The sequence below is a fragment of the Salmo salar genome, chromosome ssa05 (assembly GCF_905237065.1).
Source record: "Salmo salar chromosome ssa05, Ssal_v3.1, whole genome shotgun sequence".
NCBI classification, from domain to species: domain Eukaryota; kingdom Metazoa; phylum Chordata; class Actinopteri; order Salmoniformes; family Salmonidae; genus Salmo; species Salmo salar.
Genome location: NC_059446.1, coordinates 64,979,816 through 65,123,994, shown reverse-complemented (window position 1 = coordinate 65,123,994; position 144,179 = coordinate 64,979,816). Strand labels below are relative to the sequence as shown.

The 144,179-nt window shown below is 43.9% G+C and overlaps 6 protein-coding genes and 1 non-coding gene across 8 annotated transcripts; 3 read left to right on the top strand and 4 right to left on the bottom strand.

Annotated features, from left to right (window-relative positions):
* Nucleotides 1–1,200: 1,200 nt before the first annotated feature.
* On the bottom strand, nt 1,201–13,841 carry LOC106605518 (phosphatidylinositol-3-phosphatase SAC1-B). Its single transcript, XM_014201259.2, has 18 exons — nt 13,773–13,841; nt 13,100–13,197; nt 12,310–12,384; nt 12,055–12,182; nt 11,251–11,400; nt 10,977–11,036; nt 10,831–10,864; nt 10,057–10,158; nt 7,633–7,805; nt 7,314–7,462; nt 7,027–7,125; nt 6,731–6,869; nt 5,714–5,783; nt 5,450–5,522; nt 4,577–4,670; nt 4,378–4,470; nt 4,189–4,246; nt 1,201–3,943 (listed from the first exon to the last, which is right to left on the bottom strand). The coding sequence occupies exons 1-18, from the start codon at nt 13,799–13,801 to the stop codon at nt 3,807–3,809; spliced, it is 1,761 nt and encodes a 586-aa protein (XP_014056734.1). The 5' UTR covers nt 13,802–13,841; the 3' UTR covers nt 1,201–3,806.
* A 228-nt stretch (nt 13,842–14,069) lies between these two features.
* trnar-acg (transfer RNA arginine (anticodon ACG)) lies at nt 14,070–14,142 on the top strand. Its single transcript has one exon. It is a non-coding gene; the product is annotated as a tRNA-Arg (tRNA).
* A 1,417-nt stretch (nt 14,143–15,559) lies between these two features.
* LOC106605519 (LIM domain-containing protein 1) lies at nt 15,560–47,428 on the bottom strand. Its single transcript, XM_014201260.2, has 8 exons — nt 45,337–47,428; nt 35,895–35,996; nt 24,790–24,857; nt 24,048–24,110; nt 23,044–23,174; nt 21,177–21,228; nt 17,318–17,386; nt 15,560–16,349 (listed from the first exon to the last, which is right to left on the bottom strand). Exons 1-8 carry the CDS (start codon nt 46,700–46,702, stop codon nt 16,206–16,208), a joined length of 1,995 nt encoding a protein of 664 aa, XP_014056735.1. The 5' UTR covers nt 46,703–47,428; the 3' UTR covers nt 15,560–16,205.
* A 7,875-nt stretch (nt 47,429–55,303) lies between these two features.
* Nucleotides 55,304–99,706, bottom strand: lars2 (leucyl-tRNA synthetase 2, mitochondrial). Its single transcript, XM_014201261.1, has 21 exons — nt 99,567–99,706; nt 90,511–90,776; nt 87,354–87,485; nt 83,430–83,521; nt 83,288–83,348; nt 83,090–83,179; nt 82,434–82,577; nt 79,869–79,976; nt 78,773–78,932; nt 75,634–75,738; nt 74,674–74,789; nt 74,166–74,449; nt 69,793–69,891; nt 66,149–66,286; nt 65,782–65,885; nt 62,756–62,938; nt 62,374–62,543; nt 60,521–60,598; nt 60,325–60,436; nt 58,788–58,915; nt 55,304–55,687 (listed from the first exon to the last, which is right to left on the bottom strand). Exons 2-21 carry the CDS (start codon nt 90,763–90,765, stop codon nt 55,508–55,510), a joined length of 2,739 nt encoding a protein of 912 aa, XP_014056736.1. The 5' UTR covers nt 90,766–90,776; nt 99,567–99,706; the 3' UTR covers nt 55,304–55,507.
* A 13,047-nt stretch (nt 99,707–112,753) lies between these two features.
* LOC106605521 (transmembrane protein 158) lies at nt 112,754–115,685 on the top strand. Its single transcript, XM_014201262.2, has one exon. It carries the CDS (start codon nt 113,020–113,022, stop codon nt 113,713–113,715), a length of 696 nt encoding a protein of 231 aa, XP_014056737.1. The 5' UTR covers nt 112,754–113,019; the 3' UTR covers nt 113,716–115,685.
* Nucleotides 115,686–118,317: 2,632 nt separating this feature from the next.
* LOC106605522 (CUB domain-containing protein 1) lies at nt 118,318–141,412 on the top strand. Of its 2 annotated transcripts, XM_045718612.1 has the most exons (11): nt 118,356–118,521; nt 119,672–119,818; nt 121,771–122,010; nt 122,301–122,669; nt 122,848–123,219; nt 126,939–127,136; nt 127,503–127,889; nt 128,855–129,044; nt 129,220–129,386; nt 134,666–134,753; nt 140,670–141,412. In XM_045718612.1, exons 3-11 carry the CDS (start codon nt 121,950–121,952, stop codon nt 141,145–141,147), a joined length of 2,310 nt encoding a protein of 769 aa, XP_045574568.1. In that variant the 5' UTR covers nt 118,356–118,521; nt 119,672–119,818; nt 121,771–121,949; the 3' UTR covers nt 141,148–141,412. The 2 variants fall into 2 exon arrangements, with proteins under 2 accessions (XP_014056738.2, XP_045574568.1); XM_014201263.2 differs by lacking the exon at nt 119,672–119,818 and having other exon boundaries at nt 118,318–118,521; nt 140,670–141,411.
* On the bottom strand, nt 135,185–137,597 carry LOC106605523 (uncharacterized). The gene is made up of 2 exons (XM_014201266.2): nt 137,290–137,597; nt 135,185–136,396 (listed from the first exon to the last, which is right to left on the bottom strand). Exons 1-2 carry the CDS (start codon nt 137,540–137,542, stop codon nt 135,867–135,869), a joined length of 783 nt encoding a protein of 260 aa, XP_014056741.1. The 5' UTR covers nt 137,543–137,597; the 3' UTR covers nt 135,185–135,866.
* Nucleotides 141,413–144,179: the final 2,767 nt, after the last annotated feature.

Here is a 144,179-nt window from a genome sequence, read left to right as displayed (position 1 = left end):
TAATCATTATCCCGCCCTCTAAAATCATTGACTTATGACATCAATGTATGTTTTAAAATAAATACAAACATTTATGAAAGAATAGTATACATATATTTGGATACAGGGAGGGACCATGAAAAATTGTGCAGACTCAGAATGTGCACAAGATCAGGAGACAGGAATAAACCAGGTATAAACAGGGATCAAAACCATTGCACTCGCCTTTCTTCCAAAACATTTTTGCTCTAAAACTAACCTTGGTATACAGTGCATTCAGAAAGGATTCAGACCCCTTCCCTTTTTCCACATTTTGTTATGTTACAGCCTTATTCTAAAATGATTAAATAAATACATTTTTTCCCCTCAATCTGCACACATCACCCCATAATGACAAAGCAAAAACAGGTTTTTAGAAATGTTTGCAAATGTATTAAAAACAAATACCCTATTGTTATTTCTTCCACAATGTTCACTTTAAAACAAACCTTAATATAGATGATGGGAATTACAGCTAAAGCAGGCTGGACATGCACAGACTCAAACTATAGTATGAACATCTACTTCCAAAATCCATCCTTGATCCCTCATTGTATGCAAAAATCCCCCTCACATGTCATGACAATGATCTTGGCATGTCAACTCCTTAATCTCCTCCCTTGAGGATAATTTCATAGTTTAAATTTAAACATGAACACAGATCATGATCTGTGATCTTTATTTCCGTGAGGATCATTGAAAACATCATGTATAGAGAGATGTAGGCTGACTGTATGACACCAGGACAATGGATATAATGAGGAGTTTTGTTATAAAGCTGATAAGACAGCCTGTCTTCAACCCTGTAGAATGACCATTACTCTTCAAAAAGGCAAAACAGCATAGCCAATTGAATCAAGGATGCTGATGAGAAGTGATCCTATTAGATGTTATGAGGAACGTAAAAGCCTTACATAGTGTATAAAAGTTCTGAAAAGAAATCGGACAATGATTAACCATTATCTAATAAAGAATACACTTGCTAAAATGGACTGCTACACAAGTTCATAAACTACCCCCTAAAAGGAAGGAAGGACATTGCTTCTTATTACGGTACCAATAGTATGTTCCATATTGTCACTTAAAACTTAACTAAACCAGAAAACACTATGAACAATAAATAGGCTACATTTCATGTAAAATAACCATTCTTATAGAACAATATTAGGAAATGGAACAGAATGACTGATGATACATTTATTACACATTTCTAGAACACAATGATGTTTAAAGTGACAAAAAAACACAATAACAAATTAATATCCTGGAAAATAACTGACCCAAAATAAAAACATGTGACAATAATCTAGGCCTATAAAACAATTAAAACTGTGGTCCAGCTTGTTTTCTTCATAATGCATTGAGTCAACAGTAGCAACCCATTTTCATTGGTAAAGCAGTCAAACCAAAAAGATGTCTAAAACTGCTCAAAAATTACTCAGCTTAAATAGCACAATCATTTGTATTGATCATTTTGCGCATCATTCTTACAAGCATACAATGCTTTGTCATTACATTAAATTGTATCTAGGCTTACATGGCACCTAAATCATCTGTTTAAAAACACAGATCAGCAAGAGACACTATGCTGGCTGATTCTTGAATTTGATAGGCTTATGGCTGATAATGCACAGTGGAATGTACTGTTGTCCATTGGCATGGCAGCCGATGTGTACCGAGGGTTATGCTTTATCATAGTAACCATACACCAATGTATTATTTGACGACTACATTTAAAGTTATAGGACATAAGTACTCTCATTGTAATTTTGCACCACTACAGTTGAAGTGGAAAGACACATAAGCGGCAATATAATTAATTTAATATTAACAATATTATACTTTTTTCTTAACATTCTCAGATCAGCAAGTGCCACTCCGGCAGCAGGTAAGATAAGTGTGATCCTGTAATGATTATGTACACTATACACCAGGGTTGGGCTCAACTTCATTTCAATTCAGGAGGTAAACTGAAATTCCCATTCCAATTAAACATGTTCTCAATGCTTTTCAATGAGAATAATGTTGTGAATTGGAATTTAATTCCTGAATTGACTGAATTTAAATGGAATTGGCCCCAATCCTGCTACTAAACACCCCGTCTCTTATAATGACCTGTGGTAAGGAAGCAGAATTTGACTTGGGGCTAGTGCTACAGAGCAGCCAATAATCAAAGGATAAATAATATAGAGAAAGATTGTGTAAGAGAGAGCAACAGTTCACATTCCCATCCAGAGACACACTAAAACACTTAGAAATCGTCATGGGGACAAGTGGCATTTAAAGTCCCCAATGCCCCATGAGACATTGGTTCGTTTAAAATGCCCAGTTCAGTCAAAAACTAGATTCTCCTGTGTTTTATATACATCTCCAGGTTGGAAATAATACTGTGAAATTATAATGCTCTTTTGTATTTGAAAAGACCGCCTGAAATTTCAGGCTGTTTTGGTGGGATGGAGTTTTGATCTGTCTGGGGACATCACCAGACGGTAAAAATTTGTTAAAAGATGAATAACAAAGATTTCCAAACATCTCTGCCAATAACAGCTAGCTCAGCTTTCCCCTCCCCCAAAACCATTCCCAGACAATTATTTTATTTTTGACCATTTTAATTGAAAACAATAACAGTAAGGAATTTAATTGTTACCCAGAAATGACTTGATATTGAGATAGAAATGGCTGCATTGGACCTTTAAATCCATGCTTCATTATTAGCCTAGGTCTGGGCCTCCCAGTCTACTGGTCAAAGACAGATCCTATATAGTTTGATGCTCTCTCACACCTTTTGGTTGTTAGAAACTAATGAGGATTTGTCTTTCCAGCCGTTTCATGAAGCTTTCCATACCTGGGAAGACTAGACAACCAGACCACACAGACAAACATCCCTCTCGTCACATCTCAGAGGAATCCTCATGTGAAACCCTTTGAGGGTCTGTCTGTGCACTCAGAAGTGCAGTGAGCGAGAATAGTATGGCCAGTTACAATGGCATTAATGGTGGTGGGACACCCTAACTAAAGTTCCCTATTGAAACAGTTCAGCCCATTCTCTCCCCAACTATTGGCCAGCTAGAACATTCTCAACAACCACTGGCCAGCTAGCATGTTCTCTTCCTGCCTATTGGCCAGCTAGAACATTCCCTCCCCAACCATTGGCCAGCAAGCACATTCCCTCCATGACTATTGGTGACCTAGTTTTGGGATCATGGCTTGGGCTGGGCTGACAGACAGCCACTGGCACCCAATAGGTCAGCTATCACACTACGTTCAGATCGACCACTCAGGGGCAATGACACTGAAACAATATGGCAACCAACAGAGCAAATATGACATGATGTAGCTAGAAGGCGACAAATCAACAAAAAAGGCAAGATTTTTTAAAAAGTAGTTCCCTTGGCAGGTTGCTATGGCAACAACAGCAGTGCCAATTCATATGCATTCCGTGAAGCGGGGTAACTGTGTTACCGTAGTGGGGTATTGTATCATAAAATCAGACTGTTTTCAGCTTATACAGTCAGTCTATGGACAAGGGTAGGGATCTTCCCTAGCCCCAGCCCAAACAATGTGCTTAGTGGTGTGGACAGCAGCAGGCCAGTGCAGAGCGAGTCCCTACATCATACACCTGGCCTTTCTCTCACCCCACCCTCACCCTCCTCTTCCTCATGCCGTTGGCTCAGTAATCAGTACAGGCTCCAGGCCCGCTGATGCTGAGGGTACGATGACGAAGAAGAGTGGGATGAAGTGGAAGAGGAGAAGTCTGTGGGGCGTAGCTGCTTTCCACACGCACACATTCAGTCCATCTTCTCCTTCTGGACCAGCTTGGGCGCGTCTACAAACTCCCGACCATTGAAGAGGATGACGCCGGCCGTCACGAAGCTAGCTGTGCCCCAGAACAGCACATACGCCAGGGTCTCCGTCCACGTGTCACCTGAGGGGGACACAGAGGGTGACTACGGGTAATAGCTAAGTACCGAAAAAGTACCCATCGATAGCACATACTTGCCTAGTCAATACCAGTGGAAACAGTGTTGTAAAACTAAGTACTGCAAAATGTGTTTATGGACCAAATCCTAAGTTGAGATCGGTGCAGGTGTAACTAGAATTTTCAAACAACTTCCATGCCCCTATTAGGATTCAATGCAGAATTGACAAGGGATTCCACTGCTGTCTTACCAGCCATGAGGAGGCAGATGATACACATGGAGAATGCCACAACCATGATAATGGGCAACTAGAGGGGGAGAGGGGAAACAGGAGTTAAATAAGATAACGGAATCTCAATCTACGCCTGTGACTGAAACCAACATATTGTAGCCAATCAGTACACATAGCACTGATCAGGCCTAGCCAATCAGATCTCACCGTGAGGAACTTCCAGTCTTTGGTCTCATGAAGGGGTGTGGTCATGTCTGCCTCGTCAATGGAATAGTTACCCAGGAACAGATCAATAGAGTCCTGATGATCAGGAGAGATGTCTCAATTATCAGTTACCACACACTTAGTCACATTTACAAAAACATGACTAATAACTGCTGCACACGCACAATAGACACACACACACCTGTCTGAAGCCGTCTGAGAAGTTGTTCTTGTAGTATCTGATCATGGAGTTCCAGCCGTCCATCACCAGCCCCCATTGTGTCCTCTTCCCTGTTCTGAGACATGAGCAACGCTTCAGTCATCCCTGTCATAATAATCTCTCACACACACTACAAATAATCATCAACGTCATCCTCCACCCTTTCCTGAGCCCGCTCTTACTCAGTTGTGCTCCTGGTTATCACAAAGGTCACGAGCAAAACATCCTACTCCTCCCTGTTCTAAGGGCACCAGTCCATTCAATACTCATCACCAAAACCAGTACAATGTTTTTATGTAGTTCATAGCCAATAATGCATGGCCAACTTCATGGGTGTGTGGGGTGTGACTGACAGTGGGATGGTACTGTGCCAGCAGAAAGACAACTAGTTAACTTCATGGGTGTGTGGGGTGTGACTGACAGTGGGATGGTACTGTGCCAGCAGAAAGACAACTAGTTAACTTCATGGGTGTGTGGGGTGTGACTGACAGTGGGATGGTACTGTGCCAGCAGAAAGACAACTAGTTAACTTCATGGGTGTGTGGGGTGTGACTGACAGTGGGATGGTACTGTGCCAGCAGAAAGACAACTAGTTAACTTCATGGGTGTGTGGGGTGTGACTGACAGTGGGATGTGACTGACAGTGGGATGGTACTGTGCCAGCAGAAAGGCAACTAGTTCTCTGTCATTGTATAATGGACAAGTTCTATTGGAATGCATAATATCCTCCTACAGCCAGGTGAACTCAGTGACTTCCTGATGGAATGGAGTGCGTTTCTATGAAGAGAGCCATTCCTGTGCCCTAGTTTGCTAATCACTAGATTAGCAAGAAACACATGAGCCCCTCTCTCTCACCTTGTGAAGTCTGTCTTCAAGGCCCCTGTGCCAGCATACTGCTTGGCACACGCATTGGCATTGTCTGCCCATGCTGCAGCGAGCAAGGGTGAGAGAGGGAAAGGGGTGTGGAAGAAAGAGAAAACAACATATTTAGTCATTGGAAAAGGGGGAGGATTTCAATCATGTTAAACCATAGTGTTGGAATAATCTCATAAGGAAGACAATGCTGTGCTTGTGCTGGCAGAGGGGTAGGAAAGTGTGCAGATTTCAGCTGAGGATTACCATTTTTGTAGATCTTCTCGAAGTCGGCCTGATCTTCAATCCTCTGGCCCATGTGGAGAACTCCCAGTCGCTGCAGATAAACAAAGATGTGTGGTGAGATACTGCAGTGGCCTGACCACAGGGGGCAAGGTGGAACCAAGATGGTCGCCATCAGATTCAGCACTGTTGTTTACCAGAAAGACCTTGACGCAACTGCACCTTCATCCCCCTGTGGGTCAACCAGCAGCCTAACTACTATACTATTAATACATGTTTCAATGACAGTTTAACCCACAGTGCTAAAACAGTTGAATAAAGCACAATGGTACCTGAAGTATTTATTGTACCTGGGTGAGATGAGACCTGACCTTTTTACAGTCCACATAGGGTCAGATAACTAAATAGCCCACAGTCCAAGTCCACAGAGACAGCAGCTTTAGTCAGAGGCCTTCAACATAGAGTTTGGGTTTTCCAGACTCTGTTTTGTCTGTTGCTCATTTGCAAATGTAGGTCAAGTGAGTTGAAGTAGTATAAGTTGTGAAACGTATGACTTTGTCAAGTCAAAGGTCTATGTTAGGTCAAATGGAGGAGCTCCTCCTAAAATGTAGTTTGCCATTAAGATTTTTACCATTGCTTTTACAGAATGTAAAAGGGAGGCTAGGTCTACAACTTTAATGAACAGTAAAACTCCTGAGGTGGAACATGACATTACTCATTATGTCAAAGACAGAGTGTGTCTAGATGTGGAAGTGTGTCAAACTCGTTCCATGGAGGGCCTAGTGTCTGCTGGGTTTTGTTTTTTCCTTGCAATTAAGACCTTGACAACCAGGTGTGGAGAGTTCATTACTAATTAGTGACCTTAATTCATCAATCAAGTACAAGGGAGGAGAGAACCCGCTGCCACTTGGCCCTCCGTGGAATGAGTTTGACACCTGTGGTCTAGATGGATGTGGTAGGAGTGTCTAGAACTAGTGGGAGTGTTATATATAAAATGGACATGTCTAGTCCGTGTGGGCGTGTCTGGTTGGTGGTTCCCACCTCCAGCTGTGACTGCAGTGAGCGTCGTGCCAGCAGACTCTGGATGACGTTGGTACGGTCCAGACAGTCCATGCAGTTACTGCGGAACATCCCTTCCTGTTGCACCAGAACGTTCCCATCCACATCAACCAGGAAGTACCTGACCAACCAATTAAACAATTTGATTCCTATTTGATTTTACAATAACATTTGTCACAAAACAAATCAGCAAACCACAGAGAGATGAACACCCCCTCCAAAAAACAAAGCACACAAAGACAGAATAACATGGCCGGCCATGCAGACTAAATACTTACCCATACTCATCCTGCATCTCTGTCACCATATCGACTAAGATCTGCAGGCGATGCCACCTCATCCGACTGCATTCCTTGTGGAAGTCAAACGCTATGTACCTAGAGGTGCACAGTACAGGGAGAAATGTTATGTAAAATCCAATTAAATCATTTTCTTTAAGGGGTTAGTTGGAGTTCCACGGCTTTAGACAGAATGTTCACCCCTAAAAAAAATACATTGATGACGTTAGATGAAGACGGGCATAGTCGGATCAGAATGAATGATGGGGAAAAGCTATAGTCCTTACTTGACCATGCGGTTGCCCAAGCTGGACACCATTTTGTCAAAGGCCTGTTCCAATTGCTTCTCTGAGCCTTTCTGGTCGATCAGATTTAAAATCACTTGCTTTCCATAAATAATGATCTGCGAGTCAAAATGCCTTTGGAAGCCATCCAGCTGTGAAAGCAGGACAGGACAATAAAGGTAAGAAAGACTGACTCAGTATAGTAATACTCAATATCATATACCTCTACTGTAATTAAATGACTACTTCTACTGTACAATAAAATGTTTTTCTGTTTGAACATGAAATAAAAAAAATATGAATATTGTAACAGGTAGCTTACATGGTCGATGGTTTTGCTGATCTGAGGTTTTGGTTTGTACTTGAGGTTGGGTCTTTGGGACCAGTAGAAGGGGATGGAGCCTCGGGTCTGTACGAATGAGGCCTTGCCCCCGCTGTACTGGACAATCTGCTCTGTCTCCACAAAGTTAGCTGCATGACCCTCTGAGTCAATGCCTGATGGACCAAATAGACATTATGTAATGATCCGTTTGAATGAGGAGTGTTTGACAGTAAAACTATAAAGAAGTGGACAGGCCAATATTATCTGCAAAGGGCTGGTGTGTGCAGGGTTTTGATCCAACCCAGCTGTAAAACACCTGATTCCACTAATCAAAATATTGATTGAAGACCCAGCTAGCATTTAACGTTCTGAGAACCATGTTTCTTAGAGCTTGGTGAGAGTGTGGTTGTCCTATGGTTATTTTGCAAAAAACCTTCCCACAACTTTCCGGGAATGGTGCAGGACAGTTCATTGCTTGGAAAATTCTCAGCACATAAAAAAATAAAAAAATTAAAAAGGATTTACTTGGTACTTCATTACCTTAACAGAACATTTCCTAAAAGTTCAAACATGGTTACAATGAATTTCAATGTTCTAGGAACGTTCTCCAAGTGGTTTGAAATTGGGAATAATTCTAATTATAAACTAAGATGAACAACTTTGTATTTGTTAGAAAAATATATGGCATACTAGCTTCATCCTGGTGGCGCAGTGGACTAATTCCATTGATCGAGAACAGAAGAGCATAGGTTTGAATCTCACCTACGCCATGCCACAATAAAAGAAACAAGTTTGAATGATTAATGCCTAAGCATATGAAATTTCCATGTGTCCTATCTGTGCACTAAACAGTTAACCCAAAACTAAGATAGCAGTGTTAAAAGTCCAATTGAGACATTTGCTCAGAATGTTAATAAAACCTAACAGGAAAACTTTCAGGGAACCATAGTAAAACATTCTCAAAACCTCCCTGCAAACAAAAAATGTACGTTGATGACAGCTTTGCCATTCTCTCAACCAGCTTATGAGGTAGTCACCTGGAATGCATTTCAATTAACAGGTGTGCCTTGTTAATTTGTGGAATTTCTTTCCTTCTTAATGCGCTTGAGCTAATCAGTTGTGTTGTAACAAGGTAGGGGTGGTATACAGAAGATAGGCCTATTTGGTAAAATACCAAGTCCATATCATGGCAAGAACAGCTCAAATAAGCAAAGAGAAACGACTGTCCATCAATACTTTAAGACATGAAGATCAGTTAATGCGGAAAATTAAGAACTTTGAAAGTTTCTTCAAGTGCAGTCGCCAAAACCAGCAAGCGCTATGATGAAACTGGCTCTCATGAGGACCACCACAGGAAAGTAAGACCCAAAGTTACCTCTGCTGCAGAGAAAGTTAATTAGAGTTAACAGCAGCTCAGAAATTGCTGCCCAAATAAATGCTTCAGAGTTAAAGTAACAGACACATCTCAACGTAAACTGTTCAGAGGACTGCGTGAATCAGGACTTCAAGGTCAAATTGCTGCAAAGAAACCACTACTAAAAGACATCAATGAGAAGGAGACATGCTTGGGCCAAGAAACACAAGCAATGGACATTAGGCCAGTAGAAATCTGTCTTTTGGTCTGATGAGTCCAAATTTCAGATTTTTGGTTCCAACCGCTGTGTCTATGTGAGACGCAGAGTAGGTGAACGGATGATCTCTGCATGTGTGGGTCCCACCGTGAAGCATGGAGGAGGAGGTGTGATGGTGTGGGAGTGCTTTGCTGGTGACACTGTCGTGATTTATTTAGAATTCAAGGTCACACTTAACCAGCATGGCTACCACAGCATTCTGCAGCGATACACCATCCCATCTATTTTTTTTTAACAGGACAATGACCCAATACACCTCAAGGCTGTGTAAGGGCTATTTGACCAAGAAGAAGTGACGGAGTGCTGCATCAGATGATCTGGCCTCCACAATCACCGAACCTCAACCCAATTGAGATGGTTTGGACCGCAGAGTGAAGGAAAAGCAGCCAACAAGTGCTCAGCATATGTGGGCACTCCTTCAAGACTGTTGGAAAAGCATTCCTCATGAAGCTGGTTGAGAGAATGCCAAGAGTGTGCAAAGCTGTCATCAAGGCAAAGGGTGGCTACTTTTAAGAATCAAAATTGTATTTTGATTTGTTTAACACTTTTTTGGTTATTACATGATTCCATGTGTTATTTCATAGTTTATGTCTTCACTGTTATTCTACAATAAGGAAAAACCCTTGAAAGAGTAGGCGTGTCCAAACTTTTGACTGGTACTGTATATATTACTGTTTAGGTGGAACAAAACCCCCTGCACCCACACCGGTCCACTGTGGAAAAGATTGTCCATCATCCCCACTCTAGTCAGAAAGCTCCAGTTAGACGTGCTGGTGGATGTGGAGTCAGTCACCTCTGACGTAGTAACGTACTCCAGCCCTGAAGCAGCTCCGCCTGGAGATGATGTTCCAGTCAAAGATCTTCCCATTGATGCAGCAGGACTTCATAATGATGACTGGACAACACATGGTCAGGGATAACACGGTCTTAACCTTTAAAGCCTAACTTTACCTCCTGAATTCAACCGTTCTCTGCCTCCTTTTCAGAAAATGTTTTGGAGTGTTGTGATGTATAGAAAAGTGGGCTCCATCATATAATGTCAATGGATCCCATTTCCATTGTCTGTAAATACAATACCCCTAATTTCCCAAATATAATGTGACCTGTATGAATCTCTAGCTCCCCCTTGTGGCTAAAGGAGCAAACCACAAGTTCACTTCTATTGATATACATGGTGTGTATGTTTTTCTCAGGGAAAAGAATGACAAGACTAATCCAGAGTAATGGGGGAATCACTAGCTGGTTTACATCCAGTCACTCAGACTGATAAACCCCATGCAAAATATGAACGTGAAAATGACCATGTGATCTAGTGTGTTGTGCACACATGCAACTGATCACAGAGGGTAGATTTCCAACTATTTACAGATTACAGGGTTTAAACTGCAATGCTGTTTAACAGTTCAGTCACTCTAAACAACCGCCCTGTCAATGACCTCTCTCACATGGGCAATATCTGTTGTCTTACAGGAAGTGGTAATGAGGTCTTCCTGTTTATGAGAATTGAAGAGTGGGAAAAGTCTTAATCTGGAGTTTGTAACAACAACAAAAAAGCATGAAAGGATACAGCCGTGGACAACTGGGTAAGCAAACCTGTGCAGCTGTCAAGAGAAGAACAGAGACAATGCAGTTTAGAAAGATCATAAGATCTGTACTGGAGCGTATTCATTTTATATTTACCACAAGTGGTTAACATGTCAGTTCTGTCCTTACCTCTGGCTGTGGCATGAATTCTCTCAACAGGTGACCATTCCACACAAACCGTTGATCTGCCTAAAAACGAGGGCAAGAAAACGACACATCTTTATCATAGCATTCGACTTGTTTCCACATGCCCTGCATAGGAAATGTCTGCATCTGTACAGGACACAAGTACAAACACATTATTCGTGTTTTCATGAATGTATCTCCAAATGGAAACATGTTTTTACATTATTTTCCTCCCTCATATACATACATACATACATATATCCCCTCATTCTCTCACCCTTTCCAGCAGGCTCATCTCCTGGAACTCAGGGCTGGTGTTGGCAAGTCTCTGCAGAGTGTGGGTCAGGTCGTAGTCTGTAGCAAAGTAGAAGCCGTCTGTGAGCAGAACACTGTTGATCATGGACAGGAAGGCTTTGTTGTCCTGCATCTGATGAGGTCAGAAGATAGGTCAGGTGGCAGGTTGAACAAGGAAAGTAGAGAGGTCAAAGGTGAGAGGTCAGGAGGAAGGTTGAAGAAGAATTTAGGTGGAACGATGGTTAGAAAGTATCAGATGACCACTATCCTTCTAAAATAATATATACAAGGAATCTAAACTTATATACTATAAATAACATCTCCTCCACGAGTACTGCAACTAGAAGCCAACATAGAGATGCTCACTAATAAAGAAACACTTGTCTAGACTTGGGGTCAGAACAGAGTGTTCTTGTAACAGCTACATGATGATGATACCATCTGAATGCAGTACTTGTTCTGTCTGTGAGAAGGGGTCTCTTTCTCTTTGCCCTTCACATACACTTGACTGTCTACAGACACACTGTCTGTCGTTGACCGGCTCCATAGCCAATTCAACACATGGCATCTATGTCAGCTCAGATGCCTAGCATTCTTAGTCCAATATGCTGCTTTCGTATTGGTCAGGCTAGGGTTTTCCACTGGTCAGCATCCACATCAAAACAACCCACTGTCATTAACAAGGAATCATTGTGAAACACTCTCTCCTTGGCCTGAAACATCCACAGTCATGTTGAGCTTGGGTGCTTGTGGGCTGGCACTGGGGCACCAACTCACACCTCCCTACCTGGTTGTCTGTCAGGTGCAGCACAGTCTTCTTGTAAGAGATAACATCAAAGTCCATAGCCTTCCACACGGCATGGCCCAACAGGTCACCCACCTTCTTCTTCTTTGTGATAACGATGAGGTACGTGCCTGGGGAGGGTAGGCAGAGAGGCACAGGTGTCGCTAAAGTAAACACTCACCCTGTTGAGAACATTTGTGTGTACACAGGTAAAGTCTTCTCAATGGATAATTTTACAGAGTGCAAGATTGAACCTACCTGCCACCAGACGGATAGTTCCCATGATCCCACATATTGGCCTGGTGACCGCATGGGGAGGAATGTCCTTCCTCACTAGCGGGACAAAGACAAATTTTTTTAAAACATTTTAGTCATTTTAGCAGACACACTTATCCAGAGTGACTTACAGTAGGGAGTGCATACATTTTCATACTGGTCTCCCATGGGAATCAAACCCACAACTCTGCCATTGCAAGTACAGTGCTCTACCAACTGAGCCACACCATTTTTTCATTGCCTTTATGATCACAAACCACCATTCGCTCATCTTTCAGGTCGTTGCAGCTAGCGACTGGAATGAGCTGCAACAAACACTCAAACTGGACAGTTATCTCAATCTCTTCATTCAAAAACTCAATCATGGACACTCTTACTGACAGTTGTGGGTGCTTTGCGTGATGTATTGTTGTCTCTACCGTCTTGCCCTTTGTGCTGTTGTCTGTGCCCAACAATGTTTGTACCATTTTGTGCTGCTACCATGTTGTGTTGCTACCATGCTATGCTGTCGTCTTGGGTCTCTCTTTATGTAGTGTTGTGTTTATCTCTCCTCGTGATGTGTTTGGTAGGCCGTCATTGTAAATAAGAATGTGTTCTTAACTGACTTGCCTAGTTAAATACAAATGTATACAATGGACTTGGTCAGCCTAAGACAGTATCATGCCATGATGATATATCACACACACACACACACACACACACACACACACACACACACACACACACACACACACACACACACACACACACACACACACACACACCAACATACCAGTGAGGATCATTTCTGTGGACACCCTGTCAATGGACAGTACATCATTGGAGCCGTCATCACAAGCCTCAATGTAAAACTTCTCTGGGGTAGTGTGCCTATGGGGTGGGGTGGGGTGGGGGGGGGGGGCAGAGGAGGGAGATACAAAATCAGTGACCTTGGCATGGTGACGCCTTATACAAAGGGAAAACATTGGCTTGATTTGGCAAACGCTCAACTTAGTTAGTGGCTAACGTCACCACAAGCTAGCTCACACATACTAGCTACTCACTAGCTGGCTCAGTGGGCTAACTAACGTTAACAGCTAAGCTAACTCTATTTTTTAGCTAGCTAGCTGCCTGCTTCATCAACAAGATCGATTGAATTCTACCACTCATTAAATCGAAAGGCAGATGGCTAAATAAGTACTGTTACGGACAACACAACTACACATCCTTGACATGACTGTAAGCTAGCTACAATACTGTAAACTGAAACAATTCCAGCATACGAATGACTGCAGCCTGTAATTGCTGTTGAACGTTAGCTAACTAGTTTATCATCTACTAGCTAGCTCTAGTCTTACACCTACGGCAATTTTCTCTCATCAAAATATGGCAACGTTTTCAGAAAAGTTGTACTAGCTAGCTTCTGAAAATAAAAGACTGGAACGATATATATTTTCAAGACTTACAGGTTGAATTTCTCATAGGCGGTCGCCATCTTTAGAGGTCTGACCTAGTGACGTGTCAATGAATGTGCACATTGTATATTATGGCTGGACCGGAGTTCGCGTCCAGGGCCAGACATTTAGCATCGTAGTAAATTTGCAAACTATGATAAAGTATAGGCATAGGCAATTTATTATGTATCACACACAAATACATTATTTGATCAGAGTTACAGTTTAGTAATCGTACTATTATTCTATAAATCCTTATATCGGATAATGAAAACTTTATAAGCCATAAGTCCCCGTCCCACTTTCAGCGGGCTAGTGGCGCAATGGATAACGCGTCTGACTACGGATCAGAAGATTCTAGGTTCGACTCCTGGCTAGCTCGGTTCTTTTTTTCTCTCCGGATCTTCTCTGATATTTTTTCTCCGAAGATGAACCTATATGTTGTTTGTTGTCACGATGAAGGAAGACATTATTCTTTGTTTCGATGGTATCATGACTTGTTTGATTGAACCGCGAGTTTGTTGAAAAAACATCGCTGTCTGGTCTAACGTTACTGCACATATTAAAGTTGATCAAACTTTTGTATTCTATATGTTTTTGTGTGTCCTATAACCTCAAAGGGACAATCAGCAGTTGATATATCCATACATTAATGCTCTGTACAAATTGATTCTTGAAGAATATAATTTATATTCTTCAAGAATCAATGGGAATCAATAAATTTATATAACTGTCGTACCCCATCAGAACCAAAAATATAAGCTTGTTTTACTCAATGTTTTTAAAAACAAAGTAAATGTTAATAAACACGGTGTAGCCTCAAAACATGGATAAAAACACATTTTGCATCCATAGCTATGTCTATGAATATGAGAGGGATTACATTTCTCCAGCCAAATCCCTCAGTTTTTTAATGAAACAGTGGTGGGGGTTCGCTTAGTTGTCGTTGCAACTGCTGATTGGCCCTTTAAGGCTACATTTATTTGGATTATCCTAAATACCTGTGTAAAGATATACCTACCACAGGTGTGCAAAAGCTTTTGTTGTATACAGGCTACTTGTTCATGAAGAAGAGACAGACAATTTGACAATCTATTACAATGCATTTCTTTTTGTTAAATATTTGATATGGACATCTCTCAAATCATTTTTTAAAATACAGAAAACTACTGGAATACTTCACATATGTCATATACTTTGAACAAATGATTAATGACACCGGGATTTTTAAAAAACAAGGATAAATATAATAAATCATGAAATATGATAGACTAAGCCTACTGAAACTTAATCATTTAGAGTCACTTTTTTATCATTACAAACCAAAATGGGTTGTCAGGGTTTGTTCATAGATATTGAATTCGGGGGTTTATTGGAATAGAATAAACCTAGTTATCTATTTACTTAGGTGGTAATTGTGTGCAGGGATTTTGGAAACATTGTTGACCCGGACATAACATAACTGCCATATTTGGGTTAATAATCTAATAGAAAGTATATTCTAGGAGTGGTGTGTGACAGAGGACAGTAGGAATATTAGCCCAGTATCAGTGTTGAGAACAGAACATCCAGGGTTCATTTAACAATATAAATGTAATACTAATACAACATTATTCCCACTGACATGGAATAATAAAGGACCATGTACAGTTTGTGTATTAAATTGTTCATTTAGACTTTCTAGACACTGCCTGCATATTAGCTAAAATGAGTAATGAAAGTATTTCTAGTAAAAAATGTAATGGAAACACACCTTCATAACCCACACACAGAGACATACAACAAAACTGGGCAATTGCTCTATTAAGCTATGCAAATTATTTTTACTGTATCAGTATCTACAAAAACATTGATTAAAACTGAGCAACTGAAATTGGTGGCACACAAAGGGGAAAATGAAGATCAGGATATTTACACAAGCACATGAAATGCATATTTATTTACACACAATGCACCTAATTGAGACTATAAATTGGATTGTTATAATTCCATGCTTAATTGTTTTGGTATCAGTCATTAAAATACAACTGTGCTTTGGCATTGGTTTTTAAATATATATATATATATATTTAAAATAAAAAGTTTGTTATTTCCAGAGTATTAACATTCGTGTCAGATGAAAGTTTAACACTTTACAACTAATAAACAATGTCTTCAATAGAGAAATAGATTTTTCCATAAAAAATAATAACAGGTCTATCTGATTTACAAGCACACTCCCACACATGCACACACGCAATCAATCAATCAATCAATCAATCAACCAATCAACCAATCACACAATTAACCCTAACAGAGACCTCACTTACATCAGAGATGGACAGTAAAGGCACACATTATCATTCAAACCATTATAGACAGCTTTTTTTGGCAGATTGGTTGTGGTTGGTTATTGGCAGTTAGTTCAGAGGGCCACCTGGTGGCACCATGGACTAGATCCTAAAACTAGAACTGGTGCTGGTAGGAGGCAGCGGTGGGCGAGGCACAGCCCGGCTCGATGTGCTTCAGGTGGCAGGCGTGGCAGAGGAGGTGGCCGTTCAGCGGGTAGCAGCGGTGCACCTCCTCGTCGTTCAGCTCCATCTGACAGTCCTACAAACCAACACAGAGGGATGAGGAAGATAAGAGGGAAAAGCCTATAAAATAAATCTAATAACACTTGAACATTACCCCAAAAGGTGATTGTGATTCCATCTACATCTATCTGATTCTATGGGATCTGAACTGCAAAATATGCATTCAAAATGCTGGTTTAAAATACACATTTGTCTATATTCCAGAGGTATAGCTATCTATGCCAGCAAGGTGAATTGTGGGCCATTCTCTCCTCCAATGTAAACATCTTTGAGAACAAAACCTTGTCAAAGGTGAAAGAACTTGAAGGGATTCTTAAATCCTCTTGAATTGCCCAGCAGGCTTCACAGACTATACACTGTATGAGAAGGGCAGTGGGTGTCCTCTTGTCCTCTTTCCACTCCTATTAATTGTTTAACTGGCTTCCACAGTGGAGCTATTCAGAGAGAGAGATCCTCAAAAGCTCTCGTCTCCACTCGGCTTACTGCTGTTTGTTTTCAAGTGTTCTCCGAACTCCATAAGTCAATCAAATGCTGTTGAGGCGGGAGTCAGGAGAAGAGGCACTGGAGGAGAATCATCAGACAGTGTTGACGAGCGAAGCAAATGTGCTTGAGCTCCTCTTTCTAGCTCGCAATTACTACCAAGACTGTAATTAAGCACTGGGACCACCTTGTCTATGATCTGTGCGCAGTAAATAGCCTTCCAGAATCTCTCTAATGTTTATTTTAAAAGACTAAATGATGACTGAAATATGGAGTTCTTGATATGATGAGAAGGCTGACATATGGTATAGGATCTACCCCCTGGTATTTAAGCACATTCATGTGGAGAAATAATGAGGTATTTTATAGTGGATATACTTACTAAGATGCCAGCTTTAACATTTAGTCTTGTCACCAACAACACAGAACATCCAGTCTCTACAAGGATATAGGGAAAACAACAAGGAAATAGGAAAGGGAATTTGTATCTTAATGTTTACCCACTTCACAGTGATAGCACTCCACGTGGTAGTCTTTATCCATGGATACCACTCGGATGGTTTCATCAGAGCCCTGTGGAGACAAACAGACAGCCTTTTCAGTGTCCACTGAACCAGAGTAGCTATCAGTATAGGCTGGATGGGTTCATTTAAAACAGTTAAACATGGTGTGCATGGCCCGGACAACTCTCCATTTTTCCCTGCGGCCAATGTCAGGTGTGGGAGAAATATGTGACAGCTGGCTCTGTTCAGTGAACTTTTAAAATTAGATATAAAAAATTTAGACATTTTGCAGCCTCTCTTATCCAGAGCGATTTACAGTTAGTGCATCTTAAGATAGTTGAGACCATAGAGATCCTATTCAATGATTCTATGGGTGAGACAACCACTTATCACAGTCATAGTATGTATATTATCCATCATTATTTATCAGCAAAGTTGTTTTGTTTGTTGGTTTATGGACAAAACCATAAGTAGATGTTGGCAGTAACAGAGTGCATTCAATTCAGTGCACTTTTCATCTTCTGCAGGTGCAGGTGACAGTGGGAAATGCATCAGTCAATCAGAGTCCTGTAACCAAAGAGATCCTATTCAAATGGTGTTCTATAGGTCGTTATCAATAAAACGTTACAATAAGGTGCCGAACGTTCGATTTGCCTGCTGGGGGGCAAGGAGACCCCCAGCTCCACTAAAACCATTGACAACTACATGCTGTTTTTAAGGGGTTGTTAAATGTTATAACTATTTGGTTTTAATACATCACCTTGAAGAGTATAGTCAGAACAACAGTTCAGAGTACTTCACATTTAGCTCTATCATCAGAGTTATACAGCAAGTAACTGCATGCTTGTCATGTTCAGTAAACATCAATTGATCATGTATTTTCAGAATCGTGAGGGTAGCCGATCCATTTGGCATGTAGCTAGCTGTTGAAAAGGGTTAATGTTAGCTAACTTCACTAGGTAGGCCTACGTTGGTTGGAGAAAAAAGTACATAAGGTCTACTTACCACTATGTTTAGCCAAGTGTACAAAGTTTGTACCTGTGGCTTGCAAAGTAAGTCATTATCAGCTAACAATAGGCTTACATCGGCAAATGCGCCCTTCTGCTGTTTGACAAGCAGAGCCCACAAAGGATGGGAAATTAACCGAAACCTCTCATTCTTGTAAGGTATAGTTCACTTCTATTTTAGATCACTCAAATATCCAATTAATTGTGTCCAATATTGAGCGATATCGTGGGGCTACCCTCCTTGCCTTATTGTGACATTTTATTGATAACAACCTATATGTAATTCAATGCCTCTAATAGCATGTATTATGATGTCGCAACACCAAAATGATGGAATCCATCAGTGACATAATCATAACAATGACAGAAGTCAACACTCAAATGATAGATTGACCACCACTAACTTGAGATCTCCACCTTCAGAGAGGACTGTTGAGATCCTTAGATAGCCAACAGTACATTTGTTTTTACATGCTGAGCATCAATTGATAAAAATATCCCTTTGCGTTATAGGCTTCTGTCCATTTCTTTTTCATTAGCTTGATTCTTTTTCAGCTATAGTTAGCCGTGATTGCTAACAGGTACAGTAAGCCAATTACTGCTGTAATTATCAACCAGCAGGCAAGCTAATTAGGCTTTGTCCTGACATCCATATGTGTCCTTTTATTTCCAACCTTTACAAACTACAACACTTGAAATAGGCCTACAAATATGTGTCTTTGACACCTGGCTGTTTTCTCAGGTGAAGGTTCACAGTACTGTCCAGAATTCTGGTGTTGGCCAAAGGACACGTTTCTACACAACATATGGCTAACCAACAGTCAGCTTCTGACAGACAGTCTGGGTTCAGCCTGCTACAGCTTCAGAGGGCAGGTACTACAGCTGGAATGTTCCATATATATTAGACTTTCGCCAATTATTACTGTCATCACACAAGCTATTCATCATGGCCATGTGGTTATATACCATTGTCATGTGATAATAAAGTAAGGCTTGTCAGAACTGACATTATGATAGAATTAACTATTCAGCTAACTGACTTCTTATATTCTATATCAGCCAGACACACTCAGCAGGAGGGTACATGGAAGATCTTCAGTTATCCATCAACTCATTTAAAACCAGTTATACACATTAAATACAAGCTATTCTAAACTCTCCCCCTTGTTCTGCACTGTGGTGCCCTTCTACAAATCACCTGCTAGTATGCATGAATTTATCTGGCCTTTTTCATGACAACGTACATGCACGTCCAACACAAACTGCACCCCTGCTCTGAATTCTACCCTTATAGCCTCAGTGAGGGGCAACATTCCTGTCGAGTCAACTCTAATTTAGGATTTTTTTTAAGAGGGAGGGATAACGTTTAGGGTAACAGTCATGCACTGAGTGAGGCATTAGGGTGCAGTGCCTGCATCTGAACCACACACCAAAATAGGCAAACAACACCCCTCCCAAAACCACCCTACGTAGGCCTACACACAGAGGTCTCCAATAGAAACCCAGCCCTGAATCTACACCTCAGTGGATGGTGTCCTAGTAGGGCCTCTGGTTCAAATAGTGCTCTTTCAGATACTTTGATAGTTTGACTGAGCCTGAATGGAGTGCCAGTGTAACAGTGTAGGTTCCGTCCCTCTCTTCGCCCCAACCCGGGCTCGAACCAGGGACCCTTGCACACATCAACAACTGACACCCCACGAAGCATCGTTACCCATCGCGCCACAAAAGCCACGGCCCTTGCAACGCAAGGGGAAACCCTACTTCAAGTCTCAGAGCGAGTGACGTCACTGACTGAAATGCTATTAGCGTGCACCCTACTGCTAACTAACTAGCCATTTCACATCGGTTACACTAGATTGTCTGGGTTTGCTCTTTTGGGCCTTTTCCATTGGTTCCATTGTGCCAGCTCAATCAAGCACTAAATAAATAAATTAAATGTTTGGGGGGGGGATGTCTGCTGACCTGCGTGTAACTATGACAGCCATTACAACAAGAGATGTTCCCAGGTCTGTTATCAGGTTGGTTTATTGTTACAGCCCAGACCTTAGACTGAGTAAATAGCTGTGAAAATTGATGTCTTCCTGAATCCTGACTGCAGCTTGCTTGGCTCAGGAGAGAGTGAGACTTCAGAGACGAGTTCCAAATGTTTAAAGAGGGAAAGCTGATCATCATGCCTGAGATCCCTTTCAAGTCCCTCTACATCCAAACAGTTGCTTAAAGGGATACCTGCTCATATGCAACATATTAAAACACAGCACACCCCTTCCTCCTCCTCCTTCTCTTGCACTAGAGTCTGACCTAGGATAGTCGCATACTTGATCGTTTCCTACTGCCTCAGTAGGATTCTTGATCGTTTCCTACTGCCTCAGTAGGATACTTGATCGTTTGCTTCTGCCTCAGTAGGATTCTTGATCGTTTCCTACTGCCTCAGTAGGATACTTGATCGTTTGATATGCCAGAGGAACTCTCTCCTCACATCTGGCTCCTGTCTCAGGTTCAACACTGGGGTTGGTTATCAATTTTACCCTGAGGGATTCAGGTCAGGGGTTGCAATGTGACTGTCTATATCGACATGGGATGGTAGTGGAAGTGTTTGCATCATAAACCATAATATATGCCTGAACATTTTGATTATCATTCATCATTACTACAGACAGGAGTTCATCCTGTTGAAATCACTTTGCAGACAGGAAACATTCCAGGCCCTGTTCATTATACTATTAGTCAACCGATCAATTTGGTATTTTTATCATACATGACATGCAGATGATGAGAAAAACACATATTTTATGGTTGTATACATGTAAGTCCTTAGGCTATTACTTGAAGATGTTGTGTTCAAAGAGAACGTACCTCTGAAGGCAGAATGGGCTGGTTACATGCTGCACATTTGGGGGCCAAGACCCTGAGAGAACAACGAAGATAAATCAATTGATAGAAATAATAACAGTTTCAGACTGAAAATATATGTCTGGTTTATACTGGTTCCCTACAGAAAGACCACCAGGCTTGATATAGATACAGCACTTATATCTGTTACTCTTTTTTCAGGTTAATACTTCTAACACTTCCTCTCTTTCACCAGTCCCCCCTTTGCCTATTCTCTCCTCCTTTGCCCCTTCTCTCCTCCTTTGCCCCTTCTCTCCTCCTTTGCCCCTTCTCTCCTCCTTTGCCCATTCTCTCCTCCTTTGCCCATTCTCTCCTCCTTTGCCCATTCTCCTCCTTTGTTTCTCTTTGCCCTTCTCTCCTCCTTTGCCCATTCTCTTTGCATTTTTTCTCGCCTTCTCTCCTCCTTTGCCCATTCTCTCTCGGATTTCTCCTCCTGTTTATTCTTTGATTCTTCCTCCTTTATTTTCCTTGCCCATTTTCTCCTTTGCCCATTCTCTCCTCCTTTGCCCATTCTCTCCTTCTTTCCTACTCTCTCCCCTTCAGTGTGTGTGTGCATGAGAGCATTGAGACTACTAAGGAGAGGTGGTGAGTCTCCAGGTCTGCAGATGTGCTGGCTCAGCCTCACACGTGATTCAACCAATCCAGAAAAATACATTCATTCTTTCCCCCCACACACAGACACCGTGCGCAGCTGGCTGGCACCTGAATGTCTGAGTCTGTAAAACAAAGGACCTCTCAGTGTAGTGGGCATGACTAGGTCTGATTGAGAAACCACACACATTTCTTGTCCTAGATATATGCGTAATAGGGAGACAACACAAAACTACATAAAGAGAGACCTAAGACAACAACATAGCAAGGAAGCAACACATGACACCACAGCATGGTAGCAACACAACATAACAACAACATGGTAGCAACACAACATGGTAGCAGCATTAAAACATGGTACAAACATTGTTGGGCACAGACAACAGCACAAAGGGCAAGAAGGTAGAGACAACAATACATCACGCAAAGCAGCCACAACTGTCAGTAAGAGTGTCCATGATTGAGTCTTTGAATGACGAGATTGAGATAAAACTGTCCAGTTTGAGTGTTTGTTGCAGCTCGTTCCAGTCGCTAGCTGCAGCGACCTGAAAAGACGAGCGACCTGGGATGTGTGTGCTTTGGGGACCTTTAACAGAATGTGACTGGCAGAACGGGTGTTGTATGTGGAGGATGAGGGCAGCAGTAGATATCTCAGATGGGGGGAGTGAGGCCTAAGAGGGTTTGAGCATTGATTGATGTCATACCTTGTCCATAGACTGCCTATAGGTTAAGGAAACCAATGTGTCATTTTGTAATTTGGGGGAACTATCCCTTTAATCAAAGCAACAGTATGCTAGTGAATGAATGCTAGTGACGATTAATCATGAATAAGCAGGAAAAGACATCTGGTGGCTTCAGTACAGTGAGCTCTGATTGCTCTAACATAAGGCCCATGGTTTTTACTTTCCCCATGGTTCTGTCAGTATAGTGGGCTGTTGCCCTGGTCTGGCCTGGCCGGCTGCTGTGGATTCCATTGTGGCCAGATTCCTGATTCAGTGTGTTTGTTGTGCTTGGCTGAGGTGACCCCATGCTGCTACTCCCTTTGCTCTTCCACAGGACACTCATCCCTTCCTACCTAACATCTCCTCTCTCCCCCTTCCTCTCCACGTGATCCTGCTATGTCCAAATGGAACTGCCGCTGGCTTCTGTTATAGCAACATGACTTCAGGCCTTATTGTTAGCGCCAGTTAAACTAATATGTTTATGTTTTGCAGTGTTCATAACGGTTGTACCCATGTACCTGTGGTAGTCTTTGACACAGTAAATCTTGTTCTCTGTGTCCACAGTGAAGGGCACTCCGTCCAGACTGTCGTTACAGATGACACAACGGAAACAGCCAGGGTGGTAGGACTTCCCAAGGGCCTGCAGGATCTATAGAGGTGGAGGGGGAGAGATGGAAAGAGAGAGGGGAGAGAGATAGATAGAGAAGGGGAGAGAGGAAGAGAGGGTGGATGGAGAGAGACAGAAAGAGAGAAGGGGAGAGAGAGAGAGAGAGAGGGGGGGTGGAGAGAGAGAGAGGGAGAGAGAGGGAGAGAAGGGGTGAAGGAGAGAGAGAGAGAGAGAGAGAGAAAAGGAGCAACGGAGAGAGAGACAGAGAGAGAGAAGGGGATAGAGAGAGTGAGAGAAGGGGAGTGAAAGAAAGAGAGAGAATTTCAATGCTTTATCATATCTAACAAGTAGTGGATCGCTGATCACTCATCCATGGAGCATAGAGTTGACTGTCTTACAGTGAGTTAGTAGCTGAGGGAAGCAGTGTGTTGGAGAGAGAGACAGTGATAATAGGAAAACAGATCTGTCCCCCCCCCGCTACAGCTCTGTATGGTTAACATGTGTAAAGCTATGTCATGGTAAATCCTTCATGTGTTACTACACCTGCTGATGACTACTGGACTTGGGTTTTACATTCTCTCTTTGTGTCCTGGTTTGACCCTAGTGTGTGTGTGTGTGTGTGTGTGTGTGTGTGTGTGTGTGTGTGTGTGTGTGTGTGTGTGTGTGTGTGTGTGTGTGTGTGTGTGTGTGTGTGTGTGTGTATTGTGTGCACGTGTCCTCAAACCACCACTTCCTCCTAAGCTTTCTCCAGATGTGCCCACAGGAAGTTCTCTGCGGGAGGAATGACTCCATGTTTCTGCTGCTCCACACACTGATGTAGGGCACACACACACACACACACACACACACACACACACACACACACACACACACACACACACACACACACACACACACACTCACACTCACACTCACCATATCCATGATCAGATGTCCACATGCGTTACACTTGTCTGCAGACTGCTGGAATCCAGAATACTGGAACAGGCAGAGGAGAGGGGAGGACAGTGAGGTAACGATTACTACATCCTCTCATAGGAAACTGCTGGCATCTAAGACTGACTCCTAGACTCTTCTCATATGAGCCCAGTCCATCTCATATGATACATGGGGGAATTCTCCCACATCAACTTAATGTTTAATTAGGGATAAATACAACCATGTCCAGAAATAGTCCTCTAATACCAGGCGAGATAAGTTAGACTCATTAGCAGCACAGAGACAGTAGGACAACTGATTTAATCGACTAGTAACAGACAAACTGTAATGTAATGGAGCGTGTTGTTGTGACAGGGCAGCTGAGGTAAACATGGGTCCTCCTGCTTGTCCTTCTTTATACAAGGTGTCACTGTGCAATGCCCAGGGGCGTATGCCTCTAAAACATGGATAAGTACAAGCTCCAGTTACCCAACCCCCCTCCCTAATGCCCCTACAGGAGTAAACTGATCCAGAATCCCTTAGAAACTTGAACCTGGGCCACGAGGTGAAGAAATCAAATTGAAACTATAATCTGGAGTCCAGAGGTCACGGTCACATATAGTCACGGTAGCACACAGCGGAAGACACATATCTGCTGTCAGAAATATAGATAATACTCTATTCACATACTGCTAAACTATGCAGGGTTCTAGATACAGTCTCCAGACGGACTACTTACCAGAAAGTCCTCTTCACAGAACACCTTCCCACCGACGTAGTAAAATGCTTTCCCCCGAAGCCTTCTGCCTGGGACGAAGAACAGAGAGATGGGCTTTTAGAATATAAACTTAACTGAAACAACACTGAACAGTTTGGGCTGGGTCCAACCATGAGATCAAACTGTCTGACCATGATTAGACCAAACATTACTTTTACCAAATTGCAGCAGATCACACGGGAGGCATCTGGGAGTATTCGGAGAGATGTGTGAACTCCATATGAAATCCTAGCCTGGTCTCAGATCTATTTGACAGCACAAACTGATCTGGGACCAGGCTAACGAGCCCTATACATCTCCCCCAAGTCACACCAGAAGAATGCCCAGAAGCGCTGTGGTAACTTATTTCAGTTCAAAGGCTCCAGAACGTCAGACAGAATCCATTAAGTCTTGCTAATTCCCAGACACCAACTCAAATAAACACTGAGTCTAATACTGTAGCAGCCTCTTGATTTAATCTGCTTCAGAGAGAGACTGGCCTGGTTGGACAGCTTTCTGCTGCACTGGGAACTACTGGGAACATCACTAGCACATGAGGAGAAAATGGTGTGATTGAATACAATGACTAAACAGAGCGTAACTGATTAAAACAGAGTTCTCTAATGGTTTGCTTCACGTGGCAAAGAGAGAGAGACAGAGAGAGACAGAGAGAGAGAGAGAGAGAGAGAAAGAGAGAGACCCAGGCCTCAGGCCCAGAGGCAGCGCTAGCTCTTCTTCTTTCCCTCTTCTTTCCTGCTTTCTGTCTGTTCTCTCCGAGATCACTCCACACACCGAGAGCACATCCTGTCTGTCTGAATCCCCCTCTCCTCCTCTCCTTCATAATATACCCCCTTCTCCCCTCCCTCCATTCCTACAGCCCATCCCACAGGAAGGGGAAACATTCCACACATTTTCAGGGAGGAGGTGAAGGAGGGACGGGGAGAGAGGGAGGGAGGAGGGAGAGAGAGAGGAAGGGGTTAACACTAGTGAATGGGAGTCTTCTTCATCTCCTGGCTGCCACAGAGCTATTAGCTACACACGCTAGACTAATCAAAAATGTCATAAGGCGAGTAGAGCGATGGTGCTAAAAGAATCACTAACCGATTAGGAACTAATATGTTTTATTCAGAGGTCTCATTGTCAGAGATGGCTAGCTGAGGGAATGGGGGTCTTAACACAACAGGCCTGGGATGGAGAGAAGAGCAGAGCACCGATTGTAATGATACCAGTGGTGACCTGATCATGGCATTGAGGGGCCGCAGAGTTCAGACAAACAGCTAGGGCACACTGTAGCAAAACCTTTTGCAATGGAAAACGGACATGTGTGTTCTTATTGGACAGTTCAGGTAGTTTTGGCCAATAAGAACACTGAAGTTCAGGAAGTACCTCACCGTTTCCCCTGAGTTTCAAAAGGTTTTCTCCCCTACTGAACATGACCCTAGTGACCCCTAAGACTTTCCACTGATTCCTCCTCTCTGGTACTTTAACTCTAAATCCGCGATAAACCCAGAACCCACATTATCCTAAAAACATCTAATGCCATATGGGACCCTCTCAGGGGTAACAATAATAGACACTAAATCCCAGCAGAGCTCCTAAAAGCCCACAGCAGCCATCTGAAGGGTTTTCTCCTCTTAAGGACATGGATAGAGCCAAACAATGAGACATCCTGTACTGTACTTCTATCAAGGCTTTGAACCTACGCATGCAGTAGCATTATGAAACTGGCCAAGCTTCCTGGCAGAACTCAGAACTAACGGTCTTATCATGTACAACATTTCATTGAATTACATTGAACTGATTTGAATGGAATGTAACAATCCTTTGTAATAAGTGCCATATGACATGCCTATCCTCCTTGTACGTCAGCGGGATAAACTGACAATATCAAGGTCAGAAAGGCAATCGTTACAACAACAAAAAGACAACCATCTCTGCATCAGGAAAAGGTGCAAAATAGTCCCTTGAATAATCATAATTTAATAACCCTATTTTCCCCTTCATTTCCCTCAGGAACAAAGAAAAGAGTGATGGATGGAATGGGGGATGAACACTTCTTCACATTCCTGTCTTTTTGGAGAGAGAGAGAGGAGAGAGAGAGAGAGAGAGAGAGAGAGAGAGAGAGAGAGAAGGCAGGGAGCCTTGTGAGACAATAAGATGAATGAATGTCCGAAGAAGACTGTGCTGACAGTAATGAAAGAGTTACAGAAGAATGATGACTATGTCCTCCTAATATAAATAATAAATGCCTCAGAGACAGAAAACACACACAGGCCTGGGCTGTTTTCTAGTGAAAACATTCTTTAATACCTCAAGGTTGATTCTAAGATCTATCTGTCCACTTCTCCAACACCTTTCATTAATTATGTACAAGTCTGTCTATTACTGTACTATAAACATTAGCAAACTAGGAAGACAATCACAAGCGCTATGTGAGAAATGCACAGATCAGATGCCATCACAGCAAAAGAGAATGGACCACATTTCACATGTACTGAAAACATTCATAATACCCATAACCCACTCTTCCTTAGAAAAGCTGTAATGGTTCAACAAGTATGTGAATTTAGATTCATTGAGTTGAATCCTTTCTAATCCTTATTTCCCCAGCACAATAACATATGTCCAATAGGGCCTATAAGTGTTAACTTGGAGGACATTGTTACTCACAGCAATGTCCTCCCTTACCTCAATCACATTTATCAGATGTAGAGTGTGGACACAGGGACAGGGTAGGGTGTTTTAGCTTCACAAACTATCCACCATCTAAGAGTGCCAGCAATAAAACCACAGCAGTTTTCAGATCACTAACGTCACATCCAATCCATGCTTGTGTTCTATAACGACAGAAGATTAGTTGGAGAGGCTGATGTTGTAAACTGGGTTGGGATTGGTTGGGCTCAGGACACAGCAACAATTACACTTCTGTTCTCACAAAAAAACAACCCACCTCCAGTCTCACCTCAGCCAAAAGCTCTAGTCCGACCCACCTCCAGTCTCACCTCAGCCAAAAGCTCTAGTCCAACCCACCTCCAGTCTCACCTCAGCCAAAAGCTCTAGTCCAACCCACCTCCAGTCTCACCTCAGCCAAAAGCTCTAGTCCAACCCACCTCCAGTCTCATCATCTCAGCCAAAAGCTCTAGTCCAACCCACCTCCTGTCTCACCTCGGCCAAAAGCTCTAGTCCGACCCACCTCCAGTCTCACCTCGGCAAAAAGCTCTAGTCCGACCCACCTCCAGTCTCACCTCGGCCAAAAGCTCTAGTCCAACCCACCTCCAGTCTCACCTCAGCCAAAAACTCTAGTCCAACCCACCTCCAGTCTCACCTGAGCCAAAAGCTCTAGTCCAACCCACCTCCAGTCTCACCTCAGCCAAAAGCTCTAGTCCAACCCACCTCCAGTCTCACCTCAGCCAAAAGCTCTAGTCTAACCCACCTCCTGTCTCACCTCAGCCAAAAGCTCTAGTCCAACCCACCTCCAGTCTCATCTCGGCCAAAAGCTCTAGTCCAACCCACCTCCAGTCTCACCTGAGCCAAAAGCTCTAGTCCGACCCACCTCCAGTCTCACCTCAGCCAAAAGCTCTAGTCCAACCCACCTCCAGTCTCACCTAAGCCAAAAGCTCTAGTCCGACCCACCTCCAGTCTCATCTCGGCCAAAAGCTCCAGTCCGACCCACCTCCAGTCTCACCTCGGCCAAAAGCTCTTGTCCAACCCACCTCCAGTCTCATCTCGGCCAAAAGCTCTAGTCCAACCCACCTCCAGTCTCACCTCAACCAAAAGCTCTAGTCCAACCCACCTCCAGTCTCACCTCAGCCAAAAGCTCTAGTCCAACCCACCTCCAGTCTCATCTCAGCCAAAAGCTCTAGTCCAACCCACCTCCAGTCTCACCTCAGCCAAAAGCTCTAGTCCAACCCACCTCCAGTCTCACCTCAGCCAAAAGCTCTAGTCCAACCCACCTCCAGTCTCACCTCAGCCAAAAGCTCTAGTCCAACCCACCTCCAGTCTCACCTCGGGCCAAAAGCTCTAGTCCAACCCACCTCCAGTCTCATCTCAGCCAAAAGCTCTAGTCCAGTGGTTCCCAAACTTTTTATATTCCCGTACCCCTTCAAACATTCAACCTCCAGCTGCTTACCCCCTCTAGCACCAGGGTCAGCGCACTCTCAAATGTCGTTTTTGCCATCATTGTAAGCCTGCCACACACACACACTATACAATACATTTATTAAACATAAGAATGAGTGTGAGTTTTTGTCACATCCCCGCTCGTGGGAAGTGACAAAGACCAGGACCAGGGCGCAAATAATAATATAATAATAATCAATCAGTTTGCTTTTATATAGCCATCTTACATATAAAACCTTATTTGTTCATCTAAAATTATGAATAACTCACCACAGGTTAATGAGAAGGGTGTGTTTGAAAGGATGCACATAACTCTGCAATGTTGGGTTGTATTGGACAGAGTCTCAGTTTTAAATCATTTTCCACACACAGTCTGTGCCTGTATTTCGTTTTCATTCTAGTGAGGGCCGAGAATCCACTCTCACAGAGGTACATGGTTGCAAAGGGCATCAGTGTCTTAACAGTGCGATTTGCCAAGGCAAGAAACTCTGAGCGCAGCCCTATCCATAAATCTGGCATTGGCTTCTGATTAAATTAAATTTTCTCAGAACCGCATGTTGCAATTTTGATGAGGCTCTCGTTCAGGTATCGGTAAGTGGACTGGAGGTAGGGCATGAAAGGGATAACGAATCCAGTTGTTTGAGTCGTCCATTTCGGGAAAGTACTTGCGTAATTAAGCACCCAGCTCACTCAGGTGAGGCACTATATCACATTTGACATTGTCCGTAAGCTTGAGTTCATTTGCACACAAAAAAACCTCATACAATGATGGAAAGACCTGTGTGTTGTCCTTGTTAATGCAGACAGAAAAGAGCTCCAACTTCTTTATCATAGCCTCAATTTTATCCCGCACAGTGAATATAGTTGCGGAGAGTCCCTGTAATCCTAGATTCAGATCATTCAGGCGGATAGGCCAGTCGTGTGAGAAACTCGTCATCATGCAAGCGGTCAGGCAAGTGAAAATCATGTTTAGTAAAGAAAACTTTAAGCTTGTCTCTCAATTTTAAAAAACGTGTCAATACTTTGCCTCTTGATAACCAGTGTACGGTTAACTTTGTTAAGCAAGGCCCCTGAACTCTTGTGTATTTTCTGCATTATGCAATGATGTTGGTTGCTGCCCATATCATTGCATAATGCAGAAAATACACAAGAGTTTAGGGGCCTTGCTTAACAAAGTTAACCATTTTCACTGTAGTGTCCAAAATGTCTTTCAAGCTGTCAGGCATTCCCTTGGCAGCAAGAGCCTCTTGGTGGATGCTGCAGTGTACCCAAGTGGCATCGGGAGCAACTGCTTGCACGTGCATTACCACTCCACATGGATTTTGCGCCATCAGTATAGATACCAACACATCTTGACCACTATAGTCCATTTGATGTCACAAAGATGTCCAGTACTTTAAAAACATCCTCTCATGTTGTCCTGGTTTCCAGAAGAGGATGTCTTGCTTAATTGACCCCCCATAAACGTAAACGACATATACCAGGAGCTGTGCCAGGCCCGCCACGTCTGTTGACTCATCCAGCTGTAACGCAGATAATTCACTGGCTTGTATGCGAAGCAGTAATTATTTCAAAACATCTCCTGCCATGTTACACGTACCCCAGTTTGGGAGTATCTGCTCTAGTCCACACACACAATACGCTACTCTCCACTTGATCAAATCATGCCAAATCAAGTTCCATTAGGAAAAGTTGGGAGATGACTGCCTAACTGTGTGTCGTGAGGGCACATTTAGACTCTACGTTTGTGAGAAAGGGCCTCTTTATTGAGGGAGACAAAGACAACACTTATTTAGACGCAAATATCTCGTGCTGGTATTAAAGGTGCTCCATTCTCTCTGGTCCAAAGTTGTATGATGGACATTTGAATGAGAATGATGGTGCAAAATAAAATTAATGGTGGCAAAAAAATCTTAGGCGTCATGGCGACCAAAACCACTTGCATGTAATTTCCTGTCCAGTGTGTTTTTTTACCTTTATTTAACTAGGCAAGTCAGTTAAGAACAAATTCTTATTTACAATGACGGCCTAGGAACAGTGGGTTAACTGCCTTATTCAGGGGCAGAACGACAGATTTTTACCTTGTCAGCTCAGGATTTGATCTTGCAACCTTTCGGTTACTAGTCCAACGCTCTAACCAATAGGCTACCTGCCGCCCCATTGCTTCCAAGCCGCCTAGTCTGCTGATCTGCTCTGAGGCTGAGATATGTAATCCCCCACAATCCTTCACTCTCATTCTCATCTACTCTGGGCTTTAGCATCCTGCTGAAGCTTTACTTTCTCCGCTCACTTTCTGGTTTCGTTATGCCTTCTAACAGCCCTTTCTTTTGACCAACAGATTATTGTCATAGACTACCCGGAAGCCCACTCTATAGCCCACTTTAGACCTGGAAGTCCTTCTCCTCTTTTACAAACAAGCCCATATCTCCCCTGGGTGAAGGGGAGTTCTAGGGGGTTAAAGGGGGTTGAGTGGGGTTTTGGGCTGCTGTTGCTGGTGCTTTAAAGAGGCATGCTTGTGACCTTTCTAGAATCTGCTTTAACTGGAACCTTCTGTGAGCGATGCGTCTTCTGTCTTCTGTCCTAGACATGCAGCTTGAACTATCCTCCTGCCTAACAAAGGATGTACCCCTTGCCTCCCCCCCTACCTCCACCCTGCCTCCCCCTGCCTCCCCCCCTACCTCCACCCTGCCTCCCCCCTACCTCCACCCTGCCTCCCCCCTACCTCCACCCTGCCTCCCCCTACCTCCACCCTGCCTCCCCCTACCTCCACCATGCCTCACCCCTACCTCCACCCTGCCTCCCCCTACCTCCACACTGCCTCCCCCTACCTCCACCCTGCCTGTCTCCCAGGCACCTTGAGGAAGGGGGGAGACATTCCCCTTTAAGTATTTTAAGTTCAGGGTCTTAAAGATTCTGTTATGCAACAAAAGAACCATGAAGGTGGTAGAGGGGTTAAGGGGGAGGGAGAGTCTGCTTAACAAGACCGTTGCTGTGTGTGTGTGTGTGTGTGTGTGTGTGTGTGTGTGTGTGTGTGTGTGTGTGTGTGTGTGTGTGTGTCTGTTCCGGCGTAGGTGGAACGTGACAGTGTGTGGTAGGTAGTTCTGAATGGTCCTGCTGTCCTGCCCCGTGCACTCCTACCTCCCTGGATCCAGCTGGCATAACACCAGTCTGTGTCCTCTCCTCGGACTCCCACCCCGAGGCCCCCTACGCATGCATTCCTCCCCGGCCCGGTCCCTCTCCCTGTGGAGCCGGCCACAGCCTCTGTGCCCTCAGATGGAGAAGGGTGTGGGAGGTATGCAGGCAGAGTGTATCCACCTAGCTCCCCCAGTTTAGAACCACCAGCCTCCCTAACTCTCTCCCTTCCATGGCTCTTCTTTTTAGTGCCTCACACAGTCTCTCTCTCTCTCTCTCTCTCTCTCTCTCTCTCTCTCTCTCTCTCTCTCTCTCTCTCTCTCTCTCTCTCTCTCTCTCTCTCTCTCTCTCTCTCTCTCTCTCTCTCTCTCTCTCTCTCTCTCTCTCTCTCTCTCTCTCTCTCTCTCATACACACACAGGCACACGCACGCACATACACACACAAACGGTTGGGAAGATAAAGGACAACACAGGGTGTGTTAATCAGCAATGGTAGAGCATGAGCTTTCAGGTCAGGGGTCAGGAGGCCTCACACTGCCCTCTAATGGGCATGGGCAGAGGTCACAGATCATCTCCACAGGGGGATTTTAATTGGTCGATTCATCTATAGATACCAGAGCAGCAACCATCTAGACAGGATGGCTCTGGAATCCCTCTGAAGTTCTAGTAAGGAGATCACAGTGAAAAGACAGGGCCAAGCTCATTTATGGGAGAAGCCAAGGTCAGGGGAGGTGAGGAGACAGACAGGCAAGGGCAGGGGGAAGCAAATTTGGTACCGCCAGGGAACCATCCAAGCTGAACATCACTAAATCAGTGAGACACTGAACCATAAAGTTGGTGAACTACTGAATCACATCGATTTGATGAATCAATGAGCCACTAAACTGCATCTGTGGTGATCTAGCTTCATGTCCCAGGGTCTGTGTGTTCTGATGTGGATTCTCTTCTCTTTGTGTGGGCTGAAGGAGAGACTGACACACCCTGAAACTAAACACCACAGTTCCTTGGTTGTAATCATGGAGCTGACGGTGTGTGTATATGTGTGCAGTATTGTGTGTGTGTGTGCCTGGAGCGGGGGATGAGTGTCAGAGAGATGATGTGACAGTTCCATTTAGTTGAACAGGAACTCAGCATACAATACAACTCACAGCAACATGATCTGACATGAGCCTCATGGGAGCCTGTTCAACACACTGGGTGGACTAGGTCAGGGTTTCCCAAACTGGGTCCTGGGGCCCCCACGTCTGGGTGCACGCTGTGGTTTTTGCCCTAGCACTACACAGCTGACTCAAACTACCAACTGATCATTACGTTTTTATTATTTGAATTAGCTGTGTATTGCTCGGACAAAAAAAACAAATGAGCACTCAGAGTCACCTAGGACCGAGTTTGAAAAATCCTGGACCCTAGGTGACTGTGTGTGTGTGTGTGTGTGTGTGTGTGTGTGTGTGTGTGTGTGTGTGTGTGTGTGTGTGTGTGTGTGTGTGTGTGTGTGTGTGTGTGTGTGTGTGTGCTGCACACGTACTTACATGCATGTACACAGAAGGTGAGGAAAGAGTGAGGGAGGCAGGTTGGGTTTGTGTATATAGATCAGTAGGTTTGGGGGGTGGCTGACGTGGTAGTGGTTGTGGTCATGGTAGTGGTTGTGGTCATGGTAGTGGTCGTGGCCAATGGCGCGGTCTCCGTAGAGGCCGAATTGTAGATGCCGTCCTCTTGGCCGCAGAGACAACATGTTGCTGTTTTATAGCTAATTTCCTGCAATTCTACACATTTTGCCATCGGGCAAAGAGAACATTTTTACAGTTTTAAAACTAGTTTCCTGCAATTTTACACATTTTGTCATGGGGCTGAAAGACACATGTACAGTTTTAAAGCTAATTTCCAAGCTAAGTTCTTACGCTATCTGAGTATCAATAACATTATAACAAAATCAATGGGGGCCCCATGGCATGACATCTTTAGAATTTTAGATTGTCTCTGTCTAGTTATTATTTTGTTCGTTCTCAAACGATGATCATATTTAAAAATATATAGCTCCATTATATTTTCTACATACTTTATATCTGTTTAAGTTGTTTAAGTTTACACTGAAAGTGCTTTACCATCCATAAAAAATAAATAACAATTTTTGTTTGAATAATTATATACATATACACTGCTCAAAAAAATAAAGGGAACACTTAAACAACACAATGTAACTCCAAGTCAATCACACTTCTGTGAAATCAAACTGTCCACTTAGGAAGCAACACTGATTGACAATAAATTTCACATGCTGTTGTGCAAATGGAATAGACAACAGGTGGAAATTATAGGCAATTAGCAAGACACCCCCAATAAAGGAGTGGTTCTGCAGGTGGGGACCACAGACCACTTCTCAGTTCCTATGCTTCCTGGCTGATGTTTTGGTCACTTTTGAATGCTGGCGGTGCTTTCACTCTAGTGGTAGCATGAGACGGAGTCTACAACCCACACAAGTGGCTCAGGTAGTGCAGCTCATCCAGGATGGCACATCAATGCGAGCTGTGGCAAGAAGGTTTGCTGTGTTTGTCAGCGTAGTGTCCAGAGCATGAAGGCGCTACCAGGAGACAGGCCAGTACATCAGGAGACGTGGAGGAGGCCGTAGGAGGGCAACAACCCAGCAGCAGGACCGCTACCTCCGCCTTTGTGCAAGGAGGAGCAGGAGGAGCACTGCCAGAGCCCTGCAAAATGACCTCCAGCAGGCCACAAATGTGCATGTGTCTGCTCAAACGGTCAGAAACAGACTCCATGAGGGTGGTATGAGGGCCCGACGTCCACAGGTTGGGGTTGTGCTTACAGCCCAACACCGTGCAGGACGTTTGGCATTTGCCAGAGAACACCAAGATTGGCAAATTCGCCACTGGCGCCCTGTGCTCTTCACAGATGAAAGCAGGTTCACACTGAGCACGTGACAGACGTGACAGAGTCTGGACACGCCGTGGAGAACGTTCTGCTGCCTGCAACATCCTCCAGCATGACCTGTTTGGCGGCGGGTCAGTCATGGTGTGGGGTGGCATTTCTTTGGGGGGCCGCACAGCCCTCCATGTGCTCGCCAGAGGTAGCCTGACTGCCGTTAGGTACCGAAATGAGATCCTCAGACCCCTTGTGAGACCATATGCTGGTGCGGTTGGCCCTGGGTTCCTCCGAATGCAAGACAATGCTAGACCTCATGTGGCTGGAGTGTGTCAGCAGTTCCTGCAAGAGGAAGGCATTGATGCTATGGACTGGCCCGCCCGTTCCCCAGACCTGAATCCAATTGAGCACATCTGGGACATCATGTCTCGCTCCATCCACCAACGCCACGCTGCACCACAGACTGTCCAGGAGTTGGCGAATGCTTTAGTCCAGGTCTGGGAGGAGATCCCTCAGGAGACCATCCGCCACCTCATCAGGAGCATGCCCAGGCGTTGTAGGGAGGTCATACAGGCACGTGGAGGCCACACACACTACTGAGCCTCATTTTGACTTGTTTTACGGACATTACATCAAAGTTGGATCAGCCTGTAGTGTGGTTTTCCAGTTTAATTTTGAGTGTGACTCCAAATCCAGACCTCCATGGGTTGATAAATTGGATTTCCATTGATTATTTTTGTGTGATTTTGTTGTCAGCCCATTCAACTATGTAAAGAAAAAAGTATTTAATAAGATTATTTCTTTCATTCAGATCTAGGATGTGTTGTTTAAGTGTTCCCTTTATTTTTTTGAGCAGTATATATTAATATAGGGGGAAAAGTGGTAGGTTACTTACTTCAGGTCATGTTAGAGGTAAGGAGAGAGTAGGTGAGGTAGACAGGGTTTACTGTCGTAGTACTTACTGCAGGCGCTGCAGGTGAAGCAGACATCATGATAGAGGCTTCCCATAGCCTGGCAGGCCTCAGTGGCTCCGTACACCGCCTTGTTACACTTCACACAGCTCCCTGGAACACAACACAACAGCCAGGTCAGAGACATGAACTAGAGGTCGAACGATTATGATTTTTCAACGCCGATACCGATACCGATTATTAGAGGGCCAAAAACCCCGATACCGATTAATCGGCCGATATATATATTTTTTTTTTTGGGGGGGGGGGTAATAATGACAATTACAACAATACTGAATGAACAATGAACACTTAGTTTAACTTAATATAATAGATAAATAACATCTATTTAGTCTCAAATAAATAATGAAACATGTTCAATTTGGTTGAAATAATGCAAAAACACAGTGTTGGAGAAGTAAAAGCGCAATATGTGCCATGTAAAAAAGCTAACGTTTAAGTTCCTTGCTCAGAACATATGAAAGCTGGTGGTTCAATATTCCCAGTTCTTCAATATTCCCAGTTAAGAAGTTTTAGGTTGTAGTTATTATAGGAATTATGACGTGTCAACTATTTCTCTCTATACCATTTGTATTTCATATACCTTTGACTATTGGATGTTCTAATAGGCACTTTAGTATTGCCAGCCTAATCTCAGGAGTTGATAGGCTTGAGAAGTGACACAATTTCCCTAGTTAATATTGCCTGCTAACATGAATTTCTTTTAACTAAATATGCAGATTTAAAAAAATATATACTTCTGTGTATTGATTTTAAGAAAGGCATTGATGTTTATGGTTAGGTACATTCGTGCAACGATTGTGCTTTTTTCGCAAATGCACTTTTGTTAAAACATCACCCGTTTGGTGAAGTAGGCTGTGATTTGATGATAAATTAACAGGCACCGCATTGATTATATGCTAAAGCAGGACAAGCTAGTTAACCTAGTAATATCATCAACCATGTGTAGTTAACTAGTGATTATGTGAATATTGATTGTTTTCATAAGGTAAGTTTAATGCTAGCTAGCAACTTACCTTTGCTCCTTGCTGCACTCGCGTAACAGGTGGTCAGCCTGCCACGCAGTTTACTTGTGGAATGCAATGTAATCAGCCATAATCGGTGTCCAAAAATGCAGATTACCCATTGTTATGAAAACTTGAAATCGGCCCTAATTAATCGTCCATGCCGATTAATCGGTCGACCTCTAACACACTGTGCCACCATCATGTACTTTGGCACCACTACTGTCTCAGTCATAAGCAGTTGTCCTGTTAGAGTAGAAAGTTAGAATTGTACGCATTCCATAACACAGATAAAAACATTCTGATTAAGAGGCTGGATCCATAACAAGTAGCCTGATAAAACCAGACACAAACAATGGAATGAAAAAAGCCTAACAACAGTCAAAGGAAATGAGTTAGCCATGCTGTATCATTGAAAGGGGAAATATATTCCAATCTGCTTGTTTGGTTTGGCTCTGGGCTAGAGGAGTCTGTCACATGAACACAGTGATAAAAGACCTGTTCCTACCAAATGCTGCTCCCTGCACACACTGCTGCTAGACAGACGGCACGCACGCACACACACACACACAAGCACACACACAGGCATACGCACACACACACACACACACACACACTGTTCTACACACTTTAGCCAGACTGAAAGACACACACACAAACGTCCCTTTCGCCCTCCCCTTTATAGACCAGCAGTCAGACAGGACAGGAAGTGAGAGGTTGGTAGTAGAGACAGACAGACAGACAAGAGAAGGAAAGAGAGAGAAAGGAGTGAGAGAGAAAGAGGAGAACGGGATAGAAAAGTAAGAGACTGTAATGCAAGTTGGAGAGCTGTCCCAGCTGAAGTGTATACCTGTGGTGGGTGAGGTTCAGTAGTTCATATGGGCCAACTGTGATTGGGTTGTCACCCAGAACATGCCATGTCTTAATCAATGCATCATGTTGGGTCTTCACAGCCAGTGGTTTGTTCTGTCATCCTCTCCAATCATGCATATGCATGCTGCAGTGCATAGCAATGTACACACACACACAGCTAATCATGCACTTTAATCTAGTCAGCAGACAGGCAGCGGAGGTGGAAAGTTCCATAGACTGATAGAGAGTGTGAGAGAGCGAGAGAAAGAACGAGAAAGAGAGCAACAGAGAGTCCAGTGAAAATAGAAAGAGTTGGTGTCATGTGTCTCTGAGGTGTTTTGTGTGCTGAGGTCTTCTGACTGAGCTGAGAGGTCGGCAGTGTGCTGAGAGAGATGTGGTAACAGAACAACATGAGCCCACAGCAGCATGGCCTGGCACTGTGCTGAAACAACAGTGTTACACACACAACATTGCCCAGGGGGACGAAGACCACGCCAGGCACAGTACCACCTCGCCTGGCCACTCACAAAGAAGCTTCTGTCTCTGGCCTGCTCTCCTGCAGACAGACATCCCCAGGCACTACGTCTGTATGCCTCCTCCCCTAACCACCTAACCATTGGGAATAGGGGCCCATTTGCAACACATCCACAGACGAGAGACAACATTAAGTTCACCTCTTCATACTGTAACACAATATAGAGCTATACACAGTTTATTAGGTACACCACCCCATTCACGAAAATGGTTCGCTCCTACAGATAGTGGGTCACGTGGCCGTGGCTTGCTATATAAAGCAGGTAGACAGGCATTCAGTTACTGTTTGATCGAACGGGCAAAACGAGTGACCTAAGCAACTTTGAGCATGGTATGATAGTCGGTGCCAGGCTCGCTAGTTCCAGTATCTCAGAACGGGCCGGCCTCCTGGAGTTTTCATGCAGGACAGTGTCTAGGTTTACAGAGAACCACACGGGGTTCCACTCATATTAACTAAAAACAAGAAGAAGTGGCTCCAGTGGGCACGGGACCACAAACACTGGACAACTGAGGAGTGGAAAAACATTTCCTTGTCTGACAAATCCCAGTTCCTGTTGCGTCATGCTGGTGGCAGAGTCAGGATTTGGCGTAAGCAGCGTGACTCCATGTACCCATCCTGCCTGGTGTCAACGGTACAGGCTGGTGGTGTAATGGTATGGGGAATGTTTTCCTGGCACATGTTAGGTCCCTTGAAACCAATTGAGCAATGTTTCCATGCCCCGAAGAATTCAGGCTGTTCTGGAAGCAAAGGGGGGTCCGACCCGGTACTAGATGGGTGTACTTAATAAACTGAACGTACACTGACTGTACAAAACATTAAGAACACCTGCTCTTTCCATGACATAGACTGACCAGGTGAATCCAGGTGAAAGGTATGATCTCTTATTGATGACACTTTTTAAATCCACTTCATTCAGTGTAGATGAAAGGGAGATGACAGGTTAAAGAAGGATTTTTGAGACACGGATTGTGTATGTGTGCCATTCAGAGGGTGAATGGGCAAGACATGAAGATTGAAGTGCCTTTGAACGGGGTATGGTAGTACGTGCCAGGCACATCAGTTTGTGTCAATAACTGCAACGCTACTTGGTTTTTCCATGCTTAAGAATAGTCCACCACGAAAGGACATCAAGCCAACTTGACACAACTGTGGGAAGCATTTGAGTCAACATGGACCAGCATCCATGTGGAACGCTTTCAACACCTTGTGTGTGTGGGGGGGGGGGGGGGGTTCAACCCATTATTAGGAAGGTGTTCCTAATGTTTAGTATACTCAGTGTATATACCTAATTGAATCAACATCTCCTGTTAACTACAACACAGTCCTCTAGTCTGGCTTTATAACCTGTGACTGGCTTTAAGCCATTTCTCATGCCTATTATGACTCTACCTCCGATACTGTAACACAATACAGGAATACCTCTGATACTGTAACACAATATAGGAATACCTCTGATACTGTAACACAATACAGTTCCTCTCTCCTCTCCTCTCCTCTCCTCTCCTCTCCTCTCCTCTCCTCTCCTCTCCTCTCCTCTCCTCTCCTCTCCTCCAAACCATCTGGCCTCAACCCTGGAATTCTAGGTTCAATCCATCATTAGACAGACTGACAGACAGTCAGTTCTACTGTATGGACTCAATAGGGTTGGGTTTGTTTATCTCAACTTTGGTTTTACTTGGTGAAATTTCAAAACAGAGAATTGTATGATTTTCTACCAGAGTTGAAAGTCACAGCTGTTGTTTGTAATGCACATGCCATTGAAACTGTAGAATGCACTGAAAAGTAAGAGGGATACATAAACAACCAAACAAACTGGTTCCTGTTTAGGACAAAATTCTTAGGTAAAGAAGCAACATTTTCCTCCCTGATTACAGTCCCATATTCCAAAACCCCTGTGATTTTATAGGGGAGTGCTTTCTTTAACGGTTACGAGGGCATGGGTGAGGGGGGAATGGAATCAAAACACAGAGCCAAAATTTCACCCCCCTCACTTCACCCCCCAAACACCAGCCCAGCAGTCAAAACGTCTGCCTCTACTGCTTCCCAATGGCTCACAACAAGCCTCTTCATATACCTCCACAATCTCTGACAGGAACCTGATATTATGGTAGTTGACTTGTCATGTTAGAAGCCAAATAAGACTACTGCACTTAGTAATAGTTTTTATGATAGTACTAGTTTGTGTGTGTGTGTATCATATGGAAGTATTAGAATCCAAGGCTAGGACATTATGAAATCACATCAACACTGGTCCCACCCAAAACAACAGCCTAGCATCACAAAAACATTCTCTCACTACACTAACACACATTTACTTATACAACCAATTAAACACTGAAGCAAGGCCCCAGGCCCAGACACAGAGAGAGATAAAGAGGGAGGAGAGAGAGATGCACACACACACACACACACACACACACACACACAAAGGCTTCCTGCCGGACTTGTCAGGGGTACAGATTGAGTGCCAAAGCAGAAGCCAAGACACCCTGGGAAGAGTTAAGGTAAACTGTCCAGTCCACAGATAGACTACAGCCTGATAGGAAAAAGCCATCCTTAATCACAACACAATACAAAGCACTCAACCTCTACTATCTGTGTGTGTGGGGGGGGGGGGGTCCCCTCCACCCTCTGTCCTGTCCCACCACTCACCCTTCCTGTCTGACCTCCCACCCATAAATCGATTCTCCGCTCTGCCTCTCTTTCCCTGCTCTACCTCCCTCTCGCTCTCTCTCACAGCCAAAGACGCGACAAAAGGTTCTATAAATTAACCCGACGTACCTTCTGCTAATCTAATCATTTCTGAAACTAAGTGTGCTCCCCACCCGCTCTTTATATTCCTCAGCCTCGTCCCGTCCTCCAGACATTCCTCTGTGTTCCCCCGGTGCAGCCGTTTGGCACCGCACTCAGTTTCCCAGAACATCCAGCTGCAGCTCTGCCAATCAGAGCAGAGTGTGTATGATATGAGACCCCAGCCCTAGCTGGCTGGAACTCCCTAGGCATGGATCTGAAATGGCACCCTATCCCCTATACAGCGCACTACTATATGGGCCCTGGTCACAAGTAGTGCACTAAATAGGCAATAGGGTATCATTTTGGAAGTGGCCCATATGAGCCTTTAGGATGGCCACACTAATCACCCTTTTACATGAACCTACTAAATCACTAGGTATATGCCCCCAGTTTAAATATGGCTTACATACTTAATACTCTATAGTCACACTGGTCAATAATATACTGTATCATACAAATTAGGCAATCCTTTAATAAATGACACCAAATATTGAACTGATAACTGTGGAATAGAACATCATTCCCTATTATGGTTCTTCATTTAGCCATAGTTTAGCTTGGTAGAGAGGAGTAACTCAACACAATCTGGCCTTAATGACCATGTACTCTTATAATCTTCACCCGACACAGCCACCCCTCGGAGCCTGGTACCTCTCTACGTTTCTTCCTCGGACCCTGGCTTTCTAGGGAGTTTCTCCTAGCCACTGCGCTTCTGCATCTGCATTGCTTGCTCTTTGAGCATCCAGACCTATGGTTCAGGCTGAGAGAATACTCCTCTCCTTTCAGTGGAAAAAGCAGCTCAGGAATGGAGCTTCTCTTTCAGTTCAGTACGTAGACCAGGCCAGGAACTGCATCTGTCTGGCGCGACAGCATGACGCAGAAAATGAGTGTGTGCTGGGTGTGTGTGCTGTGAGCGTGTCAGCATTACAGTATTGTCATACACAAACGTTCTACCATCTTCCACTGCGGCCCCCCACAGGAATCTCTATAACATGTTAACATGTGTGCTTATGAATCTGTGTGAGTCTGTTCAGCATGACAGCAACATGTCCCAGAACATCTTCCCTTACATACTGAATGAGTGGACCCATGGGGGGCTGGGACGAGAATTACAATCCTGACTGACGTTCCTCGTTCCTGCAGGAAATTCCTTTTACGTGGCGGCAGTGAGATGCTTTATGACTGCTGGACAAGTGCACGCTATGTGTTCCTCTCTCTCTCGTTGTTCCTCTCTCTCTCGTTGTTCCTCTCTCTCTCGTTGTTCCTCTCTCTCTCGTTGTTCCTTTCTCTCTCGTTGTTCCTCTCTCTCTCGTTGTTCCTCTCTCTCTCTCGTTGTTCCTCTCTCTCTCGTTGTTCCTTTCTCTCTCGTTGTTCCTCTCTCTCTCGTTGTTCCTCTCTCTCTCGTTGTTCCTCTCTCTTTCGCTCTCTCTCGGCTGGACGTCCCGTTTTGATGACTGGCCTTGCCTCAACATGCCGAACCCAAGCTTCCATGTGAACTAAACTTTCTCCCAAATCAACATTGCCATTCACACACAAGTCTTAATAATGACTGTACATACATAGTAGTACATACTTAGGACAAGGAGTTAGAACCTTGTCATAACCTATGACAACCAGCATCTGTAGTTTCTCCTGAAAGGGTCATCTGGTGAGGAGGAAAAACTCCTGGCCTTACCCACAGGACATAGTATACTGTACCCATATTTCCCATGGGTACCGTGTCAGTGTGAGTAACAGGACTAGCCTGGAACTGGGCTCACAGTGCAGAGTAATAACCTTGTCAGCAGTTTCTAACTGCAGCACACAGAGTACAGGTCTGGTACAGAACAACAGTACAGCAGTATAGCTGGGGGAAAGACAGCCAAGCACTTATTTTCTCTCCCTTATTTCCAGATAACAATTTCCAGAGAGCACGCAAACTGGGTGCTGCGTGGCACTAGCTTAATAAAAGGAGCAGAAAGCAATGCTCTTGGGCCTTTTACGAATCTGTTTCTGCTGACCAGTTGAATTCCTCCTCCTGCCCTACCTCTTTCTCTCTTCTCCTCCTGCCCTACCTCTTTCTCTCTTCTCCTCCTGCCCGACCTCTTTCTCTCTTCTCCTCCTGCCCGACCTCTTTCTCTCTTCTCCTCCTGCCCGACCTCTTTCTCTCTTCTCCTCCTGCCCGACCTCTTTCTCTCTTCTCCTCCTGCCCTACCTCTTTCTCTCTTCTCCTCCTGCCCTACCTCTTTCTCTCTTCTCCTCCTGCCCTACCTCTTTCTCTCCTCTCCTCCTGCCCTACCTCTTTCTCTCTTCTCCTCCTGCCCTACCTCTTTCTCTCTTCTCCTCCTGCCCTACCTCTTTCTCTCTTCTCCTCCTGCCCGACCTCTTTCTCTCTTCTCCTCCTGCCCTACCTCTTTCTCTCTTCTCCTCCTGCCCTACCTCTTTCTCTCTTCTCCTCCTGCCCGACCTCTTTCTCTCTTCTCCTCCTGCCCTACCTCTTTCTCTCTTCTCCTCCTGCCCTACCTCTTTCTCTCTCTCCTCCTGCCCTACCTCTTTCTCTCTTCTCCTCCTGCCCTACCTCTTTCTCTCTTCTCCTCCTGCCCTACCTCTTTCTCTCTTCTCCTCCTGCCCTACCTCTTTCTCTCTTCTCCTCCTGCCCGACCTCTTTCGCTCTTGTCCTCCTGCCCTACCTCTTTCTCTCTTCTCCTCTTGCCCTACCTCTTTCTCTCTTCTCCTCCTGCCCTACCTCTTTCTCTCTTCTCCTCCTGCCCTACCTCTTTCTCTCTTCTCCTCCTGCCCTACCTCTTTCTCTCTTCTCCTCCTGCCCTACCTCTTTCTCTCCTCTCCTCCTGCCCTACCTCTTTCTCTCTGCTCCTCCTGCCCTACCTCTTTCTCTCTTCTCCTCCTGCCCGACCTCTTTCTCTCTCACTCTCTCCTTTTCCTCTTTCTTTCTTCCCCTCCTGCCCTACCTCTTTCTCTCTTCTCCTCCTGCCCTACCTCTTTCTCTCTTCTCCTCCTGCCCGACCTCTTTCTCTCTTCTCCTCCTGCCCTACCTCTTTCTCTCTTCTCCTCCTGCCCGACCTCTTTCTCTCTTCTCCTCCTGCCCGACCTCTTTCTCTTTTCTCCTCCTGCCCTACCTCTTTCTCTCTTCTCCTCCTGCCCTACCTCTTTCTCTCTTCTCCTCCTGCCCTACCTCTTTCTCTCTTCTCCTCCTGCCCTACCTCTTTCTCTCTTCTCCTCCTGCCCGACCTCTTTCTCTCTCACTCTCTCCTTTTCCTCTTTCTTTCTTCCTCAATGCTTTTCTCATCTGTAGATCAGCCCCACCAAACATGTGCTCTTTCACTTCCACTTCTCCTGTTGCACACATTGGGCACAAACGTTATATTCAATAGTTATTTCTGCATTAAAAGGGAAGAGAGTAAATTTACTCGTAACCAGTTATATATTCATCTGTACTTAAACTAAACTACACAAGAGACTGATGTCATGTATCCTAGGGCAGCTACAGGCTACATGGAAAAACACTAACAGGTGTTGTTATTCAGTTGTCATTGTCTGTATTCCCCAGACTGTGGCTGCGTACAAAAGGTGGGTGTGTGTGCCTGTGTGCCTTTGTGTGTATATGGATGCATGTGTGTGTGCGAGCATGCACATGGCGGCTTAGAGCAAGAATGTGCAAGCCCGGGTCTGTGCTCGGCCATGTGATATTATTTGGAAAGAGTGAGTAAATCAGCAAAACACATGACAAGAGAATGGATGTGATCCGGGAGAGAATGGATGTGATCGGGGAGAGAATGGATGTGATCGGGGAGAGAATGGATGTGATCGGGGAGAGAATGTCTGTCTGTCTGTCTGTCTGTCTGTCTGTCTGTCTGTCTGTCTGTCTGTCTGTCTGTCTGTCTGTCTGTCTGTCTGTCTGTCTGTCTGTCTGTCTGTCTGTCTGTCTGTCTGCCTGTCTGTCTGCCTGTCTGTCTGTCTGTCTGTCTGTCTGTCTGTCTGTCTGTCTGTCTGTCGAGTTCAACACTGAACAACAGTATCTGCCATGATGATCAGAAACATACACACAGACAGAATTACCACTAGGATGCCCTCACAACTATTCCACTTGATCTGGCATGAGAAAACCAACACATACACAAAGACAAGGTTAAATGAACGAGGTGAAAAGTTTTGAACAGTGGGCCATTTTCACACTGTGACCCACACAGAGAAATAGTGAATTTGATTAAAGAGAGACACCAGGTCGATGAAAATGTCAAACTAAGCTTACCGAAGAAGTCTGCCTTTGGCTGGGCGTCCATCTCCTTCTCCAGACGCTTGGTCAGGGCTTCTAATTTGATCTCGGCGGCAGACGGCCCCTGCTCCGGCTGGACATGGAGAGTCTGGCAGGGCAGTTTGAGAGACTGGGGCTGGGGTTGGAGCTGGCAAGCCTCACCCCCAGAGGACAGCTGGCTGTCTAGGCCAGAGGGCACATCCACCCCCATGGCCACTTGCCTGCCCTGCGCCTGGCCTACACCTTGACCCTGGCCAAAGCATCTAGAGACACTGGTTCCAGAGGGAGAGGCAGAGGCAGGGAAGTAAGCTCCAGTGGTGGCTTTGGGCTGGGCTGTCTCAGATGGGGGTGCAGGTGGGGCTGGGACAGCCACTTGAGCAGGGGTGGGGCTGGGGGTGAGAGCCACATGACTCTGAGAGAGCCCGTTCTGGCGTAGATTTCCCTGGTTGGCGGTTGGTCTTGGGGCCATGGAGGATGCTGCTGAGTAAGGGCCTGTTGGCGGTGTAACAGGGGCAGGTTGGGGAGACAGATGCTGGTACAGGTCAGCTCCGCCAGTGAAGGCACTCAGAGGGAGCGTTGCTAACAGGTCTGGGTTCCCCAAGCTCCGCATCCAGTCTGCTGCAGCCCCAGCATCAGCCACCATGGGGGGTCTCTGCCGCACTAGTAGAGTGGCAGCCTTGCTCTGGTGCAGTTTAGTGGGGCTCGGAGATGGTAGGCTGTCGGAGAAGGAGGGAGATGGTGAGTGGTGTGGGGGCTGCTGAGATGGGCTGCACATAAGCCCTGATGATCCACCAGGGCTGGAAGAGTAAGAGGCCCAAGTGCCAGAGGGACTGGCAGGGTGAACAGAACCATGTGTGCGTGCGTTCCCTGGGCTGGTGGGACTCAAGGCGTGGTGGTAAGAATGCGGCTCAAAACGCTCCTTGTTATCATAATTGTTTCCGTAGCTGTATGGCTGTTGACTGGGTGAATGGTGTTTCAGAGCGTCATAGGGCGCGTACTGACTCGCGGCACTGGCGGTGCCTGGCATAGGGCCAGAGAGTATGGGAGGCTTGGCAGCAGCTTCTCCTGCCTGTCTGTAGCTATTGATAGGCGGCCTGTCTTTGGTGTAAAACGTGCTGTCTGCCGCTCTGTTGTGACCCCCGTTCATTCTCACTGCCAAATTGTTTTTGGCAATTTCCTCTTGCTGTTTCTGTATGTGGATTTTTGTCATTTTGGAGGCAAAAACCCTCCTAGTTTCTTCAAAGTCGGAGTTGTTCCCTGCATCCCTCTTCATTCGGAACAACCCGTCCCTAGATGCCTCATACATATTGAGGTCTTCTAAAAATTTACTTGCCTCAAGATCCAAATCGTCGTATTTATCCATCTTGAAGTGAATTACAAAATGTGTATAAACTATGATCTGATTTAAGGTTCGAGCCACAACTTTCACAAAAAAAACGTTCTGTCCAAAATAAAATAAAAAGTAGGCTAGCCAATAAAAACAATGTTAAACACAGTAAACAACTGAAACGAAAGGATTAAATCCAAACCCTCGTCACTCCCAAAGTAAAAGATTACCAGTCTACTGTCCAGTCCAGGCAGCAGAGAGAGAGAGCACTGTCAAGCGGTATTCTGACGTGGAGATCCCGACCCGAAGTTGAATTACAGTTTCTCCCGTAATGTGTCAGCTATCCCGCGGAAGCAATTATGCCTAGGCCTACTCCGGAATGGACAAAGATCCGAATAATAGCGAGAAGAAGCTCCGTCCTCTCCTCCGTGAGCCAGCTGACTCTGCTCGCAACAGGATACTGTCTGGTTATAAAGTCAGATCAGATAGCCTACGACCCCAGCCTGCGCCCCCTTTCCGAACTTCACTATGGCGCTCACTGCCGAAGCTTCCATTCAAAAAACGTTGTTTGCAACTTTGTAGCGAGTGCATGAGTTCCAAACTTTTCCCGCAAGTTGCTAAACAAATTCCAGTGGGGTCCTATCACAACGCTAATTTAGCTCACCTATAATTGAACAGTTATTACAAGTGCGTACGGAAAAATATACTGAACTAAAGCAAACCTCTTGGTCCGAGTGTGGATAGTGTGGAGTCGACCGTGGGATTAGGGAGCGCTGTTTGTTTTTAAAGGCGCAGTGTTCACTTCATTATGGGGTAGATTTTGAGGTACGATATCCGGACCCCCAGATAACTCAAGGCACATAGCATAACAAACATTTACCTTTAGGCTATGTTCTTTTTTTTAATCACACATTGTTTATTGATATACTTACTTTATACCCACAATCTCTTTGGCTACCTTGTTGGTGCAGAACCAACTGAATTAAAGTTCATTATGAATCAACAGTGTAATAGCTAAGGAATCATGTAGGGTTACAAAGTGTGATTTGCAGTCTGAATTAGTCCCCCCCAAAAAATTGGCCACATATGGTTATTGTGGATTTATACATTCAGAAGACTCAAGTTCATATGATGTGCTGACAGATGCGTATCGGCTGCTTTGACATGTTCACATCTTGTTTAAGTTAAAAAAAAAAGTGTCAAGTTTTCAAGTTTTTTCAGGGTGTCCAGAGCAGAGCAGGCCGCTCACCCCGCTTATTCAATGCTAGGGAAAACCATGGCATATTGGTTAATAATTACTGATGACTATATTCTGTCCCCTCTACTGTCGTGGATGTATGATGTCACTCATTCCCCTCTAACCAGGTACACGATGGAAAATAAACAGGCTTTGACCTCCAGCGCCCAGAGGCTCCAAGAAACCAGAGCATCGTCGCTGTGCCCGATTATACCCCCCATTCTATTGTGTTCCAGGTCCCGACCCAGGGTGGAAAGTTGGTGGGAGGAGAGGGAGGGCAGGGGTAGTGCTAAGATCATAGACTGTATGAGCCTGAGCTATAACCTGACCTATTAATGGATTCCCATAAGAAATATACAATGGTGCTTTGTGGCTGGGAAGTATTGTTGTACTAATCAAATCAAATTGTTTTGGTCACATAAATGTTTTTAGCAGATGTTATTGCGGGTGTAGCAAAATGCTTGTGTTTCTAGCTCCGACAGTGCAGTAATATCTAACAATTTCACAACAATACACACAATACACACAAATCTAAAGTAAAGGAATGGAATTAAGAAAATATAATTATTTGGACGAGCAATGTCGGAGCGGCATAGACTAAAATACAGTAGAATAGAATAAAATACAATTTATACATATGAGATGAGTAATGCAAAATATGTAAACATTACTGTGTAGGAAAGGAGGGGGAGGGTCTTTCTCAAACTGACAAGTTGGGACACGTGTATTTTTCTGTGTCCTTGGTGGGGACTTTATGTACTGTGTATGAATCCCATTGTCTGTGGAGCCGAGCTGTAGACGTAGAAGCATGGAGACTGTGATAGTGGTGGCTGGCTGTGATGTAATCAAAACAGAATGTTTATAAGGCACAGTCAGTAACCATCTGTACACTAATTAGGAAACGGTCACCACAAACAGCCATCCTCAAAAAGGAGCTTAGTACACTTGTTTATAACGTTCCCATGCAAATACCTACCAACAACAGGCAGGAACGATTTTGAGCTAATTAAGATTGTGATGGAAATCTTGTTGGAGAAAATCATTGTCACGTCCTGGCCAGTATAAGGGTTAATTGTTATTGTAGTTTGGTCAGGACGTGGCAGAGGGTATTTGGGTTATGTGGTTCGGGGTGGTGTTTTGGTAAAAGGGTGTTTGATTTAGTATTTCCGGGTTTTTGGGTTATGATCTATGTTTATGTAATTCTATGTTTAGTCTAGGTAGTCTGTTTCTATGTAGAGTTAATTGGGGTGGACTTCCAATTGAAGGCAGCTGTGTGGTGTTGCCTTTGATTGGAAGTCCTATATTAGTTGGGTGTGTTTGTCTGTGTGTTTGTGGGAGATTGTTCTGTGTTTAGCCTTGTGCCTTGCCAGACTGTCTGTATATCGTTTGTTCACTTGTTTTGTTATTTTGGTGTTTATTTTGGGAAGTTAATAAACGTCAAGATGAGCTTACACATACCTGCTGCGTTTTGGTCCTCCATTACCGACGACAACCGTGACAATCATGTTGTTTCACTGCTCGGATTAATCAGCTCTAACAATTAGAATATGGATATTTATTAAGGCAGAGCTCTCCCTTCCCAGCAAATGGTACAGTTTCTGGCAACAACCATTAGTGGTGCGTGGGTAAAATCACTGGGAAAGCCAAGCCATAATTGGTTGTTTGCTCTATAACCTGTTAGTTCATATGCCTTAACACCGTGAAATATACACCTAAGGCCAAGACAATAAGAAGATACAATGGCAAAATAAATTCAACAACACATTTGTTTCACCACAAAACCAGCACCATTTTAACATCAACATTTCAACATCATCAAATCACCTATGCTAATACAATGACATCTAAACGATACCAAAAACAATTTAGTTCAATCAATGTAAGGTAAATATGATTTGGCTGTCCATGGTTCTGATTTCTGTGTGTGTGTGTGTGTGTGTGTGTGTGTGTGTGTGTGTGTGTGTGTGTGTGTGTGTGTGTGTGTGTGTGTGTGTGTGTGTGTGTGTGTGTGTGTGTGTGTGTGTGTGTGTGTGTGTGTGTGAATTCGTGCAAGTTGAAAAAACATGTCGGCTCACCCTACTTGTAGAGAAATATCAATGAAATCCTCCACTCTTTCATGTTAACAAAATGGTCTATGACTCTGTCATACAGTACACGGTTTTAGTTTTTGTTGTCCTAGACTACCTGGCTAAAATGCTTGCCCGCTAGCCTAACTTCCTTTCATGGAGAACGAAAGGGCCAGCTAGTTAACATTAGCCTATTCCATCTAGCTACATATTCAACTTCCATCCTCTCAGGCCAGGGGCACAATGTATGAATTTTTGGTTGGATCAGAATTACCGTTATAATCATTGGCCAGTATGGAGAAATAAGTAAAACCTCAAGTCCAAATCCCTATCTCCATCCATGGCTAATTTAGGAAAGGGACAATTTTATCTACAGTAGCTAGCTAGCCATCAGGACAACAACATAACGAGATGCAACAATTTAAGTTGTTTCTGTCAATTACATTTTGCTCTCGATATGATGTGATTAGTATGAAGCCAAATCCAAACTGGCTTCCCTTGACACTTTTTTTTGGTGCCCCAGGACTATTCACAGTTGAGCTCAGTCAGTTTAGCTCAACTCTGATTGGCTATTATTTTATGTCATACTCTTTTTGACCAGACAGCATCAGATAGATGAGCTACACATACAGAGACAAAGGGGGACTGTTTCGCTCGCTCGGATGTTTTCTCCGGTGAGATACATTCAGCCTCTTGCGAATTTAAGAAAAATGATGAAACACAGAGACTCATTTTTTATTTTAGGAAACCTGGCTTCCCTTGGCTCCCATGAATATACGCCACTGGCAACAACAAAGCTGTTACATTTTCATTTGGAAAAGGTGAAATTAGCAATAGAACTGAGACCTAATTTCATAATGTCTTAAAAATATGAAATACCAATGTACAGTTAAAAACATGAAATTGGAATGTAAAAGAACTTGAGCCAACCTGCTCCAAGTGATGTGTTGCTATGGAGAGGTAAACAACAGAATAACTGTGGCTTAATGTGGTCCTTTACCAGACATACCAATGCTTTAGCTTTATCATCAAAACCATTAAATATAACAGACAAGCCTCATTGTGCAATGGAGGCATAGACAATATATCCTGAGACGACCAAATTACCCGATTTAGTTCAGTCTGAGACAATTAGCCAGCTCCTGTATGTTTTTAGCCTTGTACAACCACACAATGATTTGGTGAGCTTATATATAAAGCTTGCCAGATCAGTCTGGTTGTACCAGGTTAGTATGTTTTATCCCCTTCAAACAATTAAGCAGGCTGGGATCAGCCTAGTGAAATGGAGAATGCTTGTGTGACTAGCCCTCATACTCCACCCTTGCATTTCCACCAAGCCAAGCTCGGGGCGGGGGAAACTTTCAAACCCATTAAAGACTATGTTAATGTAGACCTTCTGTAAGTCTTTGGAGAGGGCCTGCTGCTAGGTTTGTGGTCTTCCTCTGGTAGTTGAGTCACAGAGGAATATTGTTGCCTATTTAATGACTTACAGTAGCCATGGAAACAGCCGCGCTGATGAAGGTGTCAAATGTCTCGGGGGCTATTGCTAACACAATTAAATGTGTGTTCAGGGGAATTTTGGTCTGAACTGTGTCAATATACTGTACGATAACTGGGCAATGAAATGTATTTATGTGAGCATAAAGTAATACCTGACTTTTTTTATCACTATTAACTGTCACAAGACTTCCTCTGAGACACGATGTCTCCAATAAATTATCTAGAGATTTTTTTGTCGACATTTAGAAAGTTTACATAGAAAATAGATGCGACAATTGCCTGCTAGGGTGCTTTTCCATTCAACTATCTTGTGTGTCGATAAAAACATTTGGATGTAATGACGTCATAACTAAAAAAGAATCATGCAATAACCTATATTGTTGAATAAAAATGTAGTGGTTGAAGTGTTTCCATTTCCCATTTAGGCAAATTGCGCAATAATAAATTGCCTCAGCCCATATGTCCTGACACCTGTTTCAAGTCTAGGTAGCCCGCGAAAGTCAGCATGGATAGAATGCAATAAAGTGACTATATTTGCCATATTCTAATGTCTCATGTGCTCACATATCACCATGGTTTGTGCCATTGTGAAACTTGCAGATCTGAAATAATTGGATGGTGAAACTTCCCGGCCAACCAGAAAAGCAAAGCGAAGCAATTCAAGCAGTCCTGAAAATCAGGACAATCCTTGTCCTGCAAAGCAAATGTGTTTAGCAAGCATTTAGCTTGGCATTTAGAATTGAATGTGGAGTGGAGTTTATAGTTAGGCTACGCTATGACATCACGTGCTCCGCGTACCTTCAGAATTATTCGTCAATGATCATTTATTCTAAATACAGGAGTTTTCATCATCATCATCATTTGTTAAAAAAAAGTTAGACAAAAGAAATCCACCCCTGTCCAACGGATAAAAACGTTTTCGACCTTTAAACATTTCTATATCTGCCGTTTCCATTACAGATGTCGCAATGATTATTATAATTTTTTTTACAATGCTTTTGTCAAATAAACCTGGGTCAATGGAAACCTGCTTAGTGTCTCTCTCCTCCACGAAGGCAGTGGGCAGGGAGCTCAAAACACCATGAGAAAACTGCTGAAGTTGGCTAGCAAGTGTGTCCATTTCACTACATTTGTGTGATATTCAGTGTGGATTCCAGGCTAGAACACTTGTGGATCCAGAGTGAGAATATAACGGTGAACTAGCAATAACAACACTGTGAGAGAGAAAGGGGAGGGAATCAGGTGCCTGATAACGATTCACAACCATCTCCCTCATATATCCCACACAGCCCTGAGTCATGCCTCAGCAGAGTGTGAAACAAAACACACCACATGTGCCAAAAGAGAAACACTGATAGGACTGAATGAGAGTAGCTAGAATGTATCTTTCTCTCCTTCCCTCTCTCTCCATTTTGTTCTCTCTGATGACAACACCAGTAAAGAGAGTACTAGTCAGGTTGGGTTCTGTTATTTCACTTGCAACACCATGAGAACAAAACATGTATGCACCTTCTCATAAAACAGCTATGGTGTCTGTCAACTAAAAAATAAATCAAGTACTCAGTTCAGCTTGAGTCATTTTCATGATGCGTCGATAATGAAGGGGGCTGTGCTTTTTTACTGATTGGCTCGCCTTTGTGTTTCTCACTCAAACACCCACATGGGCAGCTACACACAGCCCACGAGCCCCGCCCCCCTTCCAATACAACTGTTGGATTTTCAAATCCAAACAAGGAGAGGTTTCAACCCACCAGGGGAAAAAAACGATGTTTGAGAGAACCAATCAAAGCTCAAGCCACCTTCTGCATTAACGGGCTCCTGTCCTGTCCAGACCAGTGTGTTACAGCTCTCCCTCGCATCAGCCTGACTACATTACAGCAACATTAGGATAACACCTGGTTATTACTGCTCGTAACTGCACTATTAGGGTATCTCAGCCAGTCATTATCAGCTAATAAGTATCCAATTTAAAATCGAGTGAAAACGCTTTCACCAAGCCAATTCCGTCAAATCAGCTGCAACTACTTCAAGGATTGTGGGGGAATTGTTTTCTAAAAGGGCCATTGGTCCTTAGCTCCTCCCCTAATTCCTGGTCATGTTTCTAACTTCCTGTTATTCTGTCTCTCCTGTGAGTAATTTCCTGTCCACCTGATGGTCAGAGATACACATGGAATGTCCAGGGGGTCTGGGTCAAAGGTCAGGGGCTCACTGAGGCAGAAAGGCTTCCTATAGTACACCGCTCAGCTTTTGCCATTCTTTAAAATCAACCATGTCCCCCTTCCCCTATATTAATCTGTCTCCCTTTTTCCCTGTAATTTAAATGTTCCACCTGATCACATTTCACACTGTCCGACCTTGTCAAATCTAACACAACAACATCATAATAGAATGACAGACAGGCTTCTACTTCTCTGAGCTGACCCAGAGTTTCAGACCATACATTATAAGGTCTGTGTATCATTTACATACATACAATGTCACCTTGAACATTCACACAAAAGGAGAAACATTCACACAAAAGGAGTAACATCAAAACAGGCATAAGGCTATACAATTCATATAAAAGGACCATAGAAGGTCAGGATGGAACAAGAGATGGGTACTGACAGACTGATCTTGAGACTGGCACATCACATAGAGTCCGGTAATCAAATGACAACTTCCTGATTACTCAGAATGCATGTCTAATCCTGCTGAAGGGAGCTGTCCATTTTGTGGTGGACCCTTTTAATTGCTACTGGAATAAAACGTCCTGCCTGCCAGCAACATGATCTGAGTGATTCACTTAGAACGAGTAATGGGTCTAGTCAGTAGATGTTAGACAGAGGACTCTGTGCTCAGTCACTGGGGTATACATGACAGGGAAGGGGAGATATAAATGTTGTGAAGGAGAGTCCCATTTACAAGCCATGAGGTGGCTCACTGATAGATGATGTTAATGACCGGCAATCAATGGGCTGTGGTAAGGGGTGACTGGATTCAAATAACTTGTGTCCTCGTCACTTCATGTACCACTGTCCCATTCTTATGACCCCATCAATCCAACCCAGCCGCAACCTGTATCCATTGGCCAATACACTGATGACATCGTCAGTCAGATCAGAATACCAGCTGTGATTCCAGACGCCAGTCAAATTCCTCTATGTTCTTGTTGCGACAGTTACAGACAGGAATCAACACCTTTCAGTCTGTTCTCTGGTCTGGCTGACTCACGCTGTCCTGAGCCCTGTCTTATCTGTCCCTGTCCCTGCTGCAGTCTGTCTCAACAACATACATGGAGTTCTGTGTGGTTATGGAATTAGTGTTCTGAAAGGAACGTGATTGTGTTCCCACTGAGGCCAGAGGTCCTGGTTCTGGGATGCTCATCAGCACTTCTGTTTCGAACTGGAAGCCACTGATGGAGAGGCCAACATGAGTGGGACCTAATCACATCACAATATCAGTATTTATCAGTGGACTCTATGTGGCTTAATCCTCACTCACCTGTTGAATAGCTGGGGAGAGATCTTAAAGACACACTGGAGCCATGTCACCTCATAACCATGCATGACAGTATATTAACAAGGTGACTTCAGATTGCAAAACAACCCTCTGCACTGGAGTAGGGTCTGGTGTCACCATGGTGACAAGGGGAAAGTGATACACGTCATCCAGTCTGAAAACACTTCCAGTCTCAGTGTATGACTCCCTGTATTACAACTGACCGACAGATGTCCCATTTCACTCATCAGCTTTTCATGATGCTAGTTTCAGCACTATGTTCTGTAGGTTCTATAGCACAAACAGCTCATTTTCCTCTTCAGCTTTATACATTTCACAAAAGATCAGACCAAATGCAAAATATATCATTTTATTCACATCCTAAAGATGTTTGTTTTTTTTACAAAAATGTCTGTTCATACTAGTTATTGTTTTAATTTTCAAATAAATAGTCTTTCATCCCTCCGTTCACATGATGTCCCTGCCTTCAAGTCTGTGAGTGGCTGCGGTCTTCTGATTGACATGAAAGTCCACCAATCAGCATCCAGGATTGAGTGGTCACTCCTCTATGAGGAAGTTGATGAGGGCGGTCCTAGGGGACAGAATGGCCTTCTTGATGGTCCGGTCTCCTAGGAGACGCTGTCCCAGCTCGCTCCCCAGAACCAGCTCCCGTACCTGCTCCGTATCCTGGGCCACCTGTCGAGGCACCAACACCGTCCCACACACCTTGTTGTTGATCTGAGAGGTGAAAGGGAGAGATGGAAGGGAGGAGGAGAGAAAACCCAAAAGGTTAAGAGCACAAACCTGAATACTTTGACCTCCTCCCATAAAATACTCTACATCGCTAGTTAACATTGAGTGAGAGCAAACTTTGGTCCAGACATATTAAATAACGTACACTGACTGAGACAACTCTTAGTGGAGGCTGTGGCTGCATCGAAAGCGCTCTAATTACATCAGGGACTATAGAACACGCATATGCCTTTCCTCCACTCCTTTCAGTAAACTGTGTGTGTAACCTGAGCTGTCTAAAAACAGCCAGCTTGTGGTGAAAATGGGCTGGGCAGTCAGATCCTCTACAGCGGAGTAGGAGGAACCTTTATTCCTCATTTCCAGTCTTTGTATGTTTGTGTATCAGCGTGTGTGTCTGTTTGGGTCACGTCTAAGCTTTCTCCCAATTATGAGTGTGTGTATTATGTGTATGGTATCTGTATATTTGTGTGTGTTAAGATAAGCTCGTAATTAATCAGTGCATGTGTGCACTTTGTGTGTGTGTGAGAGGGAGCGAAAGAGAGAGAGAGAGAGAGTACACGTGTGTGTATTGGCCTGCTCTGTGGGCCAAACCCAGGCCTCAGTCTGTCATTAGAGTCCCCGTGAGATGGAGGTTAGCGCCGCTAGGCTGGGAAAACACACATCAAGGCCTCAGTCTGTCAGAGTCCCAGTGAGATGGAGGTTAGCGCCGCTAGGCTGGGGAAACACACATCAAGGCCTCAGACTGTCATTAGAGTCCCAGTGAGATGGAGGTTAGCACTGCTAGGCTGGGGAAACACACATCAAGGCCTCAGACTGTCAGAGTCCCAGTGAGATGGAGGTTAGCACCGCTAGGCTGGGGAAACACACATCAAGGCCTCAGTCTGTCATTAGAGTCCCAGTGAGATGGAGGTTAGCACCGCTAGGCTGGGGAAACACACATCAAGGCCTCAGACTGTCAGAGTCCCAGTGAGATGGAGGTTAGCACCGCTAGGCTGGGGAAACACACATCAAGGCCTCAGTCTGTCATTAGAGTCCCAGTGAGATGGAGGTTAGCACTGCTAGGCTGGGGAAACACACATCAAGGCCTCAGTCTGTCAGAGTCCCAGTGAGATGGAGGTTAGCACCGCTAGGCTGGGGAAACACACATCAAGGCCTCAGACCAGATCCCAACCAACACCAGCATCATCATCATCATACAGGTGCCAAAGGGTCAATGGGAGAAATAGTATACGTTTGTGTGTCTGGGGGATGATCGTGTACTGTGGAAAGGTAAACGTTTGTGTGTCTGTGTCTGGGGGATGATCGTGTACTGTTGAAAGGTAAACGGTTGTGTGTCTGTGTGGGGGGGGATGATTGTGTACCGTGGAAAGGTAAACGGTTGTGTGTCTGTGTGTGTGTGTGTTAATGTGTCTGTGTGTGGGGGATGATCGTGTACCGTGGAAAGGTAAACGGTTGTGTGTCTGTGTGTGTGTGTTACTGTGTCTGTGTGTGGGGGATGATTGTGTACCGTGGAAAGGTAAACGGTTGTGTGTCTGTGTCTGGGGGATGATCGTGTACCGTGGAAAGGTAAACGGTTGTGTGTCTGTGTGTGTGTGTGTGTGTGTGTGTGTTACTGTGTCTGTGTGTGGGGGATGATTGTGTACCGTGGAAAGGTAAACGGTTGTGTGTCTGTGTCTGGGGGATGATCGTGTACCGTGGAAAGGTAAACGGTTGTGTGTCTGTGTGTGTGTTTGAAAGGATTACAGCTCCCTCATGGGACAGGCCATGAGAGGAGGAAAACATCTACTTCAGATGAGCGCAGTCTTTAGCTGGCTATTATCCATTATCGGAGTCAATGTTTAGAGATGTGTGTGTGTGAGGACTCTGATTCCCCCCAGCAGGGATCTCTCAGAGACTTCGATCTTTGAGCAGCTGACTCTGTGACCCCGCCACCACAGCTGGACTGCCTGCTGATTGCCTAGGCCTCCTGGGCTGCATGCACACACACACACGCGCACACACACGCACACACACACACACACACACACACACACACACACACACACACACACACACACACACACACACACACACACACACACACACACACACACACACACACACACACACACACACACACACACACACACACACACACACACACACACACACACACACACATTCCCTCTCAAGCCATATGATCATAGGCTCTGTGTAAATTACAGACAGTGAGTGCATGAATGGGGCTATGGCTGTTTTGGTTCAAGGGAGTGTGAGTACAATTTTGAGTATTTACACAAGAGTATGCCTGTGAGTGTGTGGGAGTGTTACTTTCTTTCAGTCTGTATCATTTTCTGTAGGGCTTTGTGCCTTGGCATGTGTATGGGCATGTGTGTGAGTGAAAGGGGATTGAGTGTGTAAGAGGTGTGTGTGTGTCAAATCAAATCATTGTTTATTTGTTGCGAACAGACCAGCAGATGTAAAAGCAGGTGCAGGGAAATGCTTGTGTTTCTAGCCCCAGCCGTGCAGTAAGTTTCTAACAGTACAACACTAACACACAAACACACAAATAATTCCCCCCAACAAGAAGAAACGAGCATGTCATAGTTCGGAATATAAACACGTGGTGTGCATAGACAGTATGAACAACATACAGTGTATAAGTAGGAAGGTATGTACAGCAGTAGTTATATGGATGAGCTATGTTGAGAATACAGTATGTACCTATAAAGTAAGTCATCAAATCGCTTTATTTCTCAGTGATCCAAATAAATGATTTTGGAGCAATACGATTTCAGAACAATAAACATTCTATAAACATTATTAAAGTGACCAGTGTTCAATGACTATGTACATAGGGCAGAAGTCTCTAAGGTGCAAGTTAAAAATCTGTTGTTCTGTCCCTGAGCAAGGCAGTTAACCCACTGTTACCCGGGCGCCGAAGACGTGGATGTCGATTAAGGCAGCCCCCTGCACCTCTCTGATTCAGAGGGGTTGGGTTAAATGCGGAAGACACATTTCAGTTGAAGTCATTCAGTTGTACAACTGACTAGGGATGCCCCTTTCCCTTGAGTACCAGGTGGTAGTGAGCGTTTGACAGCCTCACCCGTACAACCAGCTCCAGGGTATCAGGGGTCTCCAGGTACAGAGGGTCTGGGGTGGGCCAGGGCTGCTGCAGCACATCTCCTCCGCGGGAGAGGAGAGGGCTCTGGGGGTTCCTCACCTGGCTCAGCCCTGAATGGAGGGGAAGACAACGTGTCACAAACTAGCAATCAACCAATCACATTTGATTTTTATAGCCCTTTATTGTAGCCCCTGGCTATCTGTAAATTAAAAATATATATATATATATACATACACACACACACACACACACACACACACACACACATACATATATTGTGCCATGTGGTTTGCTTAATATAAGGAATTTGAAATTATTTATACATTTACTTTTGATACTTAAGTATATTTAAAACCAAAAACTTTTACTCAAGTAATATTTTACTGGGTGACTTTCACTTTTACTTGAGTAATTTTCTATTAAGGTATCTTTACTTTTACTGAAGTATGACAATTGGGTACTTTTTCCCACCACTGCACCCAGCCCCTAGCTCCTACGCTCAGCCCCCAGTCTTCCCAGCCCCCTAGAACTCCCAGCCCCCTAGATCCTACTCCCAGCCCCCTAGATCCTACTCCCAGCCCCCTAGATCCAACTCCCAGCCCCCTAGATCCAACTCCCAGCCCCCTAGATCCAACTCCCAGCCTTCAAGCTCCTACTCCCAGCCTTCAAGCTCCTACTCCCAGCCTTCAAGCTCCTACTCCCAGCCCCCTAGATCCTACTCCCAGCCCCCAGTCCCCTAGCCCCTATTCCCAGCACGCCAGTGCTCCCAGCCCCAGATTACCAGTCCTACTCCCAGCCCCCACAGCCCCTATTTCCAGCCCCCTAGCACCAGCCCCTCAAGAGAGGGCTTGTTTCTGTGTATTTGACAATAGGGGGATGTTCTACTGGACAGTGCGGGGGCACACTTCCTCTTCTGGCTATTTTTATACCATCAGATCACATGGGTCAACCTTTGTCCTGACTCAGCATCAGCTACATTGTTCATGTGATAGGGCTGGGGATTCTCAGTTTGGGTCAGGGGATATTTAGTCACAATCTGGAGGAGATTCCTGTGAAATTACTGTGTACTGAACTCCTAGACCTTGACTTTGCATAGCTTTTCATGCCTATTTTGGTTCATCAACTCAGATTCTTGAAGTATTCACATGGGTACACCACACACACACAAATTATCTCAATGGACTGGGATGACATCACCAGGGCGTTGCAGAGCGTTGTGTGTGTTAGATAAGAGGCCCCATCAACATGACACCCTGAGGTAACTTCCTGTTGGATTCTTTCCAAACCCACATCATCATTCCAGACGGTCCTCTCATCTCCTCTCCAGTCAGTCTCTGTCTCACTAGGAATGTAGCAGACTATTCCTTTTCCCTCTCTGGAATGGGATCGTCATAGCAACACTCACATGACAATACATCATGTGACACATCATTCATCTTTTGATGAAAACAAATATTCATATTATTGTCCATTATTTATTTATTCATTCATTCCCACAATGTGTGTGTGTGTGGCCCACCTGCCCAGAGTTCGGAGGCCAGGTGTGGGGCCATGGGAGCGGTCATCACACAGAGCGTGGCGAGAGCCTCCTCAAACTCCACACTGTGCTGCAGCACGTCAGACGACACGTTCTGAGAGGGACAGAGAAAGATGTTAGATTGAACGCACACACACACACACACACACACACACACACACACACGGTGTCTACTCACAGAGAGTGTGTTGGTGAGTCCCATGAGTCGAGAGATGGCTGCATTCAGGAGGAAGTCTTCTGTGAAGTGACCTGTGACCTGGAAACACAAGACAGGTTGGTCACAGTGGCATCAAATCCAGCCATAGTGTCTCTCTCTGTGTGTGTGTGTGTGTGTGTGTGTGTGTGTGTGTGTGTGTGTGTGTGTGTGTGTGTGTGTGTGTGTGTGTGTGTGTGTGTGGCTCTCTCTGTGTGTGTGTCGCTCTCTCTGTGTGTGTCTCTCTCGCTCTCTGTGTCTCTCGCTCTCTGTGTGTGTGTGTGTGTGTGTCTCTGTGTGTGTGTGTCTCTCTCTCCCTCTCTCTCTGTGTGTGTGTATGTGTCTCTATCGCTCTCTCTCTCTCTGTGTGTGCGTGTGTCTCTCTCTCTCCCTCTAAAACAATGTTTCCCTGTGGTAAGGGATAGTATCAGGGAGAACCTCCCAGCTGCCTGTGATGGTTCATGGTGATGAATGGAAAACAACAATAGGACCAGAGGATAAAAGCTTTTTCTCCATGTCATCACTATACATGGTTCTGATAACTGGTTGGCTCACACTGTGTTTAAAAACAAGAAGGCTGTGCATGTGAACATTCCACAGCTAAGTCTTCTGGGAAAGAGAACCCTTTTGGCACGGGCCTTTGGGATAAGGTCAAAGACAGAGGGTGGATCAAAGGATGGCCGTGGCTTTGGGGGGGCTTAGGGTGGGCCGGGCCATACACACGCAAACAGGGCCCTTTAACAGCACGGACTCTGAAGGGCGAGAAGAGAATCAAACCCCACCGGCCACACTGAGGGAGTTGGAACACAAGCCGGCTATTTATAAAGTGTGAAAGCATCACTATTGGATATCAAATCAATTTCCATTCGCTGCTCTGGGCTGCCAGACCTGAGAGTGGTCTCAGGTTACTATATAGATCCCAGGATGAAATGACAACAGCAGCTTCTCCTGTTATGCAATGCTGAGGCTAAAATGCACAGTATGGACGTAGCCTATAATTCCTCATGGAATACGATAAGGTGCTATAGTTAACACAGCGTCATCATCTTTTCTTATTTATATATGCGGACTTGGGAGAGGCGAAGGTCGAGAGCCATGCGTCCTCCCCGAAACACGACCCAGCCAAGCCGCACTGCTTCTTGACAGAATCCCCGCTTAACCCGGAAGCCAGCCGCACCAATGTGTCGGAGGAAACACCGTCCACCTGGCGACCATGTCAGTGTGCACTGCGCCCTGTCCGCCACAGGAGTCGCTAGAGCGCGATGGGACAAGGACATCCCTGCCGGGCCAAACCCTCCCCCTTACCCGGACGATGCTGGGCCAATTGTGCGCCGCCCCATGGGTCTCCAGGTCGCGGCCAGCTGCGACAGAGCCTGGACTCTAACCAGGATCTCTACTGGCACAGCTAGCACTGTGATGCAGTACCTTAGACCACTGCACCACTCGGGAGGCCTCCAGTGTCATATTCACACACCACAAATAAAGGTAAAATTTAAAAAATTAAAAAGTGAAACCTGCAGCACTAATTGAACATTTGATGACAAGCTCTGCAGCGGGAACATAAGAGGGAGACTAATACTGGTATGACAAATACCCATTTCAAATGTCACACGTAAGAAGACCTGGATGATACAAATATTCAATGTATTTACATATTCAGGTATAAGGTCTGAGCATGATAAGGCAGTTTCAGTCTACAGTGACTGCAGTTAGTGACACCTACTGGTAAAGGTGGGTAGTACAACACAAACAATAGAATAATGAAAACACGACTTCTCTGTGTTTAGGAATGTTCAGTAACATTCTAAGGGTGCTGATATGTAGCGTGGACATTCTACCTGTTCCACGGCAAAGTTCTTGTTCTCCCAGATTTTCCTGGCGTCTGCCTGCTCCTTCCTCTTCAGCAACGAAGGGTTGGGGACGTCCCCATCCTGCCGAGCACTCCTCAGCTTGGTCACCAGCCCCCACAGACGAGACTGCCATCGCAGTACCCCGGGCAGAGCGTCCGCTGACGGGGACAAGACATATACACTTTACACCACAGACAAAACTGCCAAAACACATTATAAACATCCGTACTGGACCATTAACATTTTTTAATTAAACTCCCCCACAACATACAGTAATTTGACTGCAAAATAAATAATGCTATGCCACACAGTCTATTGTTGGTTGGGTAGAGGTGGGGGTTGGGGGGGTCACAGGGTGCGTGTAACTCACTCTTGACGTCCCAGAGGATGTCCTGTTCAGGGGGAGCAGCGTAGAGGACGTAAAGACGGACAGTGTCGATGCCATACTGCTGCACCACCTCCTGAGGGTCCAGGCCGTTGTGTTTCGACTTGGACATCTTCTCCCACGTCACCTGCAGCCCGGCCTTACTACCCACCTGCACCGGCTTCTCACCTGACACAGGGGACAAGGCAATGGTTAGCACTGGACACCTGTATATATCTCCAGCAAACTGTCCGTTGTCTGAAATGGCACTCTATTACTACTTTTGTAGTGCACAATATAGGGTGCCACTTCAGATTTGCCTGCATGTACATGTAAAAAGCAAATACTGACAGTAGAAGATAAATCGTTTAAAAAAAAAAGAAAGCCTCCTGAGAAACAGACAGAACAATCTTTCAGTCAATTCCTTGATCAGTCTGTTTACTCAGGGCTAGAAGTCATCTGTGTGTGTGTCCAGTGTGGAAGCCCTCAGAGAGTGATATAAAGCCTCACCTCTATGAACGGAGCCAGTGTCCGTGTTTACCCAGTTGCCAAGCAACGGGAAGAGGAGAAAAGCCACAACAACAAAAAATCCACAAAAGAATTCTGAGAAAGATCTGGCTTTTAACCCTCTAGTCTAGAGTCTAAGCCCTGTCTAAGCCCAGAAGGTGGGGGAATTGTTCTAAGATACCAAGGATCATTTAGCTATTTGATTTAGAATTTTAAGAAGGTATCAAAAAAATTGACTTTTTTTTTAATGCATTACTGCTATTAGCCAATAGAAACGCAGTGAATGAGTCACTACATGGAACAAGAGATAGTAAAAAAAAAAAAGGACGTTTGTTCTGATGTGTCTGTCCTATATCTGAGAGATACAAGAAAGATCAGGTATTTACAGTGCCTTCGGAAAGTATTCAGACCCCTTGACTTTTTCCACATTTTGTTAGGTTACAGCCTTATTCTAAAATTGAATAAATCGTTTTTTTCCCCTCATCAATCTACACACAATACCCCATAATGTTTTTAGAAATATAATATAATTATATGAATAGAATTATTCATACCATTTAAATCAGGAATTTGTTAAAGCACCTTTGGCAGCAATTACAGCCTTGAGTCTTAGGTATGACACCACAAGCATGGCACACCTGTATTTGGGGAGTTTCTTCAATTCTTCTCTGCAGATGCTCTCAAGCTGTCAGATTGGATGGGGAGCGTTGCTGCATAGCTTTTTCAGGTCTCTCCAGAGAAGTTAGATCGGGTTCAAGTCCGGCCATTCAAGGCCATTGTCCCGAAGCCACTCCTGTGTTGTCTTGGCTGTGTGCCTTGAGTCGTTGTCCTGTTTGAAGGTGAACCTTTGCCACAGTCTGAGGTCCTGAGCACTCTGGAGAAGGTTTTCATCAATGATCTATCTGTACTTTGCTCCATTCAGCTTTTCCTTTATCCTGACTAGTCTCCTAGTCTCTGCCTCTGAAAAATATCCCCACAGCATGATGCTGACAACACCATGCTTCACCGTAGGGATGGTGCCAGGTTTCCTCCAGACGTGACGCTTGGCGTTCAGGCCAAAGAGTTCAATCTTGGTTTCATCAGACCAGAGAATCTTGTTTCTCATGGTCAGAGTCCTTTAGGTGCCTATTGGCAAACTCCAAGCGGGCGATTGTGCCTTTTACTGAAGAGTGGCTTCCGTCTGGCCACTCGACCATAAAGACCTGATTGGTGGAGTGCTGCAGAGATGGTTGTCCTTCTAGAAGGTCCTCCCATCACCACAGAGGAACTCTAGAGCTCTGTCTGAGTGACCAGAGGGTTCTTGGTCACCTCCCTGACCAAGGCCTTTCTTCCCTGATTGTTCAGTTTTTTTGGCCGGGCGGCCAGCTCTAGGAATAGTGTTGGTGATTCCAAACTTCTTCCATTTAAGAATGATGGAGGCAACTGTGGTCTTGGGGATCTTCAATACTGCAGACATTTTTTGGTACCCTGCCCCAGATCTGTGCCTCGACACAATCCTGTTTCGGAGCTCTACAGACAATTCAACCTCATGGCTTGGTTTTTGCTCTGACATGCACTGTCAACAGTGGGACCTTATATAGACAGGTGTGTACCTTTCCAAATTATGTCCAATCAATTTAATCTACTACAGGTGGACTCCAATCAAGTTGTAGAAACATCTCAAGGATGATCAATGGAAACAGTATGCACCTGAGCTCAATTTCGAGTCTCATAGCGAAGGCTCTGAATACTTATGTAAATAAGGCTCCTGTTTTTTAGTTCTAATACATTTTCTAACCTTTCTAAAAACCTGTTTTCACTTTGTCATTGTGCGGTATTGTGTGTAGATTGCTGAGGATTTTTCATTTATTTAATCCATTTTAGAATAAGATCTGAATACTTTCCGAAGGCACTGTATCCCCTTATTTTAGGTACTAAACCATCTCCATAAACTGTACTTCCATAAATGTTTTAAACTGGTACCGGGGACCTTCAGACAAGTCTGTCTCAACTTTCCACAGAGGTGTTAGCTTTCCACAACACACACATTAGTGTGTAGCCCAAATCATTCGGACGCTACAGACAGAAGTTGGCAGATGACTCTTGTGAGGCTTGTGGTCATCCTTGAGCAAAACGGATAACACCACTGTGTTTGTGAGAGTGTCATCTTAGAATGGTCATAATAGTTTGTAGGCTAAACTGTTTGGACGCTACAGACGTTTTTGTGAGAAGACTGATTTTCGGGATGTCTCATGGTCTGACAAACACCGCTGTAGCTCCACCACCTTTCACCACAGATGCAGAAGGGCAATATCTCTTGCTTAAACAGAAATATTTTCATGGGTATTTTTTGATTATGTTAATTTGATTTCTGCCGGACGCAGAAATTGTAGGCTAAGGGTTAAGACGGTGCTTCTCCATTCTTTCTTCTAGGACCTGACAAGGAAAACCTTTTGAGCAAACCTCAGGAATCCATCTGTGAGGGATGTCTACTAACTCTAACCTGTGAATGCAGGCGTGTAAAGTCCCCACCCTGCTGTGCCCACCTGTGAAGTCGATATCGTCTCTCTTCAGGTACTGTCCGCTGTCTGCAGCTCTAAACGTCTGGCCCTTGATGAGGCCCTGCACCAGCAGCTTCTTGAAAGGCTCCCTGGAGTGGACATTCAAAGAGCTTACATTTTTGACATTTATTTCTGAAGGGGATAATTATACAAACGTTACAAAGACGTTTTGGCAATGGTGCCTTCTTCAGTTAGCTTCCACTTACTTTTAAGTGGACATTTTCACTTGATGTCAATGGGAGACTAAGTAAAAATTCCGTTTCATTGGAAGTTAGGATTCACCCCTAAGTGGGTACAACCTTTTGGCACAATAGTTCTATTGATATCGACAAGTGAACAATAGTTGTTGTACCTGTGTCCCACTAGGCCCTGATCCCTACAGAAGTGACTGAGGAAGCGTGCATAGTACAGGTGCATAACAGCATGCTCCTTCCCCCCAATGTACACGTCCACAGGAAGCCAGTGATCTGCCAGGGAGCGCTCAAAAGGCCTGGGGTGGAGAGATGGGGGCACAAGTTAGTTTGAGTGAAATAAACTGTTATCACTCCAATTGATATTTGGTGTTTTCTGTCTATTTGTTATTTTTGAACTTTTTTTTTTACAGTATAGTGAGAGAATAATAATCTTGGAAGGGATTCACCAATATAACAAGTAGCTCAACTATAGAAGCTGTTATAGTAAATACGACTACATCATGTGTAAGGTGTTTGGTCTTTGATATTATGTGTAGATATATCCTCTAGGGGGCAGCCTGGGCCTTATGCAGGCTAGCACAGGTAGCTACTATAATAACATCTATCCCACAAGTCAGACGAGGGGCATCCTCCTGAAGGCAGGCACGCACGCACACACGCACGCATGCACGCACGCACACACGCATAAATGTATATCCTGATGATGAGTAATCAGAGCTCAGAGAGGAGAGGTGAGGTAACCCTTCCTCTCAGATAGATCCTTCAGATAGGAATTGTCTGGTTGTAGATCTGACCAAGTCACCAAACAACAATGAGGAAGAGGATAGAAGATGTTAGTTTGGCCGGCTGGGAAAACACTGTACCTCGGCTCAAAGCTCCTAATGCTACTTAGATAACGCTATATCACTCTGTGTGTGTGTGTGTGTGTGTGTGTGTGTCACCTTACACAGTACACACAGTCCTCTCTGCCAGTGGATGATGTCTCAGGATAATTGAACTGGCTAAACGAGTTAGACTCACTGGGCAGAAAATGACCTACCCTCCCTGTGTCCTGGTGTCAGGCCAAAAACACATACACACGCACACCCGCGCACACACACACACACACACACACACACAAACACACTACCCTCTTGGTGGCCCCCACCCTACCAAAACCTCAGCCCAGGCCACAGCAAGCCAACAGGATGCTCAAACAGTTTAATTGCTTTTTCAGTTCTGGCATAATCTGTCCAGCTAAGAAATAAAAGAGGGAGAGGCCAGCACCCTCTTAAAGCAGCTTTACAGCAGGGTAAATCCATTTCAATTCAATCCATTTTTGACGGCATTCATTTTCATTTTTTTCAAGCAGACTACCATCGTCCCTGTGCCCAAGAAAGTGAAGGTAACCTGCCTAAATGATTACTACTCCGTAGCACTCACGTCGGTAGTCATGAAGTGCTTTGAAAGGCTGGTCATGGCTCACATCAACACCATCATCCTGGAAACCAAAAGACCCACTCCACTTCGCATACCACCAACAACAGATCCACAGATGACGCAAATCTCAATCGCACTCCACACTACCCTTTCCATTCAGGCCAAAGAGTTCAATCTTGGTTTCATCAGACCAGAGAATATTGTATTCATGGTCTAAGAGTCATGTGCTTTCATGTGCCTTTTACTGAGGACTGGCTTCCGTCTGGCCACTCTACCATAAAGGCCTGATTGGTGGTGCTGCAGAAATGGTTGTCCTTCTGGAAGGTTCTCCAATCTCCACAGAGGAACTCTAGAGCTCTGTCAGAGTGACCAGCAGGTCCTTGGACACCTCCCTGACCAAGACCCTTCTCCCCCGATTGCTCAGTTTGGCCGGGCGACCAGCTCTAGGATGAGTCTTGGTGGTTCCAAACTTCTTCCATTTAAGAATGATGGAGGCCACTGTGTTCTTGCGGACCTTCAATGCTGCAAAAATGTTTTGGTACCCTTCCCAGATTTGTGCCTCCACACAATCCTGTCTCGAAGCTCTACGGACAATTCACTGTCAACTGTGGGACCTTTTATAGACAGGTGTGTGCCTTTCCAAATCATGTCCAATCAATTGAATTTACGACAGGTGGATTCCAATCAAGATGCAGAAACATCTCAAGGATGATCAATGGAAACAGGATGTACCTGAGCTCAATTTCAAATCTCATAGCGAAGGGACTGAATTCTTATGTAAATAAGGCATCTGTTTTTGATTTTTTTATACATTTGCAAACATTTCTAAACACCTGTTTTTGCTTTGTCATTATGTGGTATTGTTTGTAGATTGATGATGATTTTTTAAAATTTATTTCATACATTTTAGAATAAGGCTGTAACGTAACAAAATGTGGAAAAAGTCAAAGGGTCTGTATACTTTCCGAAGGCACTGTACGTTGTAGCTCAGAGCATATTTCACATCATCTGAGGTTTTTGTGCTGTGTCAGCCATCAGTTGACCACTACATACTCTTGAATACTACTATAATAATACTAATAAATGGTGGATTTCATTTCAATCATAGAAATAGAATTCATAGAATGGACCAATTTCTTCAGACCACTGCAATTTAGCTGGTACACCATTGAAATTGAATTGACATTTTAACATGAATTACTACCACAAAGATGACTGCCCATTTTAGTACATTTATCAGCCAAAACATGACACCCATCCTGTATTCAAGAGCATGTTGTGTCTCAACCGATGGCGGGCACAACACAAAAACCTCAGATGATGTCAAACAGGGTCTAAGATACAAAATATGTGAATATCAAAAAAATGATAATAATAAATAAAAAAGAATAAGAATTCCATAAATGATAAAATAGTTTGACAACCCTGTTTGTAAGCTTTTAAATTATATCAATCTCAACTGTTCTTTTCCAGTGATGAAGACTTGGATGTCTCCTGGTATTGTGCCGTATACAACAATGAGTCAACTTTGAGCACCTTTATTTCAACTGTTTGGGCATTCAGGTCCAAAACGTCACTTTCTGAGCACTTCTACAAATGGGCAAATATGTATGTAAGGTTTTGTTCGAATCAAAAGGGGTGCTGTCAAAAAGTGATTGAATTGAAATGGATTTACCCAGCAAGGTCAGTGAAGGAAAGACAAGTCCTGCCTTTGGGAAATTAATCTCTTTTGTTAAAGCTCTGGGTATCGCCACCGCCCCAGCAGCTAACTGCCAGGAGTTTATCATCTCCATCAGCAGGGAATACAATTTAACGGTATGCGTGCGTGTTTGCGTGTGTATGAAATTGACTGTTTGAGAGGAAGTGTAAAAGGGTGTGCTGATGTGTGAGTGGAAAAAACATTTGTCAGTGATTAAATGGACAATGCATATTACATTTGTAATATTTGTCTAGATTCTCGTTGTCTACAAAACAGTTGTAGACTGGAGAGTAGATTACCTAAGGTGACTTTTGTCTCTACTGCGGTTTCATTTTGGAACAGTCCCAAAAAATATCATCTCTAATCTTTCCTTTTAAATCAGTCAGTACCAGGTCCTACAACACTCCCTCTCCCGCTCTCTATCCCTCTTTCATGTTGTAGGACCTGGTACTGACTGATTTAAAAGTAGAGATTATATTTGGGGGGGATAGGAAGATAGATAAGACAAACAGAGAGTGATACTACAGACAGAGGAAGAGAAAATCCCAGGTCACTTGTCTTGGTTGTGGGGGTCAGTGTATCTCACCTGTCTTGGTTGCGGGGGGTCAGTGTATCTCACCTGTCTTGGTTGTGGGGGGTCAGTGTATCTCACCTGTCTTGGTTGCGGGGGTCAGTGTATCTCACCTGTCTTGGTTGTGGGGGTCAGTGTATCTGAAATAGTACCAGGATGAGTCCACAAACGTGTCCATGGTGTCGGTCTCCCTTCTGGCCGGCCCTTTACACCTGTCAAGACACAACAGGAGAGAGAGGTCAAATAGAATCAGAACAAACTTTATTTAAAGTGCATTTAAACACTGCATCAAATGTAAGTTAGCGCTCCAACCTAATTTCTGCAGGAAGGAGATAGCGCTGGAGGGAGATAGCGCTGGAGGGAGATATGATTTCAAATGTCAAACACAGTATAATGATTGAATATGACACGGCTCAAGTCTTAGTGGGTATTTTGTCATGTAGCTACAGTAGCTAGCTGGTTTGAATCACCGTTTCTTATTCGTAGTGACACATGAGAGGTAAGAGTGCAGTCATTTTTGAAATGATACATCTACCCCATTGTCCTACTGTGAAATTACTTTTGTTAGTTTAGTTTAGTTAGTTTAGTTTGTAGGCATAAAGTGTCCAGAGGACTGGCCTGTGTAGTGTGTATCTAATGTGACTGGAACCATCTGTCTGTGGAGGTCATGTCCCGTAGGAGATGCCCCAGTCAGGCTGGAACCATCTGTCTGTGGAGGTCATGTCCCGTAGGAGATGCCCCAGTCAGGCTGGAACCATCTGTCTGTGGAGGTCATGTCCCGTAGGAGATGCCCCAGTCAGGCTGGAACCATCTGTCTGTGGAGGTCATGTCCCGTAGGAGATGCCCCAGTCAGGCTGGAACCATCTGTCTGTGGAGGTCATGTCCCGTAGGGAGATGCCCCAGTCAGGCTGGAACCATCTGTCTGTGGAGGTCATGTCCCGTAGGAGATGCCCCAGTCAGGCTGGAACCATCTGTCTGTGGAGGTCATGTCCCGTAGGAGATGCCCCAGTCAGGCTGGAACCATCTGTCTGTGGAGGTCATGTCCCGTAGGAGATGCCCCAGTCAGGCTGGAACCATCTGTCTGTGGAGGTCATGTCCTGTAGGAGATGCCCCAGTCAGGCTGGAACCATCTGTCTGTGGAGGTCATGTCCCGTAGGAGATGCCCCAGTCAGGCTGGAACCATCTGTCTGTGGAGGTCATGTCCCATAGGAGATGCCCCAGTCAGGCTGGAACCACTACACTACACAGCCATCAGATCTCTGCTCCTGTGCCCTGACTAAATAGCACTGCCAGAGGGACACAGAACCGGCCAGCACCACGCCAGCTTGGTGGGTGGGTGGGTGGGTGTGTGCGCCAGCTTGGTGTGTGTGTGTGTGTCTGTTGGAAGTGCCATCCCAGGCCGTTTTCATCCAATCCAAACAGAGCTATCTGTACACACTGCTCATCTGTCAGCCTCACAGAGAGCAACACACGACACTGGCAAAGGCGAGTGACAAAAAAATCTACTCTTTTTTGTACCTACTTTCAACATGCACACTGGAACTGAGAATGTGTCTCACTGTTTAATGAGTCTCCATAGAATAGAACCACCCAGTCAGAATCACCATGCCAGGAAGACCATCAGCAACACTAGAGAAGAACACTACAGCACCCAGTCAGAATCAGCATGCCAGGAAGACCATCAGCAACACTAGAGAAGAACACTACAGCACCCAGTCAGAATCAGCATGCCAGGAAGACCATCAGCAACACTAGAGAAGAACACTACAGCACCCAGTCAGAATCAGCATGCCAGGAAGACCATAGAGAAGAACACTACAGCACCGTACCTGGTCCCCTGTAGTACAATGTTTTTAATGGCGCAAACAGGCACAAGTCGTCACACACAAGCATATCAACACACCCTCACACTTTTACTCTGAAGGTGAGATTACCCCTCTTCACAAACAATCTCCACACACACACACACACACACACACACACACACACACACACACACACACACACACACACACACACTAATAAGGCAGAGAGGTTGCTTAGCAACAAGGCTAAGGTGTAGCAGGGTAATACCCAGGTGCCATTTCATGAGATCAAAACGTACCATCATACCAAAGAGCCTTTCATGACAAAATAGCTAAATAAATGAAAAACCCACACAGAAGAGGCATTATAGTATTCCAAGAATTGCATGTGGCTGCACACCACTCTCCTGTGGTTTTCACTCTCTTTTCCAGATCGACCATTCAGGGTACAGACAGTTTCAGACTCCTGGGGGGGCTGTGATTGCCTGGACACGTGCTATGGTTCTGTCCTGTCCTGTCCTGTTGTATATAGGCTGATATCAGGAATGACAGAGTAGCAGAGCTACAATTCCAACCAGATAGCAAAATGAAACTGAAATTGCATTGCGGGTGTGTGAGTGCCAGATTGGGGAAATATCCCCTCAAACAGACGTGGCATCAGAAGCAAGAACAATTTAGTTCCTTACTGTAATAGTTTTGCATTAAAATGGTCAAAAATAAGAAAGAAAAAAATTGCTTTTTTTCTCAAGCAAGAATTTATCTAGGACATATATATGACATATGTGAGGAACCTAATTGGAGGAGCCTAATGGGAGGGATATGTAACATGATCACTAGCTGTTATTGACAGAGAGGTTTGGAACGCTCTTTGTTATTGGTCTATTAACTTATACCGCCTGCTGATGTCACCAGGCAAGCCAAAATGGGAATCAAAAACACTATCCTGGTGTAGCAAGCTAGCTGGACTAATTACACACAGGGTTCAACTGAGGGGCCAATTCACAGCAGTAGGCAGACAGGGAGCAGAGACAATATCAGCGGTGGAGGAAATGACTTCTCAAGGACGAGACAGACAGATAAAACTCCATCTCCCCCACCATCTCTCATCAAACACTTTCTGTACACTCCACCCGACAGTTAATTGGACATGATCGTTGAGTTAAGCGAGTGAATTTCCTCTGACGCTGTCAACAAGAGATGGAGAGACAAGGAAGAGGAGGAGGAGGAGACCGTCTCTGGATATAGCCGTCAGACCAGACGACCCCATCTCTCTCTCTCTGTATGACTGTCTGGCTGAGCTGTTGAAACAGCATTTCCTAGTTACTGTACCTCAATTCCACGTCCAATCATGGAACTATAATGTTTTTCAAGGAGCAATCTCCCCATGAAGAAATCCTATGTTGGTGAGGGTCTTCGTCATGAGAAGCTGGGTTTGCCCGGTGGGCCTTGGTCAAAATTGATGCACTATATAGGAAACAGGGTGCCATCTGGGATGCAACCGCCGTTTAACGAGCAGCAGGGAGCATTTTCACACATTTCATTGACAGTCACCGTCTGCCTGTCTCTGTGTCTGTGTGTGTGGTGGGGGCATAGACATGCCTGGCATGTAGGCCTCAGCTGGTTTATATAACCACTGTGACATCTGTCACTCATTACATAACCCTGGTGCCATGTGTGTGTGTGTGTGTGTGTGTGTGTGTGTGTGTGTGTGTGTGTGTATAGACGTGCCTGGCATGTAGGCCTCAGCTGGTTTATATAACCACTGTGACATCTGTCACTCATTACATAACCCTGGTGCCATGTGTGTGTGTGTGTGTGTGTGTGTGTGTGTGGTGGGGGCATAGACATGCCTGGCATGTAGGCCTCAGCTGGTTTATATAACCACTGTGACATCTGTCACTCATTACATAACCCTGGTGCCATGTGTGTGTGTGTGTGTGTGTGTGTGTGTGTGTGTGTGTGTGTGTGTGTGTGTGTGTGTGTATAGACGTGCCTGGCATGTAGGCCTCAGCTGGTTTATATAACCACTGTGACATCTGTCACTCATTACATAACCCTGGTGCCAGTGTGTGTGTGTGTGTGTGTGTGTGTGTGTGTGTGTGTGTGTGTGTGTGTGTGTGTGTGTGTGTGTGTGTGTGTGTGTGTGTGGTGGGGGCATAGACATGCCTGGCATGTAGGCCTCAGCTGGTTTATATAACCACTGTGACATCTGTCACTGATTACATAACCCTGGTCCCTGTGTGTTAAAAACATATCCTCAATACAGAGAGGTTGAATCACTTTATCCTGTTCTACCTTTTAGTACAGGTAGAAAGGGGGAACTGATTGAGTAGAAAACTGAAAGCATCGGAAATAATTGCCTGAACCTAAGAACGAGAGAGAGAGAGAGTCGCTGACTAACCATTGAGAAAGATATACGACCATGAAAAAATGATTTGATTTTAATATAAGTGGAATAAAGTGAACTCCATCACTTATGTTTGTGAACTAGCTATGAACTTCCAATCCAACTGACAGTACCAGCACTCATTTCCAAACTGGACATCTGACCGGATGGCATTAGATTCTGACCCAGGCTGATGGGTCCTGGTCAAGTGCAGTGCCCTACATAGGGAATAGAGTGCCATTTGGTATGCAACTGAAGTGTTCTCACACCTCACTCAGTGTCAGTGTGTTCTCACCTGGGACAGGTACAGCTGATCCAGTCATCAGCGTGCTCCAGAGGGGATGCTCCCTTCCCCGTGAGGGACGGTAGTTTGGGGAGGGTGATTGGAAGTTGCTCCTCAGGGACTGCCACCGGACCACAAGACCCACAATGCACCATGGGGATGGGCGTACCCCAGTACCGCTGCCGGGAAATCAGCCAATCCCTGAGCTTGGTGCTGGTCAGGTGGCCGCCCACTTTTCTCTCTCTGGCCTTCTGGGTGATGGAGTCAAAAGCCTCCTCCCTGCTGAGGCCTGTGAACTACACAGAAGAGGGGGATGGACGGAGAGAGAACAGGATGACAGTTTAGAAGCTCAAACACACATGAATTCAACAAAACTCAACTATTTGCCGATACTTCATTCAACCATAAATAAGGTTCTTCCATTAATAGCCATAAAACAATATGTAGAATGACTGAAATGCTGTTTTACTGGTAACGTTGTGTAGAGTGACAGTGTGTGTTGCTGTGTGTCCAGACAGACCTCAGCAGAGTTGAGCAGTGTGTGTCCTCCATCCTCCTGGCCCTTCAGGACTGGGCTCCAGCTCAGACCCAGAGCCCTGGCCACAGAAGCATCCTCCACACGGCTGTCAGGGATACCTGCCATGGACACACACATGATACATTTGCACACCACCATGTCATTTTATAACACTAATTTCCTGCAATTCTACACATTTTGCAATAGAGTGGAGGCAAATGTTTGCAGCTTTTAATATGATAACTGATAAACAATGAGCCCCACCGCGGTCGTTAATTCAACCTTGCTTCCTATAACTTTAGATAGCATTTCTTTTGCCGACATGGGCTAATTGAGTGACTGCTGATGCACAACCAAATTTCGAAATTGCACCTTGTGTATTCTATTATTCTAACTCTCAACAGTAATTTGAGACCCCGACTGAGTTGAAATTGCTCCAAGGGCCTACAAAAAAGAGGGGGCCGTGGGTTGCTGGGATATGGCTAGTTCCTCATGGGTATTGCCTCTTTGTGGACTCGTGGAGTGAGACAAACACCCAAAGCACCAAGCAGGGAACTCCTTCTAGAGAGTTAAAGTTACATCATTCCAACAGCAGCCAAAAGCCCAGTGTACGACAGAGACACACTGCAGGCTCAAGGACACACCGGCACAGTGGCATCTACAAACATGTACAGGACACAGGGAAAGGCTAAATGTGATTCTTAAATTTCCCTAGCCACCGTGCTTCTACACCTGCATTGCTTGCCGTTTGGGGTTTTAGGCTGGGTGTCTGAATAGCACTTTGTGACATCGGCTGATGTAAAAAGGGATTTATAAATACAATTGATTGATTGAAATTTGATTGAAAAAGAGAGACAAATAAAAGACCAAGAACAAAAGCTCAGAGGTCAATAATACACAGTGAGTACATGAGTGTATGTGCAAGCCATGTGAACGTTCAAACCCACACACACATCCACGTACCTATGACAGTGTCTAAATGACCTTCAAACTCCTGCTTGCTGGAGATCACCAGGGGAATTTCCTGACCGGTAAATAGGTTGTGGGCGGTGACCTCTGTCAGGCAGTCTGGGGGTCAAAGGTTAGGAGTCAGCGAGGGAGAGCTTCTCCCCTGGGGCCTCATTATCAACAATCAGAGAGAGAAACGATAGAGAGAGAGAGACAGCGTGACAGAGGGAGAGAGAGCAAATAGATAGTGAACGAGAGTGAGAGAGGTGGGGGAGTGAGAAAAAGAGAGCGAGACTGATAGACAAAGAGAGCGATTCAGGGGAATCCCAATTAAAACACACAGAGGCAAGAGGAGAAGAGCAGGAGAGCAACACATACAGTTGAAGTCGGAAGTTTACATACACCTTAGCCAAATAAATTAAACTCAGTTTTTCACAATTCCTGACATTTAATCCAAGTAAAAATGACCTGTCTTAGGTCAGTTAGGATCACCACTTTATTTTAAGAATGTGAAATGTCAGAATAATAGTAGAGAGAATGATTTATTTCAGCTTTAATTTCTTTCATCACATTCTCAGTGGGTCAGAAGTTTACATACACTTAATTAGTATTTGGTAGCATTGCCTTTAAATTGTTTAAATTGGGTCAAACGTTTCGGGCAGCCTTCCACAAGCTTCCCACAATAAGCTGGGTGAATTTTGGCCCATTCCTCCTGACAGAGCTGGTATAACTGAGTCAGGTTTGTAGGCCTCCTTGCTCTAACACGATTTTTCAGCTCAGCCCACAAATTTTCTATACGATTGAGGTCAGAGCTTTGCGATGGTCACTCCAAAACCTTGACTTTGTTGTCCTTAAGCCATTTTGCAACAACTTTGGAAGTATGCTTGGAGTCATTGTCCATTTGGAAGACCCATTTACGACCAAGCTATAACTTCCTGACTGATGTCTTGAGATGTTGCTTCAATGTATCCACATCATTTTCCTGCCATCTATATTGTGAAGTGCACCAGTCCCTCCTGCAGCAAAGCACCCACACAACATGATGCTGCCACTCCCTTGCTTCACGGTTGGGATGGTGTTCTTCGGCTTGCAAGCTTCCTCCTTTTTCCTCTAAACATAACGACGGTCATTATGATCAAACAGTTATATTTTTGTTTCATCAGACCAGAGGACATTTCTCCAAAAAGTACGATCTTTGTCCCCATGTGCAGTTGCAAACCGTAGTCTGGCTTTTTTATGGCGGTTTTGGAGCAGTGGCTTTTTCCTTGCTGAGCGGCCTTTCAGGTTATGTCGATATAGGACTCGTTTTACTGTGGATATAGATACTTTTGTACACGTTTCCTCCAGCATCTTCACAAGGTCCTTTGCTGTTGTTCTGGGATTGATTTGCACTTTTCGCACCAAAGTACGTTCATCTCTAGGAGACAGAACGTGTCTCCTTCCTGAGCGGTATGACGGCTGCGTGGTCCCATGGTGTTTATACTTGCATACTATTGTTTATACAGATGAACGTGGTAGCTTCAGGCGTTTGGAAATTGCTCCCATGGATGAACCAGACTTGTGGACGTCTACAATTTGAGCTCTTGGCTGATTTCTTTTGATTTTCCCATGATGTCAAGCAAAGAGGCACTGAGTTTGGAGGTAGGCCTTGAAATACATCCACAGGTACACCTCCAATTGACTCAAATTATGTCAATTAGCCTATCAGAAACTTCTAAAGCCATGACATCATTTTCTGGAATTTTCCAAGTTGTTTAAAGGCACAGTCAACTTAGTGTATGTAAACTTCTGACCCACTGGAATTGTGATACAGTGATTTATAAGTGAAATAATCTGTCTGTAAACAATTGCTGGAAAAATGACTTGTGTGATGCACAAAGTAGATGTCCTAACAGACTTGCCAAAACTATAGTTTGTTAAGAAGAAATTTGTGAAGTGGTTGAAAAACAAGTTTTAATGACTCCAACCTAACTGTATGTAAACTTCCGACTTCAACATATCTTGGAGGGTATACCCATGCACAACTGTCTCTCTCTCCACACACACACACACACACACACACACACACACACACACACACACACACACACCTCTATCTGGACATAAAATAAACATTGATATACCCGTGTTGCACTGTGTTTCAGCTTAGCGTGAGCAAGCACTAAACTCAACATCAACATCCAACATGGACTACTAACAGCCAGTACTTCTTTATACTACACTGAACAAAAATATAAACGCAACATGTGAAGTGTTGGTTCCATGTTTCATGAGCTGAAATAAATAACACAGACATTTTCCATTCACACAAAAAGCTTTATTTATCTCAAATTGTGTGCACAAATTTGTTTACATCCCTGTTAGTGAGCATTTCTCCTTTGTCAAGATAATCCATCCACCTGACAGGTGTGGCATATCAAGAAGCTGATTACATTTTATTGTCATTACACAGGTGCACCTTGTGCTGGGAACAATAAAAGGCCACTCTAAAATGTGCAGTTTTGTCACACAACACAATGCCACGTTTCAAATTTTGAGGGGTCGTGGAATTGGCATGCTGACTGCAGGGATGTCCACCAGAGCTGTTGCCAGAGAACTTATTGTTCATTTCTCTACCATAAGCCACCTAAAATGTTTTAGAGAACCGGGCTCGCAAATGCAGGCCACGTGTATGGCGTCCTGTGGGTGAGCGGTTGTGAACAGAGTGTCCCAGAGTGTCCCATGTTGACGGTGGGGTTATGTTATGGGCAGGAATAAGCTATAGACAACTAACATAAGTGCATTTAATCGATGGCAATTTGAATGCCCAGAAATACCATGAAGTGATCCAGAGGCCCATTGTGAGGCCCATTTCTTTTAAGGTATCTGTGACCAAGAGATGCATATCTGTATTCCCAGTCATGTGAAATCCATAAATTAGGGCCTAATAAATGTATTTCAATTGACCGATTTCCTTATATGAACTGTAACTTAGTAAAATCTTTGAAATTGTTGCATGTTGCATTTATATTTTTGTTCAGTAAAACGTGCCATTGCTCCGACAGAGTTACAATGGGCCACATACACTAAATATTTACTGTAAGCCACTTTGGATAAAAGCGGCACTTAAAATATGACCACAGACTACCAGGTCTGGACAGTGGTTCCTTCCTACCTCTGCCTGTCTGCAGGACTCTCTCCAGGGCTGAGCGGACTGGGCTGGTACCATGCAGCAGTCTGTGGGAGGGGAGGATGGACAGGTAGGCAGCCCCAAACACAGCCTCTGGGCTGGAGGTGTAGCCTGCTAGAGTCTCCCCCGTCTCCTCCCCATTCACCTGCATGGAGGAAAGGATAGAGAGACACACACACAGTTTATGGATAAATACATGACAGGACAGTAACTTGGTTACATTTGTTGTTGAGCGGGGCAAAGGAGGATAGTTAAAAAAAGAAACAACACTAGTTGGTAAGAAAAAAAGAAAACACCGTAGTGAGGTTTGTATGCAATATTTAGCAATTGATCATGTTTCAACGTTAATCAGTTAACATGCTATCGCCTGACAGAAACCCATTAAATTGGCACCAAAAATACAGAATCATAATACAGCTACTCTGGGAGTCATTTAGAACAGAACACCCTTGACAATGTTAAAGATGTAACGGGACTTTTAATTACCCCACTCTGCCTGGTTCTGACTGATTTATGAGAACCCCCCTCACACACACACACACACACACACACACACACACACACACACACACACACACACACACACACACACACACACACACACACACACACACACACACACACACACACACACACACACACACACACACACACACACCGAGAGAAAGTCACAACCCCCCCTTTACCAGAAATTTGATTACGATTTTAATAAGGAAGGAAGGCGTCAACCTAATACATTTCCTCCGTCTGTTGCAAGGAGTTCAATGACTGGGGTGACTGGAGCTCACAATAGGCTTTTAGCAAAACCATTTTGGAATGTCAATACTCTATTCAACATTCTAAAAGTGCATTTGGATAGTTCAATGGAAATAAACACAGCCACACAGTCACTATGTTTGATTAAATTTCTGCTTGCAGAGGGACGACTGGTGCTGCTAGCTGAATGAGAATGATGTGGTAGGTGAGAATCTCAGAGCTAATCCTAGAATACCTTCAAATGTTTATACCTGGAAGACTAAGTAGTCTAAACTAAACCAGGATGGACTGACAAGAAGGAACAGATGAGAGATGTGAGTCTAACCTTGAGGTGGAAGTCGAAGTAGCAGCCGGTGCAGTCTCCAATCCAGTTGGCCTGCATGGCCTTGACCCCGTACCACTCTGGCAGCTCCGCCAGGGCGTCCAGGAGGGGCTGGGAGAGAGAAATACACCATAAAAAATGTTAAATCATATTGATGCTAAATAAATCATAAAGATGTTAAATCATATTGTAATGTCAGATGAAGATACTGTATAGGTTTGAGGAACACTCACTGGGTTTAAGTCCCAGATCAGCACATCATTTACTTCTCCTCTTTACCCTGAGAGGCTCTTCCAAAGCTCAGCCAATCTACTGGCACAATACCACAGTCTACCTCGTCTCACATTATGTAGTCAAAGAGGGATTTTAGAAATCCTGACCTCCACACGCCCTACTTTTGCGTTTATCGCAAAGCAAATCGCTCATGACTCAACAACAGTTTCATAACGAGAGAGAGAGAAAGAGAGAGAGAGAGACACACACACACACACACAGAGATTTTTAAAAGGAAGCTATGCATAACAACAAGGGGCAGGCCAGAAAGTCCCAGCTGGGTTCCGCTTCTGCCTGAATGGAGAATACAAAAAGGCAACAGCACCAATTTGATATACCTCTCCCCCACTATCACAACCCATTCCCAAACCACCCTCTGAGATCTCTACCCAACACACTAATAACACTAATAACAGCAATACAACCAACACTAACAATGGCGATAAGGATGATTGTAATTGCAGTGTGTATCAATGTTATTTCACTGTTTCTCAAGCATGGATGGAGAGAGAGAGACACACAATCAGAGAGAGAGAGAGAGAGAGAGAGAATGAAAGACGGAATCTGAGAGAGTGAGAAAGAGATTGGTGTCCTGCCATAAATGCTGGTGTCTGTGTGTCAGTCAAGCAGCCTAGCAACAACGCCAGTGTGAGCGTACAGCCTGGCTGCCAGCAGGCTGTGGTGCCTGAGACACCCCGCCTCGAGGTGTCACAGCGATGTCACCAAGAACAAACACCCGCTGAGGGGAACGGAGGTGAGGTGGTACTCTGCTCAAACCATGAGAAGAAGAGAAAAAAAAAAACTCAACTAAACTGTGTTTTTGTCTCCGGAAAAGAAGTGGCATCATTGGAGCCACATAAACCTGAGGGTTTAACCAGAGACGTAGGCCTACGGCTGGGCCAATTACAAGGGTTTCCATGGCAACCCAGCAAAGCTATAACATTCTATATCAATAAAACGAGGGTGGCGAAGGTTTTTTGTGTGTCCGTGTCAATGTCCGTGTGGGTGGGTGTGAGTGTGTGTTTCCCTGCATCTTTTGGATACATGAAATATTTGATGACACATGCACGTGACTATATCTGAGGCTGCCTATGTAGCAATCTAGCAAAGCTTACTAGAGTGTGCATGTTCGTATGCCTGTGTAAAATGATGAATGTATGTGTAAAGTCTGTGTGAGGCTGGTAATTGAAGTGAATGCCATTGTGTTGATTTACATGACACTACAGTGTGATGTGTTCAAATTAGTGAGTCCATCAGTGTGTGTGATTATGCATGAAATAGAAAACATCTATTGTCAATGTAATTATTAACTGTGTGCATCATGTGTGTATGTGTGTGTGTGTGTGTGTGTGTGTGTGCGTGAATCTCAGAGATAAAGTGGAGTGACAGGGTCATACTGCTGAAGCCTACTGGTTAATGTGTGAGTGACTAGTGTATGTCTTTACCAGGGGAAACTGGAAATGTTAGCAGCATGCACGCACACATCAATCAACCCTTATCAATCAAGGCTCTAGCAGCAAAGGGAACCTGACCTTCTGGCCCACCAATCAGACCGGTTTGGAAGGCTTCCACTCAGAGCTTCTCAGTACCAACCATTCCTCATCTGGAGAGGTTGGAATCAGCACACCTTCAGTAACTCTCACTCCATGTGCCCAGGTTCAAGCTGCGTGCGTGCGTGTGTGTCCATCCCATGGGTGAAATAAATCTCCAGAGAGGGTAATTTCAACCCAGAGCGTAGCTGGTAGTGGCTGGTAGTGATTATGAGACCCTGCTGCTGGAGACGTGGAGGTTTCTCATCAGTCAGACTGGCCCGGACCGGCGAGGCCAGCCTGGGAATGACACTCTCAGCAGGCTGCTGATTACACAGACAGGGCTGGGTTCAAGTAGTATTTATTTTCTTTCAAATACTCTGAGCATTTGATTGACCCAGTCTGAAGTGCCAGATGGGTGGGCTTTGTAGTTTGCACTTTTGGAACTATTCCACTGGTTCCATTGTGCCAGGTAAGATCACTCAATCACAGCTAAAGTATTTGAAAGAAAACAGATCCAACTTGAGCCTAGGTTTGATCCACAGCCAGGGTTGAAGCTGCTGCCATGGTTTCTGCAGTGATTGACATCAGAGGGGTCTCCCCCCCTTCCATTCTCACACAGCCTCTAATGTAGCCAGCCAATCAGATTATGCCAAAAGGCGCAGGTGGCGAGATTGATGTGATAGGACGCCCTTTGACCCTTATTGCTGCTGACGGGCTTATCACCAACACACCCTCCATGCGCACGAGACACACACACACCTACCTTGGCGTAGTTGGTGGTCTTAATGAACCACTGCCTGAGTAATTTCTGCTCCACCAGAGCTCCAGACCTCCAGGAGCACCCGCTGTCATCCACCTGCTCATCAGCCAACACCGTCTGGTCCACAGGGTCCCAGTTCACCACCGCCTGGAACACACACACACACGCACACACAGATTACAATTACTACAAATACACACAGACAAAGACAAACATAAGCCAACATCACAGGAGCTGATCAAATCAGAGAAAGATGTCTACTGATACGAGTGCCAAAATACCTTGCATCTGATTAAACTACATGACCTCTCCACTACAGCACAGATTTTCCGATTGTCTGTAATCTACTACACAAAATGTGTTTTCCTCACAAAGCCACAGGAGGCTCCATAGTTACTGAAGACTGTTCCCCAGGCCACTGAGCCTCTGTGGCCTGCCTGAGAGTCATCCTCCTGGGGTGTCTCCCTCATCCTGCCTCCCTGGAGCTCTACACACGGCCCATGACAATACCAGGGGCATGACTGCATCACATTAGTCCAAAGTGTCATCATCTCCTCGTCAGCAGAGATGGAAAGGAGATGAAGAGAGGAAACCACTTTGGACTATTGAGACACAGCCCATGACAAGGATTGGACAGACTCAAGGCCCCCTGAATCTACCTCTTTCTGATAGGCCAGTCCTGCATTGAAGAGCTTGACGAACAGCCACTGGGTCCACCTGTAGTAGTCTGGCAGGCAGGTGGTCACCTCCTGGTCAGAGGAGAGGGAAGCAGAGGGATCCACAAGATGAGTCATCCACCCACACAGAGCCTCCCACTGGACGGTTGGAGGTGGTGCTCAGCTCCTCCCATTACTCACCTTGTCCCAATTAAAGCAGAGCCCTAGGCTGTCGAGCTGCTCCCGCATGGACTGGATATTACTGGGGACGGAGGACGTTAGGGGGAATGAGTGAGAGAAAGAGGGAGAGAGAGATCTGTTTGTGTCATATCTTGTATTGTACCTCTTAGTCCATTCCTCTGGGTCAAGGCCTCTCTCGATGGCAGCGTTCTCTGCTGGGAGTCCAAAAGCATCCCAGCCCATTGGGTTTAGCACCTAAAAGCAGTTACACAGAAATCAGTTACATATCAAATCTGGCTGTTCTTCCCAGCGCATTGGGTTTTACACGTTACACACAGCCCCCAAGAAAACAGTTCAATTCCATTTAAAATACTTGGCAATTACTAAAGGCCTGGCAATTACTAATACAGCTATAGCTGTGCTTCAGACAACAAACCGGCACAGATACCATATGTGAACATATCATACCTGACTTTTCAGTATATCCCATTAACACAGACTGGTTTGAGAGTGCTCAAGCACATCCCTAGTACAAGAGCATTTGACCGTAATACTGTCGAGCATGCATCTTTAAACATGCACAACAGTGTCTACCTTTTCCATAATCTCTGTTCTATGCCAGAAGACATGTAATATACGTAGAAGCTGTTAAACCCAACCAGAGCGTAAGGCAGAGAGGTGAGGGAACATAACATCTAATGCATGTAGAGTGGCTGTGCACAGGCCCAGAAAGGCCTAATGTTGTAATGTGAGTTATACATTAGAATAGGAGGGAACATACTGGCGCTGGTCTGATTGGATGTGTTACATGGAGGATGGTAATAGGAATCAAGGCCTCTCTGTTTGCATCATCATCAATATTTAATTCACACTAGTATGGGGATGTTGTGATGTAAGGCATTATACTTTGCAGCACTGACAGATGTGATCAGAGGTTTATACAGGCTTCCAGCTTCTGCTTGCTTGCAGTCAGTCAATGAGTCGGTCCCACCCTTCTCACCCCTCTCCTCATAATGTGTTTTCTCACTTATTTCCACTTCTTCATACCAGTGTCTCCCTCCTTCCCTCCGCTTCTCACAAGCTCTTTTCCCCCTTCACTATTCCTTCTTGATCCTTCACTTTTCTTCCACCCTTACGCAAGAGAAACAAAACAGAGAGGCAGTCAAGGCAGGAGTGGAGAAGAGAATGGAAGAGCAGTGGAGAGAGAGAGAGAGAGAGAGAGAGAGAGAGAGAGAGAGAGAGAGAGAGAGAGAGAGAGAGAGAGGTGAGGGGGACAGGAGAGAGGAGAGGAGTGTGTATCGACTAACGAGTCTGACGCTTCAGACAAATCGGTATCCTTGGTAACTGCCTGGGCCTAATTTGTAAAGCCGAGTGATGGATGTTATCAGTCTAAGTGAGCGCCTTCGTGCCGAGGTAAAACATACAGACACTGACTAGAGAAATGAGCACCTGTAGATCTAGTAATATAAAGAAGATCCTACCGTCATTTAAATAGATGTGCTTGCCGTGTTAATACAGCGTTGTTCAGGTTTAAATGAAGTCCTGATGGACAGGGACAGGCTGTCTGCCTCGGTTCATTTCTCAAAGTTACATCAGCCCAATGAGACTATGTCAGAGGCAAACCATCATCTCTTTTTAACAGTCGATGCTCCACAACAACCCCAGGGCCAAAGTCAAGACTAACTCCCCCACTACGACTGTACTACCTACATTTAACCTATGGATAACCTATGGATAACCTATGGATAACCTATAGATAACCTGTGGATAGAGGAGGAGCTAAGCGAGAAACCTGCCCACAGAGTGGAAGACTTAGATGTATATTAGGGAGGGACTTGTCCATCCAGGCCAGCAGGACAGCCTGACAGACAGGAGTCCCAGGGGAGGGGGCTGATTTTGGGCATGCAACACATTGGCATGGCTATGCTAAAGTGTATGTGTGTCCACCCACACACATCCCAAAAGCTCCGGTTCCATCTGTGAAGAGATGAGCTGCAGGCTGAAAGCAGAGCAGAGCCACAGGCAGTCTAACCATTAAACATCACACCACAACTAGGCTACAGGGAAGGGATTTAACTAAACATCACACCACAACTAGCCTACAGGGAAGGGATTTAACTAAACATCACACCACAACTAGGCTACAGGGAAGGGATTTTACTAAACGTCACACCACAACTAGGCTACAGGGAAGGGATTTAACTAAACATCACACCACAACTAGGCTACAGGGAAGGGATTTAACTAAACATCACACCACAACTAGGCTACAGGGAAGGGATTTTACTAAACATCACACCACAACTAGGCTACAGGGAAGGGATTTTACTAAACATCACACCACAACTAGGCTACATGGAAGGGATTTTGTCTCTACAAATGTAATCTCCTAGAACGAATGAACTAGTTGAAGACAACTTGTTCTCTCTCTGGTGTGTGTGTGTGTGTGTGTGTGTGTGTGTGGACACAGTAAATGGATTATCTTTCTCTCTGACAGATGCTGACAGACAGATATCCAATTGGGCAGCAGCGTGTAGCTGTCAATCCACGACGGTCCATACGACAACTAAAATAGTGGTTAGGAAGACAGCATTACAGCCTTACTGCTGGTAGCCCAGATACAGCCTACCTGCTAAGAAAATCCATATGAAGACAGAAAGGTAGCCATCTCTCTCTGAGTGGGAGGGAACAAAACCCTGCTGCTTACAAAACAATGACGGGCCTGTTGTGCCACACTTACACAACACTGACATCACTTTGTCAGGCTTCATTAAAATCAGCCCCTGAGGATTCATCCAAAATGGCACCCTATATAGTGCACTACTTTGGACCAGAGCCCCATAGACCCTGGTAAAAAACAATGCACTATAAAGGGAATCTGGTGCCATTTGGGATGTAGCCTGAGAGAGGAGGGCCTACAACACACACCAAACGAGGGGGGGTTGTTATTGTGACAAAGAAGAATGGCTGGAGTAATGGTTTAGAACAGTATACAGTACAGAGGAATGGAGGGTAAGAGTGGGGGGAGAGAGAAAGAGGGGGAGGAGGGGAGAGGGAGATAAATGAGTGAGGGTCACAGTGAATTATTTAGCAACCATTTCAAGCTGTTGGTGACTGGCTGCATTAGGGGACACAGTGACAGTCCCTGGTCCCGAATGGTGTCTCTGGGGAGTCATTTGTCACCACAGGTTTGTAAGACACCAACGGTCTGATCATCATTTCTCTTAAACACCAACACACATCTTTCACACTTTTCTATGAGGGGGAGAGTCGTCAACACATTACAATGGATAGGGGGAGCTTGTCTTACCCCTGCAGAAACACTTAAAGGCAGATGTCTTAGAGGGACTCACCAACTGAAAGAGTAATTGTTTTGACATGAAACCTTTTTATGCCGTAATCACGTCTGGTAATGTGCCATGCGTAGGTAGTCCCACTGAAAAGTGGTCTCGTGGCTAAGAGCACTTAGGTAAGCGCAGTGTAACGTTGGGCCAGGGACAATGGGGGCACTCAAAGCTACAATACGCAAATCCTTTTTCAGAAAAATGGCAGCCCCAGCAGTTGAGGCTGGGGAAATGTCCTTTGAAATGACAATTGAACTCATTCCCAGATTGCACTTTTAAGAGCCGAGTTAGAAGGCAAAGGCAGAGGAGCATCTCTCTCAGTTTAAACAGCCTCCACACACACACCTCCTGCAGAACAGATGCCAACTGTGATTCAGACTAGACAGAACATCAAGGCCGTAATGATGATGGATCAGGGCTTCCATAACAGAGAAGATGTAAAGGGAGTGAGAACGGACGGTGACCTTGTGGACTGCACACAAAGTGCTTCACAGCTGTATGCTTCTACGTGACTAACCTGGAGTCGTGACAGTACAATTTGTGTGCATGCATAGAGAGCGAGAGAGAGAGAGAGAGAGAGAGAGAGAGCCATAGAGACAGACATGCATAGAGGGGTGGAAAGGAGAAATGATAAAAGTTACCAGTATGGGCAGCTTAGCTTTTCACAGTTGTATCTCCAGCTACTAATCAGGGCCAGTCGCTTTGGCTTAAAGAATCTGCTGAATGGTATATATTATTATTACCTGGTGGCCCCTCATCCTCTGGAAGTGTCCGATGGTGTCACTGATGGTGTAGACCCGTACATGGCCCATGTGGAGACGGCCGGAGGGGTACGGGAACATAGACAGGACATAAAACTTCTTCCTACGGGAACTCTGGGGAAGACAACAAACACATGCTCAGGGAAATAGACTTCATGAGGCTTGTGAGAGCCTCACAATCAATAATTATACAACATGTTTGACAGGAACTAGCCCTACAAATCTGTGTCTGGCAACATGTGATTAGCACAACTAACACTGTATATAGCTTACTGTGCGTTCATGCCAGTGTTTTAAAAATGATTGAAAACAAAAATGTGCTTTTTGGTCTTAATTTATTGTTAGGCATTAGGATTAGCAGTGTGGGTGAGGTTAGGATTAGGTTTAAAATCAGATTTTAGGATTTTGTGGTTAAACCCCTAAGGGTTATACAGCCTGGGTCAGTGCTAGACTTCACTCCTAGCTCCTGGATTCTTCTGTCTGTATGTCTGGGTGCAGCAGGTTTCCAGAGTGTGTGAGGCAACACTGATTCCCAGTGTCTTTGAGAAAGGCCAGCCAGGCCAGATAGCCCCTCACTCTGCCATCAATCTGGAGTACATACAGTCTGCGTCCCAAATGGCACCCTATTTCCTACAGGCCCTGGTCAAAGGTAGTGCAATACATGCAGGTTAGCATTTTTCGTCATGAATCTTGTTCTGGAGGCAGCTCTGCATAGTGGTCACTAGCTGGCACAGCCACACAAAGTCATAAAATCTGATTTCAAACTTAATCTTAACCCTTACCTCACCCACATGGCTAATCCTAATGCCTAACCCTAAATTTAGACCAAAAAGCACATTTTTGTTTTCATACATTTTTACTATATAGCCAATTTTGACTTTGCAGCTGGCCTATCTAAGGGGCAATCGCTCAGTTCTGCCTCCATGACAAGACTCATGACAATAAACGTCAACCTGTGCAAAAAATAGGAAATAGGTTGCCATTTGGGACTTCACTCTGTATGAATCACCCAAGGCCAAGAGGGGCCTGAATAACTCAATGAGCTCAGACTGACTAAACAACCTTTATATAGGCAAAAACAACAGCTGAAATTATCTTGAAGGAGCTCATTGATGGACTGAAGACTTTTTGTGTGGATAGCCTGGGCTGAATCATGATGCATTGTGGGTTTGTAACAATGTCGTGACAGCATTGGATGTCAGGGTCAGCTTCAGTACTATTTGCCTTGGAAGACTGTTGATGGTCGTGACAACAGTAACCAAAAACAGAGACGGACAAACAGGAGACTGTGAATAGGTTACTTCATTACTAAGCATATTACGCCTATGAGTCAAGAATATTAGACAGTAAGACTATGATTTAATGAATGTTTGAGTCTACGCAAACCAGAAGGCCTCCCAAAGGGAACACTAAACAGGGTTCAACCAGACAGACACACACAAATTCAGCAAAAAAATAAATGTCCTCTCACTGTCAACTGCGTTTATTTTCAGCAAACTTAACATGTGTAAATATTTGTATGAACATAAGATTCAACAACAGACATAAACTGAACAAGTTCCACAGACATGTGACTAACAGAAATTGAATAATGTGTCCCTGATCAAAGGGGGGGTAATCAAATGTAACAGTCAGTAAGTATCTGGTGTGGCCACCAGCTGCATTAAGTACTGCAGTGCATCTCCTCCACATGGACTGCACCAGATTTGGCAGTTCTTGATGTGGGATGTTACCCCACTCTTCCACCAAGGCACCTGCAAGTTCCCGGACATTTCTGGGGGGAGGAATGGCCCTATCCATCACCCTCCAATCCAACAGATCCAAGACGTGCTCAATGGGATTGAGATCCGGGTTCTTCGCTGGCCGTGGCAGAACACTGACATTCCTGTCTTGCAGGAAATCACGCACAGAATGAGCAGTATGGCTGGTGGCATTGTCATGCTGGAGGGTCATGTCAGGATGAGCCTGCAGGAAGGGTACCACATGAGGGAGGAGGTTGTCTTCTCTGTAACGCACAGCGTTGAGATTGCCTGCAATGACAACAAGCTCAGTCCGATGATGCTGTGACACACCGCCCCAGACCATGACGGACCCTCCACCTCCAAATCGATCCCGCTCCAGAGTACAGGCCTCGGTGTAACGCTCATTCCTTCGACGATAAACGCAAATCCGGCCATCACCCCTGGTGAGACAAAACCGCGCTTGGTCAGTGAAGAGCACTTTTTGCTAGTCCTGTCTGGTCCAGCGACGGTGGGTTTGTGCCCATAGGCGACATTGTTGCTAGTGATGTCTGGTGAAGACCTGCCTTACAACAGGCCTACAAGCCCTCAGTCCAGCCTCTCTCAGCTTATTGCGGACAGTCTGAGCACTGATAGAGGGATTGTGCGTTCCTGGTGTAACTCGGGCAGTTGTTGTTGCCATCCTGTACCTGTCCCGCAGGTGTGATGTTCGGATGTACCGATCCTGTGCAGGTGTTGTTACACGTGGTCTGAAACTGCGAGGCCGATCAGCTGTCCGTCCTGTCTCCTTGTGGCGCTGTTTTAGGCGTCTCACAGTACGGACATTGCAATTTATTGCCCTGGCCACATCTGCAGTCCTCATGCCTCCTTCCAGCATGCCTAAGGCACATTCACACAGATGAGCAGGGACCCTGGGCATCCTTCTTTTGGTGTTTTTCAGTCAGTTGAAAGGCCTCTTTAGTGTCCTAAGTTTTCATAACTGTGACCTTAAAATTGCCTACAATCTGTAAGCTGTTAGAGTCTTAACGACTGTTCATTAGTTGTTTATGGTTCATTGAACAAGCATGGGAAAGTGTTAAAACCCTTTACAATGAAGATCTGTGAAGTTATTTGGATTTTTACAAATTATCTTTGAAAGACAGGGTCCTGAAAAAGGGACCTTTCTTTTTTTTGCTGAGTTTATAAACATAGCAATAGGCCCAGGTACTAATGTCCCATGATGACTATGGTAATTCTGAAGGATGCTTAATTACCAGAGTATGGTTGAATATTAGGCTAGATTATAATTGGAACTAAAGCCAGGGGTGTTTTAAAATATTCATCTGACAATCTTTCCCAGAAGCCTCTACTAAGGGCCAACAGAAAGCAAAGAGAGAACTTAAGAATTGCTGCCAACTCACCTCCTCCAGCGTATCCCTCCGCCACTGCTCCATGATACGGGGGTGCCACCACTGCTCCACCCTGCTTCTGGTGTCCGCTTTATAGTCCCTGTCCCAGACCCCTGTCTCGCTGAACAGGGTCCGAGCCCCGTCTCTGGGGCAGGGGGAGAGTAGGCCGGGCAGGGGGGCACAGTCAGCCCTGGGTCGCCCCAACCCCAACCTGAACAGGCCACTGCCACGAGGGCAGAGAGACACTCTGTACGCTGCCATCTGCATGGCTCTGTTACCTAGGTAACAGGACACAGCTCTATTAGTGCTCTGCTCACAAGAAAAGACAGCAGAGCACACAGAAGCTGCAGCCAAAGCCTCAGTCAGCTCGTACCCATTCTTAAGGAAAATAGACTGCTAGGAACAGGATGAAAATAACAGTCTGGAGTTTGATTCTGGTTAACAATAGTTGTTGAGTAATACCTGTTCATTAACACAGTTATAGATGTTCAATAACACCTGAAGGCATCAGGTCACATAAGGCAAAAACTTTGCTGAAAAAAGGCACACACACACAGTTGCCAAGGTAACCCAATAAGATATTATAGGGTAAATCCATTTGAATTCAATCACTTTTTGACAGCACTCCTTTTGATTTGAACGATATCTTCCATACATATTTGCCCATTGTAGAAGTGCTCAGAAAGTGACTTTTTGCACCTGAATGTACTCAAAGTTGACTCATTTTGCATACCCCACCATATCATGAGAAATCCATGTCTACGTCACTGTAAAAGATAAACGAGGTTGATCAAATTTAAAAGCTTACAAACAGGGTTGTCAAATTATTTTATAATGTCTGACATTTTTTTAATTTTATATGTATTATTTATATTTTTTAATATTCACATATGTTGTAGCTTAGACCCTATTTGACATAATCTTAGGGTTTTGTGTTGTGCCTGCTATCGGTTCAGAAAACATTCTCTTGGATAAAGGGGTGGGTGTCATGTTTTGGCTGATACATTTACTAAAATGGGTATAAAATCTATTTTAAACTTTCAAATGGTACCACAGAGATGGTTGGAGGTCCCACACATCAGAGAATGTTGACTTGAATGGAAATATCAGTTGTTTTATATTATACTGTCAATCCTCCATAGAAAACCTATTGAACTCATAGAAATATAGACAACAGAATAGCCATGACCATTTAAGTTGACATTCGACGGTGGGTGGACTGGCAGTCATCATTGTGGTAGTAATTAGATGTTAACATTTTTATTTTATTTAAAATGTCAACGGTGTACCAGCCAAATTGCAGTGGTCTGAAGGGATAGGTCCATTCTAGGAAATATATTTATATGATTGAAATGAGACCCACCGTGCATTCTAAGGCATTTTGTGTCTAAACAGATGGCAAGAATAACACAAAAGGATGGTGTGAAATAGGGTCTAAGCTTCAACATATGCAATTATAATTTTTCAAAATCTGAGTTTGTGTTTTATTACAATTGATGTTAAATTTGTATATATATATATATATATATACACAGTACTAGTCAAAAGCTTGGACACACCTACTCATTCAAGGGTTTTTCTATTTTCTTTTTACTATTTTCAACATTGTAGAATAATAGTGAAGACATCAAAACTATGAAATAACACATATCAAATCACGTAGTAACCAAAAAAGTGTTAAACAAATTCTTCAAAGAAGCCACCCTTTGCCTTGATGACAGCTTTGAACCCTCTTGGCATTCTCCCGACCAGATTCACCTGGAATGCTTTTCCAACAGTCTTGAATGAGTTACCACATATGCTGATCACTTGTTGGCTGCTTTTCCTTCACTCCAACTCATCCCAAACCATCTCAATTGGGTTAAGGTCGGGTGATTGTGGAGGCCAGGTCATCTGATGCAGCACTCCATCACTCTCCATCCTGGTCAAATAGCCCTTACACAGCCTGGAGGTGTGTTTTGGGTCATTGTCCTGTTGAAAAACAAATGATAGTCCCACTAGGCGCAAACCAGATGAGATGGCATTTCGCTGCAGAATGCTGTGGTAGCCATGCTGGTTAAGTGTGCCTTGAATTTGAAATAAATCACAGATAGTGTCACCAGCAAAGCACCCCACACCATCACACCTCCTCCTCCATGCTTCACGGCGGGACCCACACATGCGGAGAGCATCGGTTCACCTACTCTACGTCTCACAAAGACACAGCAGTTGGAACCAAAAATGTGGACTCATCAGACCAAAAGACAGATTTCCACTGGTCTAATGTCCATTGCACATGTTTCTTTGTCCAAACAAGTTTGTTATTATTATTGGTGACCTTTAGTAGTGGTTTATTTGCAGCAGATCGACCATGAAGGCCTTGAAGGTCTCCTCTAAAAGGTTGATATTGAAATGTGTCCGTTACATGAACTCTGTGAAGCATTTATTTGGGCTGCAATTTCTGAGCTGCAGTTAACTAATGAACTTATCCTCTGCAGCAGAGGTAACTCTGGGTCCTCCTTTCCTGTGGCGGTCCTCATGAGAGCCAGTTTCATCATAGCGCTTGATGGTTTTTGCGACTGTACAGTGGGGGGAAAAAGTATTTAGTCAGCCACCAATTGTGCAAGTTCTCCCACTTAAAAAGATGAGAGAGGCCTGTAATTTTCATCATAGGTACACGTCAACAATGACAGACAAAATGAGGGGAAAAAAATCCAGAAAATCACATTGTAGGATTTTTAATGAATTTATTTGCAAATTATGGTGGAAAATAAGTATTTGGTTAATAACAAAAGTTTATCTCAATACTTTGTTATATACCCTTTGTTGGCAATGACACAGGTCAAACGTTTTCTGTAAGTCTTCACAAGGTTTTCACACACTGTTGCTGGTATTTTGGCCCATTCCTCCATGCAGATCTCCTCTAGAGCAGTGATGTTTTGGGGCTGTCGCTGGGCAACACGGACTTTCAACTCCCTCCAAAGATTTTCTATGGGGTTGAGATCTGGAGACTGGCTAGGCCACTCCAGGACCTTGAAATGCTTCTTACGAAGCCACTCCTTCGTTGCCCGGGCGGTGTGTTTGGGATCATTGTCATGCTGAAAGACCCAGCCACGTTTCATCTTCAATGCCCTTGCTGATGGAAGGAGGTTTTCACTCAAAATCTCACGATACATGGCCCCATTCATTCTTTCCTTTACACGGATCAGTCGTCCTCGTCCCTTTGCAGAAAAACAGCCCCAAAGCATGATGTTTCCACCCCCATGCTTCACAGTAGGTATGGTGTTCTTTGGATACAACTCAGCATTCTTTGTCCTCCAAACACGACGAGTTGAGTTTTTACCAAAAAGTTCTATTTTGGTTTCATCTGACATTCTCCCAATCCTCTTCTGGATCATCCAAATGCTCTCTAGCAAACTTCAGACGGGCCTGAAAATGTACTGGCTTAAGCAGGGGGACACGTCTGGCACTGCAGGATTTGAGTCCCTGGTGGCGTAGTGTGTTACTGATGGTAGGCTTTGTTACTTTGGTCCCAGCTCTCTACAGGTCATTCACTAGGTCCCCCCGTGTGGTTCTGGGATTTTTGCTCACCGTTCTTGTGATCATTTTGACCCCACGGGGTGGGATCTTGCGTGGAGCCCCAGATCGAGGGAGATTATCAGTGGTCTTGTATGTCTTCCATTTCCTAATAATTGCTCCCACAGTTGATTTCTTCAAACCAAGCTGCTTACCTATTGCAGATTCAGTCTTCCCAGCCTGGTACAGGTCTACAATTTTGTTTCTGGTGTCCTTTGACAGCTCTTTGGTCTTGGCCATAGTGGAGTTTGGAGTGTGACTGTTTGAGGTTGTGGACAGGTGTCTTTTATACTGATAACAAGTTCAAACAGGTGCCATTAATACAGGTAACGAGTGGAGGACAGAGGAGCCTCTTAACCTGTTATGGCTAGGGGGCAGTATTTTCACGGCTGGATAAAAAACGTACCCGATTTAATCAGGTTACTACTCCTGCCCAGAAACTAGAATATGCATATAATTATTGGCTTTGGGTAGAAAACACTCCAAAGTTTCTAAAACTGTTTGAATGGTGTCTGTGAGTATAACAGAACTCAAATGGCAGGTCAAAACCTGAGAGATTCCTTTACAGGAAATGGCCTGTCTGACCATTTATTGTCTTTCTTTGACATCTCAATCCATTACAAAGGATCTCTGCGGTAACGTGACACTTCCCACGGCTCCAATAGGCTCTCAGAGCCCGGGAAAAACCTGAATGTCGTCATTCCAGCCCCAGGCTGAAACACATTATCGCCTTTCTCAAGTGGCCGATCAAGGGACTGTGGGCCTAGGCGCGTGCACTGGCCGCCCCCGTCTTTGTGTTTTTTCCTCTGTTTGCCGAAAAGGAGATTCCCGGTCGGAATATTATCGCTTTTTTACGAGATAAATTGCATAAAAATTGATTTTAAACAGCGGTTGACATGCTTCGAAGTACGGTAATGTAATATTTAGAATTTTTTTGTCACGAATTGCGCCATGCGCATGACCCTGATTTACCATTTCGGATAGTTTCTGGAACGCACAAACAAAACGCCGCTATTTGGATACAACGATGGATTATTTTGGACCAAACCAACATTTGTTATTGAAGTAGCAGTCCTGGGAGTGCATTCTGACGAAGACAACAAAAGGTAATCAAACTTTTGTAATAGTAAATCTGATTTTGGTGAAGGCTAAACTTGCCGGGTGTCTAAATAGCTAGCCCGTGATGGCTGGGCTATGTACTTAGAATATTGCAAAATGTGCTTTCACCAAAAAGCTATTTTAAAATCGGACATATCGAGTGCATAGAGGAGTTCTGTATCTATAATTCTTAAAATAATTGTTATGCTTTTTGTGAACGTTTATCGTGAGTAATTTAGTAAATTGTTAGTAAATTCCCCGGAAGTATGCTAGTTCTGAACGTCACATGCTAATGTAAAAAGCTGTTTTTTGATATAAATATGAACTTGATTGAACAAAACATGCATGTATTGTATAACATAATGTCCTAGGTGTGTCATCTGATGAAGATCATCAAAGGTTAGTGCTGCATTTAGCTGTCTTCTGGGTTTTTGTGACATTATATGCTGGCTTGAAAAATGGGTGTCTGATTATTTCTGGCTGGGTACTCTGCTGACATAATCTAATGTTTTGCTTTCGCTGTAAAGCCTTTTTGAAATCGGACAGTGTGGTTAGATAAAGGAGAGTCTTGTCTTTAGAATGCTGTGAAATAGTCATATGTTTGAAAAATTGATGTTTTTGTATTTTTGAGGAATTTGTAATTCGCGCCACGCCTATCATTGGATATTGGAGCAGGTGTTCCGCTAGTGAAACGTCTAGATGTAAGAGGTTAAAGAATAAGTTACAGGTCTGTGAGAGCCAGAAATCTTGCTTGTTTGTAGGTGACCAAATACTTATTTTCCACCATAATTTGCAAATAAATTCATAAAAAAATCCTACAATGGATTTTCTGGAATTTTCTTTCTCATTTTGTCTGTCATAGTTGACGTGTACCTATGATGAAAATTACAGGCCTCTCTCATCTTTTTAAGTGAGAGAACTTGCACAATTGGTGGCTGACTAAATACTTTTTTCCCCCCACTGTACTTGGAAGAAACTTTCAATGTTTCATGTCTTAAAGTAATAATGGACTGTCATTTTTTTCTTTGCTTATTTGAGCAGTTCTTGCCATAATATAGACTTAGTCTTTTACCAAATAGGGCTATCTTCTGTATACCACCCCTACCTTGTCACAACACAAATGATTGGCTCAAACGCATTAAAGAAAGAAATTCCACTATTTAACAAGGCACACCTGTTAATTGAAATGCATTCCAGGTGACTACATCATAAGCTGGTTGAGAGAATGACAAGGCTGTGCAAAGCTCTCATCAAGGCAAAGGGTGGCTACTTTGAAGAATCTCAAATATAAAATATACAAATATTGATTTGTTTAACACTTTTTTGGTTACCACATGATTCCATATGTGTTATTTCATAGTCTTGATGTCTTCATTATTATTCTACAATGTAGAAAATAGTAAAAATATAGAAAAACCCAGGAATGAATAGTTGTGTCCAAACTTTTGACTGGTACTGTATATATCTAAAAATAAACATATATCCCGGGGTGAGAGAAGGACAGTATGAAAATCTGGATACTGCCCAATACTACTTTCTATCCCCTTCTGCCATGCCGAGCAAACAAGTATAGAAAGTTGTTTAAATCCAAAGTGATGCTGTCAAAAAGTGATTTAGATAGATTTAGCCTATATTATTATAATAACAATAACACAACAACTTTGGGAACAGAGGACACACTCACACATAGACACTCAAGTGACACAGATGCTGCTGACATGACACGTCATGAAAATATTTACCAAGAAGTGTTCCATCCCACACAGCATATAAGTCAAGGCCCTCTAGTAATAGAGTATTTTCCTGGTCACCAAATCCTCATTGCAAGACTGCCATAGAAGACAGCGAGTGGTTCTCACTCTATACAGTATGCTAGACTATATCCCTGAGCTGGTGGGCTGTGTCTATGAAGGGACCCCCTGGGAACTTCTCTAAAGAGCCTATAGCCTAGTGGTAGTTAGCTCGTCCATATCTATGCAGAAGGTGACACACTGATACACTCAATGAATCTGTAAGCATACTGATACAGTGAGGGAAAAAAGTATTTGATCCCCTGCTGATTTTGTACGTTTGCCCACTGACAAAGAAATGATCAGTCTATAATTTTAATGGTAGGTTTATTTGAACAGTGAGAGACAGAATAATAACAAAAAAATCCAGAAAAACACATGTCAAAAATTTTATAAATTGATTTGCATTTGAATGAGGGAAATAAGTATTTGACCCCCTCTCAATCAGAAAGATTTCTGGATCCCAGGTGTCTTTTATACAGGTAACGAGCTGAGATTAGGAACACACTCTTAAAGGGAGTGCTCCTAATCTCAGTTTGTTACCTGTATAAAAGACACCTGTCCACAGAAGCAATCAATCAATCAGATTCCAAACTCTCCACCATGGCCAAGACCAAAGAGCTCTCCAAGGATGTCAGGGACAAAATTGTAGACCTACACAAGGCTGGAATGGGCTACAAGACCATCGCCAAGCAGCTTGGTGAGAAGGTGACAACAGTTGGTGCGATTATTCGCAAATAGAAGAAACACAAAACAACTGTCAATCTCCCTCGGCCTGGGGCTCCATGCAAGATCTCACCTCGTGGAGTTGCAATGATCATGAGAACGGTGAGGAATCAGCCCAGAACTACACGGGAGGATCTTGTCAATGATCTCAAGGCAGCTGGGACCATAGTCACCAAGAAAACAATTGGTAACACACTACGCCGTGAAGGACTGAAATCCTGCAGCGCCCGCAAGGTCCCCCTGCTCAAGAAAGCACATATACATGCCCGTCTGAAGTTTGCCAATGAACATCTGAATGATTCAGAGGACAACTGGGTGAAAGTGTTGTGGTCAGATGAGACCAAAATGGAGCTCTTTGGCATCAACTCAACTCGCCGTGTTTGGAGGAGGAGGAATGCTGCCTATGACCCCAAGAACACCATCTCCACGGTCAAACATGGAGGTGAAAACATTGTGCTTAGGGGGTGTTTTTCTGCTAAGGGGACAGGACAACTTCACCGCATCAAAGGGACGATGGACGGGGCCCATGTACCGTCAAATCATGGGTGAGAACCTCCTTCCCTCAGCCAGGGCATTGAAAATGGGTCGTGGATGGGTATTCCAGCATGACAATGACCCAAAACACACAGCCAAGGCAACAAAGGAGTGGCTCAAGAAGAAGCACATTAAGGTCCTGGAGTGGCCTAGCCAGTCTCCAGACCTTAATCCCATAGAAAATCTGTGGAGGTAGCTGAAGGTTCGAGTTGCCAAGCGTCAGCCTCGAAACCTTAATGACTTGGAGAAAATCTGCAAAGAGGAGTGGGACAAAATCCCTCCTGAGATGTGTGCAAACCTGGTGGCCAACTACAAGAAACGTCTGACCTCTGTGATTGCCAACATGGGTTTTGCCACCAAGTACTAAGTCATGTTTTGCAGAGGGGTCAAATACTTATTTCCCTCATTAAAATGCAAATCAATTTCTAACATTTTTTACGTGTTTTTCTGGATTTTTTGTTGTTATTCTGTCTCTCAATGTTCAAATAAACCTACCATTAAAATTATAGACTGATCATTTCTTTGTCAGTGGGCAAACGTACAAAATCAGCAGGGGATCAAATACTTTTATCCCTCACTATATGGATAACTTGAAGGAGTTGGTTTCACATAAGTTATCTATCTTTGAGAATTCAACTAAATGTTTAGTACCTCCAAATATATCAAACAAATCAGAAAAACATCACTACATGTACAAACAGTATATGTCAGTATCTTTCATGCACGACCAAGTCAATAATACTGAAACATTTGAAATTATGATTGTCTGCAGACTGTAGAGCAAGTGTCGCTCGCTCACCAGCCAGCAGCATTCATTCTCCTCAAACACCCACTCAAACCATAGAGACATCTGCTCTGCTGTAGCCGAGCTACTCTACAGTCTCTATGGGAGATCAGTGCAATGCCACAAACACACTATCCTCCAGCTAGAGCAGAGAGAGATATATAGAGAGAAAGAGACATAAACAAGGTTGTGTCTGTGCATATGAGAGTGTGTAGGAGAGAGATAGAGGATGAGATGTTTCTATGGTTACATTGACCCTTGTGAATGCCATATCTTTACCATGGAGAGCCTTGCATACACCTTGAGAGATTCAGGCGATGCAAATCACGTTATTCCAAGTTCACATACATTCGCATTTGTGTAAGATAATAATATGTGCTTGTTAGTTATTCAAGAAATTAATCACGAATACAGTTAATAAGAAACATAGCTAGCTAGCTAAGTTAGATCGCGACTCGAGCTATCCATTCTTGACATGACACTGACAGCCACATTAGCTGGCTAGTGACATTTGTAAGCTAGATGCATTGTTGAACGTCTGTTAAAAAATAGCTTTGATCACAGGGTTTGAAGTTACTCACTGTGTTCAATTCCCAAATCCTTGCATTAAGCGATATGACTTTTATCATGAACCATTATCTATATCAGATTAAAAATGTTATTGCGCACGTAAAGTCGTGCTCCTGTTGTCATAGCTCACACCTCCATGTGCGCCGCCATGTTTGTTTATAAAAGCTTTATTGACAGCTTCCTCTTGGAACATTGTAACAGGGTGGGTTCCAAAGTACTTTACTGATAAACACTAATGTTTTTTAGTTTTTTTTAGTTAATTACTATGAATGTTAAATGAAGAGGTTAAATATACATTTGATATATCATTATGTTTTTTGTTTTTTTAATACATGTAGGGGTTAATGGGTTCTTCAGCTGTCCCCATAGGATATTCCTTTGAAGAACCCTTTTTGGTTCCAGGTAGTACTCTTTTAGTTCTACGTGGAACTATTTTGGGTTCTATGTAAAAACCCTTTCCAAAGAGAGGTTCTACATGGAAACCAAAAGGTGCCATGTAAACCTATGAGGACAGCCGAAGAACCCTTTTGGTACCCTTTTTTTTCTGAGTGTAGAATGTTACGTGTCATCTGTGTGGCACACTTTTGCGGGACCCTAGACTTTATTTTATACCCAACAGTCATCCAAAATGGGTCTGGTCTGTTCCACAACTCAACTGTATGGGCAACCTGGTGAGTTAGGGGATCTCTCTTACAGTGTGTGGCTATCTTTCTCTGCAGCTGTGCTCATATATTGATTTTGTGTGTGACTGTGTGTGTGTGTGTGTGTGTGTGTGTGTGTGTGTGTGTGTGTGTGTGTGTGTGTGTGTGTGTGTGTGTGTGTGTGTGTGTGTGTGTGTGTGTGTGTGTGTGTGTGTGTGTGTGTGTGTGTGTGTGTGTGCGTGCGTGCGTGTGTGTGTGTGTGTGTGTGTGTGTGTGTGTGTGTGTGTGTGTCCATGCCTGCGTACATGTGTGTGTGTTTGTGCATGCGGGCGGGCATGTGAGTTCATCTGTGAGTTCTTGTGTGTGCCTACCTGACAAGACATCTTGTTATTATTCCCAAAATGAAAACAAATCAGTTAACTGAAACCAATCAAAACATGATGGATGAATGTATATGCAAATGTAATCATTTTGGATACTAAGAAATAGAAAAGTCTATTTGAAGTTTTGGATGAAGTTAGATGGGATAGGAATGAGACTATTTTCTCAAGGTCAGCACGTTCTAGTTTCACAGTCAGCTCTACTTCTCGTTTGTTCATTGTTGTCAATGTGCTGTGAATGTCTTTCAAACAACAAAACTTTTCTCTGTTTCACTGTCATAACAGACACCATACCCACTGATAAAAATTCAGTATAGGCATTCTCAGTGTCGCCTTGATGCAATTTTTCCCATAGTTGTGATCTCAAAGGGAAAAGCTTGCAGTTGCATTCTCAAATGACATGGTTTCTGCCCACATTGTCAACCTGTTTTATCGCATGATGATATCCTCAGGAACTAACTGAAAGAAATGCTGAGTCACTTTGACAGTAACAGTCAGCAATGACCAAGATATACTGTGTAGTCAACCCCAACTTCTGTCTTCTAATTTAGTCTGTATTACATTCAGTGAGTCTGTATTACATTCAGTGAGTCTGTGTTACATTCAGTGCGTTTGTATTACATTCAGTGAATCTGTATTACATTCAGTGAGTCTGTATTACATTCAGTGAGTCTGTATTATATTCAGTGAGTCTGTATTACATTCAGTGAGTCTGTATTACATTCTGTGAGTCTGTATTACGTTCTGTGAGTCTGTATTACATTCTGTGAGTCTGTATTACATTCAGTGAGTCTGTGTTACATTCAGTGAATCTGTATTACATTCTGTGAGTCTGTATTACATTCTGTGAGTCTGTGTTACATTCTGTGAGTCTGTGTTACATTCTGTGAGTCTGTATTACATTCAGTGAGTCTGTATTACATTCAGTGAGTCTGTATTACATTCAGTGAGTCTGTATTACAAAGGTTATGGAGTATTTTGTGTCAATAAAGGGAAATTGTTGACTTTAGGCTACACATAAGTTATTGTTCTCATTCAAATTAAATAACTTGGATCTAACAGCTAAATATTAAACTATACATGTTAAAAGTTCAAACTTTACACTACAGCGTTTGCTTTATTTTATTAATTGCAATGGCTGGCAGGCACGAGACGGTTCTGCTGGTTACCTTAGCAACCCTTTTATCTCCACACCAGATTATTTTCAGTTAAAAGATTTAGATTTGTGGAACGGGGAGTTAGGCGAACCAACAAACACACACGCACACATATACACACACACACGCACACACACACGCACACACACACACACACACACACACACATATACACACACACACACACACACACACACACACACACACACACACACACACACACACACACACACACACACACACACACACACACACACACACACACATAAAGGCTCTCCTCAAACTTATAAAATCACTAACTACTACACAAAAACTGAAAGGCCTTCTGTTATATCTTGCAGTAGCACGTGCCTCTTTGATGTGGACTTCCATGGTATTATGATGACTGTACAGAGTACAGACTAGTGTTTCCATGCACTCCATCTCCATTACAGAAGAGATAGATTCAACGTGGAGGAGGATGCCTCGTCTAATCAGTGGCATTTCTCTATGAGAGATCCCCTGAGCATGCACCTTTGATCTGACTGACTCGCAGACAGAGGGAAGGAACACAGAAAAAGGGAAAAATAAGTGAAAGATGGAGACGGGTGGGTGGTGGAGGTGTGGTGTGGTGGGCAGGATAGCGAGTGGCAGAGAAACAGCACAGAACAGAAAGGCTCTGCACTATCCATAGTCTGACGTTAATGTGCTAAACTAATCCTGGGGTGCCGTGGCCGCTCTCCTTTCACGTTGTATATCAGAGTCAAGAGGACCACGTCCCTGCCCAGGGCACAACTCACAGGATGTGGTTATGAGGAGAAAAAGATGGAATAGGAAAATGGGTTTTTGACACTATTTAAACAGTTTCCTCCTACTGCCCTTTTAAAGAATAAGCTTCCTTCAACTGATCACTGATGAATGAATGAATGAATGAATGAATGAACGAACAGGACACTGGGCACATAAGTACAGTACTTATGTACATGATACATTCATGAAGGTCAAAATTCTCCTTCAATTCAAGGTGGATTGAGTACTATTCTATCATCTGATCTTAAAAAAAGAAAGAAACAAGGCCAATTGGAGGATTGATATGAAACTATGACAGGATTGGCTAAGAGTTGTATAGATAGACAATGGATTGTATTTAGAATATTGAGAATAGGATGAGTTTGTCTGAGGGTCACTAATCCTAAAGTCAATCTCCATTGATGTGCTTTGATGTTGTGGTTCAATACAGACCCTTAGGTAAAGACACAAGGTGAAACACCCTGGGAGTTCACATCACAGTGTGAGGGTGTTCTCTGTTTGGGCAAGGGATTTATCTTCCTGGACTCTGTACTGTTAAAATAGAAAGACTCAAAACACTATCATTGTGTAGTAAAACCATAAATAGTGCACTTGAACTGAGATCTGGTGTTTGGAGGGTGTTTGAATGTAAACGCAAATTAAGTGTTCTGATACAATGAATGGATTTCAAAACAGAATGGAAGCACCCTGAAACACCAAAGTGGTTCTACAATCTGAATAATTGTGTTTTTAAGAGGGTGTTGTTGTATTTTTAGGAGTGTTGTGAAAACCCTTTTTGGTGTTTCAGTGCATGTAAAAGGCAGCATCAAAACACAAAAATAATGTTTTGTTTTACTTTTTCTCTCATTCAATCAAGTGGTTTTACATTTCTAATTGGTTTCTAGCATAAATATTGATTGATCATTTTCAGTCAATATTTTGATTAACATTTTAAAGAAGACTGTGAAATGAAAATTGTTCCTATATGGTAGACTTTGGGACTTGTTATAGGCCACAGTTGCCAGGCCCATTGTTAGATTATAAATAATGTTACAATCAAAATGATTTAAGTTATAGCAGAGGTAACACTGGTATTCCTGTGAGAAGGTACAGTTGAAGTCGGAAGTTTACATACACCTTAGCCAAATACATTTAAACTCCGTTTTTCACAATTCCTGACATTTAATGTTAGTAAACATTCCCTGTTTTAGGTCAGTTAGGATTACCACTTTATTTCAAGAATGTGAAATGTCAGAATAATTGTAGAGAGAATGATTTATTTCAGCTTTTATTTCTTTCATCACATTCCCAGTGGGTCAGAAGTTTACATACACTCAATTAGTATTTGGTAGCGTTGCCTTTAAATTGTTTAACTTCGGTCAAACGTTTTGGGTAGCTTTCCACAAGCTTCCCACAATAAATTGAGTGAATTTTGGCCCATTCTTCCTGACGGAGCTGGTGTAACTGAGTCAGGTTTGTAGGCCTCATGCTAGCACATGATTTTTCAGTTCTGCCCACACATTTTCTATGGGATTGAGGTCAGGGCTTTCTGATGGCCACTCCAATAGCTTGACTTTGTTGTCCTTAAGCCATTTTGCCACAACTTTGGAAGTATGCTTGGAGTCATTGTTCATTTGGAAGACCCATCTGCGACCAAGCTATAACTTCCTGACTGATGTCTTGAGATGTTGCTTCAATGTATCCACATCATTTTCCTACCTCATGATGCCATCTATTTTGTGAAGTGCACCAGTCCCTCCTGCAGCAAAGCACCCACACAACATGATGCTGCCACTCCCATGCTTCACGGTTGGGATGGTGTTCTTCGGCTTGCAAGCCTCCCCCTTTTCCCTCCAAACATAACGATGGTCATTATGGCCAAACAGTTCCATTTTTGTTTCATCAGACCAGAGGACATTTCTCCAAAAAGTATGATCTTTGTCCCCATGTGCAGTTGCAAACCGTAGTCTGGCTTTTTTTATGGTGGTTTTGGAGCAGTGGCTACTTCCTTACTGAGCGGCCTATCAGGTTATGTCGATATAGGACTCGTTTTACTGCGGATATAGATACTTTGTACCTGTTTCCTCCAGCATCTTGACAAGGTCCTTTGCTGTTGTTCTGGGATTGATTTGCACTTTTCGCACCAGAGTACATTCATCTCTAGGAGACATAACGCATCTCCTTCCTGAGCAGTATGACGGCTGTGTGGTCTCATGGTGTTTATACTTGCATACTATTGTTTATACAGATGAACGTGGTACCTTCAGGCGTTTGGAAATTGCTCCCAAGGAAGATCCAGACTTAGAGGTCTACAATTTTTTTTGCTGAGGTCTTGGCTGATTTCTTTTGATTTTCCCATGATGTCAAGCAAAGAGGCACTGAATTGGATGGTCGGCCTTGAAATACATCCACAGGTACACCTCCAATTGACTCAAATTATATCATTTAGCCCATCAGAAGCTTCTAAAGCCATGACATCATATTCTGGAATTTTCCAAGCTGTTTAAAGGCACAGTCAACTTAGTGTATGTTAACTTCTGACCCACTGGAATTGTGATACAGTGAATTATAAGTGAAATAATCTGTCTGTAATGAATTGTTGGAAAAATTACTTGTGTCGTGCACAAAGTAGATGTCTTAACCGACTTGCCAAAACTATAGTTTGTTAACAAGAAATGTGTAGAGTGGTTGAAAAATGAGTTTTAATGACTCCAACCTAAGTGTATGTAAACTTCCGACTTCTACTGTAGATGTGGAACACCACCTTAGTTCATTTTAACAGTGTGGGAGGTTATATGAGATCAAAGCAGGAGGACTGTGGGTTATTTCAATTGCTGCAATGAACCAGTATGTCATTTTATTGTGGTTGTTGGAAGGTTGTTTTTGGTTTGGAGGGGACACAGGATAAGTGACTCAGTGGTTGGGATAAGACTCTCTTTCACCCTTCATTTATTTTTCTCTCATTCTCTCCATCTTAGTTTCACAATTATTACATGATTCCACTTCTTTAATTTGCAATTTAAGTAATAGATCTCAAACCAATATAGTAAAATAACACAGCCATCTATTCATCAACAATTACTCTGGGATGAGCTAATGACTGACAGATTTGATCAACTCCCTCTTTGCCTTTGAATGTCAGTTCAAACACTTTCTCTGATGCCTATTTCAAACTAAAGTAATCTCTTCTGCAAGCAGAAGTCTACCTCCACCCACACCCCTCCTCCCTCCCCTCCTCCCTCCCTCCCACCTCTCAGGCTCAACCATGACAAACAACCCATGTTAATCACACCCTCTCGCCATGTTTCGGAGGGTGGTTACAGTTCACACACACTCACACACACACACACACACACACGCACAGAACCAGAAGACAACCGATCACACAGCATCAGAGAGAGAACGTTCCTCCTCTGTGTGACTGGATAGAGGAGAGGATGCGGTGGGGTGGTGGGTGGAAGGTGGTGGGGGGGACTGGTCGGTTCCAACCTATCAAAAGGTGACCTTTTGGGGGACGACGTGTGATTCACGTCCACGTCGGCCGCGCTGAGAAGTGGAGGCATCGGCGCAGGCAAGAAGCAATCTCACACCGTCTTGGCTCCCAGAGTCCAATGAGGAAGGGCCTGATCAGCCTCTGCCTGTGACCATTGTTCAGAGGGTCTGATAAGTGTGATGATATTCCCAGGGCCTATTTCATGTCGACAACCCCTCAGCAGGCGCCCGGCCGGCCGTGCACTGTGTCCTTCATTGATCTTTTCCCAGAGAAGACAAAGATAGAAAAAGCGGAACACGGTGGTGTGGTGAAGACGGATGGTTCTGAAAGGCAGAAGGAGTAGATTTGTTAGTTAGTAGAGACCATAGACATCCAAGGTCATTACCATGTCAACTGTAACATTTCCCTTGGTGTTCAAGCAGGTGTGTTAACTATGACCCTGGTGTTCTTATTTGTCAGGTGGAACAGCAAGATCAGTTCTATTTTGAGAACGATTACTTCTCAGAAGCATTGTTATACAGTTTCTTACTTTTCACTAACAGTGGTCTGAATTCTGACAAACCATCATAGTACTGTATTAAGAAACTGCCTAACAATAAACTCAGATACAAAACTGAACAAAAAAGTAGTTTGGTACTAGTGCCTATACATCACGTGCCAGTACATGAGAAGTTTCTAATCAAATCCATAATTTACCCCAAACTATATTGCCCCATACTAACCCTTCCAGCCCACAACAACCACTGAATCTCCTGAGAGGGCCTTATTAAGAAACACAGAGACATTATAGTTTGTATCGTTCCTCTGATCTTGCCCAGTGCTATTATAACAGGTCAACATGGGAGTTCAGATTCACATCGTCTTGTTTTAATCAGTGTCTTGATGTTGTGTGTCTAATAAACAGTGCTGCTTTGCCTCATCAAGACTGATAATTCTGCTTCCTGTGAGAGAAATGAGCACCTCCACATACAGTACATAATAACACAACGCTTCCTTCCTCCGCCCGCCATCCCGCACGGCTCCTATCAGGACTCCTCGTTAGTTAATGCTACTAATTAGTGCTCCTTTCTCCTATGGATCCATCTGCAGTCTCACAGACACAGGGGGGAGGAGGAGGAGGGAAGATTGTGTGTACCCTGATCTCTGCAGATTGAAACATTTTGCTACTCACCACAATCACAGTATATGTTGGGGGCATTTGAGTCGGCCTGTCCAACTTCTCAATCTAAATAGTAATCCTTTTGACACGATTGGTTTATTTGAATCCCCATTAGCTTTCACAGGGGCAGCAGTATTCTTTCTGGGGTCCACAACAACAAAAATACCTGACAAGTAAGAAAACACTGATAGACAGTCACACAAGGACAGTCACACAAATGTAAAATACATCGATATACAAACAATACAACAATAACAAAAAATAATGTATGTGTTAGAGTGTCGGTGTGTTGGTTTGTCAGTCCCCTCATATATATTGGTGTTGTCACTGTTGTTGTTTTTTAAGGCATGTACAAATGTAATCATATCAAACCTCTCATTCACTGTATGAGTACACAACCACACCAGCCACATTGTCTCACGTCAGATAGCGTCCCTCCTCCACGACGCTCATCCCTCAACCGGTGCAGGTGGAATCAACATGTTATCTGATGTAAGACAATGCACCGGACATGCAAGTAGCTATAGAAACTAACATAAACCCTAACCTGAACACACATCCTACCCAGAGGCACTTTTCAAGTTTCTCCTAAAGATAGAATCAGATGGACATTAATAATATAACTCCTCTCTAAATCTCTCCACTTCTAAATTGTCCCTCATCTCAACCAATAAGTAAAGGTCAGCTGGTTACCATGGTGATGGGTCAGGGGACTTGCCTTGCCTTTGTTGGAATGAAAAGGAACAGCGGAAGTAAGAAGAATCAAGGGACTCAGTCACAAGGCTCAGATCCACAAAAGGAGTGAGAGCATGGAGGATGTGAAGACAAATTTATCCAATAGCCAATATCTAATGAAACAGGTTGTCTGTGTGAGCCTATAGTACAGAGAAATACTGCCTGTCTGCTCCTGCACAGTGAGAGTGGATGGAGGAGAGACCAGAAGCCATGAACAGGTCTCTTTTTAGCAAGGTCCCCGGTAAAAAGAGATACATTTTGAGAAAATTAATCTTTTTATACATTCTACTTTGGCACAAGAGAGACTTTTATCTCTGTCCCATTAGCATTTTTGGCACTGAAGCAATTTACATTTTTATAGCATAATTAATGAACAAGAAAGTAATTTACATTTTCGCTCCATTCGCCGGGCACATTGTCTGTCTGGAGCATATTTGATATTTGGAGGGGGATGTATTTGGGAATGTGTGGGCGAGTTTGTGTGTCATTGTCTCTGTATTTGTGTATGTCGATCAGTGTCAAGCAATGGGTGTGTGTGTGTGTGTGTGTGTGTGTGTGTGTGTGTGTGTGTGTGTGTGTGTGTGTGTGTGTGTGTGTGTGTGTGTGTGTGTGTGTGTGTGTGTGTGTGTGTGTGTGTGTGTGTGTGTGTGTGTGTGTGTGTGTGTGTGTGTGCGCGCATTGGGGAGGAGTGTGTGTGGAAGTTTTCAAGGAAAAGATGGAACAGAATAGGTCTTAATAAACAACAGGGGAGGAATAGAGGAGGAGAGGTGTTTTCAGGTGCAAATTGAGGCCAGAGGCGACCTGTCTTTTACTTCAGCTGGTGCTCACATCAAAAGGCTGGAGGCAGTCCTTCACAGCAAATTAAACCATTCAAGCAGCTCAAAGGGAAATATAATTCATACAAGTGTCATACATATTCCCGACAAACATAAAAAGAGAAACTGTGTCATTAATGTTTTGCTTTTTTCCCTCTCCAGGTTGATGACCCTTGTGACGGTTAACCCTGTAAAGCCTGGCTCTTATCTTTTGAAAAGGGCTCTCACGTTGATTGTGGTTTTCTGGCTTAAACATTAAAGGAAAGTTAGAATAAGGAATATCCCATATAACATTAATGTATATCAGTGAAAGAGAGCGACCTGGCTCTATGTATTTTACTTGTTTGTGACTCACTGACATCGTCCCCGGTTAGAGGGGAAAAAGCAGCCCAAGAGTTAACACACAGGAACTTTATTTAAACGCACCGAGGAAGATGAATATGGGGATGCACATGGGAATGTACATTGGGATATAAAGTGGGAATGTACATTGGGATATAGAGTGGGAATGTACATTGGGATATAGAGTGAGAAAGATAGTGGAATGGTACACTCTTAGAAAAAAGAGTTCCAAAAGGGTTCTTCGGCTGTCCCCACAGGAGAACCCTTTTGGTTCCAGGTAGAATCCTTATTGGTTCCAAGTAGAACCGTTTTGGGTTCCATGTAGAACCCTCTGTAGAAAGGGTTCTACATGGAACCCAAAAGGGTTCTACCTGAAACCAAAAAGGGTTCTTCAAAGGGTTCTCCTATGGGGACAAACAAAGAACCCTTTAAGGTTCTAGATAGCACATGTTTTTGTTCTTATAGCATAGTGGTTCTGTAATGGACAGAAACAGAGGTAATTAATACACACATACCGAATGAATACACCAGGGCACAAATGCATAGATACAGAATCTTACAGAATATAGCAGTAGTAAATGTGAAAGGACTGTATAGATTGCATATGCCATCTGCAGAGTATCACACAGCACAGTAAACTCAACATACAATAGACAATAATAGTAACTAACTATGAAGAACAATATACAAATGTCACACAACTCACTTTGGGCACCCACACCATCCCACAAGTCCAGAGATATGAGTGAGTCCAGTTGTTGATGGGCAGAGACAGATGTTGCTCTCTGCCACTGCTTGAGGGAGACAGTATAGTGTGACCTGCAGAGTCAAGACGATGGGCAGATGTCCAGACCTCTAGTAACCTCCCTAGCGATCTACCAGGGCACAGGTCACACAGGTCACACAGGTCAGAGGGAGTTTGAGAGGCAGGTTTCTGTTACCCCCTAGAGTCTAGATTCTCAGGCTACGGTCATGGGGGATGGGGAGTGGAGTGTGGAGCTTAGAGTTGTGAGGTGCTGATAACAGTCACCGGCAGGGAATTCGTAACAATCCTCTTTAGTTTATTTGACCCTGAAATTAATGTGATTTATGCATACCTGTGGTCTAAATGATTAAGTGTTTTGTGGGGTAAATTATATCTGTTTTGAAACTGTCAACTGCAACAAGACAAGCAGTCAGGATGTGTTTTTTTCTCTTCAGCCAGGCTTCAAGCCAGACATGTGATATAGACGTCCAGGGGACATTTTCCATTGAACTCTGTGACACCGCTATGTGTGTGAGCGTAATCTAATCAGGTCTGTACAAAACCTGAAGGCATAGAATAGAACAACAGCCTACATGGTGGCAGAGGGGAGGTTTCGGACATTGTCACATGCCAAAATAGCACAGGTGTGCTAGTAAAATATGTAAACCTTGATTAAAGCGCAACAGAAAAATAAAATCCCTGCCAACACTGCAGCCAGCTGTGTCCCAGTAACGTGGCTGTAATTCTAAATCAGGTTTTCCCACTCACAAAATGGAGATGTTCCTAACACATTGAGGTTCATTGTATTTTCCAACATCAAATACAGTTAAAAAGCAATCCTATGTGTCACAAAACAGCTGAGTCACTCTCACAAGGTGTCCTACCTGCGCTTATAGAGAGAGACAGATGTTTACTGATGTGCCTGGCTACCTTTGAGTGCACCACAGCTACATTTCCCAGTAGAATTTGCCAGTAATGTTCCTCCATAACGGCTGTCTGTCACAAACTGTATATAGCCTTGTTATTGTTATGTCATTTTCTTGTGTTACTTTTAGATAAAAAAATAATAAAACTTTCGTTTATTTAGTAAATATTTATTGAACGGCAGGTGGTTAAGGGCTTGTAAGTAAGCATTTCAGCTTACTTACAAGCGAATACAGCATTTTGTTGTATTCGGCGCATGTGGCAAATACAATTTGATTTGATGTGATCCCAACACATGGCATTACTGAGTCTGCTGGTGGTAACACATCTAAACATGCACTCTAAGAAGTCTGACTGGGGCTGAAATAGAAATAATTAACACTAAATACATTATCATAAAGAGAGAGCATCTAACTTGATTACTTCCCCTTAAGGCAATTCATCTGCGTTGATTTGATATGGCTTGCGCCTGGCATCCTAAGCTTTGATTTGATATGCCTTGCTCCTGGCATCCTAAGCTTTGATTTGATATGCCTTGCTCCTGGCATCCTAAGCTTTGATTTGATATGCCTTGCTCCTGGCATCCTAAGCTTTGATTTGATATGCCTTGCTCCTGGCATCCTAAGCTTTGATTTGATATGCCTTGTTCCTGGCATCCTAAGCTTTGATTTGATATGCCTTGCTCCTGGCATCCTAAGCTTTGATTTGATATGCCTTGCTCCTGGCATCCTAAGCTTTGATTTGATATGCCTTGCTCCTGGCATCCTAAGCTTTGATTTGATATGCCTTGCTCCTGGCATCCTACGCTTTGATTTGATATGCCTTGCGCCTGGCATCCTAAGCTTTGATTTGATATGCTTTGCTCCTGGCATCCTAAGCTTTGATTTGATATGCCTTGCTCCTGGCATCCTAAGCTTTGATTTGATATGCCTTGCTCCTGGCATCCTAAGCTTTGATTTGATATGCCTTGCTCCTGGCATCCTAAGCTTTGATTTGATATGCCTTGCTCCTGGCATCCTAAGCTTTGATTTGATATGCCTTGCTCCTGGCATCCTAAGCTTTGATTTGATATGCCTTGCTCCTGGCATCCTAAGGGGGATTTCATTGCCATCTTATGCTTGTGTAATTACCATCAACTGGTGTGCACGCAGACTCACCCTGAAGAGGCATTTGAGGATAATCAATAGATTGACTAGTTCCGTTGAATGAGCACCAATTATGGGACTCTACCTTCTCATAGAATGGAAGAGGTGGCGACAGGCCAGGAATCACTGATGGCGTGGTCGGGATTTAAAACAAACAATGGAGAAGTCAATTTTTGTTTATTTGCAGATTTATTCCCTATTATTTACTATAATATAGGTTTATTGTTTTAAATATGGCTGAACAGTCTAGCATGGGAGCCTTCCCCTTCAGGACTTCTTCTTAGTAAGGCTTCTTGGAGTAGGGCGAAGACAAGTTGGCCCTTGACGCTGATCCTGGGTCAGTTTAGCATTTTCCTCACTTATGGGGTTGGGCGAGGGGAAGCTGATCCTAGGTCTGTACCAATGGGGAACGTCACCCTGGAGCGGAATTCTCCCAGTCCATTGTCTGTGGAATTCATGAGTTGCTGTCCGCTTCAATGGTGCTGAATCTCGAATCCGCTTTAGCGCCATTGAACATTTTACTCTTTTGACAAAGTAAAAATTTGAGTCATAAGGAGACATATTTTCCTGCATCACAATTCATATTACAGGCCTAGGGCATAGGGACTCAGTTGCCCAAATAGAAAGCAATAAGGGTGATATGTTTTGGAACAATCATACATTACACAATAACTTATCCATCCCAGGGTTGCAGATATCCTACAGGGAGGGAGGAAGAGGAGGGGGAATGCCTTGTATCTTCCTCCCACCATGTCCCTGAAGCCGCGCACGTATTAAGTGAAGAGAGGCGCGAAGGTTGCAATGCATGTTCCCAGACAGGGCAACTCCTCCTTTCCTTCCTCACACACCTGAGAGAGTACCAGAGTCCTCGCAGCACACCACAGCCTATCTCTTGCATGCAAAGTAACGCCCAGTAGCAGTTTGGCAAGAAGCCAGTTACTTTGGGAACCAAATCTAGGGCGGGGGGCGCGCACGGCGCGTGTGACGGGCAGCTGACGTTTCCAACTGTCCTCTCCCGCAACGGAAGATGCACACTATGGATGTTTGTGTAAGCGCTGGAGACGGCCGTTTTCTGCATTTTATTAACGACGGACACGCCTCGTCAGTTGCCTTGCATCCCTACGGAACATCATGCGAGTAGGAGCGACGCACCCAATGCCATGCTGAGCAACTCCCCGACTTTTCTGCTGGCCCTGACCACCGTAGCCGGACTACTCCAGCGGTGCCACGGCTGGAGCGACGAGGACCTCCTGTTACCCCCCATCAACTCCACCAACAGATTCTTGGCCAACTTGGAGGTGGACGTGCACTACTCGAAGAGATCCGTGGAGGAGAGCGAAGCCTCCTCGTCAGACACTTCGTTACAGCCGTTGCCACATTGCAACGTCAGCGTGCAGAGACTTTTCCCCACCTCGCTGGTGGCTCGTTGGGGTAGCAACTTCGGTTTCCAGTGCGATGTGTTTATATATACCGCCAATAACAATGGAAGGGCTTTTTTCTCTGCTGCTATCAACAGAGCCATCTCACCTGTTCTCATCGAACACCTCGGAGTCACCGGCGGCCAGCAGGAGTTTAGACTGTGTGTTGGATGTGGCATGTCACGATACCGGCGATTCGGCAAGTCAAAGGCTCAGCAGACGGGGGATCCCATCAATTTCTGCTGTGTTGACTTCAGCCTTGACGAACTAAATGGGGACAAAAGTTGGAGATTGAACCGTAAACCCATCGAGTCAACTCTTGTGGCTTGTTTCATGACTCTAGTGATAATAGTGTGGAGTGTTGCTGCCCTCATATGGCCGGTGCCTATTATTGCAGGATTTCTGCCCAACGGAATGGAACAGAGACGGCCGAGATAAAGAATGATCCAATTCTGGAGATAAGCCCCCAAGCCAATAGGCTAAAAATACTGTAGAATACATATTTCAACGTTTTTTTTTCTTCACATTCTACCCGTATAAAAGAATGTCCGTTTCCAATTTTACCGTTTAGAATGAAAGAGTGCATTTTTGGTTTTGGTCTATTTCCTATTGATAGGCCTTCACTATAAGAAGACCAATAGTTTTAAAGATAGGTTGTGGTATTGTAAATGTAGCCTATGTATTACATTGTCTATAGGATAGGTGCATATGTAGAGTGTGTTAACAACATTTCACTGTAAACAGTGTTTGTATGGTTTTAAATCTTTGTAGGATTATTGCCTATTGGCCTGGCAGTGGTGTAGTGGTGCCTGAAGAAGTGGGTATACTCTAATTTTGGCAAAAATGTCCCAAACGGCCCGCCCAGCGAAGGAAAGGTGCCCTGTGGGAAATATTCTATGAGAAACAATGATAATTGTTCATATTGGTCTTTCACAGTCAGGCCAACTAAAGCTGTATTGTTCATATTGGTCTTTCACAGTCAGGCCAACCCAAGCTGTACTGTTCATATTGGTCTTTCACAGTCAGGCCAACCCAAGCTGTACTGTGCAAGTAGGCTAATTGTAGGCATAATATTGAAACAGATAAATTAGGCTGTCAACTGAGTCAGAAATTCAAAGGTTTCAGATCTATTTATTTATATTCAGATTTTCACTCTCAAAGTCACACTTTGTTTTATAGAAAAACAACAAAATTGGATGTTCTAAGTCCATAACAATGCTTTCAAAGACCATAACAATGTCCATAACAATACCACATCAGGAGACTACTTTTGAGCTCTGGGAAATATCTAAGATAAAACTATTTTTGTGTAGTTACCCTTTAATAATTCCAGTGTGACAGCACCTAGCAATGTTGTTTGCTAGTGGTGTTTCTGTAGCACATGAGATGGAGTTTACAAAACAAATGGCCACTGGATTAATGCAAATAATCCTGATATCATTCTGCCATGTAGGCATAGGCTACTTTGTAGCTAGTTAACATTTCCCAGTTTTTGGGAAAGCCTTTCTGTCTACCAGAAGACGGCTAGGCCTATCATTAGCATCACTATATTTTTCCTGTTCCTTAATTGTTTGAAACCTAGATGTTTTACTCCGTATTATGAGGCATGCCTTACCATTTCTTCAAAGTAGCCTATAGCCAAAATCCCACCATAGAAAGGTGGAGGCAATTATTTGATAAAGACTTCCTCATATGCATTTTCCTGTTCTACTGGTTTTCTTTCAACTTTATTTCATTGTCTAGCAGCCAAATGCATTATCCTATTCATATTAGCAACCGATGAAGGTTGTTGCATCTTTATATCTCCATAGTATCTACATTTCTTATAGATATTTCAATCTCCATCCATGAAACCTCTCACATGTGCGGTGCACATTTTAGAATGGTGTTTTCCTGCTAATTGCATTTTGGAACATTCTCGTGTAGGCCTAACGCCATGTGCCCATTGCTGCATCTAAAATGTGAAGAAATAATAGTTTATCAACATTTAACCTAAGCATTAAGAAATACACGCAATGCCCACTGAAAAAGAAGTGGGTATACGGTGTAAAACTGCGCATTCCCTCCGCTACACACACCACTGAGGCCTGCTATTTGTTGTGTTTATGTAGAGAGAAATTATAGTTTTTCTCATGAACTTGAATGAAAAAGTGTGCTGTAATACGTGGTGGGTAGATCTTGTCAAAAATAAATGCATAAATGTCATAGGCCTACCTGAATTTATTTTGGATGTTGTATCAAATATTTTGACGTATAGGCAACCCCTCTCTGATATTGTTTAATATTATTTATAATGTTAGATTTATCTATATAACACAATTAAAACTAAGCTGATAACATATTTGTATTTATTTGTATGAGATAACATGAATGAATGAATAAATAAAATGTATTTGTTTTACATAATACGGAGGTGAGGAGACCTATTTATTTTGAACTAACGGCTTCGTGACCGATTAGGCGAATAGACTAGGTCGGTGAAATGTGCTATGGCCTGTAACTGAAAGAGAAACGACAACGCTCCATTCTCTGTTTGAGAACGCTTCAGGGAATAGCAGCTGGGAATTTGCATTCATCTTTCAAATGTGAGTAGGCGATGAGAATTTTTAGGTAAGCAAGTTGATGTGCTTATGTGTTTCTGAGTAACACACAAACCACTGTGTACAAACTGGTTGAATTTGTCAACATATGGTGACATGGAATCTACAGCTATTGTTTCAATTCAACCCAGGGTTCAACAAAAATAGACCATACATATAGGCCTAGGGTTTCATGCTTTGGTTGAGTTCAAATTTAATCTTCAAATGAATAATTGAAATGTGTTGGACACGTCTCCATCTCAACCAAAAAGCATGGTTAAAGAGTAGGACTAAATCAAATCAACTTTATTTAAAGTGCATTTAAACGTTGATTAGATTAGATTTAGTCTTATTATTTACCTTAGATTTTTGTTTGAGATGGAGACATGAATCCAACATATAAATGATAAATGTTTATACAAACTGGACATTGAATTGTGTTTGGTTGTCAACGCAACCAAATATCAACATTTGAAGGACATGTATCTTCTGTTTGGATAGTTCCATCTGTGCCACTGAATAAGTCTGCCTTTGATTCCAGTTTGTCTGCAAATGTATAATTTATATGTTGGATTCAAATCGTAATCTCAACCGAGAATCAAAGTTAAAGAATAGGACTAAATCAATCAAACGTTAAATGCACTTTATTTAAAGTTTTATTGGATTTAATCCTATTTAACTTTGATTATTGGTTGGGATGGAGACGTGAATCCAACATATAAAATATTAATTTGTAGACAAACTGGAATTAACGCCAGACTAAGTCAGCGGCACAAATTTTAAATCTCCTTCAAATAGTGATATTTGGTTGCGTTGACAACAAAACACAATTCAATATCACTTTTGCGATACAGTAAATAGCCTATTAACTTGTCGATAAAGTTAACAAATTGTATATTGGATTCACGTCTCCAACTAAACCAAAAATAAACGTTAAAGAATAGGATTAAGCCAGTGGCTCAGAGGAAACAATCAAAGCATTCGATATCCTTTAAATGTTGATTTTTGGTTGTGTTGTCAACCAAACACAATTCAATATTACTTTTGTAATAGAGTAAATAGCCTAAAATTAAGTATATCTTACAAACTAATGTAACAGAATTTATTCAACCTTAAAATGAGTAGCACATCCATGGTCACAACGTGAAGTTAGCCTACTGTAGCTATAAATGGCTTCTTATGTCATCATAGAAAGTGTGCATGTTCAAGATAGCATGCAAAGGTTGCAGGTCTGTGGAGATCTTCACAATTGCTATAATAATCTGTGCAGAATCTCGAACAGCATTGATCACTTGCACTATGCACTTTCATGTAATCTCAGCTGCAATCCAGGTAATTTGGTTGTGCTATGAGATTTAGCACAATGATTACACATTAAAATATCTGACATTGTACTCCCATTTGAACTTAGCTGTGCTTTTAAATGGTTGAAAGTGGAGTGATAACACATTTAGATGACAACTAAATAAAAAACTCATCGTTTTTTCATTGGAATTTGGTTGTGCTTTTAAGATGGTTGAAAGCACAGTGATACATTGGGAATTCAAACAAATTCTGGCTGACTTTTTGAGTGGGTGAATAAAGACTGAAATCTCATTGATCAACATCTCAACCAAATATTACCAACATTTCCACGTTGAAATGACATGGTGTGCCCAGTGGGAAGCATCCTTGTTAAATTATGTTTGTGAAAGGAGAGAAGAATCTCTCTCAACAAGCTCCTTGCACCCCCTTTCTGTTGATCCTCCTTGTTGTTCCTGTTCACAGTCATTATCCCCATCATAGCTTATCCTCGCAGGGAACACTCCTGCATCTCAGGCCCTCACCACCATCTCTCTGGTGAACTCACGGGTAGTCAATAACATTGCTTGTTCAATCTTGTTTCTTTCACTGTCAGTCCCAATCCCCAGAACTTTAGCTATTGCGTTGTCTAGGAACTTTAGCTATTGCGTTGTCTAGGAGTGTCAGCTGAATTCAGCACATGGCTCTAATGCATAGATGGTACGTGTGCTATATTTGCCATGTGTGCTTGGGTGTTACAGAAACATGGCTTCTGCTCTGCTGGACAATCTAAGATGGCATTATTATTGAGTTATTACATAATAACAAGTCATTGATTTCGACTTTTGAGCAACACGTAGTCTAATGATGATCACCCTATTTGTAATTAAGTTGAACTTGTTTGGTAATGAAAAACGACAGTTCATGGTGTGGCCAAATTATATGTGCCATTGGTCCAGTGAAGCTTGCTATCGAGGTCTAAAAGGCTAGATTTGACTAAATACCTATCAGACCTCAGTCTGTTCATTTTGTATTACATTAAAGCTTATTTTTCTAGAAACTCTTTTAAAAAACGGCACCGAGTTCAAATATGTTGCAATTCTTCAAGCAACAACTCACCTGTCAAAATGACTGCAAGAGGAACGCCTTACCTGAGACGTGATGTCACACAGCAGGACAGCAAATGTAGGTGTAACCCATTGTACTCAAAGCGAAAGAACTACACGGAGGTGCAAAGCCGTAGTCGCGACTTGTGCCAATTTTAGTTCAGTTATATAGCTTATCGTTTGAGATACCGACGCTGAAAATAAAGGCATGACTTTATCAACGGTCGGCTGGGCTCTGCAGCTTTTGGGGATGGCGTACGCCGTGTTCGTTCTATCAGGTAAGTCACCGCTTACTCAGTTCCATTACATTACACATAATAGGGGAGTTTTGTTAAGAGCCGCGATGCTCGGTTCGAACGATAACAAGCGTAGCTTGCGGTACGGTTTTGGAAGCATAAGGACCTTGTCTTTCATTTCGGCTAAATTGATACACATCTTTATAGGGTTAGATTGAAGACATAGTGGACTACCTGTGCTAATTAACCCTCCTGTGGTGTTCGTTTCACGTTAAATTAATTCAGTGTTGCCGGTCCAAAATGACCGCCTATTTATAGCTGATTATAAATCCATAATAATACATATATTATCACATAATGTTGTGTTAGATCTTTTTATTAACTTAAGTTCTTGTGAACAGAAGTTTTGAACTTCTATTTGCTATTTATGGCCTGTAGGCCTCATTGACCTGAGCTCATACAACTAGTTTTTGAGTAAAAAAAAGCATAATGTATGGATTATTAAGACTATAATAAATACTCAGATGAAACATATTGTGCTATTTATCACAGACTACTTTGTGTCAAAGTTGAACAAGGACTCTCTCCTCCTCACCAGTGTCATGATCAAAGATATGATCAAGAGCCTCACATACAGTAAATCGTTTGGTCATTGTGCTGCCACAGAATGAAATGTGAGCAAGGCCTCAAAAAAGCTTTATATACCAGAGCTGCAAGAAAAGTTCTATATATTATTGAAACAATGTTGCAATTGTTTGTGAGAATGCCAACAGATGTGGTTCCCGTGGGGGAAAGATTCTATTGGGGAAAAGTTCCCGTGTGGGTTGCCATGTAAGCCAAGAAGGGGAGTGAGGTGTGTGTGTGTGTGTGTGTGTGTGTGTGTGTGTGTGTGTGTGTGTGTGTGTGTGTGTGCTTAAACACACATGCATGTTGGGGTCTGGGAGAGGAAGTGTGTCTATCTGATGAATGGGCATGTGCCTGAACTCAGTTTTATACACTATTTGTAGTCTCACCCATTCATTTCTAATGACCGGTCATTTTTGACCAGGAACACCACAGGTGTACAAAAGTGAAATAAAACACTCAACATTTTATGAAAATCATCAAAATGTATTTTGTGTGTTCAGATGCCTTGTGTGGAATAAGTCATGGAACCTTATAACAATCGGATTAAATGAACTACATTTTTCAGAGAGAAAGTTGTAAATCGGTCCAATTTGACCAGAACACAGCAGGAGGAACTATCTTCTCCAAACTCCTGTGTGTAGATGGAAGACAGATGCCACAATACTGTGTTGCTGCAACTGTGTTAAAACCAATGAAAGCAGTGTATAGTACAGTAAGTTTGTATTTTGCATTTGTGAAATTATTTTAATGTGATATGAAATTAGAGGGATTTATGTTTCTAAAACCATACCGTAATTGAGATTCGATTCACGTTTAGATGGAGGAATTTGGCTGTTTTGGCTTCCAGAGCCAATGCACCATTAAACAGAACATGTAAGGTTCTTGGACTAAGGAGTAACATTAGGCTCCTTTAGTCCAATATAGGGCTAGTCACTGCTGAGTGTCAGTAAACAGAATTATTATTTTAAGGTTTTGTTTTAATTTGGTAATAGTTTTAAACATTTAGAAGTGAACCGTAATACATTTGTGATTATTGTGATTCTGTAAAAAAAAAAAACATTTTTAAACTGAAGAATAGGGAAATTATTTTAGTTCCTTTTTATTTCATGACTAGGTCATTGTAATTGTCCCTTTACTATAAAGATTGAAATGTAGATATGTATACAATGAAATGTTCTATGAAATGTTTCCCATGATAAAACTTCCTGATGGACACTAACAGTATTATGAAGTTGCAGGGATATTCTTGAATTGGAAGAGGATGTATTCTATAGGTAGACTACGCATTAAATAATTGTTGATGACACTGGCACAACCACACACAGACCGTTGAAAGGCCAGTCAGTTTCCTAAAACAAAAGTGTGTAGATGGGATGCAAATGACAGACAACATAGATGTTGACTGGCCCATGTTGTGCTTTATGAATAAACATAGGAAAACATCTTTAATGCATGAGTCTGGTTCAGTGGATAAATAGGAATGATGGGAGGACTGTTGAATGCATCGGTTCTATCCAGAGGCCAACTAACTAAGGAAAGAGCTTCCAACTCATGTAATATTTTATTAGGATTCAGGTGGAACAACGGCTTATCAGTTTCTATATGTAGACCAGGGCCACTGAGTTTGCATTGAAGATTACAGGGGGGGGGGAGTATTTGCATAGGTCAGACAATAGGATCAGCATCAAAAAACAAGGAGGACGAGGATCCGGCACTCTTCATATATTTAAAAGGCCTTAGAGTGCCTTGGTCCTCTTTGTTTTTTTGATGACCAATTAACCCCTTTATCAAGAGCACCTTCAATTTACAAATATCTACTATTATATTCAAGCAGCACATCCCTTTGTTCTTTTTTCTACAATCTGTAGGATCAGTTTGGTTTGTAATGATATAGCTAGGTAGGCAGAATAATGTTTAGTCAAGCCCCCGTAAGTTGTGGCTTACACATCTTATCCCATTGTCAACAGTGACAGCTGGACTGTAATAGCTGTACATGTAACAGCGAGGGACAAACAAGGCTTCCCAGTAACATCTCCAATGTCAAACAGTCACACAATCAGATTACATCTCTGCTATGTTACTAGGTAAGGTTTTGGGGAAAGCATAAGTCAGACAGATAGAAGGAGAGAGAGAGCGCTTGTGTGTGTGTGTGTGTGCTTCAGATAGAGAGGGAGAGACAGATGAAGAGAGTGATTGTCTAAAGATAAGGACGTTTACGGATACAGCCTCACAGATATATGGCAGTCTGAACTGTTGAACGACCAGGCCTATGTTTGTTCAGTAGGCCCTAGCTCACAGACGTGGGGCTGGTTAGTCATACAGGAAGTGGAGCCAAGCTGTTGACATCGATCATCTCCCTACACACTCCCTCACACTCCCTCAGTCATATGAGACTTTTCTAACACGCTGTAGCAAAAAAAGGACATGAGGTCAGGCTGAGAAAAACATCAGTTGTCTTTTCTGTCTACTGAGTAGTAGTTCTACATGACAGCCAGAGAAAAAAAGGACATTGTTTTGTATTCTAAGACTCTGTTTATGTTTTGTACAAATTAATATACTTTTGATAGAGGTGTGGTTATGTAAAATACCCATGTGATATAGAACAACTGATGCCACTCTTCTACCTTAATTCATCAATCCCTTCCTTGGTTGTTGTTCTTTCAGAGGGTGTGACACTGACCCTCACCCCTGACCAGGGCACTACTCTCAACATCAGCCAGAGTTCAGAGCGCAGCAGGGGGTCAAAGTGTACTGTATGCACCGGTACAGGCTTGAAGAAGTCCTGCTCCAGGGCTGGAAGTGATTATGTGGTGCTGCTGACAGACCCCAAAGCTGCTGTGAACATGAAGTTCACCTGCACCAAACCAGAGGAAGTCTTCACTGTGGAGGTGGTCAGGGAAATAGGTAAGAACTCTCTATGAAAAATATAATGGTGGTGGTTCCATGGTATTTAGAGTGTCCATAGTGTCCTTAGAGTGTCTATAGCTTGTCCACATGGTGCAGAAATACAGTGGCATTACAGTATAGGCACATTGTGCACTGTTGTTATATTGCTATTACATAGTGTTTACAAGAGGGATACCTGTGTGCATTTTCATAATACATACTCCATATGTGACTGTGTGTGTGAGCATACCTGTGTGTGTGTGTCTCTCTGTATTGACTTCCTCTAACTCCTACCCTCCTTCCATCAGATTGTACCACAAAGTCCTGTAATGGAGACATCATCCCCATTGAGTCTAGAACCGGAACGCTTCCACTCCAGAACTTCAACCGTACCTTTATCTGGAACCTGAAGGCCCCGGTTCCACGGGCGTTCCATTTGGACTTCACCCAGATGGGGCTGAGACAGATCCTGCCCTCTGAGAGATGTCCAGACCAGCACACGTATACCCTGCTAGCCCTCCAGAGGACAGGGGAGGCTGCCATCGGGACGTACTGCAGGAACGGCAGCGTCTCTGGGGCTCAGGTCTTGAACCAGGGAAGGCTCTCTCTGGAGGTCACTGGAGGACGGAAACTGATCCCCACCATGTTCAACCTGTCTGTTGGAGAGGAAATCAAATGTGAGTTGGTCAGACAGTGGTTTCAGATAACTGACATAAAATCGCATTGTTTTCATTTCATTAATATAAATGGATTACTTATGTCTGTATGTTTTTAGTCATGGCCACAGCCATGATTTAATGGACCTGGTTAACCTTGTATTTTCTGACACTTCATCAACATATCATTGTCCCTCAGCACTTGCTGTCCTCAAAGTGACTTTACCGGAAGGGACGTCGTCTTCGGAGTTCCTCTCCCCAAACTACCCGAATAGTTTCCCTGACGATGACCTGATGGAGTGGAAGTTTGTGGTCCCTCCCAAACACAACGCTACGGTTGTCTTCCTGGGTCAGACCCAGCCGCAGTGCCTGAAGAAGGAGCCGGCCGTGGAGTATCGCCACAGTAACGGGCAGTTCGCGGTGGTGAAGAAGCTGTCGGACCCCCAGCCGGCCCAACGTCGGGACTCCTTCACCCTGATCCTAAGGAACTGTGAGATGAACAGGATCGGAGACGGCTCCACTGGTCTCTCCCTCCGCTTCAAGGTTTCAGCCAAGAGGAGGAGTCTTCCAGGTCACTACAGGACACTGAGTACAATAAACTAGATGGCTTTAGAAAACTTTTACCAAAACCATCCTTGAGTATCCCCAGCAATTTGACTGACTTTATCTTTTCCATTACCAGCATGCCTGATTCAACTGGTCAACTACATCAAACTCTTGATTACTTGAATCAGGTGTGCTGGTACTGGAATAGGGAAGTGGAATGGCTAGGTGTTCTCCAGGAATGGTTTGGAAAACACAGCTTTAGTAAAAAAGGAGAGGATGAATAATGTGTGAGTTTGTGGAAAGCCCTGCTCTTTCCCTCTCAATTCCTAACACGTATGAACACAGAAGGCAATCTTTTCCATTCCAGCCATTACATTGAGGCAATCCTCCTATAGCTCCTCCCACTGAGACTCAACTGAAGTCACGGTACCTGCAGTGCATTCGGAAAGTATTCAGACCCCATCACTTTTCCCACATTTTATTACGTTACAGCCTTATTCTAAAATTGATGAAATCATTTTTTCCCCTCATCTATCAACACACAATACCCCATAATGAGAAAGCAAAAACAGGTTTAGGCGATCACAGCCTCGAGTCTTCTTGCTGATCCTCTCAAGTTCTGTCAGGTTGGATGGGGAGTGTCGCTGAACAGCTATTTTCAGGTCTCTCCAGAGATGTTCGATCAGGTTCAAGTCCGGGCTCTGGCTAGGCTACTCAAGGATGTTCAGAGAATTGCTCTATTCATCTTTCCCTCAACCCTTACTAGTCTCGCAGTCCCTGCCGCTGAAAAATATCCCCACAGTATGAGGCCTCCACCACCATGCTTCACCTTAGGGATGGTATTGTCCAGGTGATGACCTCCCTGACCAAGGCCCTTCCACCCCGATTGCTCAGTTTGGCCGGGCGGCCAGCTTTAGAAAGAGTGATGATTTGGTGATTTGGTCTTTGCTCTGACATGCACTGTCAACTGTGAGACCTTATATAGACAGGTGTGTGCCTTTCCAAATCATGTCCAATCAATTGAATTTACCACAGCTGGACTCCAATCAAGTTGTAGAAGCATCTCAAGGATGATCAATGGAAACAGTAGGCACCTGAGCTCAATTTTGAGTCTCATCGCAAAGGGTCTGAATACTTATGTAAATAAGGTATTTTTTTCTAAAATGTTTTAAATGTACAAACCTGTTTTTGCTTTATCATTATGGGGTATTGTTTGTAGATTGATGAGGAAGAAATGTATTGTATCCATTTTAGAATAAGGCTGTAAATTAACAAAATGTGGAAAAGATGAAGGGGTGTGAATACTTTCCGAATGCACTGTATATTAGCATTTTTTGCTCATCTTGTCCAAATTATTATAAAGTATCAAAGGGATGGGTGACCATCCCTTTAAGGCCAATTGTTGTGTAGTGTCACATGTATTTAGATAATGTAGTAGTAGTGGTAATAGCTAATGTAGTTGTAGAGATCCAACATATTCCAATTCATTATAATAACATGGAGCTTTTAGATCAGAGGTAATTTGACAAACCACTCTGTCTTGTGGTTAATGTTTACAACCACAAAAGGGGATTACTGTAGCTTTTATATACAGCCGAAGTCGGAAGTTTACATACACTTAGGTTGGAGTCATTAAAACTCGTTTCTCAACCACTCCACAAATTTCTTGTTAACAAACTATACATCTTCTTTGTACAAGTAATTTTTCCAACAATTGTTTACAGACAGATTATTTCACTTATCATTCACTGTATCACAATTCCAGTGGGTCAGAAGTTTACATACACTAAGTTGACTGTGCCTTTAAACAGCTTGGAAAATTCCAGAAAATGATGTCATGGCTTTAGAAGCTTCTGATAGGCTAGTTGACATCATTTGAGTCAATTGGACGTGTACCTGTGGATGTTTTCAAGGCCTACATTGAAACTCAGTGCCTTTTTTCTTGACATCATCGAAAAATCAAAAGAAATCAGACAAGACCTCAGAAAAAAAATTGTAGACCTCCACAAGTCTGGTTCATCCTTGGGAGCAATTTCCAAACACCTGAAGGTACCACGTTCATCTGTACAAACAATAGTACACAAGTATAAACACCATGGGACCACGCAGCCGTCATACCGCTCAGGAAGGAGACGCGTTCCGTCTCCTAGATTTGAATGTAATTTGGTGCAAAAAGTGCAAATCAATCCCAGAACAACAGCAAAGGACCTTGTGAAGATGCTGGAGGAAACGTGTACAAAAGTATCTATATCCACAGTAAAACCAGTCCTATATCAACATAACCTGATAGGCCGCTCAGCAAGGAAGACGCCACTGCTCCAAAACCGCCTGTAAAGGGGTGCGTAACTGGTGGCAGGGAAGTCAGACGCAGGAGAGCAGAACTTGGTAGTAGCCGGAGCAGTTTAATCCAAAAAAACAACGGCATAAAAATACAACAGAATATGGGTACAAAAACCCGACGCGCACCAGTAAACAAGTGCACAAGCACTTACAACAAACAATCCCACATAAAGACATGGGGGGGAACAGAGGGTTAAATACACAACAAATAATGAGGGAAATGGAAACCAGGTGTGCAGGAAAACAAGACAAAACAAATGGAAAATGAAAAGTGGATCGACGATGGCTAGAAGACCGGTGACGCCGACCGCCGCCCAAACAAGGAGAGGAAATGACTTCACCGCCATAAAAGATCCAGACTACGGTTTGCAACTGCACATGGGGACAAAGATTGTACTTTTTGGAGAAATGTCCTCTGATCTGATGAAACAAAAATAGAACTGTTTGGCTATAATGACCATTGTTATGTTTGGAGGAAAAAGGGGGGACGCTTGCAAGCCGAAGAACACCATCCCACCTGTGCAGCACAGGGGTGGCAGCATCAGGCAGCATGATGTTGTGGGGGTACTTTGCTGCAGGAGGGACTGGTGCACGTCACAAAATAGATGGCATCCTGAGGAAGGAAAATTATGTGGATATATTGAAGCAACATCTCAAGACATCAGTCAGGAAGTTAATGCTTGGTCACAAATGGGTCTTCAAATGGACATTGACCCCAAGCATACTTCCAAAGTTGTGGAAAAATGGCTTAAGGACATCAAAGTCAAGGTACTGGAGTGGCCATCACAAAGCCCTGACCTAAATCCCATAGAAAATTTGTGGGCAGAACTGAAAAAGCGTGTGTGAGCAATGAGGCCTACAAACCTGACCCAGTTACACCAGCTCTGTGAGGAGGAATGGGCCAAAATTCAACCAACTTCTTGTGGGAAGCTTGTGGAAGGCCACCCGAAACGTTTGACCCAAGTTAAACAATTTAAAGGCAATGCTACCAAATACTAATTGAGTGTATGTGAACTTCTGACCCACTGGGAATGTGATTAAAGAAATTAAAGCTGAAATAAATCATTCTCTCTACTATTATTCTGACATTTCACATTCTTAAAATAAAGTGGTGATCCTAACTGACCTAAGACAGGGAATTTTTACTTGGATTAAATGTCAGGAATTGTGAAAAACTGAGTTTAAATGTATTTGGCTAAGGTGTATGTAAACTTCCGACTTCAACTGTATACAGCTTTTAACAGTGCAGATTGCCGCTGGGGCAGACTTTTGGTATTCTTCTTCCTAAATGTGAAATCCTTGTCTTAATTCTACTGTGGGCCCGCATGAGTTATAGTAAGTTAGTCAGTGGAAGTTGATGTGCAGCTACATGTATTTGATTTGTTACTGTGACATACTTTGCAGTGTTGTGCAACGTGGACCTGAGGAAAGAGCGGAGGCTTTCCCTCCATATTGAGAAGACTAACCTCATGTCTGACTGTGAGCTGAAGCTGAACTCTGTCATCCAGGAGAAAATCACTGTTCCCTCAGGGAAGATCTCTCAGCTGTCCTTCCAGGATTGCCCATGTCAGGAGCTGCTACTGACCGCCATCAGAATCATTGGTAACTAAGGCCTAACTAGCAACACTGCTCTGCTCTGAGTTATATAACCATAAGCATTATTATTAACACTATGCTGCTCGCCCAGTCACTAACCTCTCATTGTGTTGGTCTGGCTTGAAGTCATAGAAGAATAACATGATATACCGTTCAACATGTGTGTGAGTGTGGCCTTAAGCCCTAACTAAACAATCACTGCGATTCAATGCTACATTTTTGGCTTCCCTAACACTTTAAACAATATCTGGAGTGTGGTAATTAGGATGAACAAATACTTTGTCCTTCTTGAGATCCTAAGGCACCACAAACTCATGGTATATATTAAACTTTATTTTGGTTTGTATCCTTTACCTCCTCTCCATTTCTCAGAGTGCCGTCAGTGGAGGGGCTGCCCAGCAGCAGCAGCCCCTGTCCCTCTGACAGCGCCTGTCCTGGAGAGGTGTCTTCCCGCCCCCCTGGGCAGTGTCACCTGGATCCTCCGTCCCCCTCAGCATGGCACGGTAGAGCTCCTGCCCACTACTGGCAACCTCAGACAGTCCCTGCCAGAACAACCCTGCAACGGCTCTGTCACTCTCACCGTGGCCGAGGACGATGACGGCACCACCGTGGGTCAGTTCTGCCCTCAGGGAGCCATACGCAAAGTCCAGGTCCACACCAACGTGTCCATCACAGCTTCAGCCTCGACCATGGGAGGGAAAGAGAGGTGGCCATTCTCACACCCTTTACTCAACATCTCCTTCACCAGGGAGATTGCAGGTAACATGTTTTAATTAAAGGTTCAACTGTGTTATTGTGAAGTGGAAAAGTCTAGGAGCAACAACAGCTCAGCGGTAGGCCACACAAGCTTACAGAATGGGACCTCTGAGTGCTGAAGCACGTAGCACGTAAAAAAACGTCTGTCCTCGGTTGCAACACTCACTACCGAGTGAGTTCCAAACTGCCTCTAAAAGCAATGTCAGCACAATAACTGTTTGTAGGGAGCTTCATGAAATGGGTTTCCATGACCGAACAGTTGCACACAAGCCTAAGATCACCATGCACAATGCCAAGTGTTGGCTAGAGTGGTGTGAAGCTCACTGCCATTGGACTCTGGAGCAGTGGAAACGCATTCTCTGGAGTGATGAATCACGCTTCACCATCTGGCAGTCCGACGTTTTTTGTTGTTGTTCATGGTTCGGGCTAGGCCCCTTAGTTCCAGTGAAGGGAAATCTTAACGCTACACCATACAATGACATTGTAGATGATTCTGTGCTTCCAACTTTGTGGCAAAGTTTCAGCATGACAATACCCCATGCACAAAGCTAGGTCCATACAGAAATGGTTTGTCGAGATCGGTGTGGAAGAACTTGACTGGCCTGCACAGAACCCTGAACTCAACTCCATCGAACATGTTTGGGATGAATTGGAACGCCGACTGCGAGCCAGGCGTAATCGCCCAACATCAGTGCCCAACCTCACTAATAGTCTTGTGGCTGAATGGCAGCAAGTCCCTGCAGCAATGTTCCAACATCTAGTGGAAAGCCTTCCCAGAAGGGTGGAGGCTATTATAGCAACAAAGGAGGGACCAACTCTATATTAATGCCCATGATTATGGAATGAGATGTTCGGCGAGTGGGTGTCCACATACTTTTGGCCATGAAGTTACATCTTTAATAAATTGTTTTATATAAAAGTAGTACTGTAACTGCAAATATGTTATTCTCCCCCTGATGTACATACAGAGAGATACATCTTCACGGTATACCCAATGAAAGGAGTACCAACTCTCCTGGCCACCCCTAGTTGGCCTGTGGGAATGAAGTCCTACTCCACTGTGTCCTGGATCGTCGATGTCCCCTCCAAGCTGGAAGCCCACCTCATGTTCGACAACATCAGCCAGCCTAAGTGCAGCAACCGCCACACTGGCATCAGGTACAACTAGAATAGTATGGGGTACCTGAGACGTCCTCTCTAGGTTTCTTCATTCTAGGGAGTTTTTCTTGGCCACTGTGGTCTTGCTTCTTCCTTGCTTGGTCTTGGGGTCCAGGCCAGATTACTGTAAAGCGCTTTATGACGTGCTGTAAATAAATACATTTGATTTGATCAGGGTGCAGATCCTGGGCTCCCTGGAGGAGATGTACAGCCGGCGGGAGGACGAGGAGGCAGGCAGGAAGATCACCGTCTCAGAGAGCTTCTACCTCAACATGTCCAACTGTATGCCTGAGAGAGGAGACTTCAGCGTGCTCACACAGATCACACTGCACAAGGACAAGAGTGAGTGACCAACCGTGTGTAGCAGTCATCATGATAAGCAATGTTGTTCTATCTCCTCTCACTCCCTTCTTCCTCTTGCCCTCTCCATAGGTTGTTTGTTTAAAGTGAATTTGAAATTGCAGTGAAAATCTAACGCTCCATGTTTCTCAGCATTTCCCTATACTATTCTGATATTTTGTTCATTCTGGTCTTACTACACTGAATATAGCAAACATTAGGAACACCTTCCTAATATTGAGTTGCACTCCCCCCATTTTGCCCTCAGAACAAACTGAATTCATTGGAGCTTAGACTCACTCATTAGGTAGGATTAGGCAGCTGCCTATGGCGGCAGATTGACGAGGGTGGCATTTTCTGAGGTAAACTGACCATTTTCTGAGCTAAACTGACCAAACAATGACAATTTTTCTCAACCAGTGGCATATGGCCTTTATGTTAGGTGTGCGTTGATGCCGCCCTTTGATAAGCAGTGCCCACTTTGTCAAAGGCAAGGGCGCAAAATATTTTGCTTGTCCATTCCCAGCGAGCCTCTCCGGGGTTCTGTTGGAGAGATGCATCACTGCTCTGCACCAACATTCAGTCCAAAAAATGATCTAACATGAATCATGTAGCAGATATAGGATATGGTAGAAAGAGTATGTGGCCTTTTCTGTAGCCTACAGACTGGAGATAAAATGTATGATAATGTAATGAGACGGACACTTTTTACATCATACAGGTTTCTCCCATTAAATAGCCTAATCTAAATGGCGCTCAATCAAATAAAAAATGCGCTGTCGTGTTAACAACATATCCTAAAAACAGGATAGGTCAAAGTTAAATGGACAATATGGAATGGACAATCACAACTGTTTTCCAGGAGTTTCAACCCATTGTCGTGATCAGTGGTTTCAAGTTTGTATCCCTCCATTTTTGACAAGCTGATCATAGCAAAAAAGTACTTTTGCATTTCACGCTGTGCAAATAGGCTCACGATAACTCCTGATAAAGTTGGTAGCTGATATTCAGAGCTTAAATAGCCAAATTGATTAGTCACAGGAATCCGTACTAATGAAGCCAATGAAACGGCCTGTTTTACAAACAGTGGGCCTAGCACATGGATGGGCATTCATAAAATTCCATTGGGGTCCACATGGTAGGCTACACCCCAGTAAGCACAAGCCGACGTCTTTTGGAATTCAATTTCAGGCTACACCTCAGTGAGCACAGAAGCACGGACCAACACCTTACATTTACATTTAAGTCATTTAGCAGACGCTCTTATCCAGAGCGACTTACAAATTGGTGCATTCACCTTATAATATCCAGTGGAACAACCACTTTACAATAGTGCATCTAAATCTTTTAAGGATTACTTTATCCTATCCCAGGTATTCCTTGAAGAGGTGGGGTTTCAGGTGTCTCCGGAAGGTGGTGATTGACTCCGCTGTCCTGGCGTCGTGAGGGAGCTTGTTCCACCATTGGGGTGCCAGAGCAGCGAACAGTTTTGACTGGGCTGAGCGGGAACTGTGCTTCCTCAGAGGTAGGGAGGCGAGCAGGCCAGAGGTGGATGAACGGAGTGCCCTTGTTTGGGTGTAGGGCCTGATCAGAGCCTGAAGGTACGGAGATGCCGTTCCCCTCACAGCTCCGTAGGCAAGCACCATGGTCTTGTAGCGGATGCGAGCTTCGACTGGAAGCCAGTGGAGAGAGCGGAGGAGCGGGGTGACGTGAGAGAACTTGGGAAGGTTGAACACCAGATGGGCTGCGGCGTTCTGGATGAGTTGTAGGGGTTTAATGGCACAGGCAGGGAGCCCAGCCAACAGCGAGTTGCAATAATCCAGACGGGAGATGACAAGTGCCTGGATTAGGACCTGCGCCGCTTCCTGTGTGAGGCAGGGTCGTACTCTGCGAATGTTGTAGAGCATGAACCTACAGGATCGGGTCACCGCCTTGATGTTGGTGGAGAACGACAGGGTGTTGTCCAGGGTCACGCCAAGGCTCTTAGCACTCTGGGAGGAGGACACAAGGGAGTTGTCAACCGTGATGGCGAGATCATGGAACGGGCAGTCCTTCCCCGGGAGGAAGAGCAGCTCCGTCTTGCCGAGGTTCAGCTTGAGGTGGTGATCCGTCATCCACACTGATATGTCTGCCAGACATGCAGAGATGCGATTCGCCACCTGGTTGTCAGAAGGGGGAAAGGAGAAGATTAATTGTGTGTCATCTGCATAGCAATGATATGAGAGACCATGTGAGGATATGACAGAGCCAAGTGACTTGGTGTATAGCGAGAATAGGAGTGGGCCAAGAACAGAGCCCTGGGGGACACCAGTGGTGAGAGCACGTGGTGCGGAGACAGATTCTCGCCACGCCACCTGGTAGGAGCGACCTGTCAGGTAGGGACGCAATCCAAGCGTGGGCGGCGCCGGAGATGCCCAGCTCGGAGAGGGTGGAGAGGAGGATCTGATGGTTCACGGTATCAAAGGCAGCAGATAGGTCTAGAAGGATGAGAGCAGAGGAGAGAGAGTTAGCTTTAGCAGTGCGGAGAGCCTCCGTGACACAGAGAAGAGCAGTCTCAGTTGAATGCCCAGTCTTGAAACCTGACTGATTAGGATCAAGAAGGTCATTCTGAGAGAGATAGCAAGAGAGCTGGCCAAGGACGGCGCGTTCAAGAGTTTTGGAGAGAAAGGAAAGAAGGGATACTGGTCTGTAGTTGTTGACATCGGAGGGATCGAGTGTAGGTTTTTTTCAGAAGGGGTGCAACTCTTGCTCTCTTGAAGACGGAAGGGACGTAGCCAGCGGTCAAGGATGAGTTGATGAGCGAGGTGAGGTAGGGGAGAAGGTCTCCGGAAATGGTCTGGAGAAGAGAGGAGGGGATAGGGTCAAGTGGGCAGGTTGTTGGGCGGCCGGCCGTCACAAGACGCGAGATTTCATCTGGAGAGAGAGGGGAGAAAGAGGTCAAAGCACAGGGTAGGGCAGTGTGAGCAGGACCAGCAGTGTCGTTTGACTTAGCAAACGAGGATCGGATGTCGTCAACCTTCTTTTCAAAATGGTTGACGAAGTCATCCGCAGAGAGGGAGGAGGGGGGGAGGGGGAGGAGGATTCAGGAGGGAGGAGAAGGTAGCAAAGAGCTTCCCTAGGGTTAGAGGCAGATGCTTGGAGTTTAGAGTGGTAGAAAGTGGCTTTAGCAGCAGAGACAGAAGAGGAAAATGTAGAGAGGAGGGAGTGAAAGGATGCCAGGTCCGCAGGGAGGCGAGTTTTCCTCCATTTCCGCTCGGCTGCCCAGAGCCCTGTTCTGTGAGCTCGCAGTGAGTCGTCGAGCCACGGAGCAGGAGGGGAGGACCGAGCCGGCCTGGAGGATAGGGGACAGAGGAAATCAAAGGATGCAGAGAGGGGAGGAGAGGAGGGTTGAGGAGGCAGAATCAGGAGATAGGTTGGAGAAGGTTTGAGCAGAGGGAAGAGATGATAGGATGGAAGAGGAGAGAGTAGCGGGAGAGAGAGAGCGAAGGTTGGGACGGCGCAATACCATCCGAGTAGGGGCAGAGTGAGAAGTGTTGGATGAGAGCGAGAGGGAAAAGGATACAAGGTAGTGGTCGGAGACTTGGAGGGGAGTTGCAATGAGATTAGTGGAAGAACAGCATCTAGTAAAGATGAGGTCAAGCGTATTGCCTGCCTTGTGAGTAGGGGGGGAAGGTGAGAGGGTGAGGTCGAAAGAGGAGAGAAGTGGAAAGAAGGAGGCAGAGAGGAATGAGTCGAAGGTAGACGTGGGGAGGTTAAAGTCACCCAGAACTGTGAGAGGTGAGCCATCCTCAGGAAAGGAACTTATCAAGGCGTCAAGCTCATTGATGAACTCTCCAAGGGAACCTGGAGGGCGATAAATGATAAGGATGTTAAGCTTGAAAGGGCTGGTAACTGTGACAGCATGGAATTCAAATGAGGAGATAGACAGATGGGTGAGGGGAGAAAGAGAGAATGTCCACTTGGGAGAGATGAGGATTCCAGTGCCACCACCCCGCTGGCTCGATGCTCTAGGGGTATGCGAGAACACGTAGTCAGACGAGGAGAGAGCAGTAGGAGTAGCAGTGTTATCTGTGGTGTCATTTTGTGGTGCAGTCCGGATCGGCCTTGATTTACAAATCCATGGACATTGATTTTTGATCCAATCCAGACCAAATCTTTTAGACGTTTTTTTCTCGCTTACTGGGAGTATTCTAGTTTTGGTCTCGCCTAGGGCGTGTGGTGGAATTATTCTAATCAACGGAGAGACTTTTAGATTTCTTCAAAACAATTTAACTTTATTATTTAATTAGTGCAGTAATGGAGTTGGTCAGTAACCACCCTGGAGGTGATCCCTGAGAACTCAACCAGCAGGACTAAGCCACAGCATTTTAAAGCAAAGTCCATCCTCCTGGATGTTCATGACAAATCACAGATGAGAGAATGTATACGAAGGTACATTGTGCTCTCATGCAACAGACATCACGATTACGTCGCAACAGGTTTCTGTCTCAAGGTCGTTTACTGCTTGTTTATACAGAAATACTAATGTAACATAGACACTAGGTCATTCCCTCAAATTATTAAGTTCAGTGTTCATCTGCCATATGGGAGAGAAAAAGGAGCTAGGGTCTCCCTGGCACCGACAGACAGGCACACAGACAGTAATCATGGAATGGAATGTTGTCCTATCACCAAGCCATCGTAAATCTACTGTCAGCGTTAGAATCTCAGCGGCTCCTCTCAGACACATAGAGTTCTAAGAACACTGTTCTGTTGCCTATTAGATATAACAGACAGTGTGAATGTACTGATATAGGGATACATTCTAATATAAAAGTAATGTGATTAACAATGTTGTAATTCTACGACAGGTGGCAGACCGGCAAGGACCGGCCCTGGTTGAGTCAAGTTGGCTGGATGTCCTTTGGGTGGTAGACCATTCTTGATAACCATGGGAAGTTGTTGAGCTTGAAAAACCCAGCAGCGTTGCAGTTCATGACACAAACCGATGTGCCTGGCACCTACTACTATACCCTGTTCTTGCCCAAGGCTTAAAAATACATCTTTAACCTGTCTTGTCCCCTTCATCTAGACTGATTGAAGTGGATTTAACAAGTGATATCAATAAGGGATCACAGCTGTCACCAGAATTCACCTGGTCAGTCTAAGTCATGGAAAGAGTGTTCCTAATGTTTTGTATATTAAATGTTATCAGCCTCCGATTTTGAAACATTATGTTAGTGAGTGGGTTGATAATGGGATATCAGTGAATACTGACCTGTGTGTGTGTTCCTTTTCCTAAGACCTGCTTCTGACCAGCATTCTGAGTGCGGTGGCAGCTCTGCTGGTTCTCATGGTGGTTGTGTTGGCTGTCGTTTGTGTGGTGATCAAGTAAGTGAGCTACCTTTTCTCTAGCCCTTCATGATAAATGTTGGGATGGTTTCTCAGACAGATTCATCTCCAAGAAAAAGTAGGAGCGTATTCCAAAACAACCACAAGTGCTCTTGCAGAGGAATGGTAATGCAGAAGTTATAACCACAACTAGGTGCTAACTAAGGACACCCTGAAGGCCTAAGCCAATACACGTTGGTGTATTTTAATGTTTTAGCTCACGTTGAAGGCTTTTTAACTTTCAAAGTGTCTGGCCTTTGATTTTTTTATGTCACTTAGCACCTATTTGTGGTTATAATTTTTCCTATTCAATTAGAGATTAATATCCATTGAAAGTGCTTTTTAGTCCAGGATTAGGCTTAATCTGTCTGAGAAAGCGTGCTTTTGAGTACATATGGCAACTATGCATTAGAAGACGATTCGTGACACTCTCCATTCAATAGTTTATTTGATATAAAAAAAAATGCATTTCAGTATACACAGACCTTCAGCAGACCTACATCGGCCTTACTCAGGCTTCCTTTACTAGGATATGGAACTGAAGCATTTTTTATCAGTGATTTCTTCAGCAAGAACTGCTGTAGTGTTTTAATCAAGTTTGATTACGACAATATAGGCTACTCCTCCCTAACGTTCACATTGTTTTTACAATGTCAAAATAAAAAAAGACTGCTTGTAAAGGCATAATATGGACAGGCTCAGGCCGCAGGTCATAGGCCCAGGTCGGGCCAGTCTTCAATTTTCCAACCTGATCAAGAGTCCTGGTGTGAGTCCTCATATGCAATGTCAGACAATGGCGAGTATCGAAATGTTTCTTACACACAAGACAGCGATCCAGTTTCAGTTTGGGATTGCTCATATGCTCTTCCAGCAAAACCTCCTCATCCTCTGTGAAACATATACCACAGATGTAACAAGAAAGTGATCCTGTACTTGCAACGTGAAAATGTAGATGTTCTTTCAAACTTTCTACAGACTCAAAGGTTATTCTGCAGATACCACACCGAGATAGCTGTGTATGTCTATGGGCATGAATCACTAGAGACGTCATGGTGATAAAAGGTTTTGCACATATTCTACAATGACGAACAGCATTACTTGAGATAGGGGATTTCAGATGGGACAACAGACATGGAAGCTTGGTCCAGCTTTAGTCTGTGTTCTCCTTGACTTGAGTGGAGGTCCTTCACTCTCCATCTGATCAACACTTTCCCCGCTCTCACTCTGAGTTTCAGACCAGTCTGAATTGACTGCAGATGGGGGCTGAGAGTCACTGAAGAACTCCATTTTAATCTGTTCAATTTGTGTTGTGGTGCTGGGTAGCTCATTCCTCTCTGTGTTTTCTTCACTTTGGGTTAAAATTTGGTAAAGATGTGAGGACTGACTTGGGTTCTGATTATAGTCACATTTTACTCTGGCAGTAGATATGAAGGTTTCTGTATCAGCAGAATCATCAGTATCATCAGTATCATAATCCATCGCTTGAAGCTGCTCTGGTCCCTGACTGATGACCCATAGGTCCTCCTGTTCCACTTTAATCTGAGAAGGGTCCTCCTGCCCCAGACCGGGACTACAATCCTGCTTGCAGTGCTGCTGCTCAAGGGGAACCTCTTCGGAGATGGAGAGAGTGAGCTGCTGGAGGTCTGCAGGAAAAAGAGCATGACATACTTTGCTAGTACATTGGCTAGTACATTCAAATGCTGAGATGTTGGCTTACAAGAAATGTGTTCTAGCCAGATACATGTAACTTTTGAGCTACACAGTAACCACATTTCCAGACAGTTTTATACAAGTCATACCATTTCGGTACGGTTGTATAAATGCCTACAGATAATTTGTTCGTTTGACATAGTGTGATCTTATTGTGTCGGTAAAATAAATGATGCGATAAAAGACGGTGCAAACGCCTTTATATGCAAACATTGATATAATAAACACATCTAAGTAAATTTGGAGTCACGGGATTATAAAGTGTATGGCAAACCATGCAGTTTATTAGGCAACAGATGAAATGCATTATAAATTTAACAAGGTGGTGAATAATATTGAGGGTCTTATTCTAATGACTTGATGGATGCTTGACAAATAATAATATTCTCGCTATTTTCCATAATAATCTCATGTAGACTAGTTTACCCGGACAGCCTGTGGTATAGGCTTTATGCGAGCTGTTGGCTAGAACACACGTGCCATGACCAGAGTAGACACATTTGCTATTTAAAGGGACAGTTTGTGACGAAACTATTGGTAGAGTTGAAAATGTGATGGAAACATATTGAACTTTTGATTTTTATTCGGTACATGAAACCTTAAACGAAAAAGTACAGTGTGCACTACGTCACGTACACCGTTTGGTAGAAACTACTGGTGGGTAAAATTCGAATTTTCTTAATGCTGATTTTAGAAAGAAAAACGCATGAAAATCTGTCGCCAATTGGATGAAAATTTAGTGATGACTCAAATTGAAATGATGAACATGCATTAGCTATCTGTATAAAATGATGGTTGTTACAGGCTTAGCTAATAAGGAACGCACCTTCTAGTCTCTGTAACTTTATTTCTGGGTTAAGAACAACATCCAGCAGCCTCTGTAGCCGGGCGTTCTCTTCTTCCGAACGGGACACTTTTTCCTGGTACTCTGCTATCGTTCGGTCTTTCTCCTCTTTTGAACGGCATAATTCTTGCTGGTACTCTGCTATCGTTGTTTCAACTGCCCCGAATAGCTCATCGACAGCCGCTTTTAATCGCATGTTAAGCAACATTCTCAATGATTTTATGTTAGGCAACATTTTGTTAGTTAACTAGCTGCTAGCAAGTGTTTTTCCTGTTCCACGGCCCTTTTTCTAAACACATTTTTACACTATCACCACCTGCTGGAGTGGAGTGTTGTGGAGATACATTTATTTATTTAACCTGTATTTAACTAGGCTATGTTTATTTTACTTGTACTGTAGCTTGTCTATATTAATATAGCTACATTCCGAGGTTTTTTCAATTTAAAAAAATGGTAATAAAGGATTACTTGTATGGCGCCGGTAAAATGTGTTTTTTGTTTGTTTATTTGCGTTGTTTGTAACTTTTTTTAAAACTTATTTTGTACATAATGTTGCAGCTACTGTCTCTTACGACCAAAAATAACTTCTGGACATCAGGACAGCGATTACTCACCACGGACTGGCAGAATCCTTTTTTCCTTTAACGAGTCTGACGCGAACAATATACTGCTTTCTCGGGAACACTAAAACAGCGTTGAATGAGCTTTATTCCGGCATAAGCAAACAAGAAAACGCTCACACAGAGGCGGCGCTCCTAGTAGCTGGGGACTTGAATGCAGGGAAACTTAAATCCATTTTACCAAATTTCTATCAGCATGTTAAATGTACAACCAGAGGGGGAAAAAACTCTGGACCACCTTTACTCCACACACAGAGATGCATACAAAGCTCTCCCTCACCCTACATTTGGCAAATCTGACCATAATTCTATCCTGATTCATGCTTACAAGCAAAAATTAAAGCAGGAAGCACCAGTGACTAGATCAATAAAAAAGTGACCAGATGAAGGAGATGCTAAGCTACCGGACTGTTTTGCTAGCACAGACTGGAATATGTTCCGGGATTCCTCCGATGGCATTGAGGAGTAGAACACATCAGTCATTGGCTTCATCAATAAATGCATCGATGACGTGACCCCACAATGACTGTACGTACATACCCCAACCATAAGCCATGGATTACAGGCAACATCCGCATTGAGCTAAAGGCTAGAGCTGCCACTTTCAAGGAGCGGGACTCTAACCCGGAAGCTTATAAGAAATCCCGCAATGCCCTCCAACGAACCATCAAACAGGCAAAGCGTCAATACAGGACTAAGATTGAATCATACTACATCGGCTCTGACGCTCGTCGGCTGTGGCAGGGCTTGCAAACCATTACAGACTACAAAGGGAAGCACAGCCGAGAGCTGCCCAGTGACAGTAGCCTACCAGACAAGCTAAACTACTTCTATGCTCGCTTCGAAGCAAATAATACTGAAACATGCACGAGAGCACCAGCTGTTCCGGGAAGACGGTGTGATCACGCTCTCCGTAGCCGATGTGAGTAAGACCCTTAAACAGGCCAACATTCACAGGCCACAGGGCCAGACAGATTACCAGGATGTGTACTGTGAGCATGCACTGACCAACTGGGAAGTGTCTTCACTGACATTTTCAAACTCTCCCTGTCCGAGTCTGTAATACCAACATGTTTTAAGCAGACCACCATAGTGCCTGTGCCCAAGAACACTAAGTTAACCTGCCTAAATGACTACCAACCCGTAGCACTCATGTCTGTAGCCATGAAGTGCTTTGAAAGGCTGATCATGGCTCACATCAACACCATTATCCCAGAAACCCTAGACCCACTCCAATTTGCATTCGGCCTCAACAAATCCACAGGTGATGCAATCTCTATTGCACTCCACACTGCCCTTTCCCACCTGGACAAAAGGAACACCTATGTGAGAATGCTATTCATTGACTACAGCTCAGCGTTCAACACCATAGTGCCCTCAAAGTTCATCAATAAGCTAAGGACCCTGGGACTAAACACCTCCCTCTGCAACTGGATCCTGGACTTCCTGACGGGCCGCCCCCAGGTGGTAAGGGTAGGTAACAACACATCCGCCACGCTGATCCTCAACAGAGGGGCCCCTCGGGTGCATGCTCAGTCCCCTCCTGTACTCCCTGTTCACTCATGCCAGGCACGACTCCAACACCATCATTAAGTTTGCCGATGACACAACAGTGGTAGGCCTGATCACCGACAACGATGAGACAACCTATAGGGAGAAGGTCAGAGACTTGGCCGTGTGGTGCCAGGACAACAACCTCTCCCTCAACATGATCAAGACAAAGGAGATGATTGCAGCCCCATTTTCATCGACGGGGCTGCAGTGGAGCAGGTTGAGAGCTTCAAGTTCCTTGGTGTCCACATCACCAACAAACTAACATGGTCCAAGCACACCAAGACAGTCGTGAATAGGGCACGACAAAACCTATTCCGCCTCAGGAAACGTAAAAGATTTGGCATGGGTCCTCAGATCCTCAAAAGTTTCTACAGCTGCACCATCAAGAGCATCCTGACTGGTTGCATCACTGCCTGGTATGGCAACTGCTCGGCTTCCGACTGCAAGGCACAATAGAGGGTAATGCGAACAGCCCAGTACATCACCGGGGCCAAGCTTCCTGCCATCCAGGACCTCTATACCAGGCAGTGTCAGAGGAAAGCCCTAAAATTGTCAAAGACTCCAGCCACCCTAGTCATAGACTGCTCTTTCTGCTACCGCACGGCAAGCTATACCGGGGCACCAAGTCTAGGTCCAAGAGGCTTCGAAACAGCTTCTACCCCCAAGCCTTAATACTCCTGAACACCTAATCAAATGGCTACCCAGACTTTTTGCATTGCCTCCCACCTCCTCTCCCCCTCTTTTACACCACTGCTACTGTCTGTTGTTATCATCTATGCATAGTCACTTTAATAACTCTACCTTCATGTAAATATTACCTCAACCGGTGACCCCGCACATTGACTCTGTACCGGTACCCCCCTTTATATAGTCTCGCTATTGTTATTTTACTGCTGCTCTTTAATCACTTGTTACTTTTATTTATTATTCTTATCCGTATTTTTTTAAACGGCATTGTCGGTTAGAGGCTCGTAAGTAATTATTTCACTGTAAGGTCTGCACCTGTAGTATTCGGCGCTGTTGACTAATAACTTTTTATTTTGTCATGATATGTGCACACATACATAGGGTCTTTATATAATTATGGGACTTAATAAGTGTGACTATTTAAGACAACATCATTTGCTTTCTTTACAGTAGCCTACCTTGTGTGTGATAATGTGTTTTGATCTCCCTCCTGTTGAGTAGGAAGAAGAAAAGGCAGCTGTCTCACCAAGTGTCCACCTACAACCCCAATGGGACCAGCTTCCTGCCAGGGCACAACGGGAGGTTCCCCAAATCACGAAAAGACAACGAGTCCCACATCTACGCCTCGATCGAGGACACACTTGTATACAGCCATCTCCTGCGAGACGGGGCAGAGATGGGTGTTTATGGAGACCCGGCTGTGGATGTGTACCAGAGCTTTACTGGGCCCACAGAGACTAAGCCCCTCTCTCTGGGGACAGCCACTGAACGTCCAGAGGTGGGCATCTACCAGCCTTTTGTGCCCCCATCCCATATTGCCCCACCCGTCCCCAATAGACCCTTAAGCCAAGCCCAGCAGCCTATGGTGGACAATGAGCTGTACAGCTCCAGAAGCAATGGTGACACCCCTGTACAGTCTCAACCTAACAATATGAACACAGAGCAGGCTCCAACGGTGGAGCCAGAGGCTCATGACTGAAAGGGAGTGGACTGTAGGTTGGGGGTATATGCCAAGCACAGTACCATAGCCCTTCTATTCATAGCATGTACAGTACCAGTCAAGTTTGGACACACCTACTCAATCAAAGGATTTTCTTTATTTTTACTATTTTCTACATTGTATAATAATAGTGAAGACATTAACTATGAAATAACACATAGAATCATGTAGTAACCAAAAAAGTGTTCAACAAATTAAAATATATTTTATATTTCAGATTCTTCAAAGTAGCCACCCTTTGCCTTGACAGCTTTGCACACTTTTGGCATTCTCTCAACCAGTTTCATGAGGTAGTCACCTGGAATTAATATAAATTAACAGGTGTTCCTTGTTAAAAGTTAATTTGTGGAATAAATGTTCTTAATGCATTTGAGACAATCAGTTGTGTTGTGACAAGGTAGGGGTGGTATACAGAAGATAGCCCTAATGGGTAAAAGACCAAGTCCATATTATGGCAAGAACAACTCAAATAAGCAAAGAGAAACAACAGTCCATAATCACTTTAAGACATGAAGGTCAGTCAATCCGGAAAATTTCAAGAACTTTGAAAGTTTCTTCAAGTGCAGTCACAAAAACCATCAAGTGCTAGGATGAAACTTGTTCTCATGAGGACCGCCACAGGAAAGGAAGACCCAGAGTTAACTCTGCTGCAGAGGATAAGTTCATCAGCCTCAGAAATTGGTAATTAACTGCACCTCAGCTTGCAGCCCAAATAAAGAAAGTTCAAGTAACAGACACATCTCAACATCAACTGTTCAGAGGAGACTGTGTGAATCAGGCCTTCATGGTCTAATTGCTGCAAAGAAACCACTACTACATGACACCAATAAGAAGAAGAGACTTGCTTGGGCCAAGAAACAAGAGCAATGGACATTTGGCCGGTGGAAATCTGTCCATTGGTCTGATGAGTCCAAATTTGAGATTTCTGGTTCCAACTGCCGTGTCTTTGTGAGACGCAGAGTAGGTGAATGGATTATCTCTGCATGTGTGGTTCCCACCATGACGCATGGAGGAGGAGGTGTGATGGGGTGCGTTGCTGTTGACACTGTCAGAGACTTATTTAGAATTCAAGGCACACTTAACCAGCTTGGCTACCACAGCATTCTGCAGCGATACGCCATCCCATCTGGTTTGAGCCTAGTGGGACTATCATTTGATTTTCAACAGGACAATGACCCAAAACACACCTCCAGGCTATGTAAGGGCTATTTGACCAAGAAGGAGAGTATGTGCTGCATCAGATGACCTGGCCTCCACAATCACCCGAACTCAACCCATTTGAGATGGTTTGGGATGAGTTGGACCGCAGAGTGAAGGAAAAGCAGCCAACAAGTGCTCAGCATATGTGGGAACTCCTTCAAAACTGTTGGAAAAGCATTCCTCATGAAGCTGGTTGAGAGAATGCCTAGCATGTGCAAAGCTGTCATCAAGGAAAAGGCTGGCTGCATTGAAGAATCTAAAATCTATTTTGATTTGTTTAACACTTTTTTGATGGAATCACTACATGATTCCATATGTGTTATTTCATAGTTTTGATGTCTTCACTATTATTCTACAATGTAGAAAGAAAAACTCTTGAATGAGTAGGTGTGTCCAAATGTATGTGATTCACTGTAATTTCTTAGAATCTATTGTCTGTCAAAGAAGCCCACATTGTTTGATACAGTTGGTAATGTCATGTGTTTTGGCTGTGGGCACCTTTTCACTGCATAGTAAAAGTGTAACTTTTTATGTCAGCAGCACCCATGCTAAGTTTTTATGTCCCAAATGTTTGCTTTCAATTTATTTGAAGGGTATGTACAGAATGTTGATTTTCACTGAATGTTGTAATTTAAAAAAATGTAGTTTGAACAATAAGGACCAGTTTCATTGATGTAGAAATCCTAGTCTTGGACTAAAAAGCAATGTTTCAATTGATTGCTCCATTGAGCATCCTTTTTTTCAAGGAATAGGTTTAATCTGGGTCCTGGAAACTGACCCTCAACTTTTAAATAATTTACTTTTGAATTAATGATAATAGAGATGAACATACTGTGTGTATTTGTATATTTTTCTGTACAAATAGTCTTAAGGTGCAGGTAGACAGCCACCAGGGGTTAGCTGTTCAACAGTCTTATGGCCATGAGGTAGAAACTGTCTCTGAGCCCTGATGCTCCTGTACCGCATGCCAGGCAGTAAACAGTCCATGTCTGGGGCGGCTGAATTCTCTGGCAATCTTCCGGGCTTTCCTCAGACACCGCCTGGTGTACATTTCCTGTAGGGCTAGGAGCTCGCTCCCAGTGATGGACTGGGCAGTTTTCACCACCCTCTGTAGATCCACGTCCGAGGGCGGTGCAGCTGCCGTAGCAGGCGATGATGCAGTCAGTCATAATGCTCTCGATGCAGCTCTAAGGTCCGCTAGAGGGTGCTATTATTATCCTGACGTCAAGTAATAGCGCCCTCAGCGGACCTTGGGGCTACTCTCAATGGTGCATCATACACACAGACACACAGACACATGCTTTCACAATGGCCTTTTCTCATTTGGGTAAAAGTCCATCCTCTTTCCTCCATCCTCTTTCCTCCATCCTCTCTGGCCAATTCTTTAGTAAGCAAATGGAAGTGTCCTCCCCTTCTCGATAGCCACCTTTCGTCGAGGTTAGTCATGTGTATCCTATCTGTAGTCCTTCGCGGAAGACTTTTGAAATCTGCCACAACCCCTTTGAATCAGCTATTGTTTTCTCGAAGGACAAAAGCATGCAAACATTTAAAAACAATATGCTACTTATTTTATCTTTAGAATCGCTTGCACAGCTAGCTAAATACATTTCTATCTCTTTACACATTCATTTTACACATTTATCTGTAAACGTAATTTGCCTGATGACATGCAGTGGAGAAGGACTGTCTCATTTCAAACAAGCACATTTCCATTCACGTTCCCTTTCCTTGCCTCCTCTCCTCGATTACCTTTGACCTTTTTTAAAAGGAGGGGACAGAGGAACAGTGGTGTAGTGGTGCCTGGAGAAGTG

What these genes read in the sequence shown, in the direction of transcription:
- LOC106605519 (XM_014201260.2), bottom strand. Translation starts at nt 46,702, where the DNA reads ATGGATAAATACGACGATTTGGATCTTGAGGCAAGTAAATTTTTAGAA. An exon ending in CTTCACCTGCAGCGCCTGCA is followed by an intron (nt 24,858 to 35,894) that starts GTAAGTACTACG and finishes TCTTCGTCCCAG; the next exon opens with GCAGAAGGCTTCGGGGGAAA. An exon ending in TGTGTCAAAGACTACCACAG is followed by an intron (nt 21,229 to 23,043) that starts GTACATGGGTAC and finishes TTGTTCTCTCAG; the next exon opens with GGTCTTGGCCCCCAAATGTG.
- LOC106605522 (XM_014201263.2), top strand. Translation starts at nt 118,452, where the DNA reads ATGACTTTATCAACGGTCGGCTGGGCTCTGCAGCTTTTGGGGATGGCG. An exon ending in TGTTGGAGAGGAAATCAAAT is followed by an intron (nt 122,670 to 122,847) that starts GTGAGTTGGTCA and finishes ATTGTCCCTCAG; the next exon opens with CACTTGCTGTCCTCAAAGTG. An exon ending in CTTCACCAGGGAGATTGCAG is followed by an intron (nt 127,890 to 128,854) that starts GTAACATGTTTT and finishes ATGTACATACAG; the next exon opens with AGAGATACATCTTCACGGTA.
- LOC106605518 (XM_014201259.2), bottom strand. Translation starts at nt 13,801, where the DNA reads ATGGCGACCGCCTATGAGAAATTCAACCT. An exon ending in GAGATGCAGGATGAGTATGG is followed by an intron (nt 6,870 to 7,026) that starts GTAAGTATTTAG and finishes TTGGTTGGTCAG; the next exon opens with GTACTTCCTGGTTGATGTGG. An exon ending in TTGAAGACAGACTTCACAAG is followed by an intron (nt 4,671 to 5,449) that starts GTGAGAGAGAGG and finishes CTCATGTCTCAG; the next exon opens with AACAGGGAAGAGGACACAAT.
- LOC106605523 (XM_014201266.2), bottom strand. Translation starts at nt 137,542, where the DNA reads ATGTTGCCTAACATAAAATCATTGAGAATGTTGCTTAACATGCGATTA. An exon ending in AAAGTTACAGAGACTAGAAG is followed by an intron (nt 136,397 to 137,289) that starts GTGCGTTCCTTA and finishes TTTTTCCTGCAG; the next exon opens with ACCTCCAGCAGCTCACTCTC.
- LOC106605521 (XM_014201262.2), top strand. Translation starts at nt 113,020, where the DNA reads ATGCTGAGCAACTCCCCGACTTTTCTGCTGGCCCTGACCACCGTAGCC.
- lars2 (XM_014201261.1), bottom strand. Translation starts at nt 90,765, where the DNA reads ATGCAGATGGCAGCGTACAGAGTGTCTCTCTGCCCTCGTGGCAGTGGC. An exon ending in TCATTTAGACACTGTCATAG is followed by an intron (nt 74,790 to 75,633) that starts GTACGTGGATGT and finishes TGTCCATGGCAG; the next exon opens with GTATCCCTGACAGCCGTGTG. An exon ending in CAGGGCCTAGTGGGACACAG is followed by an intron (nt 65,886 to 66,148) that starts GTACAACAACTA and finishes TGTCCACTCCAG; the next exon opens with GGAGCCTTTCAAGAAGCTGC.